General features: G+C 34.4%; 15 protein-coding genes and 1 pseudogene across 22 annotated transcripts in view; 9 read left to right on the top strand and 7 right to left on the bottom strand.

The window, feature by feature from the left end:
- The window catches only part of LOC110420111 (Thioredoxin superfamily protein), a 1,366-nt gene extending 384 nt beyond the window's left edge, over positions 1-982 (top strand). Inside the window, exons 1-3 of the mRNA XM_021433288.2 lie at positions 1-195; positions 308-333; positions 600-982. The exon at positions 1-195 is cut by the window's left edge and continues 384 nt beyond it. Of these exons, the coding sequence (XP_021288963.1) occupies positions 49-195; positions 308-333; positions 600-819 (393 nt within the window). The 5' untranslated portion in view covers positions 1-48 and the 3' untranslated portion in view covers positions 820-982. The remainder of the gene's footprint in view (positions 196-307; positions 334-599) is intronic.
- Positions 983-1,202: 220 nt separating this feature from the next.
- Positions 1,203-3,746, bottom strand: MAT3 (methionine adenosyltransferase 3). Of its 2 annotated transcripts, XM_021433287.2 has the most exons (3): positions 3,552-3,746; positions 3,418-3,448; positions 1,203-2,739 (listed from the first exon to the last, which is right to left on the bottom strand). In XM_021433287.2, the coding sequence occupies exon 3, from the start codon at positions 2,735-2,737 to the stop codon at positions 1,565-1,567; it is 1,173 nt and encodes a 390-aa protein (XP_021288962.1). In that variant the 5' UTR covers positions 2,738-2,739; positions 3,418-3,448; positions 3,552-3,746; the 3' UTR covers positions 1,203-1,564. The 2 variants fall into 2 exon arrangements, with proteins under 2 accessions (XP_021288962.1, XP_021288960.1); XM_021433285.2 differs by lacking the exon at positions 3,418-3,448.
- Positions 3,747-10,842: 7,096 nt separating this feature from the next.
- Positions 10,843-13,319, bottom strand: LOC110420577 (translation initiation factor). Its single transcript, XM_021433939.2, has 6 exons — positions 12,761-13,319; positions 11,772-11,869; positions 11,576-11,647; positions 11,351-11,475; positions 11,180-11,252; positions 10,843-11,029 (listed from the first exon to the last, which is right to left on the bottom strand). The coding sequence occupies exons 1-6, from the start codon at positions 13,056-13,058 to the stop codon at positions 10,925-10,927; spliced, it is 771 nt and encodes a 256-aa protein (XP_021289614.1). The 5' UTR covers positions 13,059-13,319; the 3' UTR covers positions 10,843-10,924.
- Positions 13,320-13,809: 490 nt separating this feature from the next.
- LOC110420294 (5'-AMP-activated protein kinase-like protein) lies at positions 13,810-20,432 on the bottom strand. Of its 4 annotated transcripts, XM_021433555.2 has the most exons (13): positions 20,071-20,432; positions 19,844-19,963; positions 19,315-19,469; positions 18,871-19,224; positions 18,344-18,551; positions 18,003-18,066; positions 17,860-17,910; positions 17,688-17,741; positions 17,360-17,479; positions 16,710-16,834; positions 15,811-15,862; positions 14,858-15,001; positions 13,810-14,346 (listed from the first exon to the last, which is right to left on the bottom strand). In XM_021433555.2, the coding sequence occupies exons 1-12, from the start codon at positions 20,223-20,225 to the stop codon at positions 14,903-14,905; spliced, it is 1,557 nt and encodes a 518-aa protein (XP_021289230.1). In that variant the 5' UTR covers positions 20,226-20,432; the 3' UTR covers positions 13,810-14,346; positions 14,858-14,902. The 4 variants fall into 4 exon arrangements, with proteins under 4 accessions (XP_021289230.1, XP_021289232.1, XP_089640369.1 ...); XM_021433557.2 differs by lacking the exon at positions 18,871-19,224; XM_089784243.1 differs by lacking the exons at positions 13,810-14,346; positions 16,710-16,834 and having other exon boundaries at positions 14,864-15,001.
- Positions 20,433-29,569: 9,137 nt separating this feature from the next.
- RAX2 (Duplicated homeodomain-like superfamily protein) lies at positions 29,570-31,844 on the top strand. Its single transcript, XM_021433736.2, is given in 4 exon segments — positions 29,570-30,027; positions 30,158-30,287; positions 30,630-31,347; positions 31,349-31,844. Coding segments are annotated over 4 exon segments (1,026 nt in total). The 5' UTR covers positions 29,570-29,891; the 3' UTR covers positions 31,391-31,844.
- A 3,421-nt stretch (positions 31,845-35,265) lies between these two features.
- LOC110420409 (D-tagatose-1,6-bisphosphate aldolase subunit) lies at positions 35,266-37,978 on the bottom strand. Of its 2 annotated transcripts, none has more exons than XM_021433711.2 (5): positions 37,476-37,978; positions 36,992-37,092; positions 36,668-36,781; positions 36,480-36,581; positions 35,266-35,585 (listed from the first exon to the last, which is right to left on the bottom strand). In XM_021433711.2, exons 1-5 carry the CDS (start codon positions 37,675-37,677, stop codon positions 35,415-35,417), a joined length of 690 nt encoding a protein of 229 aa, XP_021289386.1. In that variant the 5' UTR covers positions 37,678-37,978; the 3' UTR covers positions 35,266-35,414. The 2 variants fall into 2 exon arrangements, with proteins under 2 accessions (XP_021289386.1, XP_021289384.1); XM_021433709.2 differs by having other exon boundaries at positions 36,668-36,784; positions 37,476-37,975.
- A 4,078-nt stretch (positions 37,979-42,056) lies between these two features.
- On the top strand, positions 42,057-45,873 carry LOC110420584 (putative CoA ligase CCL10). Its single transcript, XM_021433952.2, has 6 exons — positions 42,057-43,117; positions 44,278-44,467; positions 44,995-45,140; positions 45,235-45,302; positions 45,382-45,484; positions 45,573-45,873. Exons 1-6 carry the CDS (start codon positions 42,092-42,094, stop codon positions 45,684-45,686), a joined length of 1,647 nt encoding a protein of 548 aa, XP_021289627.2. The 5' UTR covers positions 42,057-42,091; the 3' UTR covers positions 45,687-45,873.
- A 25,352-nt stretch (positions 45,874-71,225) lies between these two features.
- On the top strand, positions 71,226-72,309 carry LOC149526920 (ABC transporter B family member 1-like). The gene is made up of 3 exons (XM_089784224.1): positions 71,226-71,923; positions 72,018-72,072; positions 72,183-72,309. The coding sequence occupies exons 1-3, from the start codon at positions 71,645-71,647 to the stop codon at positions 72,278-72,280; spliced, it is 432 nt and encodes a 143-aa protein (XP_089640350.1). The 5' UTR covers positions 71,226-71,644; the 3' UTR covers positions 72,281-72,309.
- ABCB1 (ATP binding cassette subfamily B1) lies at positions 72,283-78,081 on the top strand. The gene is made up of 8 exons (XM_021433455.2): positions 72,283-72,363; positions 72,479-72,679; positions 72,800-73,059; positions 73,146-73,462; positions 73,652-73,875; positions 75,041-75,414; positions 75,540-76,254; positions 76,584-78,081. Exons 1-8 carry the CDS (start codon positions 72,337-72,339, stop codon positions 77,868-77,870), a joined length of 3,405 nt encoding a protein of 1,134 aa, XP_021289130.2. The 5' UTR covers positions 72,283-72,336; the 3' UTR covers positions 77,871-78,081.
- Positions 78,082-80,850: 2,769 nt separating this feature from the next.
- On the bottom strand, positions 80,851-83,350 carry LOC110420419 (zinc finger (C2H2 type) family protein). 2 transcript variants are annotated; one of them, XM_021433729.2, is made up of 4 exons: positions 82,213-83,350; positions 81,985-82,093; positions 81,787-81,849; positions 80,851-81,237 (listed from the first exon to the last, which is right to left on the bottom strand). In XM_021433729.2, the coding sequence occupies exons 1-4, from the start codon at positions 82,295-82,297 to the stop codon at positions 81,135-81,137; spliced, it is 360 nt and encodes a 119-aa protein (XP_021289404.1). In that variant the 5' UTR covers positions 82,298-83,350; the 3' UTR covers positions 80,851-81,134. The 2 variants fall into 2 exon arrangements, with proteins under 2 accessions (XP_021289404.1, XP_089640376.1); XM_089784250.1 differs by having other exon boundaries at positions 81,985-83,343.
- Positions 83,351-84,961: 1,611 nt separating this feature from the next.
- Positions 84,962-90,323, bottom strand: DPB (Transcription factor DP). Of its 2 annotated transcripts, none has more exons than XM_089784312.1 (10): positions 90,060-90,320; positions 89,733-89,985; positions 89,234-89,313; positions 88,956-88,999; positions 88,178-88,240; positions 87,919-88,065; positions 87,738-87,806; positions 87,452-87,550; positions 85,856-85,926; positions 84,962-85,561 (listed from the first exon to the last, which is right to left on the bottom strand). In XM_089784312.1, exons 2-10 carry the CDS (start codon positions 89,819-89,821, stop codon positions 85,327-85,329), a joined length of 897 nt encoding a protein of 298 aa, XP_089640438.1. In that variant the 5' UTR covers positions 89,822-89,985; positions 90,060-90,320; the 3' UTR covers positions 84,962-85,326. The 2 variants fall into 2 exon arrangements, with proteins under 2 accessions (XP_089640438.1, XP_089640439.1); XM_089784313.1 differs by lacking the exon at positions 84,962-85,561 and adding an exon at positions 85,568-85,728 and having other exon boundaries at positions 90,060-90,323.
- An 11,817-nt stretch (positions 90,324-102,140) lies between these two features.
- LOC110420285 (glucomannan 4-beta-mannosyltransferase 1-like) lies at positions 102,141-106,063 on the top strand (annotated as a pseudogene).
- A 74-nt stretch (positions 106,064-106,137) lies between these two features.
- Positions 106,138-111,426, bottom strand: LOC110420284 (Class II aaRS and biotin synthetases superfamily protein). Its single transcript, XM_021433541.2, has 11 exons — positions 111,018-111,426; positions 110,841-110,936; positions 110,341-110,429; positions 110,011-110,140; positions 109,489-109,581; positions 109,203-109,277; positions 108,860-108,977; positions 107,953-108,095; positions 107,229-107,357; positions 106,765-106,928; positions 106,138-106,652 (listed from the first exon to the last, which is right to left on the bottom strand). Exons 1-11 carry the CDS (start codon positions 111,357-111,359, stop codon positions 106,514-106,516), a joined length of 1,518 nt encoding a protein of 505 aa, XP_021289216.1. The 5' UTR covers positions 111,360-111,426; the 3' UTR covers positions 106,138-106,513.
- Positions 111,427-115,207: 3,781 nt separating this feature from the next.
- LOC110420246 (Heavy metal transport/detoxification superfamily protein) lies at positions 115,208-117,489 on the top strand. The gene is made up of 5 exons (XM_089784277.1): positions 115,208-115,364; positions 115,486-115,641; positions 115,923-116,153; positions 116,352-116,430; positions 116,599-117,489. Exons 1-5 carry the CDS (start codon positions 115,356-115,358, stop codon positions 117,162-117,164), a joined length of 1,041 nt encoding a protein of 346 aa, XP_089640403.1. The 5' UTR covers positions 115,208-115,355; the 3' UTR covers positions 117,165-117,489.
- Positions 117,490-127,998: 10,509 nt separating this feature from the next.
- On the top strand, positions 127,999-129,925 carry LOC110420749 (high affinity nitrate transporter 2.4-like). The gene is given in 3 exon segments (XM_021434121.2): positions 127,999-128,930; positions 129,060-129,175; positions 129,259-129,925. Coding segments are annotated over 3 exon segments (1,593 nt in total). The 5' UTR covers positions 127,999-128,120.
- A 7,022-nt stretch (positions 129,926-136,947) lies between these two features.
- Positions 136,948-138,868, top strand: LOC110420585 (acylphosphatase family). Its single transcript, XM_021433953.2, has 2 exons — positions 136,948-137,386; positions 138,456-138,868. The coding sequence occupies exons 1-2, from the start codon at positions 137,045-137,047 to the stop codon at positions 138,720-138,722; spliced, it is 609 nt and encodes a 202-aa protein (XP_021289628.1). The 5' UTR covers positions 136,948-137,044; the 3' UTR covers positions 138,723-138,868.
- The last annotated feature ends 1,589 nt before the right edge of the window (positions 138,869-140,457 follow it).

The raw sequence follows: 140,457 nt of genomic DNA, 5'->3' as shown, positions 1-140,457 counted from the left end.
TACCACCTTTACCATCCTGTTCACCATAATATCATCAAGAGTAAGAAAATGGAAGGCGACGGAGACGGCAGCAAGAAAGGGTTGGAAGGCACTGGCTTGGATCTGCCGCAGAATAAGCACGGAAACTTGAAGAGTGCTTCAAGCGATCAAGATCTTAGGGACGTTCTTCTTCATATCAAGTCCTCTAAAACCCCTGTAAACGCCTTTTTTTTTTCTTCAGCTTTTCCATCTTAATGGGTTTCTTATATTATATTTCCACAAAATTGCAAACTTTTAAATTTGTTACCCTTTTTGGATGTGTTTGCAGACAGTTATCAATTACGGAGCCTCATGGTAAGTCAATTTCGGTGAACGGGTTTCCTCGAAATCATGCACAGAAACTGTTTCATGTAAAGTTTCTGTGACAGTGAAAAACTGATGTTTTTCCCATTCAGAAAATCGTACTACTGGGGAAAGGATGCAAATTTTGGCCAGGAATTGAGAAAATGACGGAGTGATTACGGCTGACTTCATTTAACTTATGTTTCCAGTTGTTTATGAATCCTGGACTGTTATTATGTTTAGTGATTTCCAAGTTGTTGTGTTTTTTTCCTGTTCAGGTGCCGCGTTTGTAGTCAGATTCTCCCTGCATTTTGCCGGCTGAGCAACCAGTTTCCGAAGCTCTCTTTCATATATGCAGACATTGATGAATGCCCAGAAACCACACAGCACATACGTTACACTCCTACTTTTCAATTTTATCGAGATGGTGAAAGGGTGGATGAGATGTTTGGTGCTGGAGAAGAGCGCCTCCAGGATCGCTTGTGGTTACACTCCTGAAGAATTATGCTAGTGCGTTTTCTGGATATCTCCTTTCTCAAATTATGTGGATCTGCTGTCTTTGAATTATTGAACTTCACTTTGACTTTAGTTGCTGTCTACTGACAATTGACTCTTCATTTTGCTTAGTGATATTCTATATATGAGCATATGGCTTCCCAAATGCATATGTATTCCTATGCTATCTGTGTATGTACATGTGTATCAAATGCATATGTATTCCTATGCTATCTGTGTATGTACATGTGTATCTTCCACCTTAAAGGCTACAACACTGGAAACTGAGTTTAAGCAGTAAGGATATAGCTGACAATGCACCTATCTAAAGTTTGGGAATACAGGAAGAAACAAATAATCTAGCAGGTGAAGCATACTAGTGCAAATGGTACAACTTCATAAGAGCAGCAATATTTGAATAAGAGAAAAAATTGAATGGAATAATAGACAAGATAGAATCCCCGACAACCAGCAAGGATGGTTGCAGAAACAAATCATGCGATGAAAAGTAGATAGAAAGTAAAGAATGTAAAATGAAACAAATGACAGATTCCACAAGTACCATGCGGATCTAAAATTTTCCTAATACCTCAACGTGTAAGCATACATCTTGAATACCGCCATTGACCTGAGCCTTTTCAGTATCCAATGTGTGTATGCATCGAAGGTTTCTTTATTCTTCCCCTGTATACCAGAATCATGGCTACGATGGTAACCATTTGCTCAAAGTTTATATAGCCAAACCAACTTAGGCCTTCGGCTTAAGAGGCTTAACAACCTCCCAAGTGAAATCTGGGTCTTCCCGTCCGAAATGACCATAAGCAGCAGTCTTTTGGTACCTAAAGCTGCCTCCTCTCATCAAGTCAAGATTGATAGAGATCATTCCTGGCCTGAAGTCAAAGTTCTCCTTAATTAATTCCAAAATATCCTTGTCTGGGATCTTCCCTGTCTTGTATGTGTCTACAAAAACCGACAATGGTTCTGGCACACCAATTGCATAGGATACTTGCACGATACAGCGACGTGCAAGCCCTGAGGCCACCACACTCTTTGCTGCTTGCCTAACAATGTATGCACCACTTCGGTCCACCTTAGTAGGATCCTTCCCTGAGAAGGCACCTCCACCATGAGCACCCCAGCCACCATAGGTATCAATGATAATCTTTCGGCCAGTGAGTCCTGCATCTCCATGAGGTCCACCAATAACAAACCTACCAGATGGGTTGAGGTGGAAAATGGTATTGTCATCGAGATACTTCGCTGGAATAACAGGCTTAATGACATGCTCTTTCAAGTCCGCTGCAATCTGTTCATTGGTGACAGTCTCATCATGTTGGGTTGAAATAAGAACAGTGTGAACACGAATAGGGACCATGGCTCCACCCTCATTGCGATACTCAACAGTCACTTGGGTCTTACCATCAGGCCTCAGCCATGAACATGTCTTGTTCTTTCTCACTTCAGTGAGCTTGGCGCCAAGCTTAGTTGCAAGCACATGGGTCAGAGGCATGAGCTCAGGAGTTTCATCTGAGGCATAACCAAACATGTGACCCTGGTCACCAGCCCCAATTTCCTCAGGTTTCTTGCTGAGGTGGCCATGAACTCCTTGAGCAATATCAGGGCTCTGTTGCTCAATGTTAACTAGAACTTTGCAGTTGTCAGCATCAAGGCCAACATCGGCTGATGTGAACCCTATACCTCTGCAAGTATCCCTAACAATTTTCTCATAGTTAACTTTGGCCTTAGTTGTGATCTCACCAAAGACCATAACCATGTTAGTCTTGGTGCAAGTCTCACAGGCCACTTTGCTTTCTGGGTCTTGTTCTAGGCAGGCATCAAGGATAGCATCTGAAACCTGGTCACACAGCTTGTCGGGGTGGCCTTCATTGACAGATTCAGAAGTGAAAAGGAAGGTATCCATATCTACACTTCCCCAAATCATAATGCATTAGATTAATCTCACTTGAATAAAAAATTAAGTTGAACAACAACAAAATTAATTCAGCACAAATCATAGTAATAAAATCGTAAGGAAACCAAAAAAAAAAAAAAGGAATTGCAAATATCCGCATCAGATTTGAATCCAACTTCAAGATTTCACATTGATTAACTAATACTCTTAATTTGTCGTTGTGGCTTTACTTGGTTATTGCTTCCTCAAAATTTTCTAAAAAGCAAACTCTTTTTCATATATTTGATAAAATATGAGCATATAATTAATATATAAAAGCCATTTAAAAGTAGAACTTGCTATTGAAAAGACTATAATCAAGCAATTTAAAGTTCAAAAAAAAATTAAAAAAATTAAAAATTTTGATTATTTCAACATATTCTTTTCTTTTACATAGAAAGCCAAAAAGAAAGTAGCCAAAATAACAAATCAACATTAACTAAGAAATAAAACCAAGCATTTTATGGCCCTAAAAACATAGAGACCATTTGCATTCTCATCTTTAAAATGATCTAGATTTCTCATATCCGCTTAGAAGAAATGAAAATCATTAAAATTTAAATATGAAATGAGTTCATTCACAAAGGAAATGAATTCCATTTCCATTTACCATAAGAACAATCCAGAAATGAAAGTAAACTAAATCTTACTGATATTCCAACCGATCTGATCTAAGCAAAGCTGTATCAATAACAAATATAAAGGCAAAATGAAGAACAATTCGAATTACAGTCGGAGAGAAACAAATTCCGGAGAAAGAGAGAGACAGCGAATTGGAGCGTACCTTATTTGAGATCTGAAAGAAGAGAGAATGAGAGTGAATACGATAAGAGGAGGAGACACAGAGGAACTGAATTATAGAGGGAAAATGGGATTGTATTTATAAAAGCGGAGGAGGAGTCTTTTGACTCGCTCTTACTCTTCTTCTCCCTCTCTCGTTTCCCCGCTCTTTTCGCTGCTCGGCTCTTCTCCTTTGCCTTTCCCGGGTTTTTATCGCCTGATAAGGTTTTATCTCCTGCTTCTCGTCACAGATTTCTGAAACAATCTCAACCGTTGACATTATGACCAGATCTGGTTGAGGAAAAATGGAAGGGCAAGATGGGATGCTGTGACCATCGGAGTGAATAGATGATAAGGGTTGGCTCAACTACCTTACCTTTGCGGTTGGTGAGAAATGGGGTCCCACCCGCACCCACTTTCCAACATGGATCCGGGGATCCATCACTTTTCCAGTTTTCTGTTTCAGATTCGGATGAGATCTTGCTATTTTTGCTACCAGGCCTTTCACATGGGTTGGGTCCCTTTTTGGTCTTTTTACTATTTTTATCAATTTTTTTTTTAAAAAAATTAATATTAAAGTATAAAATCCATTTTGAAAATTGGCATGGCCCGTTTCAATTGGCGTGATGGTTCGGACAATTTTTTAATGATTAGCTTATTAGAGCACGGAGGATTTGCTAACGGTGAATATTTTTAATTTAAAAAATATAGTTATTAATTAGAAAAAAAATCTTCATTTACAAATTTAAAACTTATTTTATTTTGTAATGTAAAATTCATAGCATTTTATTTTAATTATGTAAATACTCTCGTTACATTGATTATTTCATCGTATTGAAAAGGATTTAACCTTAATTCAAATTTATCTTAATATTAATATTTTCATAAAAGCTCCATATCAGTGAAAAATTGAGTAAATTGTAATACCATTTGTCATGAACTCACACTTTTAACTTAAAAGATAAGTAGGTAAAAGAAAACTCTTGCTTATAAATCTGTCTCATATTTTACCGAACCTAACAGAAAAAGATTCATTCCAATTTTACATTAATCATCATTATATTTTTTAAATTTAAACAATGTTTGGGGATTTGTGTTCAATGAATTACCCATTATGTAAAGAAAAAATTCCACAATTACATTTTCCCTTCATTCTATTTTTTTTTCTTAGAAAAAATTAGAACATAGATATAATAGTCCAAGCTTCTCACCTTAATTCCTTATTTACCTCGCTAAGGTGCAAGGGATTTACATGCTCAAACTCAAAATCTCTTACTGTTGAGATGATAATTAGAGCCATTACCCAATGGCTTGAAACGTAGAGCATGTTATTAATAAAAGGCTTGGGCCTAACCAAATGTGTTATAAATTTTAGAGCAAAATATTCATACATCTTAAAGTTTTAATCAAAATTATACAAAAATTAATTAATTTATGAAATAGACACTCCACTCCAAAAAAATGCTTGTCGATGGACACATAAATCTAATTGTTAGTCAACAATTAAGGTTTCTATTTGTTTGTTGATGTAGTAATATTTTTTGAACAATTTTACCCTTAAACATGTAAAAAATTACAACATTATATAAACGTTTATTTTCATTTTAATTTTTTTTAAAAAATAAACCTACCTTTCTTCTTTAGCTAAATTCTATCGGATTTGGTGTTCTCCCACTATATCTAATTATATTTGGTGCATTGTGCTCCATTAGGAGAGCACCAGAGCTCTGTATGAGGGGAGGCAATCTAGAGCTCTAGATCACGCTAGATTTGGCACTACAAATCATGTTAGATCAAGTGCTCCAAATCGCTCCAGATCTAGCACTCCTCGACATCGAAGAATGCCAAATCTAGCCATGGGGTGGCCGATCAACGTAATGGAGGATCGTCAACTGATCAAATTGTTTGAAAAAGATAAAAATTGAGAGAAAGAGGAAAAGGTATTTTAGTCTTTTCACTTTTTCTGTTTATGGTGTTAAGACTTTTGGGACAGAATATCTATTTTTCAAACTACTGGACCTTTGAACAATTTTGGTCAAAAATTGGGGATGTCTAGATATTTTACCCTAGATTTTATGTTTTAGGTGACAATAAGTTGGAGAAGTGGAGATTTTGGAAAAGTATGTTAAAGTAAACATGAAAAATACAAGTGTTAATATAACTTTGCTTCATTAGCAGCTTGGATGGCCAAAAACGAAAAAAAAAAAGGAAACAAAAAGGCAAAGAAGAATTGCTAGCAAGAATAAAAATGTGGGAAAAAATATATTAGAAAATCGATGGAAATATGAAGGCTATATAGGAAGGGTCAAAAAGTAACACGAAAGCAAATGAATCGGATAGAGTCCAATGGCAGTTCAAAAGATACTACTAGTATGATGAAAGGTGAGGTAAAAGGGTCAGTTTGTAATCACATGGAAGATGGTGGCACAAATAATGACTACCATTTCAACAATGAGATAAAAGGTGGAAAAATTATTTAAGGAAAGGAATTAAAGTAAGGAGAGTGTCATTTGAGTAGTGGTAGTAGGCAAGAACAAGACAAAAGAAGTTAGGTCAGTATGCAAGCTTTAGGGAATAATTGGATTTAGTTAGGTAAAAATTAGGAAGTGGTAGTGGAAGAGGATTTGGTTAGTGTGTCCATGGGGGTAACAACTAAGTGTGGGTTGATGCTTCAGCAGTTTGAAGACATAAAAAGGATAGAGAAGGCAAAGAAGGTAAGGAAGGAAAAGGCAAAGCTGAAAGAAACAATTAGAGAGGTATTGAAAGGAAAAGGTAGTAGGGATGGAAAAATGGGTTCGATTATAGACATCGATATTGGTAACAAAAATCACATTATAAGGCAAGAGGCAGGGGTAGCGTTGGTGATAATAGATAAACTGGGGTTGATGTTTGTGGATGATAGAGAGGCTTTAACTAAGGAATTTGGTAAGTTTGAAAAGGAAATGCAAGAAAAAAGGGCAATTTGAGGTAAGTGCATTGGTATGGTCTCTTCGAGTTTCTTGTATACTTTCCCATGAAGTTACTCACATGAAATGTAGAAGCCTTGGTAATATCAAACCGAATATGATAATGCTATAAGAGTCTAAGTTGAAAAAATCAATAATAAGATCTTCAATATGTTAAAAGGGAGAAGCAATTATAAAAGACTTGTTGCAGAGTCAAATAGGGCATCTAAGGGCCTTATTACACTGTGGCAGGATGACTTTGTAAAGGTCAAAAATAGTTGTGTGTGCAAGACCTATATTTTAATTATTGAAAAAAATTAAGGATGGGGAATTCAAATGTGGTTTCGACAACATTTGTGTGCTAATTGAGGAAAAACAAAAAGTAGAGTTATGGGCTGAACTTGCAGAGAGGTTGAAACAAACGGAGGTGCCGTGGTGTTTAGGAGGAGACTTCAATGCAAACTTGATAGTTGATGAAAGATAGATGGCAATAGTAAATGTGAAGAAGATGGAGAACTATCAAAAGTTTGTTAATGAGGTTGGGGTGATTGACTTACCTATGGGATGAGGTAAATACATTTGGTGCAATAACAGGATTGAGGTGATTTTTAGTATACTGGATCGATTTATGCTCGAGGATGAGATGTTCAAGAGGTTCCTAAATTTGAGATAGATATGCTTGTCATCTTCCCTTTTTGACCATAACTCGATGTTGTTGAGGAAAAATGGCATAGAATGGGGACCAAAACCATTTCGATTCTTTAGTCATTGGATTGATGAAGATGGTTTCAAAGATGTTTTCTCTTTAGTCATTGGATTGATGAAGATGGTTTCAAAGATGTTTTCTTGGAGGCTTGGCAAGAAAGGTGCAGGAAGAATAGAGGCAAGGGAGATCTCTAGCAAAGGCTTAGCTCATCAAACCCACAATTAAAAGTTGGCAATCTAACAAGTGGAGGAATAGTCAAAACAAAATTAAAATGTTAGAGGAAGACATCCAAAGAAAACTACAAGAATGGTAAAATGGTAGTAGAGATGGATTGATTAAAAAGGAAATCTTAAATACGAGAGTTGAACTTTGGTCTTTATATAGAGTAGAGGAAAGGTTGTGACACCAAAACTCGAGGGTGAAGTGGTTCCTTGAGGGGGATGGGAATACTAAGTTCTTTCATGTCATTTCTTCTGTGAGAAGGAAGAGAAACTTAATTGATCAAATAATCATAAATAACACAATGGCAGCTGATCCTCTGAGCATTAAAGAGGAAGTTGTATGACATTTTGAAAATTTTTATGGGTATAGATCGGTGGCCAAATTAAGAGATTGGAATGTAGATATCGGTACACTCTTAAAGCAGTCCATTTCGTTTTTAGAGTGTCAATTTTCAAAGGAAGAGGTAAAGGATGCTATCTTTAATTATGATAGGAATAAAGCTCCGAGGCTAGATGGTTTCAACTTTAACTTTTTCAAAGTTTAGTGGCCAACAATCAAAGAAGAGATTATGGTTTTCATGAAAAAGTTCTATGATACTAGAACGTTTGATGAGAGGATTAACTCTTCGTTTGTCAACTTAATTCCAAAATGTAATAATCCTATGGCTCTTAATGAATATAGACTTATAAGTCTAGTCGGGAGAATGTATAATGTAATTGCAAATGTCTTTGTTAATAGATTTAAGGTGGTGATTGGTGAGGTTGTGGCCCCTAACCAATTTGCTTTCATAAAAGGTAGACAAATTGTTGATTGTGCACTTATTGCTAACAAACTCATTGATAGCCTCTAAAAGAGTAGGGATGGTGGTGTTTTCTTTAAGGTGGACTTTGAAAAGGCATATGATAGAGTGGATTGGAATTTTCTCAAATTTGCGATGCGAAAAATGGGGTTTCATGAAAGGTGGAGGAGGTGGATCATGCATGTATTACTTCGGTTTCCGTTTCGGTTCTAGTAAATGGGTCTTCCACTAGGCAAGTTAAATTGAGATGCGGATTAAGACAAAGATACCCGTTATCTTTGATTTTTTTAATATTGTTGTAGAAGCTTTTAGTGCACTTATGCGTAAGGCAGTTGTGATCGATATGTGCAAAAGAGTGAAAGTAGGAAACAATGGACTTATTATCTCTCACATTCATTATGCAAACGACACAATGATCTTGAGTAAACCAAAACTTGAAAATGTTCTAAATCTTAAAAAGGTATTGCAATGTTTTCAAGTGATATATGGTTTTAAAATCAATTTTCGAAAAAGTAGTTTATATGGAATTAAAGTTCGAGATGTTTTGTAGAATTGGGTTGCTAAGATTCTAGGTTTGGTTAGTTATTTACCTTTGATATATTTAGGACTTCCATTGGAGGCAAGACATCATTCTTTAAGTATTTGGCAGCCAGTGATTGAAAGGTTTGAAACCAAACTTGCAGGATGAAGTTTCAACCTTCTTTCAATTGAGAGGAGGATTACCCTTATTAGATTCGTCCTCATCAACCTTTCGATCTACTTCATGTCTCTTTTTGAGATACCTAAAGGCGTTAAAGAGGAATTGGATAAGATCCAAAGGAGATTCCTATAAGGTGGTTTAATGGAGAGGAAATAGTTACATTGGGTGGATTAGGATTTAGTTTGCAACCTTAGAGATTGTGGGGGACTTGGTTTTGTTGATCTTAGGTTGAGAAATAGGGCTATGTTGAACAAATGGATTTGGAGGTATAGTGAGGCTAGAGACAGTTTGTGCCAGTCGGTAATAATTGCAAAAAATGGAAGGGATAGGATGAGTCTTTTACTATATGAGCTGGGTGGTAGACGTCCATCTACCATATGACGAAATATTATTTATTCTCTAACTTTTCAGAGAGTTTTTCCTCTTTTTTGCCTGCAAGTATTGGTTATTTGGTCAAGAATGGTGCTAATTTGTTCTTTTGGAAGGATGAATGGATTGATGACATTATTCTCGAAATGACCTTCTCTTATATTCTTGCTCTAGCCATTAACAAAATTGGTAAAGTTAGCGAGTTTGGATCTTGGTTGAATCGGGAATGGCTATGGAAACTAGAGCTGAAAAGAAAAGTCCTAGACTGGGAGATTGAGACATGGGAGCAATTTAAAGCATGCCTGAGAGAGATATATCTCTTGTTCAAGACATTAAAGACAAGCTAATTTGGAAACACACCCTAATTGGTCACTACTCCCTAAGTTCCTTTTGTAGAGCAATGTTAGGCAATAATGGGACAGAGGTGGAACTATGGAAGAATGTGTGGGCTGCTTTGCCTCCTCCAAAGGTTGAGATTTTTATTTGGTAAGTTATCAAAGGAAGGGTTGCGGTTAAGGAAGAACTTGCTAACAGAAATCTTATGAGTATGCTACCTATGTGCTTTGCATTTGAGAAATGGAGTCGGTCAATGACCTGTTCTTGACTTGTATTGAATCTTGGAGGGTGTGGAGCAGGTGGTATGAGGAGTGGGGAATTATTGGTTGTATGCCAAGGGATGCCACCTCTCTTTTTGTGGCATGGAACTCGTGTTGTGTGGAAGCGGCAGGAAGAAAAGTGTGGAGAATGTCCTTTTTCGCTATAACTTGGTCCATTTGGCTCTATAGAAATGAAACGGTCTTCAAGGAAAAACTTTAGAATATTACGAAAGTTATAGATATAATTAAATTGAGAGTTGCGTGGTGGGTCAAATCCAAGTGGCCAAGTGAAAATAAGTCTATCACAGATGCCTTCTTTTTGCCATGCGAGTCAACTATGAGGAAACCGAACATAGGTACTACTTCGTGGGAAAGACCACTTCGGGGGTCCTGGTCGCTTCATGGCCTTGCCAGATTGATGCTAAGATGTGATACTAGATGAGTATGACAGGCTCAGTCCCTGGTATACATCGTTACATCCTGCTTTTGCACACGAGGAATGTGTTTTCACCTGGGATGCTTTGCTTGCTGTTTTGATGGAGTGATAATGGATGGTGCCTCTTTGAAAGTGTGTAAGGATTTGAAAGAAGTGGAAACATGCTTAATGGTCTGGTTTCCTTTTCTTACTTGTTCTGCTCTTGTTTTGTATGGTTGGGTGGTTCTGAGGGCATTGCTTGAATGATTGAGTTCATGATGGGGTTTTCGTATAGATGATAGGATCATCTATTGGCAATTTTTGTAAGCTTGATTTGAGCAGAGTACCAAGACTGGCTTTGATTGGATACTCTGCCTGTTTGTAAAGGGTTATTCTTGCCCTGTTAATGAAACAACCTTAATTTTTTTTTTAAAAAAAAAAAAAAACTTTGCTTATGATTTTGTGCCATGCAAATTTTGCTACAAAATTGTACCTAGCTGTCCCTTTGCAATGCAACTTCCTAAGAATTAAGAAATGCTGATATCGATGGGAGTATAATACCTAAATACCAGAAATTGAGGAAAAAATGTGTATATATAAGCAGAAGACAAAGTCACAGCTGTAATCAGAACCTAAGGCCAAGTTGAAGTCCAAGGGCAGCATGGATAAGAAACAGTGTCATGATCCCACTGCCTAAAATTCCATGCACATTCCTCAATCCGGGATTAGCCTACAAATGATTTAAGAGGGAGAAAAAGACCATCAGGGAAAGCAAGATTTTGTCCCACAGCAGAAGAAAGAAATAACTGTAGCAGAGAAAAGAACATACGAATGAGTGAGAAGGTACTCAAACGTTAGGAGCAAATGCTTCATCAATTACCTCGAATAGTGTTGGCAAAAGGGTTTGTATTGTCAGGAGAGTAAGACCAATGAAACCTGTAACAGCATGCGGACTGCCAAGAAATATGCCAAATGTTTATTCATTCAAGGTATTCATATATGTGATTGGAGTTTGGAGATCACGTATATCAGGATATAGAAGATGGAATACCTTTCAAAAATAGGTTTGTCTGAAGTTAGCAGAGATGTTATTCCACCGGTTGCTCCAAGAGCAAAGAAGAAAAACATCCCACCTAGAAGCTTTGGGTGCAAGTCTTTGGCCTTGCCCTTTTCCTCCTGAAATGATAAAAACGCTATCAAGGTAAGAAAGGAGATTGAAGAAGGCATCCTTGTTCAATCACAATTGACTTTTTTGTTTTTCTGATGAATTTCTTACCACGTCATCAGAATAGCGAATGCGGAAACCTAGATATGTTCCATACCCTCCCATGGCAAAGAGCACTACTGCCTAAGAGTACCAGTAACAAAAAACCCATTTGTATCAGTTCAGAGATGTGAAGGAATACTGCTAAGAATATTGTAAGGCAAGTAGTTGCAACAGATAACAAAGAGTGAAGGAGAGAATCTTATACCATGTTACCGGGGTGTCCCCAGTGCACAAGCCAATCAGGAAGATTCCATGATTTCACTAGCTCAACAAAAGGACCAAAGAGAGACCTTACAGTCCCAGCTGTTGCATAGATTTTCGAGCTTGGAATAAGCACTTGGGAGAAAAAAGATAATTAGAATAAAAACCTACCATGTTTTAGATCTCTCACAGCGAACCACTAACTTGTCTTGAAAAACAAATCGGTGAAGTGCTAGTATTTCTAGTTTTCCAAACAATCCAAATTCTACCTCTAGCTCCATCAGTTTAACCAACGTATCAATCAAATCTCAGGGCATTTTCAACAACAATGCCTTTAATTTCTATCAACTTTGCTAAAAACCATAATGCAACAGTTTGATTTAAGCGTTTATAGGTGTCAAACTTTTGAGTAAAGAAAGAGTCATAACAAAAATATAAGCAAATTCTTAAGAAATATCGCCTGCAGAATTTTCAATAAAAGCAGGAGTTTTACTTTGAGTTCTAAGAATTCACAAGAATTGTGGACTAAGATATGTTCTTCACATGCTGATGTTTTTGATGCCTAAAAGGTTAACATCCAATGGAAATTCCTCATTAGTTAATTTCTTTGATTTGGAATTGACAGGTTCTTAGCGGAGTATTCAAACAATATTTATTACCTCAAAACTTGTAATACATTTGCATATTAGGATGTTTACATGCTGAATATGCTCCTTTAGAGAAGCATTTTCAGAGATCATTGGTTTGGTTAATTGTGCAAGAAAAGGAAACAGGAGGTCACGTTCTAGGAAGAGGATATGATCAGTTGGCATGAACTAATCAGTAAGTTAAAGTGAAGCACTTTTACATATAGCAGTTCTGAAAAGATGTTATAAGAAAATGTCGAGTGTTTTCCATCACTGAAAAGCCTATATAAATTATCAAACATCAACAGAATAAACCAACAGAGTGATTTGATACTGAAATGCAAATGAAACATTTATTAGCTATTACCCCCGGGAAGAGCAGCCACAACTAGCAAAGGCAAAGGACTGAAGGAGTACAGTAATGTTTCTGTAGGCTCCCCCAATTCTTCCACTTTCGCATCTGCGCCATCGTCAGGTTCACTAAGCTCATTCTTTACAGCAAAAGATTGACTAAGCAGACCTTTTCTCTTTCCTCTTGCTTGCATCGCATGCAAACGCCTAGTTGGGGTACCAAAAGAAGTAGGTGGGCAATAAGGAAATGAGGCGGCAAGGAGGATAGGAGAAGCCCTCAAACTAAAGGCAGTAGAAGCACTTACTACAGCCATTTGTGAAACGGAATAAAGCAGCAAAGAAATGAGAGAATGTCTGTGTTTAGTCAAGTTTCAAATGCTGGGTTGGAAGCCAGACCAGAGTTGGAAAAAAAAAGAGCAGATTGGGAGGATGACAGGAGGTGAAGTAGGAAAGGTGAAGAAACAGACACGCCAATAGATGTGGAACCTTTCCACGTGGTCTCAACACACCTCCCTTCCCCAATTCCCAGCAAGTACCAAACCTTTCTAGTCCCTTAGAATCTAGATGTTTCAACCTTCCGGTGTCCTACTGTCCTATTGGAAAAGCCGAAAGAGCATAAAAGTACAAAACCCGCCACTCAGTAGTTGCCGTTTAGTAAATTTAGCCCAATCCTATAGTATGGGGAAGTGTTATGGGCATGTAAGCATCTTTGTTTTCCAGAGTAATGACCAACTCATCGAAAAAATATTCTGGAATACAGGAAACTTATGATTTCCCTTTTATAGTAAACCTTGGGATTTGCTTCTTATTTTCTTGGGTGGGAACTTTGTTAAGCAGATTAGCAAGCAAAGGAGAACTGAGCAATGCAATCTCATCTTATTAATTTTAATTATCACGACTAGCCCAACAAGAAAACAGACTTTGGACTTGAGTAATTCAGTATGGTACGCACATGCAGAAGAATATTTGCGCTGGCAACTGACCAAACCATCCACATCTTTCAAGAAGTTAATTAAGATGATGGCCAATCTCATTGGGATTTAATATTTGCTAGCGCTCCCAAACTGCACCTGTAATAAGTCCGCAAATTTTAAATTCCTAACTCACTGAATCTTTACAGCTCTAAGTCACATGGTAACATGGACAATTTTTATGGCAAGATTCTACCTAAGGTTCCTATGAACCATCCTACAGAATTCAGAGTTCTCAATGTTTACAAGAACTGGAGATATACATCGGTAGCTACAAATCATCTGTACACTGGTAGAACCAGACGTTGAGAAAACCTATTGCTTCAATGTCTTCTATAATAAGTCATGAATTTCTTGATGAAGCTACACATCCTTTGCTAACTATTACCTTACCCTTATGAACATGAAATATCAAATGTTTATGTGATTTTGCATGTAACTCAAGGGGATATCACAAGGAAAATGTATAAAGTCCTTTTTTTGTGTGTTGCAGACAGCCAACCACAAACCCAAATCTCAAGGTCATGCATGACACCAGCCACCTTTCTCAATGCAGGCAATGTGCTTCTCTGTTCCAACTGTCAACTAATATTGCTGGGTGCCGAACCAATCCAGTATGGAATCTGGCAATCTGCAACCATAAGTGTAAATCAACAATCAAGCTTGCTATACGATGATGTCCACTAGAAAGAAACTTTAATATAAGGTTTTTTTTTCTTTTAATTGGGAGAGGGGAGATTCGAACCCTGCTCTTTGGACAGGGGGATTATGCACCAATCAATAAGCCAAATGCTCAGGTGCAACTTTAATATCAGGTTTAACTTTTAAATGTTGCATTTTACCTCTAGTCCAGTTGAGTGCAAGCCAAGACATGCGTTTCACTAAAAGTCTTTATATCAACGAGAGAGTGAAATAATTAAAAGATTTTCTCAAAAACAGCAGGCATAATAATTTCATCCAAATGTTAGGCACAAAAGAATAATGCTTCCATTATCAGAGTCAGGTCCGCATCAGTTTACATAACAAGCAGGCAGTAATGCTGGTTCATTATTTAAGGTCATTATCAATATGATATGTTACCATCACAATTTAGATTTTGCATTGATTGGTACTAAGAAGCTAAAAATAAGAAGGCCATTTACCTTATTGTTATGCAGTATATGAAGAATCTCCCACCCAGCCGAAATTTATCTGTCAACTTGGAGAATGTTGTTACATATTCCACCCTTGTCAGTTGACTCTCTCTGTGGATCAATCTCCCATTTACCATCAACAATAAATTTTATCTGCAATCAAATGTAATGATAGAATAAAGTCACAAAGGGTTAATTCCTTTTATCATGCATAGCCACTATTACGATCTTCAATGACAACACCAGAGCCAAAAATGATGTACATTCAAAATTTAAGGCAGTTACCCTTTAACTTCACTCACATCTTCTGTTTCTCAATTGGAGTAAAAAAGTAAGAATTTAGCTGTAGAAATAATGTAAAAGCTTCTCTCCCCCTTTAAGCCTACCAAATTGCAGTGGCAAATGATAAGTTGTTTCTTTCATTCTCCATGGTTTTCCAGAATAGTGCTCTTAGCGAAAGAGCTGTGAACTTTTCAGCTTTTTAATGGATTTTTTAAGCAAGCATTGGAGAAGCCTCTTATAATAAGTTGCACTTTTAATCCTAAACCAAAAAGCCCTATTGACTAATTGGTCTTAATTTTGGTGGAGGCTCATGCCCTACATCAATAATTGGCAGTGTAGTATGTGGATCTAAGAATTCTATTTAAAACCCAAAAAACCAAATAGTATTCAATTTTGTTTCATACTTAATTTTGAACAACATGTTGTTCAGTTTGGTTTGGTTTCTGAAAGCCAATTAATTTGGTTTGGGCTCAAAAGTGATAAAACCTAATTTCTGTAGCAACAGGCAGCTGTAAAAATATCGCCTCTTCTGGAGTGAAATAAATTGAAAAAGAAAATGGCTTCCATATAGGGGCAGTAAATGTCTAGAAGAAACCACATAAATACAGCCATAACTATACTAATTAATTCTCTTCAGATATCAAGATAAAGTTGGAATGTTATTTAGTAGCAGTTCATACCTCATATATCCCAGGATAAAGCCATAGCACTGTCGACCAGAGTTTGGGCTTCCTGGAAACCATGTAAACATAGTAAGATAGTTTTTCTTGTAACAATTATTAGCAGAGACAAAAATATTTAGAGAAAAAAGATAGCATGAAGAACCCACAAAGAGAATGAGATATGCTGCTACACGTCCAAAAGAAACCTTGTTTGCTAGTTATAATAGAAGAAAATATCATGCAATTCAGATGAAATACAAGTGAGGTGTCAATTTATTTTAACATGCCACAAAAAATCTTGAGGAATGAGTATTATACGAGTGCAACTAGAAGGAGACCAAGCATTATCTTTCAGAAAGACAACTAAACTAATTCAAGGCCATCTAGTGTTTGTTGTTTTGCAACTAAGTGGGTGTCTGAGTTGTTTGTTCAAACTTTTGTCAATGCATCTAGGCAGGTACCACAATGAGCACCAACTCAACTTTGGGAAGCTCATGCACACACTTTGTCTACCAGGTGATTTTCTGATATAATTTTCAAACTTAGCAAAATGATTGAGAAGTAAGATAGTTACTCTAAGCTTGACATAGATGAAGGAATATACAAAACATACCCTTGAACTAAGGTCCATGTCAAGCTATGACAAGCTACCTCTGTATGGTTTCTTCAATATTGTATAAATACCAGGTCCTTTAAAGAAATTCTAGTGGGAAGGAGTTAATTTTATAGTGCTACTATAATGTTTCAATTAAAAAAGGAACAGTAGGATATTACTGAAAACCACTTTACCGGTGAAATATAACAACTTGAGTAACTTAAGCTAATAATAACAAAATGTTATAAACCAGAAGATATAATTAAATCTAAAGACTAATACTCAAGCTGAAAACTATTCAACAAAAGGGAACATTGAACACCTTGATTCAATGGGGTTTTTGATGGTAGAAGATGGCTTAGGATCCATTTTAATCCGATGATGCCAACCATTGAAGCTACCAGCTACCTCCACAATTTCACCATCTCCAGAGTATTCGATTTGGACCTATTATAGCAGTCTAAAATTCAGCTTCATGTGGTCTGATATTTATTTATTTATTTATTTTGTAAAAAACTACAATAACAAACAACGAACAGGAAAATGCTGGGGGACATTGACTGCAAAAAAATAACATATAATCTTTTCTCTTATTGACTGGAATAAGAGAAAACTAGTCTAGAGGTGGCGATTGGGCGGATCAGGTAGTTTCGGGTTATTTTGAGTTTGGGTTATTTTGGGTTTGGAGCAATTGGGGTTCGGGTCATTTCACATTCAGGTCATTCAGGTTTGACACTAAGGTTACTCAGGTTCAAGTTGTTGATTTTCAAAGTAAAGTCAAGTCAAATCAGATTGGGTTGGGCTCAGGTTTGGTAGGTTTTTCAAGTTTGGGTCAGCTTTGCCAGCTCTTCAAACTACCACACTCATTAAAGATATATTTATAAAAAAATTAAAAAAAAGAAGCCAACTAAGGCTGTTTTCAAATATACCAAATGCACTTGATAACAGCCAAGCAAAGTAACAGATGAATACCTCCTCTAGTCCTGAGAGGCTTTCCTCAGCAGCATGCAATTCAGCATCTTTCTCAGAGACAAGTTTCTGAGCTTTGTGGATCTCTGTTTCAGCCTTGGTTTGCAGGGCCGACAAAGCATTCTGGGAAGAACAATGATTAGCAAAATACTAATGGTTTACTCATGGAAACACCTCAAGAAATGCATAACATTTCAATCTGTGCTTGTCCAACTTTTAGATACATACTTTAAGGTCTTTATACGTTACATGGACACAGCACCCTCATGTACGTGCAAGAACTAAGCAAATGCTTTACTAGGAAGCATGCCTTTTGAAATAGTTCAGGTACCTTTTCCTTTTCAATCTGCTCCTTCAAACGGGATAGTTCTAATTCCTTCTGGTGCTATGCACACAAACAGAAACAACAAAGATAGCACACAGTTTATGCAACAAAACTTTATATACAGACAAAATCATAAGAGTAGTGAGTAGTGAGAGACAAAAGACATTCAAATATATACCAGCATAAACTTGAGGTGATTAATCTCAATTTGATTGTCCCTTCCAGTGGTCTGCAACATAGAAGAACATACACTGACAGATTATATGTCAAAGTAAACACTGAATTTAAACCAACTTAGAACAACAGGGCATGTGTAACAACCTCAGAATTCAAATCCTCCCTCAAATCATCACCATTTAACATATGTGCTTCCATATTATCATGACTGCAAATAAATTAAATACCAGAAGACTTGAGCCTTTGTTGATAGAACCAAAACAAAAGGATTAAAGAAAAGTAATGACGTAAATTTACTCAAGTTGAATGAACTGCAATACGAAAATTTATCATCCATGCCTCCCGGTTTATTAACAGTAAGTGCCATTAAACTACTCACTGGTCATCAGATAGCACAGAAAAGTATTCTAAATAATTGTGTACTTTAAGCAAAAGTAATCAGAGGTTTAGCTCCAGTACTTTAAACAGATGCACAATATTCTAACCTCCAAGGAAGGTAATTCACTGCCACGGGAGGAGCAACCTGCTTGGCCACAGTTGTACTTCCATTCAATGTGATAGCAGCACCACAGGCATGTTCTGAGCATTCTTGACTATTGGCCCTAGATTGAGTTCCTACTTCAATATTAGTTTCAACAACAACTTCGTTCCTTTCTTTGTCAGCACTTTCATTTAACATCCCACCAACATTATCTGCATATCAAACAGCAGCAGATACTTAACTTCATGTTTCAGTCCCAAACAAATATATAAAATGGCAATCTTTTGAATATAGAAACAGGCACCAAGGAACATCTTGGTAGTTTTGACTTTAGAAAACAGGCATCAGACATGATCATTCTTTCTGTTGAAAATAGCACACTTAAACTACAGAAGCAGGACACTTCAAATATCATGAGTTGAGTAATTTGTGTTATATGTTCAAACCAAAAGTAAAAATTCATCTTCATTACATTGGGCACAAATTGACCAATGAGTGAACTAACGATACAGTTTATCTACTGAAGCTTACACTCAATTGAATCCAAATCTCCTTTTTGAACAAATTTTGCAACTTTTTCCTCCAAAATTGACATGGCTATAGATTTTTCAGGCATGGAACTACGGTCGTCAGAATTAAGATCTGGATTAGCATTCAAACTCCCAGAATAGTTTTCCTCAATTGAGAGAAAGGTTGATGGGGAAGCATCTTCAACGATAGCATTTTCCATTTCCTTTTGATCTCCTGAAGTGTGCATAGTATTTTTCTTCATGCAACTATGGTCATCAGAATCACTATATACTCCAATTAAACTATTCCCCATGCTGAAAACTTCAGTTGGCAAGGAAACATCTTGGATTGCATTCTCCCCCTTTTGATTCTGACCTTTAAACTAATAAAATTACTTTATCAACAACAGGCAAAGTTTAATTGGAATGAGAGGGTTCATAACGGGTAAAAGAAATTTATGTTGACCTTCCAAAATATCTTCAGAGTCACCAGTAGCATCACACTTTTCAACTACACTTTTCTCCGCATTAAATCCGTCAATGTCTATCTCAGGTGAGCTCGTAAGAAGCCTTTTGATAAGTTTGTATCCTCTCCGTCTAACAATGTTTGCCAGATCATTCCTACAGAACAATTAGGCAAGAAGAACCAAAGCACATCAATAAGGATAAAAGTAAAGGCTGAAGATTTTCTCTCCCCTCTCCCCTCTCCTCCATCCCTTTTCTCTCTTTTGCCATTAATACATAATTTGGCATCACAATAAATCATATTGAGTAAATGAATAACAGTAACCTAGGACTAAATGAATTTCTACCCTTCAATCATTAGTAGTTTGGAAACACATAAAACTCCAAAATCAGAACTTGTTCTCAATCAAGGCCAAACGGATAAACTTTTCATACAACCCAACTATTACCATAACAACTCAAACAACCCATCTTCAAGTGAAACCAAAAAATTAACGAGAGAAGGAACCAAAAGTATGAGTTTTAATCACCTTCCATGCTGAGAAAGCTCTTTCACGGAGGGAACATGACCGTCTGGAAGTCCAACCGCAGCTACAAATTCCCTTATATCATTACAAAGCTCCTCATTGCTCTTTACCTTTCTACCACTCCTGAGTTAAGAACAAATAGCAAGTCAAAACCAATGAGATAAAATGACCCAGAAAAAGGAAGAAAAGAAATCTTGAACCTCTAATAAAAACAAGAACTTTGTCCAAACCTGGGTCTTTTAATAGAAAAGGCACATATTTTCAAGCTTCTTCTTGGTGGGTATTCATGAATTTTCCAGCTTAGCCATTGCTGCGGCTTTGATGAGAAGAGGGGTTTATGAGAAGAGAGGGATAGGAGAGTTGGAAAGTGAAACAAGGTTGCCATCAGGGGTGAAACCTTGTTGCAGCATTGAAGACTATAGTACTATAATCTTTTTATTGTCGAGTAATAGAAATCCTGGCAAAGGCAAATCTAGAGTTGGGAATGTGCAAGGCTTTCTGGTCTGTAATTATGATTTCAGACTCAGTTTAGAGTTTGCTGAAAACAAATTAGTAGTGTCTAGAGGATGTATTTTCAGTTTACTGTTAGATTTTCAACTGTCAATGTTCTAATGATTAAATCGAAAGCCGAGTAGACATTATCTTATAATTTCTTGGATTTCTTTCAAGAACAACAGGAAAAATTAAAATCAAAAGAAAAAAGATAAACGAAAATGGAGAATTAAGGCCCACCCAACTCAACTCACTGTTATTTGGAAGGCCCAAAAGCAACGTATGTTGGGTGTTTATTGCTAACAGCCCATACACGTTTGTGAGAAGATACCCATAAACAAAATCTTTGTGCCTGTCTTTATTGTAGCTGCGGTCTCTTCGTGGTGAAGGGCATTTCCTTTCTCAAAATATTGCATACAACGGTGTGCTAGCTTTGTTTCTTCTGGTTTTGTTTAACTTCAACCGACGTTTAAGCCCAGAAATTCTTGTTCTGCTACTTTTTCATCTTATTTGTTTCTTCTTCTTAACTCTCTTCTAAATTTACTTTAGAGCTACATTCAGTGGCGGAGTTAGAGCATTTTTAAAGGACGGTCAATAAAAAATAAATATTTTATATATAATTTAATTTTTAATTATTTAAAAAATTAAATAAAATTCATAAAATATTAAATATATAAAAAATATATATCAATAGTAATAACAATGTTAAATATATCGAACGAAATTATAAAAGAAATTATTTTTTTTATTATTTGAGAGCAAGAGTAGAATATAAAATAATTTTTAAATTCAAATGAATTATTTTTTTATTTTGTGCATTCTACACAAAATGGGTAACTTTCTAAAAAAGTTCTCTTCTTATTTTTTATTCATTTATTAAATCACCAATTAACATATTAAATTATTAAGTTAAATTATTGAGATACAATATATTATGATAAGCTATTGAGTTGGACTATTAAGTTATAATATATTATGATAAATTTATATTTATATTAAAACTTAATTAGTTTGGGTCAATAAACTTACTCCTTTTTTAAAAAAAAATTTATAGGCTAGAATAATAGTTTAAAATTTATATGATAACTAACAATATGTTGACTGACTCCAATTTTATCAAATGATTGAAGGAATATATATATATATATATAGTAAATAAATATTTTTAAAATTTTTGGAGAGTTGTAACCTCATGATAACACTACCCTCCACCCTGGTTTATAGAGTCACGTTATTATTTATTATTTATTATTTATATTAATTATTAAATAAATTTTTTTTTGAGAGAATCATTAAAAATATATATAATATATAAAAAAATTTAAAAAATTTTGAAAGAGCCATGAACAATGGCATGCTCTGCCCCTGGCTACATTGTTGGTCTTGGAATATATATACTTATCAATGTAGGAAATAATATGATGATAAATTGTATTCATGTCTTTCTTTTACACAAGAAAATTTTCAATGTTCAACAATAGCAATGGCTAAATGATTGCAAATAAAAGTTATGCAAGTCACATGAACAAAGGCTTTTTCATAGTCTATCTCATACTCTTGAGTGTAACCCTTGACTACTAAGCAAGCTTTATAATGCTCAATAGATCCATCTAAGCAGGTGTTGATTTTATAAACTCATTTGCAGTCAATGGGAGTTTTACCAAGAAGGAGGTCGATTAGATCTCAAATATGAGTTTTCTTATCAGATTGAAGTTTGTCACCAATAACTTGTTACTAATGAGGGTCAACATTAGCCTTTAGATAAGATTAAGGCTCATGCAAGGTTACAACAGCATAAAAACAATGATAATCATTGAGAGAAAAAGGTATTTCTATTGCTTGAGTATAATAACAAAAGGTGGGAATAGGCAAAGTATCAACATGTAAATCAAATTCTACAAAGGTAAGAATATGAGTGAGCTCATTAGAAGCAACTCTATCGGAATTGAAAAATAACTCATTAGATGTGTTTGTAAATAAATAAGAGAAAGTGGAAAAGAGGAGTGAAATTTTGATAAAGAAGAAACCATGTGTCTTCACGAAATATGTTATGCCTAGAAATACATGATCTATTTGAAATTGGATCTGATGGATGATAATTTTTTTATTCGATCTTATAATCATAATAGCTAAGATTGACATACAAATCAAATTTGGTATACTCATATGGTTATAGTAAAACAAAACAGACACACCAAAAAAGTTTAAGAATAGAATAATCAAGTAGAGGCAACTCGATAACCTCAAAGGCTTAAAGTAAAGTATTCAAATAAAGCCTTTTTATTTTTATTAAAATTTAAAAAAAATTAAGCTTTGAATAATCGAATTCATATTTTGATTTGATATATTCAAATATTTATTATGAAGTATCAAAAATATTTTGCTATTATAATTATTTTATATTTTTTTAAATGGCTAATATAAAATCAACAATCAAAATTTTTAATTCAAATAAATTAACTATTACATAAAATAAAGACAATATAACAATATAATATAAATTCTAAATTAAAGTAAAAAAGTCTGTAAATATTATAACCATAGTACCTAATTATTGAATGTTTATTGCAAATTATAAATGAGACTCACGGCTATATGAAGGTAATAGCATAATAGACTTCTTGCGTAATTTTTGGAGGAAAATTGAAGTTAAAAGAAAAAAAAAACCATATGATAGAAGAAGAAATCAAAAGTGGATATTATAAATTGAAAAAAAAATAATTGGTTTTATATATAGGAAATAAAATAGTGGTTGAAAATCATTAAATACATTTTACCATTAATTGATTGGAAATAAAGAAATAAGTGAGCAAAAATAACTGTTGGAGAAAATTAAATAGATTGGAAATAGGAGAAATAGTTGAGAATTTATAGTATTGTAAGAATTGAGAAGTGATAAAAAATTAAAATTTATTAGGCACATAATTAGAGAAGTAGGAGAATATGTCATTTTATTGATTATTTTTAATTTTTATATATTTTTAATAAAAGTGAGATAATTAATTTAGAATTAATAGGGATGTGGAAGCGAGAGAAAATAAGTATTTATTAGACATGAGAGAATAAGTAAAAGTATTTATTAGACATGAGAGAATAAGTAAATATTTTATTAATTATTTTAATTTTTATATATATTAATATAATTAATTATATTTTATTATAGAAATATGAGGCCTCTTCAATTTAGGACCTAAAGTGCTTGCTTAGGTGACCTTACCCAAAGGTTGGCCATGTAATTAATAAACTTACAAAACAGACATATGGACAAAGGTTATTAATGTTTAGAATCTGAGTACAATCTATTGCATACATGGAAGTTAAAGTAGTTTCACATCAAAATTTTCAAAACAAGAGGTAAAAAGGAAATGAACTTGAACCAAATCACAAATGGGATAATGTTTACATTCAACTCTACCACTGCATCATATTGCCATGTTGACCAAGGACTTGAAGAAGTGAAGAATCTTGATATTCCATTGCATTATGAATTCAAAGTATTTTAATGGCATGAGAGAACTGAGTTTTGATCATGGTAACATAATTAATATAAATTTGAGATAATTTAGATTTTATATCAAAAAAATAAATCGAAGTATAGCAAGAATAATTATCAATAAATATTACAATATATTGATAACGGTTCACTAATGATATAAAAGAAGATCCCCAAGTGTCATAATGAATAATCTCAAAAGGAAAATAAAAAATAAAAGTATTATTATTAAAAGACAGAGTTGGTTGTTTTGCAAATTCATAGTTCAAACAATGAAAAAACTCAAATTTTGTAGAACCAACAATCCACAAGAAATTAAATGACAAAGTTTACTTGCTGAAGCATGACCTAGACAAAGATCCCACTGATACAAAAAATTAGTTGTTGTGGTAGCTGACACATGTTTCACAAGGAGATGAATGGAGACAAACTCAAACAAGTTTCTCACCTTGCAACCCATCCCAAGGATCTACCTCGTCTATGGATCCTATACCTAACAATTAGAATAAGAGAAGAGAACAATGAGCCTTAGATCACATAATTGACCCACAAAAATAAGATTTAATGTTAAAGTAGGAACACAAATGTATCAAGAACACTAAGATGTGGGTTATAAGTATGTCCAATGTAAGGTTTATTCGTTTTTGTATCATTTGCAGTATGGATAAGAGGAAGAAACAAAGAGAACATTTCAACGGATAAGATAGAAGAATAAGATTAGGAGTCATATGATTACAACAAGTAAAGTTAAGGTGCCAAGATGAATTACATGGAATAACAAAGTGGATTTTGACGTAACTGTTAAGGTTTTGGAGAAAGCTCAAAAAACCAGAAGAGAGAAACTATCAATAAAAAGAAGAAGATGATGATTACATTAAAATTTTGGTAATTTAAACACAAGTAGCGAATAAAGGAAAATAGAAAACAATAAAATCAGGAACCACTTAGGCACTAAACGTGTTGTAGGTAGTTCTTTTACATCATGGTTAATGGGCACATAACATGCAGTAATTAAGAGAAATAAAAGAAAAAAAAAACTAAAAGCAACCATCGACCAGTAAGTTAGTGGCATCATGAGGAGGTTCGTGCCTTCTTTTCTGTAACTTCAAACCTCAATTGATCAAGTGTCAAGGTGACATGGAAGCTTATGTGTTGGGTGATGTGATAAGCTAACGTAGGAAGCTCATGAAGCGAAGTGTTACAGTTTGCTAACATGGCTAGATGATCTAGCAGCTGATTGTACAAAGGAAGCATGCAAGCAAAGCAAACCCAATCAGATCAAAATAGAGGCAACGAGATTGCTCAACACGTAGTTAACTGATGGAGCTCCGACACTTGATGACCAACAAATTGACAAAAGATAAGGCAGTTAACAGTGACAGTAACAAGAATTGGTGGTTGGAAAGTGATGTGGGTCAAGCAGCGAAATTACACTAAGTAGTATTTGGTACGAAAAAAATGAGAACACATTCTCTTCAATGTACATTATAATATTTGTTTCGCAATAAATCATTATAATGTAAATTGTAATGTAATCACATTACAACTAATAGATTTAATATGATTACAGTCTAAAATCAATATAATCATATTGCATTACATTCTATAATATTATTAAAAATATTTTTACTTTTTAACTTTATTACTTTATTAAAAACATTTTTACAATGTTATATTTTTTTGTAATACAGATTTTAAGGGAGGTCTCTTTGTTACTCTTAGTAGCCATTCTTTGTTGGACAGTGAATGATGATTGTCAATGCAAGGTTTGGAAAAGAGTAGAAAATCTTGAAAATAAAACGCTTTATGTTAGTTTTGGAGCATGTTTCCTGGAAACAGCAACAATTAGAGGAATGAGTAATACCACATAATTCAAGATAACAACCACAAAGTCTACTCTCTGGTAAATGATTTTGTTATTTGGCGATTATTCGAGTAAAATTCGTCTTGGCATCAAGGATCTACGACTAAACTGTACTTGGATAAAACCCGTCTCAATCTGCTGCAAATCAAAAGAATATTGCAGGGTGACAAGTATCTGTACTTGTATAGAAAAACCGATTTGCTATCAGCTTTACAGTATACAAGTCTTTTTCTTTTTTGGCTGGAGCTTCGGTTGTGTTTCTCTTTTCATCTATTAAGTCCTAGAAACATTTTGGTCAAAACCTGGCACTCGATAAACTGACCATTTAACTTTCATGTTGTACGGCACTTCCGATTATGGAATAGTCGACCCACTGTGCTAATCTATCTGTTAAGTCATCATGAAAGCTGATGCGCGCGGTGGATCAAGGCAAATGAATCACAGATCTTAAGTAATAAATTGATAATATACAAAATCTTGATTAAAAGGGATTTAATCCTAATCAGACTTCATTATAAAACTAATCCCAACTAAATTGAAAACACCCCCTTGTCCTTTGTTCTCAAAAGAAAAAAGGCAAGAAGAGAAGGGAAGAAAAGAAAAGTAAACCACCCCAACTGCAGTAGAGTCAGGGTGGGGCAAAACCCTAGTATAAGTATGGTGATTTTCTGCACCCATTGGTAGAAGTATAGATATTCTTGCATTACTTTGACCAGAACTCTTGTCAATTTATTGATAGCTTGAAACCTACAATTATAGCTCAAAGAATCATTTCAACGTTTGATCATGCTTTTCACATTTGTTGCTTCATGAAAATGATTTCGCCTTGGAAAAAAACATGTTTGAAAATAATGACATGCAATTTCCTTCTTTTTGCTGTAAACGAGGTTGGAAGGAAGATCAACAAACCACAAATTTTTTTTTTCCTTGGCAAGGAAAATTGTGCAATATGAAGTCATTGAATGAATTTATGAAGGCAAAAAGAAGATTCAAACTCAAGAGACAGAGGTCAAAACTTCCTGTGTGTACGCTTAGAAAGAGGAGGTAATGACAACATAGCACTAATCACATTTTCAATAATTTATGGATAAAAAATGTTGAAAAATGAAACCTTGATAAACAATTTTATATGGACCAAAAAGTTTACCCAATAAATATCAATATATTAAAAAGAAAACCCATGTTATGATTGATCTTTTTGCTCCAAAATTCATGTGGTTGGACCACAAATCAACTTTTATGAGAAGTCTCTACATAAGCTGGAAACTTATGGGAATCAATCAAAGGTCAGTGTTTTTGTTTTTAAGTGAGTAATATTTAAAGCAGATGGGCCATCTTTGAGTTATTAATCGGTTTATAAGTCTTCCTCAGTGTTTACCTTTTCTCCATCACAAAAAGATAAGTCTTTTGAAATGACAATAATGCATTGTATGGAGTCCCAAAATGCAGGTTACTTATTAAACTACATAACCACATGGTTTTATGTGTCACAATCAAAAGATAAAAGAAAAGAAATTTGTTAAACTTTTTTATGCCTTGAATCAACACTGCCACTCTGGGGGCTATTAAAGGCTTACTCCTCCTTTTTTTTATTTTTATCTTTATTTTGTTATACTAAAAGAAAGCATGTGTTGTTACCCTCCCTAGTTGTTGCAGATCCGCTGCTTTGGTCAATTGAGGTAAGCTTACAAAACCGGCTTCATGTTTTGGTAAAAGGGGTAACCCATCCTACTTAAATGAAGTTATAGGTGAACTACTGGATGGGTTAAACCATAAATCCAACTATTCACTACATATATACTTTTTAAAGTTCAAGGATTAAGGATTAATGGCAGATTAGTTACTGGGTTAAATGGGTACATACAAGACTGTGTCCATAGTAGTAATAAAAGTGTTACCATCTTTTTATTGTTGTCATGGAAAAATGTCTGACCAATGTTCAGTTCAGTTCCTTAGCAAAATCATTGGTCCGTTGACTAGACCCAAAAATGAAGAAACAGAAAGAAATAGTATAATAATTTGCAAGATAGCTACAGGGATGCTGCTTCCTCTGCAGCTTCCAGTATTAAAAATTTATCATAGCCGCGGAACTAATTGACCCCGTCTGGAATAAGAAGCAATGCACGTCCCAGAAAGGATGCCAATCAACACACGATTCTGCACCAAAAAAAGATCTGAATGGTGATGGCTAATCAAGATTGTTATGGTCATGGGGAAGAAGTTCACCCTTTATATATATAAATATACATATGCAGATCTTAATAATTTTGGCCCATTCAATCACATAGGTAAGACAACAAGTACATCAAATCAAGATTTAAGCATTAAATTGGTATAACAAGTGGGCGGAATTCTATAAAAGCTTTTATGATGTTTGAAAAATGTAAAGTTTGGCAGAAATGGATTGAAAATGTCTTGGTTGCTTCTGAACTTGTTGTCCATTGCAAGTCACCTATTTGTGGCCATATATTTAAGTCTAGACCGGTCCAAAGACGGGACGTCAATTAATTGAGCTGCGGAAATTTATCCACATTCAATCCTGCAAGCTGTAATTTTCACTAGGGCCTATTCCTCTGTCGAATTTGTGTTTGACCAAATTAATTATTTTTTATTAATAAAATTTATTGTCGATGAAAACTTATCTCTAGGGCAAAGAGAAAGAGAAAAAATTTTAAGATCGATATGTTGCTTTTGTTCTTATTTCATACTTTTTCTATTAGTTTATTTGTAAGTTTATATATATATATATATATATATATCAATCGTAATTGAAAGTTTTAATTTTAAATGTAATTTTTTGGAAAGAAAATTAAGGTATTTTAACTGATAAAACATGTTTTGTTTTTCTTTTTTTACGAGGAAGAGTAAATTAATATTGATTATTGAGATTGGGACCAACACTATGGATATATGGATGGATGAAAACATGAAGACCTAATGGGAAATATCATCAAAATGTGTAGCCATTCAATTCAATTCAATGAACATGCCTAATTGTGCACTCCCAACTTTACCCAATAGCAAAATCTCTAATAAACTTGAGTAAATGATAAAGAGGATCATATATATATATATATATATATATATATATATATATATAGGACCACTGCCACCAATATTTGTTGTAGCAGCATGTTTTTCTTCTTGACTAAGGTAAAGTTCTATCGAAATTCCATTTTATTTTTATCATTTGAGTTAAATTCACGTCACGCCATAAATAAAAACTTTACTTTTAGCCCATGGTATGAATTCCTCCAATCAAACACCAGTGAAATGGACTGCACTCTACCAATAACTCCCTCCCATCTCTTCTTTTCATCCTTTTGGCCTTTGATTTATTATTTATTGTATTGGAATTACATGCCCACCACAAGCATGATCATATAGAACTTTTATTAAGATATTTACATGTCAATACATAATGATTAGAGATGTGTATACATATATATATATATATATATACACCTCTACCAAACATGATTTGGAATTTGTTCTTGTATAATTTTCCTTTTAATTTTACAAAACGTATTTGATGATTTATGCAAAATAAAATACTGTAGTATAGTATATATTAATAGTACCATCATAATATAATTATAGAGAGGTCCAATCTCATTAACTACAAAAAAATAAATCAGCATATAAAATATAATGGATGGAAAAATTGTATTTAACTGAGGCGTCCACATTGACAAGTGACAATGGCAGCCCTAAGACTTTGCCTATAAGATTTTAAAAATAATAATAATAATTACTATAGCCTATCATTTTCAATGCAAAATTGTATGTCATTACATGAGCAGACTTTGGATTCTTTCGAGTGTGGAAAGAAGAGACCAAGTTAAGGCCTAGCTAGTTTGATGGTCCTGTTAGGAAGGCTCTGTCCTTTTGCCTCTGATTAGTTTATGATGGAAAGTTCTCTCAGCTAATCAAGCAACAGAACTTATAGAAAACAGATGGATGATTGAAATTAGAAGGCCCGTGTTTTGACTTCTGTTTTATCTCCTTCTATATTAGCATCCTCCCTCAGTCCCCCAAACAAATTGAAGTGTTCTTTTGGGACAAAAGCTACCTAGGCAGCCTCCCTCACAACCATCACCACCATAACTTTGAAAGAAACCTCTTGGTGTTAGTTGAAGGTGCTCTTGTTTTTCAATATTCAAACAAGTTAATTAAAAGTGAGAGATAGAGAGATAATAGACATGGGAAGGGCTCCTTGCTGTGATAAGGCTAATGTGAAGAAAGGTCCCTGGTCGCCAGAAGAAGATGCAAAGTTAAAGGAGTACATAGAGAAACATGGAACTGGAGGGAACTGGATTGCTCTCCCACCAAAAGCTGGTAATATATAAGAACTCTTTTTTCAGTTTTTCTTGTCCTCCTTTTTCGTCTTGGTGAGTTTGAAGGAGCATGTAAAGGGTCCTTTCAATAGTTCTTGTTGGTGATCTTGAATGCGTTTGGTTTGTATTAGGTCTTAAGAGATGTGGGAAAAGTTGCAGATTAAGATGGCTTAACTATCTCAGGCCTAATATTAAACATGGAGAATTCTCTGATGATGAAGATAGGATAATCTGCACTCTCTATGCAAGCATTGGAAGCAGGTATGTTAATCATCCAGTCTTTTCCAAATAAAATGTCTATTTGTCATATCATACCTTTTAAACTTGATCTGGGTCTCCATAATTTTTTGTTTCAGAATCTTCTCTGAAGATTTTTGTTTCCTGAGAAATTAACCAAGCGTGAAAAGACTTCTTTTTCCCTTTGCCCTGTCAAGAAAAAACTTAATTTAATATTCCAAGAATATGCTAATTTTAGATCATATTTTCTGATTCTGTCCTTTTGCATGCCGTGTTTAGAGTCTCAAGAGTGTGGAGGTAGAGTTTCAAAAACAGCTCACTTAAATTTCTTCTGATGGAACTTACTCCCGTCATGAACTACTACAGGTGGTCAATTATAGCAGCTCAGTTGCCAGGCAGGACTGATAATGATATCAAGAACTACTGGAACACAAAGCTCAAGAAGAAACTTTTCGGCATGGCTACCCAGTCTCATAGAAAACCTCATCACGTTCACCATGCTAGCTTCTCATCTCTTCTTCAATCACCTTCACCTTCCTCCCCATCTCCATCACCGCCTTTGTCATCACCATCGTCAGCGTTACTATACAATTGCAGCAACAACACCTACAACACACCAGTTAGATCTTTTAGATGCTTTGAAGTGTCATATTCTTCAAATTTTTCAAACAGCAGTGCTTCTTGTGTAACTGCTGCATCCGTACTTCAACCGCAGGAGAGTTTACTGGGTCCTACTCAGAATTATCGACTACAGGATGGCCTCCAAATGTTTGTAGGTGAAGCTAGTTGTAGTTCTTCTGATGGGAGCTGCAGCAACCAAATCAGCCAAAACAAAGAATTAGAGTATGAATATGGCGCTGCCAGGGGTAGCAATGGTGCAAATAATGGTGAACAAATGGGCATGCACAGTTATTTCTACAATGAAGCTGATGAAAGCCAAACGCTCATGGCATCAAATGGAGGTTGTGCTAATGGATGGTCTGAGAAGTCCTCGAATGGATTGTGGGGTGAAACAATACCATTAGATTATGGGCTTGAGGAAATTAAGCAGCTAATTTGCACCAGTAGTTGTAACAGCTTTATTTTTTGATGAAAACAAGGCAGAAGAAAAAGTTATGTACTATTGATCTGACTATGACTGTGTGTAAAATCAGATGGATTTGAAGAGTTAGGGGAGGGAATGGGTTCAAGATTTCAGATTTAGACCTGGGTTCTGTGCTTTGGGAGTGGATTTCTGACGGAAACAGTTTTTTGACAGTACATGGTAAAAAAGTTTCCTCTGCGCTCATCCTTTTGGGCAATGATGTATGTGCTGCTGCAGGCTAGAGTTTTTTCACCGCGACAGTTCAGAAATAATTGTTTAATTGTCATCAAACCAGAGAAGCTATCATCTTTTTCAAGGACCAAACTTGAAAACTGAGCGTTCAACTCGTTTAATCCACTTTTATCAATTTCCTATTTGTAAAATGTTTTCTTTTAAATGAATTCTCAGTGATCAACTTTGAATCTAGTCAAACCCAAGGTCGACGGTCTTTGTATATATCTTTGTGGATATTATCCCCCAAGATTAAAAAATGACTTGATGTTAATCCTAATCTAAGTCGTCTTAAACAAGTCTAAAGATTATATATATATATATATATATATATATAGAAAGAGAGAGAGAAAGAGAGAGAGAGAGAGAGTACAATATAAATTTATGTTCTATGAAATATTGTAGGCAGATTAAGCCAAAATTGATGTATAGTGTATATTTTTTGCCTCTAATTAGTTAAAATAGGAGGAGAGGGTACACGTTCCCTTATATTATAGGTTATATGCATAATTTTTGTAAAATTGAAGAGGACAACATATGAATTTATTTCATCACATTTATTATTTTTGCAGTGAGCAAAACATGCTGTCGCAAAATTTTGGAGTTTCAATGGTTGACGATCAACACCATGACAGATGTGAGGCAGGTTTCAATTATTGCGTACCCAATTGATTAGGATTGGTGCGGTATGGAGAGGCAAAAAGCTTGGTTAGAAAATGAGAGAAATGATAAACAAATCCAACTAGGGGGAACTGGGATATAACAAAAGGAGAAAATTCAAGGTCATATGTATAATGCAAAGTGGCAAAGAATCCTCATGGGGAAGCAGTCCAAGGAGCTACAAAATCATATGATCTCAGGATAATGATGCCCTTGGGTTTATCAATTTGATTGGCTAATGGGTTTAGCTGCTTTGTTTATCTCCCATGAGAAACAGAGAAAAGCAAAATATTATTGAAAAACATGAATCCATTGACCTTACCACCATTTTGTTTTCTTGTGCCATCCTTGGTTAGATTTAATGGGTTTTGCCAGCTATAGGCATTATTTATTAACATCAAAAATCAACAAATGGGGTTTTAAAGATATGGGGAAAGAGTTTCCAGGAATGTCTTTTCTAGTGGAGTGTAAAAGGTCAAAAGGTCTTGCACCTACTGCTCATCCATGAGATTTTAATCCATCTTTGTGGAAATTATAAGATTCAACCGCATTAAGGTATTCATTCCTTTTTGGATGTTTGTTTGTGAGTTCGCATCAATTTCCAGGCAACTACTTAAATCATTATACATAAGTTATAGCTTATTTAATTCTCTTCATAAAGCTTAATTAATCATCCATCTTGTACCAGACCTTCAAGAGCTTCATGGTAGCTGATCATGCAAGTAATTATTAAATAAAAAATGTACTCGTTAATTTGTTAAAAGAACCAACGTTAGGAAGAGTCTAACTATGCAAATATAAGCTCTTATCTTTTTGCATGAGCCATGAACCACACCCAACTAAAGACAAGCTTAATCAGAGCTTGATCCTTTCGTAAAAAGTTGATAACTCAAATAGTTTATAAGTACGAATATCCAAGCAAACAACTTGACATAAAACATCCAATCACACTGTTTTTTGGGGGGTAATAATCATATCTTGTTGATGTATCACAAGACAGCTTTTCATGTAATAACCTTACTAATCTCCAAATTGTCCCAACATAATAAGCATGTCTATGCAGGTTATATTATCTTTTTCTAGTGCATTGTCACAAGACATCAAAGTAAGAGACATACAGCGAGGAAGTACCGCCAAAAAAGCTAGAATATCATGGAAATCTTCCATGGACGAAGGCAGCCAATCTTTTTCCAACAACTAACATAAAAACTCTCAATTATTAGATGAAAACAAACAGTGTTCAACCATTAAAAGGTGTCGACTACCGACAATTAACTAGGAGTATCAAATTTCTTTCTTGGACTATCGTCGTGCAGATTTGGCTCTCTAGTGCATCTTAACAGGAAAAATTAATCAAGGGGTGCTCCCACGGTTTACTCACTATTTTCTTGATCGACAGACAAGCGAATCATATGAATGGTTCAATATCTCAATGTGGTTTTATATACGAAAATGTTAAGCAACTCTCGATCAAAAAATAGTTTCATTAGAAAAAAGTGAGCAGACATCGTTATTATATGCATCCATATTGCTAACAGTAGGGAATATTAGATTGTTTTGCTTCAAATTGTTAATTTTTGAGAGTAAATGGCATCACGAACTACTGTGCCACAGAACAATCGGTCAATCGAAGCTTGAAAAGCAGAGAAGACAGAAGAGAGATATTTGCCTTAAGGGGTTCTTGACTTTTATTCATTGCGACAAAGGTCATTCGTTTGTTCTTTTATTCACTCCTGGGGTTAAAAATTTTCCCAATAGATGGTTCGTAGTCGTACACCAATGTCACAGGCCTGAAGCTACAAGGCTATATCTTGTGCGGCAACAGCGGTCTCTGGCCCTACTCTGCTACCCTTTGTTACACGACATGAACAAGGAACATTGGACAAGGAGCAGTTCCCAAGAGCTGATACTACAAATTAATGATTAAAAGGTAAATGTCTACAAAATGAGCACTTAATGAAAGTGACGTAGGGACTCATGCTGACACTTAAAAGAGTATGAAAATGAAGACTGTCGAAAAGCCTAAGAGAGCAACTTCTAAGAAAGAAGTTAAGAGGGTAGCTTATAAAGTGAGGAATACAGCGCTTTAATCATTTGAATGATGGTTCAATGTTTTAGTTCCATGTCTTGAACGTGTAGTCACGGATTCATATTAACTTGACATTCACAGTTGGTCAATGGCTGCTTCGAAACTGATCTGAAAGATCTTTCTTGTTTTTGGGCGGGATGCTAAACAGAGGAAGATCATTGGCTTGGGAGCTGTTCAACCTTTTTCACAATCACTGCAACAAAAGAAGCTCCCTTGTCCACTCTCGGGGGTGAAATTTTCCAACCCATGGTGCATAATTAATTGTACGTACCCATGTCTGTGCTCTTTTCATTCTTCTTCTTCCTTTTGTTGTTTCCCTAATGGTGGGTTGGAGGGAGAGCCAAAAACATCATACTGTGGGCTCATTCTATGCAAATTTCTACATGAATGTCACTACAAGTTCCCTATTTTTACTAAGTAGAATTTCCTCCTCTAAAACCCATGCTTAGGGAAAGACTGAATGGTTCTGCAGTAATGTAAAGAACCTACCAGGCTTAGCTCTTTGGTTCTTTCTTTAAGAAGCATAACCAATATAAGATTTATATCCGAGCAAACAAGAAAAAAAGAAAAAAAAATCGCCATAACTGTATATATATGATTCCCTACATCATCCCACAGCTATGATTTGACATGGGAGACCAACAAAGGAAGGACAAATAGTAGTAACATTTACCAGCTACCTGCCAGCAAGTATTTGTCACCACATTATAGACATGGCCCCTGCTTTACCCAGCCTTTGAATGTTACATCTGTGAGGTTTACTACATAGTCGGAAGAGATTAATGTTTATATCACACTGTGAAATGAATAAAATGGAATTTTGCGAATCTTGGTGCGTACTTCATTCTTGATGTAATCTAATTTAGATGTTGAGCATTGCATATCAGCAGTTCTGACATGGCCTATGGCATTATTATCTGACGATAAAAACAGGAAACTGAGAATAATGAATTGGATATTGACATCAATTCCCAAGTAAAGAATTGGGTCATCGACCTTGAGTACAGCATTCAGCTTTGTACTTATGAATACAACAATTTTATGTACAGAATGTACAAGTGATGGTTTGAAGAGATTGATAAATTATTTACAAAAAATCCCATTGCCAATAAACCTTCTCCACAATCCCTCCACCGCTCCGTACAGCAAGGTGAAGTGTCTCAGAAGCAGGGGGAACACCCCACAGGTATGGCACTGCAACCGTCATGGTAAGCTTTTCATGCAAACCACCTTTACTGGCCTTCTCTGCCGCAACAACCTGATAATTTACAATAGGCAGATTTCAAAATTTGAAATAGCCACAGAAGGGTCAACCGTCAATAAACTTCAGTGCACAATGATATACCAATGCAAAACACAGGAAACAAGTATTACGCTAAGCTTGCAAGAGAACCATTTCCAAAAAAGTGGATATGAAAGAGCATTTTGAGAGTGAACCAAGAGATTGAACAACAACATACTACTTCTGCATCACAGCCTAAGAAAGTTACTAAAAACGGATGATCACTGAAAGCTGCTGCTGCTAATTGGAAAAGTCAGCAGACACTTATCATGGTTTGTTCGAAATAAGATCAGACTGGCATGGCCGATTAAATCGGAAAATAGGGAGTCAAGACCGCCAACTCAGGTTGCTGTGTGGGGGCCAAGGGGAAGGTCCACTTATACAAGTTCCAACACAAACACAAAGACTATTGCTGTAATTGGTTAAAAAATTATATAGGAATTTAACGGATTTGGGCTTTTTTCCTTTTTTTTTTCATAACAATAATATAAGTAAACAGTGTCCCTAATTAAACAAGCCAAACAATCTTACTCCCAGTTTCAGCCATTAATTGGCTAGTTCTGTCAAACTCTCAAGATACTAGCTAAAACTTTCGTCTGCTAGATATCAATGCTACACATCAATATGAACTATGCTACCTGATAAACAAACGAACAAAGAGCTAACACTGCGGATATGGTGATAAGATCTTGAAAGTTTAGGCAGGGAGACGAAAGCTTAAGTTTGAATGTCTTATATAATACATATAATTTTTTAAAGTGTCATATATAATATTTCAAATTACAATTTTCAATTCAATATCTTCATGCATGTAAAAATGCAATATGGTAATGATTGAAGAAAAGATAATCTTGGTCCAATGCTGCATACCTCCCCACCATGTTCCAAAACAGTATCTTCCACAACATCACTGAGCATCTCAATAGAGCGGCAAAAGCCAATGATACAAAGCCTTCTACCCATGTCAAGTCCCTAGATTGACCAAGTCCCTTATCTGTTAAGTCTTTTACGATTGAAACCTCAAGTTTAGCCAAAATAACAGCCTAAAAATTCCTTACATTTGTTGCTGCAATGTCAAAAAGAGCACCTAGACACAAGCTTTGGTTAGGATCCATGTAATCACTCTCTTGAAACCGTTGAAATTTTTGAGACATTTTCGATTTTCCCTGTTTCTTCTGCCACATAACAAAATTCTTCAGCCAACTAACACCAGATTCTAAAATGATAGATAATGTAAACGAAACAAAAAACTAGACTATAATCCCATATACCATAATCAAAGTTCAAATGCCAATGTTTTGTCAATAAAACGTTGATCCATACAATACTCTTGAATACTTCAACAAAGAAAGATAAAAATGGGGTAATAACAAGATGCTTACATCTGAAGAAGTTAGACGCCTCGGAACCATGGAACCTCCAATTTGAATTAGTCCATCTGATGTGAACAAAGTGACTCTCTCCTCCTGAACCCATTCGACATCTGCAAATTTGAACAAAAAACAAACATTTCTAACAGCCCATCAATATTACAAATCACAATGCAATCATTCATCACTTGAAATTTTCATCTTTCACTAAAATTTACCTCAACAGCTATGACCCTTTTATCAATTCAACTAAATCATCTATCTCGTGACATAAAAGAGACAATTTTAATGTATAACTATCTATCTTGCCCCTGCTCCGTTGACTGCAAATTTTCCATTCCAATTTCAAAAAATGGCGTAAAATTACATATAAAGATTCGGATATGAAATGTTTCGAGATGAATCATTTGATTTCACCCATTTAAACCAAGTAAATAAAAAAGATTCAAGAATTAAGCATAATTAAAGTGAAAAAAAAAAGATTTTTTTTATTTACCGTTGTTACCAGGGGACCAAGGAAAGAAACCAAAAGAATCGTCGCCAAGGAAGCTGCCGGAATCGGAAGCTTTGGAAGATAAACGAAGGAAACGAGATGGACGACTTGAGAATCTGAAGGAAGTCTGGAGAAAAGAATTGGTTTCCCTCCAACGAGAAAGGGAAGGAAAAGAAGAGAAGACAATACTGGATGTTTTAGCCATTAAAGAGATTTTCTTTTTGTCAGAAAAGGAAGTCCGAGGGAATTGAAGGAACAGGGATGGGCGGAGAGAAAAGGAGGGAAGGAGGAAGGAAAAGGAAAGGGAAAGGAAAAAGTTTCAACGCCACGGATGTGGGAGTGGACACGTGGCGCGAGGGAAAGAGTTCTTTGGCTTTCTTTATTGCAGCTCTGAATCCGGGTTTGAAACGATTGGTCTACGACTTCTCTGCACTTGGCGTTTCTTGTATCGGTGAACTTTGGTTGTTTGGGAGAAAAATAAGAACGATGTTGATTTTTATTTATGAATGCATTAATTTTATTCGAATATTTAGGATGGTTGTCTAAAATAAAATTCAATTGGGTAAATAGCTTTGAAGGGAATCATATTTTTAATTTAAAAAAAATATCATTGTGTGAAAAAATATTTTTGTTTTATAAGTTCAAACTTATCTCGTATTATTATGAAATTCGATAATAATCTATTTTAACTAATTGTATAATATTTTAGTTATAATAATTTTTTTATTCATAACAAATAAAAACTTATTTTGATTTAAATTTATTTCATTCTTAGTATCTTTTATAAAATATTACATATTAAAAATTAAATAAATTTTAATATCAATTATTTAGATTTTTTTAAACCTTGCAAATGCTTAGATTTCTCCTGTATTTTCCGATTTCTAATTCTTCCCACATATTTAACTAGATCTGACAATTCATATATATATATATTTTAATTATATTATATAAATATACGGTATTAACAATTACACGAGTAAACACATACATGATACGATTAATTATTCGTGTCAAGATCTTAAACACGTTCATAAATATGTTTAATAAACATGTAATACAACAAGATATGGTTAACGCATTTATTAAACGTGTCAGGTTAAATTTTATACAACACAATACGATTTATATTATTATAATTTATACGATTTATGACATGTTTACACAATTGATACAATTAACACAATTAAAACAATTAAATTGAAATATGTACAAGTAAATAATGATTCTATTATTCAAATTTATAATAAAACATTATAAATATCATGATATTTATCAAATATAATAAAATTTAATATCTATAAATTTTAATTTTTTTAAAAAATATTAATATTTATATGAATTAATAAATGAATCTTAATTAGGTATTAAATGTATCATAAATTATAAACGGATCATACGTTATATAGGTATATAAATTAATCATATCTTAGACTTGTCTTAAATGGATTAAATAAGTGTGATATAATTAATACATGAAAAACAATTACCCTAAATCTAAATTTACTTAAACCCATATTTCATTCGTGTGGTATTACTTTATCGTCTACAAAATTGTTAGGTCTATATTTAATCGATTCTCCCTATTTCTCAACACTTTTAACCGTTTACTTTTTCACATCCTACTGAAGCAACTCTGCTGAAACCGCAGCAACATGCAGCCATATTATTTTATAAGCGATATTATTAAGATCGTGGAGGTGGGGATTGGACTTGCTCATCTCTATTCAAGCCATTTGCAATATTACTAGAGTGAGATGAGTAGTCAAAAAGCCCAACCAAATTACAATCAACAGCCCAAGAGGAAAGATGGGCCACAAGATATTGAACAAAGAGGACGATCAGACGTCAGAAATATCTAGAAAAGAAAAGGGATCAGAACCATGATTTCCCCGTTTCCAGGGAACATTGCACGTTAAATAGTTACGCTGCTTGGAAGACTCACAATCAGGTTTACGATGCTACTAGTTTCAAATAGTTGGGGAGGGAGTAGTTTGTTTTACATAAAACTGATTAAGAGAAATGCCAATCAGGCAACTGATTGGGTAGCAGCTTAAACTGGCAAGGAGATGTCTACAGCAGGTTGGGTTAGGCAACCTCCGTCCTCTTTTGGTGCTTATTCTGAGGAGAGATTGGATGCCAGCACCCCCTTAGGTGGTTAGTTTTGCTTTAGGCCGAATATTTGGTCAAATATGTTTTAAGTTATTAATGTTCTTCCTTATATGATGCTTGCTTAAATTCCGTTTTGTGGAAATACAAGCTTATTCTTTGATTGTGTAAAATATGGGTTTCAACTATTCTAAGAGGAGATTCTAAATTTACTATCAATGTGCAAGTGTTACAAATCCACATTTTTATCTAATAGGTATGTTTTTAAGTTAAAAATTATGAATAAATAACAATTGGTATAAGAATCTATTTAAACTTTTCATTGATATGTGATTTTTTTTAAAAAATATTTAAATTGAAGTAGATTTAGATCAATATGAGTATTTTCTCTTGATGAGCGAATAAATGGAATGTAACAAATTTCATATTAACAATAGATGGGTTGGTTTTTAAATTATAAGTAAATATTTTTTTTGTATTTGAAAGATATATTTTTTGAATTGAAAATATAAACTTATGACACAATAAATGTAAAATAAAAAAATTACAAAATTCATTTGATATGAATTTCTAAAAAGGAAATAATAAATTGAATTAATTATCTATACTTTGAAACCTCCAGATCTTAATTTTTTGATTTGAGGAAGAAAACAATCCAATATTACTGGTAGACCCTAAATACTTGAAAACTACTTCCAAAACACGCGTTCTTCAACCTTCCCTCGCATTGCCTTCCCCTCTTTTCCATAACTCCCCGGCCTGCTTCAAGATTTATCAGGAATAGAGTGGTGAACGCTTCATTTCCCTGTTTCCAAAACTTAGGCTCAGCACCCAAAAAAAGGAAGAAAGAACTTATGGACTGGTCAATATAAGTTGCACCTTTTTAGGTCAAGTTGTTGCTTAAAGTAATACCAAGGCTAACTTCCACCATATTTCTATTTTAACAATTAAATTTCAAATTTATCTATGCATATGCGTTTACTCCAAGTGCTTTATTTTCTAACTTCTTTTTGTCTAGTTTATATATATGGGCTTTTTTATAGGTTTAATTTTGATTTTGTTTTTACTTAATGAGTTTGTGAAAAAGCCCTATGTTGCAAAACATAACACTATATATGAGCTTTTAATATATAATGATCTTGACTGGAAATGTTTATAAATCAGATCAGATTAGATTGATATTTTAAATTTAAATCCTACTTAACTCGTTTATTATTATCATTTTTTTAGTTTTACACATTCAATCTGGTATATTATTAAATATAAAAAAGAAAAAAAATTCCAGAAAATTCAAGGGGTGGCCATCAAGGCAAAACGGTCAGAGTCAATCCAAAAACAAAACTGACCACATGAGAACAATGTACCAAATACACAACCTGAATGAGCACAACATTACATAGATAACAAAGAAAGCGCAGCGCCATCGAAACAATTGCTGCCTACCATAACAGCTAGTGGTGCTATTAAAATTTTATTAAAATATTTATTTTAGAATTAAAATTAATAAAAATATTTATTTATTATAAAATAATATTTTGACCGGGTTGAGCATGGACCTGAAAGTAATGTTTAGGCCCGATTTGAGTCTTGTCAAGCTTGCAAGCTTGACAAGTTTGCCTAATTCCAATTCGTGAGCACTCTGATCTTGACAAAGTATACTTTTTTTTTGTTGGGATTTGAATCCTTTCCTTTTAAGAAGAGAATCATGCATTATTGATGTCATTATTCAAATCCTTGACTCAAGTTAATTATTCCCTACTAAGACATACAAAGAAGAGAGAAAAAACGAGTAAAATATTTTTATTTTTTAAATTTTAATCAAAATTTTATGTAAATTTATTAATTTTTAAAATAAATATTTTATTTTTAAAAAAATTTTCGTTGAACATATAAATTTAATCTTTAATCAATTATTAATATTTTTATTAGTTTGATAATATGATAATAATAAAAAATAATTTTATTTTTTATTAATTTTAAAAAAATCAAGTGCGCCCCTCCGTTGAGGGAGCTGTTGCTTCTTGATTTTTTTTTGAATATTTTTTAAAAATATATAATAATAACTTTTTAAATTTATAAAAAAATATATTTTAATTTTTTTATATTTTTAGTTAATAGTGTTTATATTTTTAAAATGAATTATCTATTTTTAATATTATTGAACTTATATAAAATTACACTTAAAAGTTAAGAAATGGGGTATTTTACCAAAAAAATTGCATGTTGGGAAGATGAAAATGGGAAAGCCCAATGACCAGCCGCCGCCGCCAATCCACAAGCGACAAGCTGTGTAGCGCGTGCATGTTTAGATATCTAATTCTGTACCAAAGAACGATACAAACTCAGAAAAATGAAATCAAACTTAATAAATTTGTTAAGTTATTTTTGGCAAGTGGTTAGCACCCCACTTTATAACTATTTATATATACTCTCACAAACTTCATTCAAGTCATCCAAGAAACAAAGCATCTCAAAGGGCAGATCCTATCTCCTGCAAACAAACCCTCGCCATGGAGAAATCATTCAATCCAAAAACCCGAACATACAATTCCCCAAGGCCCCCTATCAAGCTCCCAACAAACCCTGAACTCTCCCTCACCTCCTTCATACTCGAATCCACTTCCTCCATTCCTCACGAAACCGCTCTCATCGATTCTTCTAACTCAAATGAAACCTTAACTTTTCTCCAACTGAAAGCTCAAGTCTCAAGTCTGGCTTATGCATTGCACCACCAGTTCCACATTGCTAAAAGCGATGTCGTTCTCATCCTTGCTCCGAACTCAATCCGCTTCCCCATTTCTTTCCTTGCAATCATCTCCCTTGGTGCTATCGCCACCACAGCCAACCCTTCTTTCACATTCAATGAGATATCGAAGCAAGTCAATGATTGCAGACCTAAACTTATCATCACAATCCCTGAACTTTATAGCAAAGTCCACCACTTTAATGTTCCATTGATTTTCTTACAATCATCATCACACTCCACCAACTTCTTTCTAGACTACTCAGCAAATCCTAAATTCTCTTACTACTCGGATGTAGTAGAAAACTATACTCCGCCTTCGAATTTTCGACCCTACGTTGTGAGGCAAAATGATGTGGCAGCATTGATGTACTCGTCTGGTACAACCGGAACAAGTAAAGGGGTGATGCTGACTCATAAAAATTTTATCGCGTCGTCCTTGAATTTTACCGCCGATCAAGACCGGTACAATGAAGGAAGGGTTGTGTGTTTGTGTTTCTTGCCAATGTTTCATGGATTTGGTTCGGTGTTATCATTTGCACAATTGAGAAGAGGAAATGTACTGGTTTCCATGGCGAAGTTTGAGCTCGAGAAGGTTTTGGCTGCGGTGGAGAAGTTCGGGGTCACGCTTTTGTTTGCCGTGCCTCCGGTCATGGTCTCGTTGGCAAAGCGAGGGGAGGTGAAGGAGCATGATTTGTCATCATTGAGGCAAATCATCTCTAGTGCAGCCCCACTGAGCAGAGACTTGATAGAGACATGTGCCAAGAATTTGCCCCACGTTGAGATTTTTCAGGTACTACTTATGACATGTGACAGATGGATATAAATCATCTGGCCCCTTACCGTGCCCTCATCCGTGCCTCCTCCTTATTTTTTTGTCACTTGTCTTTTTCTCTTTTATTAGATGGTAAATAGTTAACAAGCAGTAAAGTTAAATTCAACTAACACGGTTATATGTTTTTCCAACTATTAATGTAACTTTAAAAAATAAAATATAAAATTGAACAAACCCAAAAGTAAAAGGCCGAAATATTAATGTAGATAGAAAAGCAACAGCCAAGGCAAAAGAAAAATAGGCAGCCAATACAAAAAAACCTAACAAGGGATTTTTATTTTATTTTTTAAAGTTTGCGTTAGCCTCTTGTACAGGTTATATAACCTTTGTTTGGTTAATTTTTTTTTTCAAGTTTGTAAGGAATTTTTTGAAGAATTGAGATCTCTGTGAAACAATATTGAGGAGGTTAAGGATGTAAAGGAATAGAAAAGCAACATAAAAGCAATAGGGGAAAAGTAGGAAAACAACTTTAAGGGGAAAAACTTACAAAGCTGAAAGTACCCTATGGAGTAGCAAAGCAACAAGAAAAGAGAAGTAGACGGTAAATAAAAAAGAAAACCTAATTTGAGATTTTATTTTATTTTTTTAAATTATGTTAACAGTTGGAAAAAAAAATAATCACGTTAGTTGAATTTAACTCTACTGCTTATTAACTATTTACCATTTATCTCACGAAAGAGATAAGACAAATAACAAAAAAGTAAAGAGGACGCACAAATGGGGCATAATAAAGGGGTAGACGATTTGTATCAATGACGGATACATATTGACAAGATCTTTTTGGTCTATTAAACCTTTTCATATGGACTGGCTGCATGCTTTTTAGCTTATTTGAGAAGGCAAACAGTTGGGTATAGCTATTGCCTCTTGGGATGGGATGTAGTGAATTAAAAGGGAAATATTGATGAACCTTAAATTATTTAATACTATACATTCCATGTATAATTAACTTTAAAAAAATAGGGTCCAATTTGTTCTAGCTAATAGGCTTGTGTCTCTTATAAATTTGCATTGACATTTGACATTTAGTAACATTTGCATTATTTTGTGATCAAAGTGGGTTGCTGTAAAACAAATTACCTATGCATCATGATCCGAAATGATACAACATCGCGCAGGGATATGGTATGACAGAAGCTTGCGGAAAAATTTCACTGGAGAATCCAAAGGAAGGGCGTCGTTTTTCGGGTTCAACTGGAACACTCATGCCTGTAATAGAATCCAAAATTGTTAGTGTTAATACGATGAAACCCCTTCCACCACATCAGATAGGAGAAATATGGATTCGAGGACCGACTATTATGCAAGGTACATGAGCTTTATTAGGTGTATAATCCTGTTTTTGGTTTGCCATAATCTTTAAGAAAGGACCCAATTTATTGTCCTTATAACAAATTCTTCTTATCTAGAGGTCTCTAGTCTTGTGTGGGAGAATGATCAAGTAGCCATGGGGCCAAATGCCAATGTCAGTGCGAATGATCTATATGAATTTCTTTGCTTACAATTTACGAGACCTGCATGTTTGTCCCTTTATCTAATAACCTTAAATTTGTTGACTATTTAAATTAAAAAATATTAACATATTATCCCACAAACGCTACAAACCAAACTCATGATAACCCTGATTGCAAATCACTCAGTCTATACTACTACTAACCTGATACAGGTGTTCCCACAAAATGAATGTCGTTTTAGAGTAATAATTCACAACCCAACTCACCATTTGAAAAACAAAAGGGGAGAGAGAATGATAGATATAGTTGTCGAACCTATTGTGTTACAAAATTATAACTGGATTTTCCTTTTATAGTTATGATTTGTGAATTTTTTTGTAGGTTATTTTAACAATCCAGAGGCTACAAAGCTAGCTATGGATGAACAAGGATGGCTGCGTACAGGGGATCTAGGATATTTTGATGAACAAGGACAATTATTTGTTGTAGACAGGATAAAGGAGCTTATAAAATGTAACGGTTTTCAGGTAATATTTCAGACATTGTCAAATGTAGTCATGTTTCTGTTGTCTACATCATCTAAATGAGTTTATTTTATCTATTCATACGACTGTTTGATAGGTCGCACCAGCAGAGCTAGAAGGATTGCTACTTTCTCATCCTGAAATTGTGGATGTTGTCGTCATTCCGTAAGTAGCCTGGAAATTGGATATGTTTCGTTACCAACAACAGGGGAATTAGATTACTAATTGTCTCCCTCTTTTTCAGATTTCCTGATGTTAAAGCTGGAGAGGTTCCGATCGCATACATTGTTCGTGCTCCCGACAGCTCACTAAATGAAGATGATGTTAAAATTTTCATTGCAGAAAAGGTAATGAGATCCTGCTCTTTAAGTCTCACACTGTTTGGGCTCATAAGTTTTTCTACTCTGACATATTATAAGTCTTTGATTCCCACAGGTTGCACCTTACAAAAGATTGAGAAGAGTCACTTTTCTCAGTAGTGTCCCAAGGTCAGTCTCGGGAAAGATATTGAGGAGAGAGCTCATACAGAAAGTTCGATCCAAGATATAGGATACCAATTTCTCTTTTTCCTTCGAGAAAATTTAAGGGTTGAACTTCATTACTAATGTTTTACAAATTCTCGGTTTGTGAGTTGTTATACCACTGTAGGATTCTTAGGTGTGCATGTAATATTTAATCCAAATATTTAGCAAATAACGACCAACTATATATTTATTCAATTACAAGTAATTTATACTTTCTCGGATGTACCTTAAGTTAAACTTTAACCCAAAGCTAGGAAAGTTTTGAAAGCGGAAGAAAAAATAAAAAATTTGCGGGGATTCCTTCTCTAAGGACAGAGGAGATAGTGTCATGTACCTATAGTAACAAGACGAAGAAACAGGAGATAAAGAGGAATAGCGAGTAATTTTAAAAATCCTTGGTACCCATAATTGTTGATGGAAAGATAAATGGGGAAGGAGGAGGAATAACTTGAAATTTAAGGTAACAAATGAAGCAACAAGTTCTAATTTAATCAGTTAGTTAATTCACATTTATGATAAAAAGTTTTGAATTGGAGTATTAATAATCTTTTTGTTAACCTTATCTAGAATGTGCTAAATCCCCTGTTTAGTAAGGTGAAAGGAGGTACCTTACATACGAGCCCTTAGCCTTAGCCTAGGGTTTGGGCCACAACCACTCTGCCTAGGTTTTATGTACCACAGATGAAAACCAATGCACTAAGCTTTTTACAAAAACGAGGAAGCACCAAGTCAAAAAACTATCTTAACCATCGATCATAAGCGATTAGGCCTAATTTTAAATTCCTACCACATACTTGAAGTTAAGTCTATATATTATCATGTGTTCATAGCATGTGAATAAATGTAAGGCTAAAAAGATAAGAATAATCTGACAGATGCAATAATGTAAAGTTATAATTATACGTTCTCCATATTAAAGTGTCAACTTTAAAAGTATTAAAAGTGATTTACTTCAAAATTTTCATAACTTTAGTTTGAAATTCTTGCTTAATATAACTATATTACTTGATTTGTCTCTACATATTCTTCGTTATAATGGCTCGAGAAATTTCTCTAGGTAAAATGATTTGTTTATTTAACAAAAACCTCAAGATTAGGAAGCAAATGCATGTTATTTGGAAACCTTGTTTAAAATGTATAGCTCTATTACTTAATTTGCTTCCACATAGTGCAATGGCCATTTTTCACTACTAACAATTGTTGTACTCTTTTTTCCTCTTTAAATATTTTTTTCATATAGCACTGGCAAAAGGCAAAATGTAGCTACAAGGGACAGGCAAATTTGGCCAATCAACAAAGAAATCCAATTCTTAACAAAATCCTTATGGTCTTTGTCAACAATATCCTTGTGAGAGTTCATAAATATTGGTTGAGTGATATCGGGGCTTAGTTTGGCAATGTGGTGGATATCTTTATTCCTAAGACGTGTTCGGTTCGAGGGAGATGCTTTGGATTTATTCAATTCAGCACTTTTAAAGAAGCACGAAGGGCAGCACAAAGACTCAATGGTGAGTGACTACTTGATTTTAAATAAGGTGCAAATGTTGCAAGGTTTCATCCAAGGATTGCCTTATGGAAGAAACGTATTGTAGGAGTGAATAGAGTGACGCAGGTGCAAACCAGTAACGCAAAGGAGGACATATTAGCAAAGGACGGTTCTTAACGTGAGAAAAGAAGTTACTTGGAAGTGTTGGTGAGTGGTTTTGATGCGGTGAATAACCATGTTAAGGTGGTAAGGGAGATATTGAAGAAATTAGAAGATACTCGAGTGTGCGTGGCCTATGTGGATGGTGAAATTTTCCAATGGTTGCAATTTGCAGTGGTATCTACTGGCTTTGGGAGGAATGACCCAGAATCAATTATGACCAAATTGAAAGCTAAAGGGATCAAGGGTGTGGAGATTAGGAGAATCTCAACTGACAAATTCTTGGTCTTGTTTTGGGATGGTGATTTACTAGAGCACTTCAAAAAGAAGAATTGGGAGGAATTGAATCAATGGCTATGCAACTTTGTGGAATGGAACGAGAATGTGGAAGAAGGGAAACGTAGATATTGGTTGATAGTGTCTGGTGTTCCTATCCATCCATGGAATGCTAAAACGTTTCAATCAATTGTAATTTATTTGGCAACTTTGTTTGCTTGGGGGAAGAGAGCATGAAATTTGTTGCTTTGGAGAGGATTTTCATGGAGATTAATTCACGTGTTAAGGATAAAATTTATGAAATCATTATGTTGAGAGTAGGAGAGAAGGCTTTTAAAGTTTATGTGCATAAATTTTTCCCTAAAATTGCTATGGAGTTTCTTGTCCATACTCAAGCAATAGAGTGGGAGAACGAGTCAAATTATGGTCTTGAATCTATAGCTTATGGTGAAGATGATCGGTTGGATGCAATGGGACCATGTGCCCAATGCGAGATTAATGTAAAAGCAGCATATAAGGCAGAAATGGCGCTTTTAGGGGCTGTTGAAAATGGCGGAACTTGACACCAATCACAGGTTACCAAATTGGATGATAATGAAGAAGCAGCCATACGCTGTGCAATGGCCTTGGATCGTCGAAGACAGGATAGCCCATTAGGACTGGCCTCTGAAAATTGGAAGAGGTTGAGGGGTATGACAATGTGGGCTCACAAAAAGTTATGAGTGGACCGTTACCTCTGGTTGAGGAAGTGGCCTCAGGTTGCAATGGAATGGATAATATGGTTCATGGTTCATCTGGGATTGGGTCGAAAGACATGGTCGTGAGGAATGGGTTGGAAGTGTCTTACGTGGATATTGTAAGGAAGAAAGTTTCAGTAGCCTCTACATTTTGTGGTGGTTCAGATCGGGGAAAACAAGTTGTGATTGTGAGTGTTGAGAGCACTCCAGGTAATGATGCCGCCGAGTTTTGTGAAGTTGGTACTTGCGGTGAATCTAACAAGAATTTGGGTGCATCGAGTGCCAAATTGCAATAAACTGAGAATACTGTTATATCACCGACGTCGAACAAAGCAAGAAGCGGAAGCCTTATAGAAGAAAGAATTAATGGGAAAAAAGGGGAAATTCAAAAGGGTGGAAGGGGACTGAAGAGGGAGAATAAGAAGGGGAAAGGTAGGAAAATTTTTGGAAGCCCCGACGAAAGGCAGTCAAGTTTCGATAGGCAAGTGTTTGTGGTGATTTGTTGTTTGATTTGGGTGCAGATGGTTTTATTTGTACCAATTATGTTACTGTTTAGTTTCTGGTGTTTGCTATAGGAGGTTTTGGACCTGCTGCTTTGGTACTTGCAGGTTATTATGCCCTGTACAGGGTGTCTTTTAAGGCATATGGATGTGATGTGTTATTGCCTTTGTCACTGCAGAGAGTTTGTGCTTTGTGCACTTGTTTCAATGATGACAAATGTCTTTGCATTTTTGCATAGCTCTAATATCAACTATACCTCATGGCTAAGACAGCTTGCTCATGGCTTTTTACTTAGTTCATTTTTTCATATGTGGGTTTGGTTATGTTGTTAGATTTTATGTAATATGACTAGACAGTCTGTATGGTAGCTGACGCTATGGCACTCTGGTGTTTGTAAACTCTTGGACAGCTTCGGCTGATCCTCACTGCTTAATGTAGTGTTTTAATGAAATATCATTTTTGGTTGAGGAAAAAAGATTTTGGTTCCCTGTATTCTTCCATATAATGACTTGAGAAATATCGTAAAGTTAGGGGGCTATTGCATGTTAATTCGGAAATGATGCTTACTATTGATTCAATAGCAAGCTAAGCCCTTTTTTTATCAATTAAATTTCTCATTACTTTTAATTGTTTTTCTGTCATTCTTACCGTTTGGTAAATAGCTTTTTCTTATAAATTCAAGGTAGAGATGGTTTCAGTAAAGAGTGTAAAGCCATATTTACTATAAAGAACAGGCCTACTTATTTTTGATCGAATTTTTTATTTAAAAATAAAAAGACTAATTCGCATGAGTAAAACTTTTATTACATTTCAAATTTTATGATTAACCATTATTGATATTGAAAAAAAAAATTGGTATTGACTAAAATTAGTAGTTGATATTTTAAATAATAATTAATCACTTCAGATATTTAAAAAAATAATGATTTGCTTACACGTATTATTCCACATAATAGCTTAACAAATAAACCAACAACTTCTAATTTAATTGGTTAGTTTGATGATAAAAACTTTTGAATTGGAGTATTAATAAATGTTTGTTAACCTCATCTAGAATGTAATAAATCTCTTATACTGTAAGGTGAAAGGACGTATTCTTCCATAAAATGGCTTTAAAGGGAAGGGAGAGGGGGGCGTCGGTTAGAGAGAGAAAAGGAAGGAGGAAAGTGAAGAAAGAAAGGGCAAAAAAATGCTTAAATAGCTAGGGTTTAGAGGCTCCAAAACGACGCCATTTCTGGCTTACCCAGAAGCCTCTCCCTACTACATCAAACGGCACCGTTTTTGGCGTTTGGGAGCTGCTCTGACAAGCACCAGACGGTGCGTTTAGAGTGAAGCCTCGTGGGTAGTGGAAGCGGGCTTGAACATCTTCACCGGGCAATCTCTTTGGGTCACCTCTAGCCCAAGGAAGGTAAAATTTTTTTCCTTTAATTCTTTGTGGATTTGGGTTTGAATTGAGTACACTGGGGCTTGCCCACTTTATTTTGCTAAAATAAGTAAATTAAAATGTATGATAAATTTAGATGTGCTAAAATAATAATAATATAAGAAAAGTAATATATTGTTTAAGAAGGATAAGAAAGGAAGAGGAAATATTTAGCTGAAAAGAAGAATAGTTTTAAGTGGGTGGAACACATGTATATATAAAACAAAAGATAAATGTCTTAATAAAAATATGTTTATAATGATAAATTTAGGTTAAAAAAAAAGAGAGAGAAAAATGAAAAGAATAAATAGATGTTTAATAAAAAAAATTAAACTAAGCAAGATGGAAATTACTTAGTTATTAAGGGGACAGATTTCAATAAATAAATAAAACATAAGAGAATATATAAAATTATATATTAGGTCATAAAAATAGACTTAGTAAATGAGTAAAAATAAAAAGGAAGTGAATATTACAATATATATATATATATTTAAACATAAAGTAAAATATACATTTATGTAATAATAGGGTGGAATAATTAGTCATAAAAGTTTTGATGTAGGTAAAAAAATAGACATTTGTCGCCAAATATTAAAAAATAGTAGGGTAAGGAAAATGATAATAACAATAATAAAATATATATTTAGGATCAACATTAATAATTAGGAAAGTATATAAATTTGGTATAAAAATACTTCAATATTAATCATGGGAATAGTATATAAGTTGCACCGATGATTGGATATCCATTTGGAATGCAAGAGGTTGCAATTTCGAATGAATTTTCTTAAGTTAGGAATTTCAATTAAGACTCTATCAGTATAATAGGAGGTTCTTAATTTTGAATTTCGATGTTTTTAATTTTAAATAAAAAATTATATATACTCAATTAGTCAAAATATAAACCAAATAAATATAATAATAAATGTAAAAAACAAGTGACATATATTTACTTAAGGTGTCTAAAGATAAATATGGTATTGTGAAAAATAATAATACTCATGACAATAAACAAATAAATAAAAAGTAATAAAATATTATAAATTCATAAAAATGAATATATTTAAAATATAAAAAGTAAATATTTAGTAATAAAAAATAAATTTAAAATGTTTATTGAAAAAGGAATAGGATAGATAGAAAAAAAAAAAGAAAGAGGAAGAAGTTGAATTAAAAAATATGTATACATAAATAATAATAACTATGAAATAAAATATCTTGCTTAAAGGATATAGAATTTAGGTAAAAAGAGAATCTATATAGTAAAGTAGATAGATAACTAAATAACATAAAAAAATATAATTCATAATATACATACCTATAAAGAGAAATAATAAAAGAAAATCTTAAAGAAAAAACAAAGAAGATGTTGGAAGGTTTAAAAACAAATATTAAATTTCATAGGCACATCACATATCACTATTGCATCATTAAATATTATGGCATGTAGATATTTTATATACACGAGTATAAGCACTAATGATGGGATTTTTCAAAAAATCTTGTGAAGACGAGTTTTCTTCTAAAAATTTTTTAAGTGAAAAGATACCTCCAAGTCCCACTAGTATAATGGGAGGGCTCAAAAAATATCTTTAATAAAAGGTTTTTGCTCGTAATAGGTTTGCATTCACGAAAATATTATTTTTAAAAAAAAACTGTAAATGATTACCCTGATGATGGGATTTATTTGTTAAATTTGTAAAGACGAGTTTCTCGGATAATTTTTTAGGTAAGAAAATATCTTTGAATCCCATTAGTATGATAGGCACATCTCGAAAATATTCTCAATAAAAAGTTTTCGTCTAACATTATTTGAATTTTATACTATGCATTTTACAAGCACATCATATGCAAGTCACATTCGTAAAGCTAAATAAAATATTTTAATTTATCAATAAAATAAAAGATAAAGTAAATAAATAATAATTAAGGAAACATAATGGAATAAATTTAAAGATTAAGGCTCCAATAGGATAACCTACAACTAAGTGGTATCGTTCGTAGAATGGATGTCACAGCAATGTTAATATTTTCTCGTGCTTAATCGTACTTCTCAACTCAATTTTAAAAAATCATAAATCAGTTTATCGTTCTTTCGACGGATTTAAAATTAATTTAAGAGAATCAAGTCAATAAGTGACCAATTATATCTACAAAAAAAAGATTGATGACGACTACTTAATTTCCTACATCAAGCAGTCGAGTTCTCGAACTCGCATGTTACGACATAATCTAAGCCATTTGCCAATACTATTTAAATTCCTAATTATTTTTAATTTCTTTTTTATGTCTACAATTTGGCATTAACGTTTTCTCATAAATTATGAAGTTGAGATAAGTTCAATAAAGAGTGTAAAGTTATCTTTACTATGAAGAATATTACAAACCTAATTTATGCATTGACAATTTTTTAAAAGATAAAACTTATTCACAAAAATAAATTTTTTGTAAAAATTCACTTTTATAATTAATTATTATAAAATTGGAAAAATCTTTTGATACGGCATGAAAATCAGAACTAGTATGTACTTTTAGATAATTAGTAATACTTGCTCTATGACTGGATTTGCTTCCACGTATTCTTTCGTAAATTGGCCTATGGAATTTTTCAATTTTTTTTAAAGGACGAATTTTCAAATTAGGATGATTCTTTTTACTTAACTCAAGATTATGAAGCAAATGCACGTTAGTTTGGTATTATTACTTAATATAGATTCAATGACAGTCTAACACTACAATATTAAAGAGCATTATTGACGGATTATTTTGTTGGTACTGCTTAATATTCTGTTGATATTGAATAATACCAATGGATTACCAAATGAAATATTCCCTCTGTATTTATTGAAAACATAGTAGTCTGGAAAGATACATTAATTCATTGTTAACCGAAAATTTTGTTAATGATATGCTGATGGTATATTTTGTTGGTATTATTGTGTCGGAAATTCGTCAATTCTATCAACTAGAGCCAATGTAGAATTCACTTAAGAAATAATCACAAGAACCAACAATTAAAAGTTACTTTGGAACCTTTAATTATCCTCTTACTCTTGAAGTTATATATTTTGCCAAACTTGCTCTTAACGGAAGAAAAAACGAAGAAGAAGATGGTGGAGTTGGAAAGAGATAAAAACGAAAATTGTAATTATTTTTATGGATTTTTTTCAAAAAATTTATTTTATTTAGTTTTAAGCTTTTAAATTTTTAAATTTTTTTTATAATAATGTGTGGTATTATTTGATGATGCGACAGTATATATAAGTAAACATTATAAATGTATCAAATATAAACTCTTTATAGTATTACACCAAATATTATAACTTAAGGTCACTAATGACCAAATCACTTAATTTGGTGATATCATCATTATATATGATAATTAGATCAACACAATAATCTTGAAACTAATACCAAACAAGTACCTACGAGAAATATATGTGTAAAATTTTAGAAATTTTAACAAGAAATATTTTTAAGTAAAAAAATTAAATGATTAAATGAAAGTAATGACCTTTCAATATGGCGCCCTGCTTTTAGGTAGAAAATGCTTGTTCAATATGTAATTAATAGAGCCTTAAGTGTTGAACTCTTTAATTTGTGTAATTATTGGAAAAGATTTACAACACTGTCCCCATGCGATTCCCTTTGAAGCTGAAGTTAGGCAGCCTAATGAACACCGATTAACCAAAGGAAGCCATAGATTTACATGAAGCTTAGTTTTTGTCTAATTTAATTATTGAAGAACAAAATTTAGAAAACCGACCCTAAAAGAAAAAGAACAATAATACTCAGGAGGAAACCCCAATCCATGGCAGAAAAAGCTTTGAACCCAAAAGCCCAACTCTGTCTATGGCAAAGGCCCAAGGACCTCCAGCAAGGCCTGACCTCTCCCTTTGCCTCCAAACTCAATCCTTTTCTCGTTTTGCTTCCTTGAAATAGTCTTTTGATGCCATTGCCATAATAGCTTACCCTTCGTGTGCCCTAAATGAACTATTAGAACAAGTCATTGACTAGACCCCAAACTTAATCATCACGATCCATGGCTGTTAATTGTTAATTTTCCCACATTCTACCCAATTTTGGGATGTGTATGTTCAATTCATGATTTGCCTAGTCAATTATATTTGGCTAGAATTTCCGATTCTTAGACAATATTAGTTGAATTTATGTGAATAGTAACGTGTTGCCTTGTCAGTAAGTAGTTCGTTATGATGAAATAATGTCCTGCTTAAGAGAGAGATGGGGAATGCAACACCAGGCAGGCTGGCATCAAGGAAGCATCATGTTGAATGCTATGAAAATTTGTTCATGTTGTTTGTCAGTATTATTTTGTTGGATAATTAGTTCATATATCTAAAGTCAAAGGGTGTTGATGACCTTATGTATCAGACAAGAGGGGAAAATGTCCTTTGCTTCGAGACAAGCATCTATACAAGAGTCAAGGGAATATAATTATCTCTTTAGATAAAAGCTGGTGGATGTTGGAGAACACAACCTGGAAAATATAGACAGATGAGAAGGTTAGGTGATTCTGAGCACTAACGGGTCGTGCCCTCTTCTTTAGCATGCAAGCCATGATACTCTGACAATATATTTACAACCTCGGCCTCTCTGGAATCCGATCAGCATTCTCAGTGGCTGCAGCTGCTGCAGCAGCAGCTGACATTGCAGTAGAAAATTCAGAACATGCCTGAGGGCCTAGAAAGCCAACCATCGTATTGTCTATCACACTTTGCTTCTTTTATGGGGGTCTCAATCACTTTTACTATGGTTGCCTAGTGCATTACACAACAGCAAGCAACAAAATCGAAAAGTGCATTCCTTCCTGGCTCTTTTTCAAATCCAAACGCTTCTTGGACTGACTCACTTCTCTCAGGCTGCTTTCTTCCCATCTTTTCCTTTTTGACATTTACATCACATCAATACATCTCCTCTATACAAATGATTATTTCTAAGGATATGCAATTGCACAAGCTTTGTGTCTTTTGATCAGAAAGGGGAATGCAAATCTAACTGGTCTACCTTCTCTTGAAGGATGAATTTTTGTAAACCCAAAGTTTTAATCTTGTTTATCCCAGTGTGTCTTTGCTCTAGAGCGCAATCATGTTATAAACTTTGACCGAATGAAGGGAAAAGGAAAAACTGTAAAACAAAAACAGAAAAAGCAAATGCAAACTTAAAGAGATGAATGGAAGATGCCCAACAACTCAACATCCATCAACAATTTCACCATTATGTTGATTTAATTCCAATCTTTTCCATCACTTCAAATTTAATGAAGGACCAGAAAAATTAGGAGGAAAGTCTACTCAAGTCCTTTGTGTATGTCATGGCCTTACAGATGAATTTTTGAGTGCACGCAATCGCTGCATTTGATTGGTTGCAGTTGCATTGTCATACTATATTTCATGCAATATGTAAATTGTTAGAGGATATAAAAATAAGAGTAAAATATTTAGATATTTTAAATTTTTAATTATAATTAAGTGGGTTCATTGATTTTTCCTTTATCTCAAGTTAGCCGGTTGTACTCTCTTACACTGATCTACTACTCTGGATCAGATCTGACCGTAAAATGTTAAATCTGACCGAATCTCTCCAAAGAGGCACCAAATTGGTGCTCCTCTAGCCTAGGGAGCACTAGATTGTGCTTCCCTGGCCTGAGGAGCACCATATCGATGCCCTTCTGGTGCTCCCAAAGCTAAGGGAGCACTCGACGGTGCTCCCTGGGGGAGCACTCGACGGTGCTCCCTTGGGAAGCGCTTGACTCCCCAGGCTAGACGAGCCAAGTGCTCCCCAAGTCAGAGGAACACGATTGATGCTTCTTTTGAGGAGCGCAACCAAAGATCCAGCCAAATTTGGTCATGCATGACCAGATTCGACCAAGAGGTTGTCGGTCGACGAATGGAAGTGCTGTCAGCCCGCTGTTTGACAGAAAAATATAAAAGAGAAAAGATTTTTTAATTAAAAAATTAAAAATAAAATTATAATTTATATATTTTTTGATTTTTTAAATTAAAAAAATTATTTAAAAAAAATTATCGAAAAATATTATCATGCCAACATATTAGTAAAAGCATCAATGGAATTTTAATGGCTGAACTTATTTCAGCAAAAAATAATTTTTAAGAGGGATTGTTTATTTTTCATATTAATAGATTTACTTGAAATTTTAATTAAAATTTTAAAAAATATGAATATTTTATTATAAAAATAAAATAAATCCTTAAAAAAGATCAATAATTAAAAATTTAGGACAAGGCACAGAATATTTCTTTTACGTATATCATTGGACAAAAAAAAGCCTGGCACAATATGTTGTATGTTCAACAAATCCTCCAGTGAAATGATAGCAAACAGCCAAGAGCCAACAAGCATATTTTGATCCCCATAGCCACTTTATGCGAGAACAAAGGTTTGCAATATGGAGAGTTCAGTGCTAATCATCCCCAGTGCACCAACTACATTCTCTGGCCCATTTTCCCTTCACATTATCTTTCTTTGCTCCAAGCACTTTCCATTATTGTCTCACCCCATCTATCACCACTTTGATAGCACTAGATAAGGTTTTTCTCTCCCTCTCTCCTTCTTTGTTTTTTTTTTTGTTCGCACTAGTACAAAGTTGTGTTATTCTGATAGAACATTTTGGTCTATTCATAATGACAAAATATGTAAACCTCAGGAAGTAGCTTGTATTGGATATTTTTAACAATAATAGTGTGGGATTAAATCTCATATTAAAAACAAAAAGAAAAGAACTCTTTGAAACATGTATGTTTATTTAAACAGTTATGTCTATTCAAATAGATGTGTTTATTCAAATAATTTTTTTTCCTCAAAAGGTAATGTCGATACGAAAGATATATTTTTGTGTATAAATAGAGTTCTTTTGATTTTATGAAAATATATAGAAACAATTTACAATCAATTTCTCCTCTTTTCTCAAATGCTTCTTATATTGCTTTTATATTATTTTGTTACAAAAAAGTTTTATAAAAGTTTGATAATCTTATCATATGTCAGTGAGCTCTTAGTAATTGATTTCGTCAATATAAAATATAATCAATCACTAAGATTCATTGTATCTCCAGAGTTTATCACATATAACTTAAAAGTGACAGTAAATAAAGACTTAAGGATAGTAGCATTGATACATACGTAAGAGTCATTCCATAATTTTTTGTGTTTCAACAATTTTAAAGTTTTATTTTCGGTTTAACAATGCCTACTAAAAGTGGAATACTAAGAGAAATTGACTTTTGATTTGGTGAAATTAGACTATATTGATGGTGACAATTTCGAATATGGTAGAAGAAAATGCACTCCCTATACTTTCAACTCTAAAGGTAGTTTATGTCCTAATTACTCCTAAAACAAAAGAGAATGATAATGAATTTGTTGTTACAACTAGAGAGAGACGGAAATGGGATTATTCAAATCATATGTCCTTAGGCCATATTTTGAATGGTTTGTCTGATAGCTTATTTGATATATACTAGAACAAGGTTATTATTAAAGGGTTAATTAAGGTGGACTTAATTAAAATAAAGTAAAATTTTTTAAGATTTAATTAAATGGTTCAATTAATCTTGAGGCAATTTACAATTTGTATAAAAGTTATCCAAATCCTACTAGGATGTAATATGATTAAAAGTTCATGCTGCACATTGATAGGCATGACTAACATTATCAAACTATTGAAAAACTATCCACAAAACCTTGAAAGATTTGTGAGGAAATCATTGGAAGAAGAGAGCTTGTGAACTGACTTCATTTAGCCTTGTGAGTGTCAGTTCACCTTTGTCCACTAATTCGACCATTGTTTCTTCTTCCTCGAAGTGCGACTCTTCATATTTCATCCATTGATTTAAGTTTAATCAATAGTAAATAAAAATCTTATGGATTGACTAAAAAGAAGAAAGCCCATTAAATTGCATCTAGCTCGAAAAACTAGTCTCCTTACGATCGGAGATTGATATTCTCCTTATATCTTAGTTGTGTTTTATTTATTTTGGTAAAATAAATGTGTGATTATCTCTCCCCTAGGCTTTGTAAGTATAAATAACCTCAATCTCCTTTAGAGTTATTCACAATTACCATCATGTGGAACATCATTGGAAGTTGTACAATTAGACAACTTGTGAATTGCTACAACTCGACCATGGTGTTGAGAACTAAAATTGAGTTTGAATACCTTGTCATTTTGGCTCCAAGGGTAGAAGGAATAATATTCTTATTCCACAAGTTAGGGTTTATCTATGTTATATAACCGAAGTTTGATTATACTAAGAAAATATGCTAAATTTCCACTAACACTTGTGATATGATTGCATCCTTTTTCCCTAACTAGGTTAAGTGAAAACTTGATAAGTATTTTGTAAAAAAATTTTGGTAGAGATCTTGTAAATAAGATTTTTAAGGGGATAGGGTTAAAGTTCATAAGTTGAAATCACTTGTGGTGGAACCTTGACACATTGTTTGATATAATATCAAGCCCTGAGTTCAATAAGACAAAGTACGTCATTTGTATGTGGTTGCTAGCACTATAAATAAGATATATAATATTTCATCTCAATTGAAGTGCTAGGTATCCGTACTGGTATGGAAACAATGTGTAATAATATTCTTAATAGACTTATAACATAAATTTTTTAGAGTTCTCCATACCTGAGCATTCTTGATAGGATCTATTATGTGACTGTGAAATCTGACCTTTTCTAAGAGTTCAAGAGACTCCAATAACACTCTTGAAAAAAGGATGTTGGCATGTTACCATAAAAAATGTCACTAGATACTGTGCTTTTATTGAGTTTTGAATCATTGTGTAAAATGTGGTCAATTAACCAAATGGTATAACTAATTTAAAATATAATTTACCATACAATTTTGGTTAACTTTATTATTTTTTCACTAAGTGAAAGGTTCAATCAAAAGACACTTTCATTTATACAATTGATTTTTGATATTATCAAAAAAAAAATCTAGACTATTTTGAAAATGATGGGGAATTGTTGGACATTTTCAACAGTAATAACCTGAGACATAATACCATATTGGAAAAAATGAAAGAAATAAAATCTTTTGAATAGTTACGTTTGTCCAAATAGTTAAGTTGAATAAATATGAATTTGTTCAAATAATTATATTTATTCAAAAAGTTATATTTGTGTAAAGAGACATTTTTTATCTATAAATAATATTCCTTTCATTTTTTGAACATATAGATAAATAATTTGCAATCAACTTCTCCTCATTTGTCAAATACTTCTCAAATTGCTTTTATATTGTTTTGCTATAAAAATTTTTTTTAAGAGTTTGATAATCTTACCATATATTAGTGAGTGTTCAAAATGTTGATTTTGTCAATACAAAATACAATCAACCATTGAATTTTCATTATACTTTTGAAATTTATCGGCCTTAATTTTTTTACACATTAACAGTGAAAGGCAAATAAAACTTTAAAAATGGTAGCATTAACTATACATGTCTTGAAGCTATTCCATAATTTTTTAATATTTTCAGTCCTGTGTGTTCTAACAGGTTATTACTCTTTATCATTTTACAAAACTTAATTATCATGTAATAAACAGTTTATGCTAAATTGTGATGCACAAAGAGAAGGGCCATGAAAACTAGAAGCTGAGCATATATGGAGTTGGTACAAAGTTGATTCCTAAGGGAGGGATAAAACGGTCCAAGGAATTCAAATTTTTAGTGGACAGTTCCCTCTTTTTCTTCTAGGATTTTGACGTAAGCTGCTAAGATATATGTTCAATAATTCAATGGCACATGCACCACAAACTCCTTTTCAAGACTCAGTACTGAGCCTTCGAAAACGTTGTCCACAAATCCTTTCAGCTTTTTATTTTTATTTTGTTTTTGTTTCCTTTGGTCCCATCTCGGTTTAATCTAGACATTGTAACTAACTCCTTGCGGTCCTTATTATTTCCTGCCTTTACTTTAGACTTGCTTGCCCTGTGTCAGTTCTGCAGATGCTTCTGGTAGATTGAGACTTCTCTGATTAGAGTCCACTGATCTTTATAAAAGTTAGATTTTTAACGTCCTAATCACTTGGAAAACTGCTCTTCGAGCTTTGAATTGTCACCCAACTGCCTGTAAAATATCTTTAAACTCGGCACAATATCTTCTAGCTGCAAATGAACTAAAATTTGATCTTATTTCCTATATTATCTCTCTAAAACATGAAATTGATACTGCTTAAGGGAGGTAGAGGCCAACAAGTAGCCCTACCTGTTTGCTTATAACATTGAAAACCCTAGGAATGTATCTTCTACATATATTTTTCTCTTTCGCAATAATGAAAATTCCTAACCTACCCAGTCTCACAAATCCTAAACCCCATTAACTGGGAGACATATAGCCATGAAAACTCTAGACTTCCCTTGCATCCCAAGGGATACCTAGATTGCCACTAAGTCAAACGGCTCAATTCAAAACTTTATTATTAGTACAATATTCTTACACATATAATTAGTGGTATTTGAAGCATTAAATTGAAAACTTAGGTTCAACTAGCTTTCCAACTGGTAGAGTATGGACTATGGAAATTGAAATAACTATATTTGGTGAAGGGCGTTTTCTCTATATACCTTTATTAATTTCTCTCGTTTGACAATGAAAAGTTCTCGTTTAAACTAAAGCATGTTTCTCTGTTGAGAATATGGGGTCATTACTTTCTGAAGATATGAACAACTCAATGCAATTGTATATAAAAAAGAAGTATTCCCTTTGATCCATACTCATCTTACGTTCATCTTAATCACTTGATCAATTGCTATCAGAAAATGACCTGTTACTCCCCAACTGTCGACAATTCTTGTTTAAGATTTCTAATCAAATACATGATTAATTAAAGTGACAAATTAAATTTCGAAAACTCATTCAAAATTCCAAAATAAATAAAAATCAGTCTTGTCTATTTCTTTCCACAATTGTGGTTTGGTCATCTTTAGGTACATAGGTACCTCAACATGCAAAGGCTTTCATTTTATTACATCACGATGGCAAGATATGTCTGCCACGAGACATGTCTTCTTTTGGCATTATCAAACATCGTTTTCTCCAGGGAAAGCTTTAGTTCCATTGATAAATGACCCAATCCTTCTCCTCTCTCTCTCGTTCTATCTTTCTTTACTTCTTTCAATTTTTTCCGTGCATGATCCATGATCGTTCACTAAATCATGGTAGGGTAGTAGCACACATGTCCAGCATATGCAAAGGGCCAGCTCTGGTTTCTTTAAGGCAGCATATTTTTGGGTTTGCTTTTAAGGGCCGGTAATGTCACAAAATGCCCAAACCGCCTTAAATTTGGATGAAGCAGTTTAATTTCTATCTCAACTCTTGACTCTGGAGTCTGTCTATGACTAATCCCCCGAGGAAGCATTTCTGGCCCTCTCCTAAAGATGAATTTATTAGTTTCTTGTGCTAGCGACCTCCTTGATTATTTTTGGCATTAACTCCCTAACAAATTATAGAAACAAAAAACTCTTCTGGGATCAATTATGAAAGTTGATAGACAAAAAACGTGTATAAATAAAAATTACAATTATAATTAAGTAGTCTTCACATATTGGTTAATTATATATAATATAAAAATCAATTAAATTAATTATTAAATTCGTATATAATTAGACAACATTTTCGTATAAGATGGAAATATACTTGAAATCTATTAAAGTATATAAAAAAATTCGATGGTATGCTGTAATTTGCAAATCAAATATTGGTGGAATAACCTGTACAAGAATCCGTACATGACAAAGTTTAATTGTAAAGAGGAAAGTAAAGAGGTGGTAGCATGCTAAAGAGGAAGCTTTTGGGAGGAAGACAGAATGTTTTTCATTCCTTGTGACACACAGCTTAGCTTCGGCCCCTCCAGGACCCACATCACACAAAAGCAAAGGCCATCTCATGGCCGTACAATCAAACGTAGGTTTAGGGCTGATGCTTGACAAAAAGAAGTGATTGGGGGGAGCAGCTAGCTTCACAAATAAAAAGTATAAGTTAAAGAAGAAAATGGAAACAAAAAAAGAAAAGAAAAAAGAGGGAGGGGGAAAGAAGAAAATAATTGAAGAGCAAGAAAAGGAGGTAAGAAAATAGTTAGGACAAAAAGGGGATGGGGCCATAAGAGGGAGGGGCATGGCTCTGATATAGGGAATACACATGCCATCTGATCACTAACATGGACACATGGGAACCAATTTCCACTATGAAACAAATAATCATTCATCATTAAAAACACAAACATATACCCCCCCCCTTTTTGTCATTTGCCCATTCAAGGTCAACTTTCATCAATCCCATCTGGTCCATTCAATTTTCTTTTCTCCAATGTATTAACCCTACTTTAGTCTCCTCCAAATTATTTTGTCCCTCACACCCCCAGCCTGTCTTAATTACATGTTTGTCAAAAGTTAAGTGTGCTGTTAATGATGTGAAAATATCTGATGATCTTCCTTCATGCCTTGCTCTTCACTCTCACAGTTGTTTTCCTTTTGCATTTTTTGGGTTTCTTTTTCTTTTCTTTTCTTTTTCCCTTCGCCAAGGGATAACAGTCAGTTGTCCCATGTCAGAAGTTGATTCCTTAAACAATGCCATATATCATTAATTCTTCCTTACAATTTGCCATACGAGCAACTACTTTTTTCTGTGCTGCTGTGAATTTATTAATTTCTCAATATATATTGATCTGGAAAGAAAGTTTACAGGAATGTCCATCAAGTCTCTGACAGACAGAAGACTTAATACAGCGTTAAGTAACCTATCACTAACAGTAACAGGAAGATGTACACCATTCAATCATACAACCTGCACCAGCATTTACATCTGTTTTCCCACACGGCCTACCTCAATGCAGCAAACCTTCTTCAAGGCAGGCAGCGCCTTTGACATAGATACTAGTATCTACTAGTAACTTTTTATATCATATTTGCACCATCTGCACTCTTTTCCCTCTTTCGCTTACCACAACTGCTGCTTTTATTCATACTTTTATCTCATTTTCTTCTTTCTACCCACCTTTGTGTTTATGGTATTAGGCTACTATTCCTAAAGTGTATAAGAGAATCCTTAGGTATATAATCATTTAACATACAATTCTTTTCTCCTTCTATTTTAAAGTCAGATATAGGCTGTATAAGTTTTTTTTTTTTAAAAAAAAAAGAAGCAAATCTTTGCATGTACAGTTGTGCAATTACGTACGAAATTTCCCAACAAATTAAATTATACATTAATTAAAAATTGCATCCACTTTGTCCCAAAATAATAATTAAAATTTACTTAGTTTGATTAACAACATGTTAAAGCATGTGACACTAGACATTTTTCCTTTAAATGTGGCAATATTGCCAGCGTTGCTTGAAGCATTCTAAGATGTTGTGGAAACCACTTAAGATTAGGAAAGATGTGATTTTTTTTAATTATTATTATTATTTATATCATTTAATTTCATGTTGGTTTGCCACCGTTAAGGTTACCGGGTTTTAAATAAAGAAAAGACTTTTCAATGATACTTCCAAATTGGATTCCCACTTCACCATCTAATTAGGAATTGAAAATTACAATCTCATTTGAATAATAGACCACCTTGAATCAAAAGCCTATTTAGAAGGAAATGAGCATAGAAAGGAAAAAAAATAATAATTATAGTACAATGAGACAATAATTATTGGTTATGGAAGCCAAATTGGTTCATAATTTGACACGAATTATAGAGCTAATCCTTTCAAATCAATTGAAAATTGAGTTGGTAATAATTGTGATTAAATTTTTGTACAATTTTGCATTATTGGATGTACGTTTGGAACTGTTAATTAATGTGTTGAATTTAACAAATATCCAACTAATAACATCTTTTCCTCTATAATGTTTTTTATGAGTTAGGCCATGGAGGAGGAGGTTCCCTTGGTGCAGCTAAAAGCTTCAGGTGCTAACCTGGAAAGAAGGAATATTCCATTGCATGGTTACAATCCAAAGAATCAGAATTTTTGTAAGCAAACTTCAGGAGGGAATCACTTTTTCTTTCAGGTGCCATCTTTTGGATGAAAAAAAAAAAAATCAGTGATGTTCAACCAGATGGCCATCTGGTCAAGTAATTTGTCATTGAACCAACTTGTCACCACATTACTAGATAGATAAAGATTTTTTCCCCCTTTTTCTACCTCCCTTTCTGCCTTTTTTGTTCATTGATTGTCAAGTAACTTTTTATTAGCTTAAACTAATTAGATAGTTCACTGATATGATGTCGTAGAAAGTTTGATAACTTAAAAGAAAGTTCATGACTAATATGACATCTAGACCTTGAAACCCATATATATATCCCAAGAATTTCTCTTAGTTAAAGAAGTTCACTTTGATCTAATTTCCTTTCTAGATTGGTCATGGAGACCTTTTCTCTTAAATATTGATGGAATTCCTAAGTGCAAATTAATGACTTCTGTTGATAAAAAAGCAATGTTTGAAGCAACTTTAGCTCTTTTGCAATGTAGCAGATTCCTAGCTTAAGTGCAGTTTGGACATTGGAGACAAACTTCAGCACAAAGTACTCTCTCCCTCCAAAGGCAAACTTCTTTTTTTTCTATTTTTGGTTGATACATATAGAACCCAAATCTGTTTTGGATGAAATGACAAAACATAAGGATCTCCTATCTCCCAAATTTCATTTCCATGGAGTAATTAACTTTTTCTTGTCATATAAATGTGAAGTAATTTCATCTTTCATTTTCACAGTTTGAACATAAGAACCACAATTAAACGAAAAGTTCAGAGGTTTAATCATTAGCTGTTTATTTGGGACCCACTAAAGGCAAACCTTACATATGGTGATTGATTAAAGGTGTCTTATTCAACATTTTCATGTCTTGGTAGAAAACAAAGTGGTGTTTTCAAACAATTCATACTTCAAAGACCTGGAGCTTAGAGAGTCAAGGTTTCTGTACATGACATGAAAGGAGTAGGATTATCAAATTTGACTTGTAAGGTTCCACCCCTCCCATATTTTTCTCCCTGGTGGTGCCCCTCTTCCACACAACCATATCTGATGCTTGTTTTGTCAAACAGATTGTTAATTCAAATTGGGTAGAAATTTTCTTTTTTGTATTGGTAAATCAAGTCCTCTTCTTTTTGGCTAAACAATCCAAATCCTTCTGCGGTTATGAGCTCTGATGCTCACATAGGCTGTCATTGTTTATGTGCAGCCTAGGTACAATTTCTCCAACAAACCCAAATCTTGTTGCTGAGATTTTCCACTTCCTGTTGTTAGGATTTGATATTATTTCTCACTACTGACCCCCATATATTCTTTGGAAAAGATAGATAGGATCATTAAAGCTAAAAGTTACGACTAAATTTTAGGGAAAACGAATAAACTATATATATTACTCAACCAAAGTGCATATTGATTGGAATTTTTATGCTTTCAAGCTCAAGAATTTGGTTCACTGAATCAGATCAGAATGCGACATGCCCATATTCTGTTGGATTTAGCTCCCCTAATAGTATTCATGAAAAACCAATTTATTTTAGCTAAAGTAAGCATGAAAATGTATGATTTAAGTAACAAATTTCCATAACAAACTGCACGATTAACTTAACTATATATTATGACAAATTGAAGGGAGAGGACAATACGTATATACCAATGGCCCTTCATTTGTAAAACATAACCACTTGTTTCTGCAGATGAATTCTAGCTGTAAACAAAAAAGTGCTAAGCTAATTATTAAAGCAGATGCTTTAACAAGGCTATATACGCTATAGAGGATATTTCAGTGGCTCTGAATAGGATAGCATTAAAGTGGAAGCCGTAAGTTGGCAGCAATTTTGGGTATTGATCAAGGCAATATTTCACCATGTGAACATTCTGTGTAATAGAATTAAGGTCAGGAGTTGGTGAAATAGATGTGAAGCTACAATTGACTAGAGTTCATATAAAATAGGAGGTCAGTCTTGCAAAATGTGTACAACTAAAAATGGGAAGTCATAGCTTGGAATTGAGAGTCCAAGGAGAGTGGTCCCGTGATGCTTAATTTTTTCCCATTTCACACTTTTTCATGCCTCTACTCCAGCACCTTGATTATACTTAGAAGAGAAAGAAGTAGGAAAAAAAAAAGCATTTGTTCACCTTTTTCATCACATGTCTAACAAGTGCCCTACCATTCTCTTTAGTTGGTTTCCACTGCCCGAGAGATTGAAGCTTTAAAGCTTTGTGATTAAAGAAAATTAATCCTTTGGAGCCTAACATATTTAGGTGAATTTAGCTTTTTCTTTTACAAAAACAAGGAATGCAAAGGAAGAACTATGGGTCATTTTATAAGCAATTCATGAGAGTTTCTGAACTTCAAAAAGAATGACTCCAAAATCTGCTAAAAAATGAAAACCATGATGAGAACTTGCCTTGCTGTTCAATCTATACTCACCCAAGATATTGCAATTTTAATGAGACAAAGGAAAGATATGCTTATCAAAAATTTGTTCTCCTTAATGTATGATGGGGCCACAAGATTACATAACAATATTTAAAGAAGATGGCTAATTAGGTAAACTACAAAAAATGCAGCGGCTCGAGCCCTTTGAACACCTGGATAGCAGTAAAAGATAACAACACAGCCATAGCTTGTGGCTTCAGCTCTCATTCCACAGCCCATTGAATCATCATTAATTTGAAACTGAGATCATACTCCAAGATTAATATAATAATTTTATGATGTTAACATAATAGTTTATTAAGATTATAAAATAATGCACACTTAACCACAAGAAAGACAATGGAATGGCATAATGAGCGTCACATGCACCATTTTTGAGAAGCATGAGTGGAGAGTTTATTTTTTAAGAAAACCTTTTTACACCGAATTTCCCATTTAAATTTTAGTCCCTCCTTAATCTTTCCCTTTCCTATTGGAAGCAAGATTGGAGGATTGAAAACGGACCAGCCCTTTTTACAACAGAAAATAAGAATAATAATAAGCTCTCAATGAGAGAGAGAGAGAGCGGGGCTTCCCTCTTTTGACTTCTTCAAAGTTAGTCTGTGTCTCTGCCCCCCAAATTTGGCAGATTACCTGCCAATAAAATTATTAGCAGTATAAGTATTTTATCTTGAAAACTTAATTCAACTTTTGTTTTTTTTTTATGGGAGTTCGACCACCGACTCCCTTGCTTTACACCTAATCTTTAACGACCTTATTGGATGTTTACATGTTTTCTTCCATTATATTTCTATCAATTCCATGGCTGTTCTGCAATTTTCCATATGACGACAATGCTTATGCCTGTTCAATGGAGCTTAATTTTTGCTTTCATAACCTACAATAATTGGAAATACATGGAGTAAGACTTTGATGGTGTAACATTGTTCATGCAAGTCTACCAAACAGTACTATCTCACTGTAAATATAAACTCAGCAGTAGAAAGTGAGAGGAATTACCAAGAGTGTGAAACTGTGAAGTAGACTCTCCATTTCCAATGGAAATAATAATAATAATAATAATAATAATAATATGATTAATTAATATATCTGGTAGGTTTTTTCTTTGGTCTGTGTCCTTTTCTTTCCTAGTTCTAAGGAATCAACAATCCATTCCATAAGTGGGGTCAAATCTATTAAGTCCTCAAGGTGGGCTCCTAGGGTTCCATGGATAAGCATATTTTTTTTTTCTTGGGGAATAGAACTTTCCTATTTGGTGTTTAAGCCTTAAATAGGATATGGTCTAATGATTCATCATTTTGGGTGATGGCATTACTTCATCTAGCTACTGCAATCCTGGCTCTCAATTCAGGTTATTGTCTTGGGTCCAAAGAGTAAAAGCCTGGTTTTTTTCAAGCAATTTTTCATTCTAACAATGGCGTACTTTTCTTCTCTCCCTCCCTCCCTCCCCCACGCTCTTATTTTCTTATTAAAAAGGATGCAACAACTGACATTCATTATCAGTAATTAACTTTACATCCACAAATGTAAGCTAAAAATTAAAACTAAAAGAAATTAAAACCTATTGTCTATGAATCCTAGGCATTCAACACCAACCACCGAAAATAAAAAGGATCAAATGGCCCCCCCAAATTGAATGAGCAAGCAGTGCAGGCTGGGGCACCGACTGTAGGCACCAACCTTGCCTGAGTCCCATATGACTTTCGCCTTAAAATTTGACCTATTTCTGCATTTTGTAGGTACCCCAGAGTCAGTGTCCTATCATCTGAGTGGTTGGGAGTGCTTTTTCTCTTCATCTAACTGATGACGGATTCCTAACTTCTTCAATTGGGATGTGAATATTTTGACTGAATCTGTCTAGTTTTTATTTTCCCCTGGTGTCTTGCCAGAGAGAGTGAAAATCGTAGCAATTGAATTGATCACGGTATACTCTACAACCTTAAAACACTGTTCTCTCCCCCCCCCCCCCCCCCTTCTTTCTTTTTTTTTCCCATCATATTAGCCGTATCATTCGGGGAAAACACTAGAATTAATTAATCAATATGACATTTTTATAAGAAAATGACAGATTGCAGATATCAAGTTACATTCAATGCTGCATAAATTTGTAAACTGCTATAAATGCATTGTTAAACATTCACATAAGAACCCGCAAAACCAAACAAAATCTAATTTTGCCAGCTTTCTATTGTCTTTCTTCCTCCATTTCTCTTCTCCAACAAAGAGCCCACATAATTCAAAAAAGAACTTGCTTCTAATTCTTCACAAAATCTTGCTTTTTCAGTGTTGGAAGCATTTAAGGATCTTATTACCAAATTAAGCAAAGTGGTTTCTTGAGTAAAATAAGTAAATAGAAGTAACAAATGCTCTTCTTGAAGAGGGCTAGATAGGTAGCCTAGTACAGTAGAAGTCGACAAATGCCCGTGGGTAGAGGGCAAAGCAGAACCTTGCCAAAGAGGGCTTGCTGAGACAAAAAACAGTACGGTAAGCGTGAAAAGAGAGAAAGATATCAGTGCCACTTTCTTTTTCTTGCATTTTTTGAGTACTTGTATAATACGCTGAGAAGTAAAGCTATAAAAAAATATAAAGAAAATGCAATTTCAGGGAATTTTCTGAGCGTCAGGTTGCTGCAAACTTTATTGCATTTTAAGCCAACAGAAAAAGAGTGAGCTTTTGCCATTAAAAAAACCAAAGAAAAGAAAGAAAACCCAAAGGCGTGATTAAAGTTCTGTAACATATAATGTGGAGTTGTAATACAGTTGAAGTTGGCAGGTGAAGTACTCTGAGTGTTGATTATGAAAATGGCTAAAAGTTTAGAGAAGAAGATGGTTGTATGCTTAAAATATTGCTTCATTTGCTGTCATTTTCTATAAAGAATCAATCTTTAGAGGGAATCCCCAGATTTGTGAAATGATTTCCTGACAAGGGTTTTTCCTTTTTGAATTTTCTGTGGAATCGTATGCTTTGTATTTTTGGAAGAATTTCAGTTCCATATAAAAATATTACTATTAGTATAAGATGTGTATTTGTGCACATTAACTTTTCTTTTCTTTTTTTCTTGGGACAAGAATGGTGGTGAATTGATAAGATCTTAGCTGTTGGATCTGACAATTGTTTTTGGAGTTCAAGTTGGGATTTTGCTTGCTTATTTTACTTGAATGTTTGATTGAGGGAGTTTCCTGGTTAAGGACAAAATAACCTACTTGCTTAGCTTGAAAAAAACTTAAATAGAGTTTTGATTGCCACTTTTTACCATTAATTTTTTAGGCTGAGGATTTGTACTAGGTTTCATCTTTATACATAAGGTTAATAAAATCTGGGGTTAAAAACAAAACTCAAGATTTGAGATCCAATTATTTAATCAAGAAAGATCAAGTTAAAAGGGGTAAAAGTGATCCTTTCAGATATTCTTTTTGTTTTCTTGTTAAATCAAGATTTATATTCATAAAATAAATTTGATATTGATTAATGCTTCTTGGTAAGCTCATTGTAATTGTCAAACATTTCACTGTCCACCTTTCAAGCTGATTTGAATAATCCTTGTCAGGATACCTCAAAATTTTAAAGGCCCTTTTATAAAAAAAGCCAAGATTAAGCCTCAAGATTACTCCTTAATTAATAATCAGTCTTGTAATATTGAAGCTAAGTTATCACAAGCTTTGCCTTAGTGGACAAATAGTATTATTGCACTTAATCAATAGTAACATTAGTGCTTAATTCTTAATCTTCCACACACGGCCTTTTCTTTCCCTATATGCCCATGTTACAATTACTAACGAAAGATTGATTCAATGGGTAAGTTCATGCATTTTAAGGATAAATAGTTTTACCACAAACCCTTTTACAGGATAACTAAGCAAAATTTTCATTTTAGGCCTTAATTAGAGGGTTCAGGCTGTAATCAAGTCATCTTCCATTGAAAAATACATGTTTGGTATGTTAACCATTGACAGAAAGAGGGGTTTCGGAGCTTGGTTTGTACGTTAGAATATGAATGCTTTTTAACGTATGATGCTGAAGCTACCAGGGATGGAAAAGGACGGCGGAATTAAAGGAGATAGACAGACAGTCACACAAGAAGAAGGTTAAAAGATTTTTCAAGGCTCGAACAGTGGAAAATTTCTTGTGCAAGCCTTTGAGCAACCTATTAACTTGCAGGACAAGCCGGGAGAATTGGAAATGAAACTGTTGATGCATTTATTCTTATTATTATTCATTAAAAAAGCAATAAGAAAACAGTAATAAGATAGAAGACCAGTACTCCAAGTAGTAGTACTAAAAAAATTGCAAAATTGGTGTTGCTTTTTTCCACGGCTCGAAGCTGTTTTAGTCAAAATCCCATCTCTAAGTATTCACACAGCAAGGTTTTGTCGGGTGGAAAATGCCTCTCTTTTGCATCATCTGTCACTTTCAATGTTTTTTCCACAGCAAGCAAACTGAAGCAAGAAAGCCCACTTAACCGCTAACAGTTGATTTTTAAAACAACCGCATAGTGAGCAAAGAAACAACAGCAAGAAACAGCAGATAATAGGAGTTAAAACTGAAAGGAACAACGATTATCAAGAAAGGTTGGGGTTAAAAGAGTGAGGAGAGAGAGAGAGAATAGCAAAAACAATGAGTTGAAAAGCCAGATAAAGAGTGGGAAGATAATAAAGAAGAGAGAGTTTTGGGGTGTGTGTGGTGTTTTGTTCATAAAGCTAAGGAATTTGCAAATGTCACAAGATTCTGAGGAGATAAAGACGATTGAGCAGTGGAAATGGTCCGAAATGCAAGGCCTTGAACTTGTGTCTGCTTCTCCTCCTGACCCTTTTATAAACCAACCCATCAACCCCAATTCCAACAACTACAACAAATAACACACACCTAAGAGAACAACAAGAGAAACCTCAACAGCAAAGTCAAGCTGAAGCTCAAGCTTATCAGGAGAGTGTAGGGGAGAGAAGGGAAATGGAAACTTCTTCTTCTTCTTCTGAGACAAAGAAAGACGGGAGTAATAATGGTAGTAGTGGAAGTGGAGAGAAGCCAGGGGATCTTCCATTGGCTGGGTTTGGTGAACTATTTAGATTTGCTGATGGTTTGGATTATGTGTTGATGGGAATTGGCTCTCTCGGGGCTCTTGTACATGGCTGTTCTTTGCCTCTCTTCCTTCGTTTCTTTGCGGATCTTGTCAATTCGTTTGGTTCTAATGCTAATAACATGGACAAGATGATGCAAGAAGTTCTAAAGGTTATACAATTAAAACCACAATTTTCGTTTTTTATTAATCTACTGAATTTTCACCAAAAAAGTTGTAAAAGTTTCTTTTGTTTTTGAATTGTAGTATGCATTTTACTTCCTTGTGGTGGGTGCCGCAATTTGGGCTTCTTCATGGGCAGGTAAGTTCACCAAGGAGATGATCAAGTCTTTTTCTTCTATATTAGTTCAAGTTTCCGGGTGGTTTTGTTGATGTAATAATTGAAAGAAGAGCTTGAAAATTGGGTGCAGAAAATATCCTGTTGGATGTGGACTGGAGAGAGGCAAACAACAAAGATGAGGATCAAGTACTTAGAAGCAGCTTTTGAACCAGAGCATTCAATACTTTGACACTGAGGTTAGAACTTCTTGATGTTGTGTCTTCGCCAATCAACACTGACGCAGTGATGGTCCAGGATGCCATTAGCGAGAAGGTAAAGGAAACCAGTGTTGGGTGTGTATAAAATAACAACCAGAAAGATATTCTGCAAAAAGTTTTTTTTTTTTGGGTGTGAATTTAAACTCTTTTTTTTGGCCTGTTTTGTGCAGTTGGGCAATTTCATTCACTACATGGCAACATTTGTATCTGGTTTTGTGGTGGGTTTCACAGCAGTTTGGCAATTGGCTTTGGTCACACTTGCAGTGGTTCCTCTCATTGCTGTGATTGGAGCAATCCATACCACCACATTAGCCAAGCTCTCTGCAAAGAGCCAAGCAGCTTTATCACACGGAGGAAATATTGTGGAAGAGGTAAAAAGGATGCAATTTTTGCGTTTCAGTTTGTGAGCGACAGAGATCAAAACCATTATTTGCATAGTTTTTCCTCTGTTTCTTTATCTGGGTGTTTACTAATTGCGAGCTAAATTGCAGACAGTAGTTCAAATTCGGGTTGTTATGGCATTTGTTGGTGAATCAAGAGCATTACAAGCCTACTCCTCAGCATTGAAGGTTGCGCAAAAGATTGGTTACAAGTCTGGATTTGCGAAGGGAATGGGATTGGGGGCAACTTACTTTGTCGTTTTTTGTTGTTATGCTCTTCTTCTTTGGTATGGGGGTTATCTGGTTAGGCATCACTACACTAACGGAGGACTTGCCATAGCCACTATGTTTGCGGTTATGATTGGTGGATTGTGAGTACTCTGTTTTTACTCTGTTTTCTATATTGCATTTCTGTGGGGAACCACTGTTTGCTTAAAAATATCTCTTTGATTGATAGGGGTTTGGGACAGTCTGCACCAAGCATGTCTGCATTTGCAAAGGCCAAAGCGGCAGCAGCTAAAATTTTCCGTATAATTGATCACAAACCCAGTATTGATAGAAACAGTGAGTCAGGTTTGGAGTTGGAGTCAGTTACTGGTCTAGTTGAACTGAAAAATGTGGACTTTGCATACCCATCAAGGCCAGATGTAAAGATCCTTAACAATTTCTCCCTAAGTGTTCCTGCCGGAAAGACCATAGCGTTGGTAGGAAGCAGTGGTTCTGGTAAAAGCACTGTGGTCTCTCTCATTGAGAGATTCTACGATCCCTCCTCAGGTAAACCATACTGTGAATTCTTTCAAACTTTCTAACCAACAAAATTAAACCTCATCTCACTTGAAGTAAATGATATTTTTAATGTTTTATGCCAATTCAATTCATTTCTGCTGTTTATGGGTATGTAATTTCTCGGAGACTGTACGCCGGTAGGGTGGGGAATCTCAGTTCAATAATGTGCTTGTGCAGGAGAAGTGATGCTAGATGGGCATGACATAAAGACGTTAAAACTGAGATGGTTGAGGCAACAAATAGGACTTGTGAGCCAAGAACCTGCTCTTTTCGCTACCACCATTAAAGAAAACATACTTTTGGGTAGGCCTGATGCAAACCAAATTGAGATTGAAGAAGCTGCCAGAGTTGCCAATGCCCATTCATTCATTGTAAAGCTTCCTGAAGGCTTTGACACTCAGGTTAGCCAATCTCAGAGGGTTCATTTGACATCAGTTTAATAATTGCTACCAGGCTGTTTTCTTCATCAGGATTATCTACCTTCTGCAGCACTTGTCATTATATTAAGTCGTTGACAATGTCTGATCTTAGATACTGCTTAAACACCTAAAATCTGGTAGCTTTAGATAATAGGATAAAATTAATGTTAGTGGTTTTCCTTAAATACTGAACTAGACTTTTTAGTAGATTAGGAATGTATCATTATATACCAGTTGGGCTGTTGACTTTATGGCAGTTGGGGAAGGTGAGGGAAGGAGTGAAGTTGGCACTAAGGGAGGTGAAATTTAATCATGGATCTTGACCAGAGGGGATCTTATTTAGTTAGATTTTTAATGACCTATAAGATGCTTCATTTGGTCAACAAGCAGAACCTAACCTACATTTATTATTTTATACAATTTTTTGAAGTCAAAGTAGGAAAGTATTTGGCCATGCATGCATTTGTAAGAAGGTAACATGCTTCAGTCAGCGTTGCATGTGCAGGAATAAGACCAAATAACTTAGAAGCGAGAAGACCAGGCAGAGAGAAAGAAAATGGAGATAAAGGACAATAAAATATAGAGCCCTTCAAAAATAAATAATTGCTGAATGTTCTATTTTAGTAGGAATAAAAAAATCAACCTGATAGCTTGAAAATGACAGGTCAGAAACAAATTGTGAAAAGAATAATTGGTTTAAAATTACCAAAAAAAAAATTTTGATTCCAGAATTAATTAGACATTGCCTTTTGAAGAAAAGAATTGAAGACATGGGGTTAAATTAAGGGGTTTTTTCCCCTCATTCAATTTGATAGAAACTGCATTCTCTACATTAAAACACATATGCAGTATCAGCCATTTTTTCTTTTAGTTTGACAAGAACAATCAGCCAACTTTTTTTTTATATGATGCACAACCAATATTCCACACAAAAGAAATATATAATTATGATTTGTTAAGTTAATGTGTATTCTTCGTTAGCAAGGTGCAAAGAAATCTAACTCAAATTGCAGCCTGACTAAAATTTCCATGCTTTTGTTTTTTTTTTCGAATTCTATCTTTTGACGGAAAACAAAATAAAGTCCACAGAGAGACAAATCAGCATGAAATCAAAAACTAATTGAAGTTAAAAATTTGGTAATGGCAGGTTGGAGAGAGAGGACTTCAACTCTCTGGTGGGCAGAAGCAGAGAATTGCTATAGCCAGGGCAATGTTGAAGAACCCAGCAATCCTACTCTTGGATGAAGCAACTAGTGCACTTGACTCTGAGTCAGAAAAGCTGGTGCAAGAGGCCCTTGATCGTTTTATGATTGGAAGGACAACTCTTGTCATTGCCCATCGCCTTTCCACCATTCGCAAGGCTGATGTTGTAGCTGTACTCCAGCAGGGGAGTGTTTCTGAAATTGGAACACATGATGAGCTCATTGCCAAAGGAGAAAATGGGGTCTATGCCAAGCTCATCCGAATGCAAGAGATGGCACATGAAACTGCCCTTAACAATGCTAGGAAAAGTAGTGCAAGGTAACTTCCACAAGTCTGCACTTGTTTGTTAATATCTCAAGAAGCCTTACATTTTTGAGAATGTTCCTGTTAAACCAAAAACACTACATGTTAATCTGAGGTCTGTTGCCATGGTTCTTCTGCAGGCCTTCTAGTGCCAGGAACTCAGTAAGCTCACCGATTATTGCCCGCAATTCGTCTTATGGCCGATCACCATATTCTCGCAGGCTTTCTGACTTCTCTACATCTGATTTCAGTCTTTCCCTTGAGGCCTCACATCCTAATTATCGATTGGAAAAGCTTGCCTTCAAGGAGCAAGCTAGTTCCTTCTGGCGCCTTGCAAAAATGAATTCTCCTGAATGGGTTTATGCTTTAGTTGGTTCTATAGGGTCTGTTGTCTGTGGGTCCCTTAGTGCTTTCTTTGCATATGTGCTAAGTGCTGTTCTCAGTGTCTACTACAACCCAGATCATGCTTATATGAGCAGAGAAATTGGGAAATATTGCTATTTATTAATTGGACTTTCATCAGCTGCCCTTCTCTTCAACACACTACAGCATTTCTTTTGGGATATTGTGGGAGAAAATCTCACAAAACGAGTGAGAGAGAAGATGCTGGCAGCAGTGCTGAAAAATGAAATGGCATGGTTTGATCAGGAGGAAAATGAGAGTGCCAGGATTGCAGCAAGGCTGGCTCTTGATGCCAACAATGTCAGATCAGCCATCGGAGATCGGATTTCAGTGATTGTGCAGAACACAGCACTCATGCTTGTTGCCTGCACTGCTGGCTTTGTGTTGCAGTGGCGCTTAGCCCTTGTCCTCGTTGCAGTCTTCCCTGTGGTCGTGGCAGCAACTGTTTTGCAGGTTTGTTTCTGGAACTAATTTCTTGCACATGCATGTTATCAAGTATGGATTCCTACAATTGATCAGTGATCAATTAAATTAATCTGATAATACCTCGCAATTAAAATGGTTATGAATTATGCTGAAAGTGATATTGGTACGTGATAGTTTTTGAGTTATTTGAACTATATGCCCTACACTTTTGTTTTATCTACTTGTTGAGCTAATGTGATTCGCTACTCCAAAAATTTAGAAAATTTAATTATCAATTTTGTTTTCTACAAGTAATGCCTTTATTTAATATTGATCAGATATCCAGTTATTAACTGAATTTGTTGGATTTTCAACAGAAAATGTTTATGAAAGGTTTCTCAGGAGATTTAGAAGCTGCTCATGCCAAGGCCACGCAACTAGCTGGAGAGGCCATAGCCAACGTAAGAACTGTTGCTGCCTTCAATTCGGAAAACAAAATTGTTGGCCTTTTCACCTCAAACCTTAATACTCCATTAAGGCGCTGTTTCTGGAAGGGACAAATTGCAGGAAGCGGGTTTGGGGTAGCTCAGTTTTCACTATATGCTTCTTATGCCCTTGGCCTTTGGTATGCTTCCTGGCTTGTGAAGCATGGGATCTCTGATTTTTCAAAGACAATCCGAGTCTTTATGGTTCTCATGGTCTCCGCCAATGGTGCAGCTGAAACATTAACCTTGGCTCCTGACTTCATCAAGGGAGGTCGAGCCATGCGATCAGTCTTTGATCTTCTTGACCGTAAAACTGAAATTGAGCCTGATGACCCAGATGCCACACAAGTTCCTGACCGCCTTCGTGGAGAAGTTGAATTAAAGCATGTAGACTTTTCTTACCCCTCACGCCCTGATGTACCAATTTTCCGGGACCTTAATCTTCGTGCCCGAGCTGGAAAAACTCTTGCCCTTGTTGGTCCGAGTGGATGTGGTAAGAGCTCAGTCATTGCACTTGTACAGAGATTCTATGAGCCCTCATCTGGACGTGTTATGGTTGATGGAAAAGACATTCGGAAGTACAACCTCAAATCCCTGAGAAAACACATTGCAATAGTTCCACAGGAGCCATGCCTCTTTGCTTCTACCATCTGTGAAAACATTGCCTATGGGCATGAGTCAGCGACTGAGGCTGAGATCATTGAGGCAGCTACTCTAGCCAATGCCCACAAGTTCGTATCTTCGTTGCCCGATGGTTACAAAACTTTTGTTGGGGAGAGAGGAGTCCAACTTTCTGGGGGCCAGAAACAGAGAATTGCGATTGCCAGGGCTCTTGTGAGGAAGGCAGAGCTTATGCTGCTTGATGAGGCAACAAGTGCCCTTGATGCTGAGTCCGAGAGATCAGTCCAGGAGGCCCTGGACCGAGCCTGCTCAGGGAAAACCACAATTGTGGTTGCTCATCGGTTATCAACAATTAGGAATGCTCATGTCATTGCAGTGATTGATGATGGGAAAGTTGCAGAGCAAGGAAGCCATTCACATTTGCTAAAAAATTATCCCGATGGGTGTTATGCCCGCATGATACAATTACAAAGGTTTACGCATAGCCAAGTCGTTGGAATGACATCAGGCTCAAGTTCCTCAGCAAGACCAAAAGATGACAATGAAAGAGAAGCCTAGAGAACTTAAAGAAGAAATAGTGGAAAAGGAGGAGTATATCCCATATACCCCTTAAGATTTTTTGGGTGTTTACTCTGAATTTGATGTTTTGTTACAGTATAATATATGTCCATTATCGTTTTTTTTTCTTTTAACCGTATATGTTATCTTCATGGGTCTTCCTAAGGAAATGATAATGACAAATAGTTCCTTGAGATTGAAATAGATTAAATATATTTCCATCAAAAAGGGTATCGGAAAAGCATTTCATCCCATATGTAATTTGTTTGTCCACTCTCCTTTCAAGAGAAAAAGGAGGATATTGCATGGAAAGTCAAGCCAATATCTGAGAAATAATTCAGGGAGGGACACAGTGAGCAAATGCAGGCCAAACATTTATTTAGGTGTCAAATCTTGCATGGAGTCCAGTTGATATCCACGACAAATGATTAACTTTGATGCATGTTAGAATTCAATCACTTTCATAAGTTTGATCACATTATACATAGTAATGGATAATCTAATGGGCTTGTCGTTGAGGACCTTAAAAAGAATGACACGTTTGGCATTTCATCCATCAGAATCCAAGCTTGAAGATGATGGGTTCATGGCAATCAGGATATTTATCCCAATCTGATCTCTACTTGGGTATGTGAATATTAATGGGAGACCCAGCGGGGAACAAAATAATTGAGGTGAAGCTCACATGGTGGTTGCACATGTGCAATGAATCCTCTTAAGAAGAGATAGCAACCGGAGGGAAAACAAAGAGTCAAAGAAAAAAGATGAAAATAGACAAAAGACCCAAAAGGAAAATTACGAGAAAAGTCATGCCAACAGCTTCAAGGTTCAGCCAATAGTAGCTAGTAGTGGACAAGCGTGAGGGAAAAAGAAAGGGAAACTTGGATGGGAAAATGACAGAGGGATGATGGTGTTGGTTCATGGCCTCATGAGGATACAATGTGAGCGTGTGGGACCCTCTCCCTAATCTCTTTGTTTGTTAAAAGAAACACTATACGGATGTTAGTGGCCACAGATCCACTGATGGGCCGTTGCTGGGAATGGCACTTTGCAGAAGGATTGGTCTGTGTCTTCAAGTGCTGAGAGCTTTTTTGCACTTTTGGGTGGTAATTGGAGGATGACACATCTGCAAAGTACTGACCGCTACTCTTGTTCCTTTGTCGACATTGGAAATGGTAATGACTAAAAACAAGAGGAGAGACAGGGCAATCTCAAACATTTGATATTGGATACTCCTCTTGGCTCCGCAACATTTAAAACACTCAAATGCGCCACGCAGGTTAATACGATTGCAAACAGAAGACGCCAAAATATTCAGGCCTCAACCATGGACGAAACAGGGCACATCAATCACAACTTTACCGGAGTAGGTTTCAAAAGTCTTACAATTTGTAATTTGTTGGTAAAGCTAATTACTTGAAAACGATAAGAATGTACCTAAGCAGAAAACAAAACCAGAATCATAAGTGCATAAGAGAAGAAGATTTGGCTAGATTAGACCTAATAACAATGACAGGCCTTTGATATCTGGTCGATTTGGAAGCAATCCCATGACTTAAAAAAGAAGTGCTATTTCCTCCACTCGAGGGCAAAGAAAAAAACAGAATCCACATCAGATAATGCTCCACTAGGAAACCCGCTTGAAGCTTCCACCTTTCCTTCCGTCCAAAGTTATAATTTATTCAAGACAAGAAATGCAAACCAGAAACTCCAAGATTGAACATCTGAAGATAATAACTATGCTCCACCTACAAGCAGCATGATAGTATGGAGGCAACTTCTGTTTCTAGAGGCAAATCAACAAGCTTTATGCACCAATCAATAGCTTACAAGAAAGTAACCCACCAACAGACAAGCATACATGCCATGATTCTGAACCCCCCCAAAACAAGCATTCTCGTTATCTTCTAAAAGAAATAAATGGAGCATGTTGTTGGGTTTGTAACTTGGATATGAATCACATCTTTCCTTTTAACTATTTTCCTGTCCAATACTGCTAGATGACACAAAATGAGGAAATATCTAGTGCAGCATATGAACTTCTTAACTTGCTTAATCCTAATAAGCTCCACTTTCCACCATTCTTGTATCTAGCACCGCAATTCAAGGCACATAAGCATTCTTCAAGCAAGGCATCAATGGAGAAGAGCAGGAAATAGTGGCCATGACAAGCATTTTCCATTATAGATTTTGTTAACTAGCATATCTAAAACCCCATCATGATGAAACAAGGACATGCTCACGTGACATCTAGAGACCAATAAGCCATTTTTTTTGTCGTCATCACCACACTGACACTTTTTACATCCCTCTGCTACAAACCAATTGCAGTATAAATAAAGATCCTCAAATGGTATAGGATGGAAAAGTTGAACCCCTACAGAGCCCCAACTTGACAAGTATCAAGCGTGTAGTTAGAAGTGGGGTTGGGCCGACCCAAAATGGCTGAAATATTGGCCGTGAGGGCATGGCCCAGATTTCCTGCGTAGATGGCTTGACCCGGTCTGCTGCCCATAGGCCTTATGGATAGGGCCAGGTCAGGTCTGACCCAATATATATAAATTAACATTTTGTTGTAAAATCAAATAAAATTAACTACTATATGGTAAATTAAATTCTTGTCTCTTTTGACTTACAAAGATCATACTACCAAATTAGTAAGATTCCTTTTTGAGATTCAATTAATTCTTAAAATCATATAAAGCAGACATAAAAATTTCAAATGAAAGTCCAATAAGACCCGCGCCATGCCATCATGCACCAAGACAGGGGCAGGCTGCGCCGTCACCAAACCACCCACTTAATATTCTACCTCTATGGATAGCCATGACTTTTGGCAGGATCACAATGAAAATAAATGGTTCTTTTTTTTTTTTGGTGTAACAGGTGAAGATGTCAGCAGAGTACAATCAATCTATTGTTAAAACAGATACGGTTGATTTAGAAATGAACTGAAAAATTAAAAGGATGACACATGATCTCTGGTACTCACTATATTCATCCACATTATATTGCTTACAAAATTTTAAGATATAATGACACAGGAAAAAGAAGAAAAAAAAACCGAAAGAACCCACTTATCCAAACAAACATTAGTATAAGGAATGCAACATTGGTTTATCGTTTCTAAAACAGGTAATACAATCAGTTTTTCTCTGAAGAAATTCTACAGCACCCAAAAATCCTCTGCAATCAGGAGCGATAACTTCGCCCACGGATCAGCAGAACAATGCACATCACGGATGGAGCCAAATTCAGAAAGGCTCACATTGACATTAATGTTGGTCCATTATCCGGCATACCCATCCCAGCAGCTAACTCGGCATCAAGTTGTGTATGTGGTGCAGGCCCCGACATTTGCTTCAATCTGAACCAAACAAAGCATAAATCAAACAGAACATCCTTTCCTCTATTAAGATATGCCCACTGCAAGCATTAGTCTTAACATTTTAATCCATCAGCAGATGGCATCATCAGATTCTGTTTGCTGATACACGACTAGTCAGCCATCGGCCAATCTAAGTTGCAAAACTCTATTTCAGAGTCAGATTACGCAATATTCAAATATGAAAAAAGGAAAAGCTACAATCATGATTAAAAGTTCAAGAAACAAATATGGAAGTACTAGCTTACTTTTACATAGAAATCCGAGTAATTTGGAAGTGCTGTCACCTAACACATGCTTTCTAGTTTAGTACGACCAAGAAACGCATTGTTCAGTTGGCATTAGAGCTATGAAGATTCTGAGAAATTATACTAAACATCAAAACAACCAAATCTCAATAACATGGGGAGTTCTTAACCCAAACGGGATACTAATCTAATCCCACATTACCCGTAAGACTTCCTACCGAGTTAGAAACAAACGAGATACAGAGCCAAAGGAAAGTGGAAATTAGAAAATGGCTTTACTCACCGTTTCTTGTGACGTTTCGTCTTGTAATGTTCGTCCCTCACAGTCACATTCGCAAAATATCGGCTGAAAATATAAATCAACAAAATTATATTTTAATTATACTGTAATTCAATTTTTTTTTTCTATTTTTCATTTTCTCTAGTAACAAAAAAGAGTAACTTAATCAAATTATAAAATTTCTTCAATAATTAGACTTACTCGCAATGTAAGCAGTAATATTGGCCCATTCCAGGCAAGTCTTCATCGCGAGGCAACGGTTTGTTTTCCGAATCACCCTTTTGCAACTCCTCATAAACGGCGTCGTCACGTGAATCGAAAAATCTCTCAGTCAAGGAACAACAAATATGATTGAGTAAAAAGAAAAAACTTTGCTCACAAAGAAAGGAAAATTCCATTAAATCAAAATTAAAACAAAAAAAAGGATATCTTTGACGAGGAATTTGTTGCGGCGAGCTGTTTTGTGAGAATATCTTCTCTTCTTTACTTTCCTGCTTGGACATTTTCCTCCCATCTTTCCCCCTTCCTAATTAAACTATTCTGAATGGCTGGAAATTAGGGTTTTGTAGTAGACTCCTTGGGAAAACCCTAGACGCAAAAAATGAAAACGAAGAGGTGCGGCGGTGCTTTCTTTTATATTTGTTTGTGAGATACGATGCCGTTTTAATTTTAGTACTGACGTCGTATGTATCGACAAATGCTTCCTGGATCTCGCGTTTTGAGCCAGAGGGCTCGAGCCCGAGGTCTGTGTAAGGTTTGGTTTATTTATTTATTATATTTATTTAAAAAAAAGATAATCAAACTTAAATTAAATATTGTATTCGAATATTTGACTAATCGGTTGATACATAAATTTTTTATTTAAAGAGCATGATTTGAATTTTTTCTCCTCTAATTATAAAAAAAAATTTAAATCAAATACTCGAATAATTTGTCTATTATTATACTCCAGTACATTTAATTATTTAATATTTAACACTTGGCAAAGACAAACCAAATACAAGACCAAGCCAAAAGCTTGGTTTAAGTTTGGCAAGAGACTCTTCAAGGTTGAAACACTAATAAATCTAAACCAATTCAAATAACATTATTAACTTTAGCAGAATATATAGGGAAATTTTACACCTCTAAGAAGATAAGCTGCAATTTTTTCCATATACATATACGTACATGCCTACTAATATACAATAGGTATATGTATTTGAATGGATATGTCTATGTTAACTAAAATGTATCTATGTCTATGGAAAGTATGTTTTATATAAGCATAAGCTCAAAAACAAAAAAAATTACAGCTTGAAATCATTTGTTTTTTACCTTAGATAGGAGACAATATTGTAAAGATAACGTCCATGTGATGTGCACCAAATTGAAAGCGAGAGATAAAGCCAAGAGGCCATTTGTCTGCACCTGCATCTGCACCTCTCTCCATCTAACCAGCAAGATTTTCAGCAACGGTCCATGGAGAATGTTGTTCATCTCCCTGGCTGCTGGAAGTGTAGAGAAAGAGGTGCAGGTGCAAATGCAGATAAATGGAGACTTGTTGGATATGTCAAATGTTGGGAGATGAATGAAGATGGTAGCTAACTGATTGCAGAACCAACAAGCATTTAATAGTATTTGAGCCCCTGGAAGAGCAAGAGTTAAAAGGCTGAAGGAGTCGACTCGTAGCTACGGGAAAATGATGAATATAGCTTTACGGTTTGCTTGCTAGTTGCTTCACTTCACTTGAGAATCTGTACTCTGCGACCATGTGATGCGTAGGCTGTAGCACGTGGGACTTATGCAAAAGAACCAATCAGGGGACGCCAAGTAAGGATTATGCCTCTGCTTCTTCACCTGATATCACCACGGGATGCCCGTGGTCGTATGCTTATATGTACTTTCTGTTTCTTTGGTTTTAATGCTGCTTCCCATACTTGCCGAGTGGCCATTAGTCTTGTGCTCCGTATCCAGTATTCCTGTTTCTCCGCCGATATGGCAAAGCTCTCTCCGCTACCAATTGCCAAAAAACCAAAGGTGAATAATATTAAAACTTGATAACACCTTGCTTGTTTCCCTTTGAGGATTTTTAACGGATCCCTTATCAATTTGAATATGCAACAACATGATTCTTCAATTTGAACCCAAATGTAAGATATATTACATAATAAAATACGAGTGTGATGTATACTATGGTGCACGTACCATCTCCATGTGTGTCTTTGAAATTTTCCTTGCAAGATTTTGGAAGTTTGCAGACCATTTATGTCTAAGTAATTGAACGATATGTAGGACCACTTTCACGTTAATTCATTTATTTTGGTGCCCTTTTCCTCCTTGAGACATTTGAACATACAGCCCAAGGATATGCCACGGCCACCCCTCAATCAATCTTCGTTTATTGAGGCCCCCACGGCACTTAAGTGACCGAGCCGGTTAAGATATAGATAAGTCGCATTCTGAACAAATAAGCATAGCATTTGGGTATTTACCCCTTTTTTTTTAAAAAAAAAATCCTGCTTGTTGAGGGTAAAGCTTATGAATTATCCATTAAAGTAAATCAAATGTTTAGATAAATATAACATGTTTACCTTACCTTCCACGAAATGGATGTCTTGCTTCTCGCAGTTTCAAAGAATGGCGTGGTTAAATGCATGATGCCAACTTGCAGAGTGGGTAAGGGAGAGAGAGAAGTACATAGAGATGATGGTGAGTGGGTAAGGGGACAGGTATGTGGCTAAGAGAATCGCCGCCCAGCGAATGAGAGCAAGGAAATTGATAGGTCGATGGGTTTTTCCTGCTCAACCCACAACCGAATGGTATGGTGGAATCTTTGCTAAACGACTTTTGTTAAGCTTCCTACCATTCTTGCAGTGACTGACATAAATGTAGACGTACAATACAATAAATGTCTGATTATTTAACCCACATTTCTCCCTATAACTTTCTAAGTACACTGGTGAACTTGAAGATATTATTTTTACCCCCCAGGTAATAAGATAAATACTCTAATTCCTATTCAGGTTTTGTTTTTTTCTCCATGAATAGTCTTTCATTTATCATGGTTGATGGACCGAATATGCGATAAATAAGCAAAATTGGATTTATTATTTAAAAATTAAATCTATTAATATATAAACCTTATATCGCGGTTATACAGAAATGAATTTCCTTTAAAGTGGATCTGATTATACAATTTCACAAAAACTAACAGGAACCACGATTTTAACAACCAGTTCACTCTATGATTCTGTATGCAGCGAACAATCTCTAGTCTAATATAAATAAAAGCTAATTTCTACTACAGTGGGGGCAAAATAACATGAGAAAATAGGATGAAAACAATTACAGGAGGCAAATTTATGAAGATGTAAAAGCTAAGGACGTGCCAGAACCGAGACCCCTTGAAAAGCCTTCAAGCAAATCAACTAATCAGGCTTTAATGTTGGGTAAAATATTATGGGGTGGGGATGATCCTACAGGCCACACTTCTGGCAAATTACTTTACACAATGTACAAGTAGAGACTATTACCCATGGCGCTGAGCATGAAACTCAACTATCAATGTTCATGCTTGACACGTGCTTTCAATATTCCCGGAAGAGGCGGTGACGTTGGAGGCCTACCCGACGTATTTGTCCTTGGGGGAGGTGGGATCTGTTGTTGGTACATTGCAGACATGCTAGAACCTTCACCATCTGCAGAAAAATTGTGTGCCATTTCATCACTCTGTGGTCTGTCACAGAATTTCATCGCCTTCAAAACATAATTGTCATCATGGAGCTCAAATGGAGTGCTGTAAATAGAACACCAATAAGATGAAAAAGCAAAATACAAAGGTAAGCAATAAATCAAAAGATGATTTAAGCATTTGGTCAATTATCACTTGCTTGTCAAGTGAAGGCTGCTATCCATTTATCAAACTCTCGAATTGATCCCTCTACCACGAATAGGCCCTTCTCTCTGTTTTTGCATTCCATGGTTTCCCGTCATAACATGAGACAACATGCTTGTCCTACACTAGATAATTATGCCTCAAAATACCCACCAATTGCCGTCGAATGGATGTTGCAAGGTATGAGGATCTTACCTATTAAAATCAAAATGCACAAGCTGCATATCTTCTGATATTTCTACCTCAACAGTTGCATGAGGACGTGTCTACAATTTCCAGATGACAAGAGAAAAAAGAGAAGTTAAAGAGGCCTCAGGATTAATGAAAGAGTCCAAATATCTATAAGAACATGTTTTGTATCCGTTAAGTACGTGTATTATAGCCTTAATCAAGAAACTTCATGTCTTGTTTTTTTTTTTAAAATAAAACAAAACAATGGCAGGTATGAGTTTGGTAAAGGGGGAGAGACACATAACAACAGATTCATCAGTGCAACTGGAATATCAACATGGACAGAGTAAAACACATGTTGAATAATGAAGGCCCACAATATGCCTAAATATCTTGGGCATCACTCTTCCAGCAAATTGAAAACATGAAACAACAAGAAGATAAACATGATATTACCTTTAGCTCTTTTCCACCATATCTAATGCATTTAGTTTGTGGCAACCAAACTTTTGTATACAATATAATACTGGTGAAGAAAAACTATCTCTACGAAACCCTCTTCAATCCTAAATTGCATTTATTTAACCATCAGAGAGTATCTATATCAACTACACAGCATGTGTCTATGTTTGATAGGTAGAATATGCACATCAACAAAAGTAAATACATGATGCCCTCAATCAAACCTCATCCCTACTATTGCCAGCTGTCAAAGATATTTGGATCATTAGAAATGATTCCCTCTTCTTTGGCAAAGTGGGCATACTTAACAATCATGATAGATTTGCATCATCTACCTTGTGGTGCATGCAGACATTTATAAATCAATGCTCAAACTACAGATAGCACTTTCTTCTCCATACTCATATAGAGTTGGCATTGATATTATTAACATTTTTAGGAGTTTTATCACAAAGAGGTTCAATTTTCATGTAGAAGTCGCCAGTACCAACTTATGGACATTTCAAAACTCTAGTTGAAGAAGAGAAATAGCCATACCAAATCCCTTAATACTCCCCACTTATCAAGTAGAAAAGGCATAGTACACTATTTCCTGCTTTAAGACATCAAGTTGGTGATGTCAAGCCGTGTTACAGATAAGAATTTTTAGAGCAGAAACAAAGTAAAGAATAGATCCAAAATACTGGTTTAAACAAAACAAAAAAAATTAGAAAGCAAGCATTTAGATTCGTATCTTAACAAACCCCAGAGTTTAGTCAAAAACCTTAGAGAAGTGATAATTGGAACAGACTAGAAAAAGTTGGCTGATCATACATTTCTTTTTCCTTTTGAGTTATACATTTCTAATTAAACAGAAAAATAGAGAATTGTGAAATTTTAATGTTGCTTCTTATATAAGCACAGGAACAATGATTTGAAGGAGCTAGGAAACTAAAAATTTGACTAACAAATTGAAGATTATAGGTCAAGATTAACAGAAAAAGATTTTACAAGACAAAGAGAATAAGTTCAAAATAAACTTTATTATAACAGATTGAAGCCATTAAAACTTAAGACAAAACTAAGAGTTTATTTTGCATCATAATTTCAATAGGTGACATTTTCTAATCCCTTATAAAGAAAACTTACTAAAAGAGATAACTTGAGAAGATAACAAACCTGCACCAGAATAAAAGGTAAAGCCACACCCCCACTGGGAGCATTTCCTGCGCTGTATAATTGCTCATTTCGTTGTATCAAATTTTGAAGACCTACAAACTAAGAAACAAAACAATTACATGAACAAACACTGACAAGCAAAGGGAACCAAGTGAAACTTGATGACCTCAAACACTTCTCTCTCTAAATGCAGAAACTTGATCATTAGCAAAATTGAAAATTCTCAACCTAATTGCATGCAGAAAGCAATTTAAGTGCACACATAAGAAAAGTGTGCTATTCTTACCTGTTCCTCCAATTCTTGCAGATAGGCAGCTTTTTTTTCAATCCTATTTCTCCGCCCAAGCCGTTCGGTCTGTATTATTTACATTTCAGGAGCTTGTTAAGCTAATATTAGATACTTAATAGTCATGACAGATCAAGCCTACTTAACATAAAAGACACAAAAATTGAAGCTGTATCGTCACCTTTAATTCTTCAATATCGTTCAGGCTAGTACGAGGAAGTCCCTTCCACTGTATTTCTTTTTTGTCCTTAGATATAATATCCATTGCCATGAGTACATTCAGGGCATCATAAACCCTTCGCCGGATGTTTTTCTCGTCATATTGTTGCTGTTAAATTAAAAGAAACAAAGAAAGGTGCAATACAGTTAAATTCCTGTATTTGTTGGGGTAAGAGATGCAAGTGTACCGATCAAGGAATATAGACCAAAGAATTGCAAACCTGATCTGGTGATGCTACACTATTGCTAGGATCAGCAAATTCAGCTACAAGTTCATCTGCTACCTGAAAATAGCTTTAACTCTCACATAAAGATGTGGGCTTCTAAAATAAACTACTAACACTTAATAGGTAGAAAAAGAGTAAAACCGATGACCATTCCAAAGCCAGGAGAGATGTAGTGAAACTTTCAACTCCAGTAAGCAGACAAAAGAGGAATTTTCCAAAACTTTGACACGTTAGAAAAGGAAGGCACAACTCCACATGCACGCAAGTGTGTGTTTGTAGCATGAGAAGGAAAAGCTATACATTTATGAATCACATTACTATATGATGTTAATTTGAAAAGCAAAACAGTATCATTCCGCTTGAAAATTTGAAAGGGTACAGAAATTATTTGTATCCATAGCGGAACTTGGATGATACTTGATAAAATAAAAACCACTTACAATCAATGATGATCAGTAAGCAATCAGAGTAGAACAATGGATTGATGAGAAAGGAGCCCTATGATATCAATTTGTCAGGTCTACTCTTCACAATATCTCATATACCCGAAACCCCATATATCTAAAACCATTAATGCAGTATCAAAGAAAAAGACATAGATTTTGCATGTATCATATGACACTGACGAATAAGTTCAGGAAAAATACAGATAATTCTGCCAAAATGGATAGACCTTATATACACAACTATAAGCACTATTGCAATGAACACTAATAAGTTTATCAAAAACAATTAACATGAATGAAAGAATGACTTTCAGAAACCAACTGACCTCATTGTATGTGGTTCTTCCCTTGCTTTCTACTTTTTCACAAACTGGATGAAATCAAAGACAATTCAAACAACAAATCAGTTAGCCAAGCCACAACTGCTAACCCATCTTAAATATCCATGTTAGGAAAACAAGCACATAAACTACAGATGAAACAATACGTGATTGAGTTTTAATCCAATCTGTCCCTAACCACAAATCACAATTTGTCCAAAGATAAGAAAAATTTAAGAGGGGGGGGGGGGGGGGGGGGGTGGGGAAGGTGGGGCAAAGAAAACCTTTCATGCTAAATTGGCGAAGTCCTCTGCCACTCTTATCACCTCCAACCGCACGTTGACCTCTCTTCTTCTTTTTACTACTGCAAAAAAAAAAAAAATTGCAATCAGTTAATTCATTGAAAACTCTAGCATTACAACATGTATGACCAGTGCCAACACCTGCTTCTTTTTTTATTAGTCAATAATAAAGCGCCACAGACAACACAAATGCAGGCACCAAAAATTCAACAGATTTACCAATTTAAACAATCTTTGCCATTGTAGCCAACAAAAAATGTTCAATTCTAGCATAATGCGTGAATATTTACCAAATTCAAGTATAACAAATACAAAATTTACTTTAATAAAGCACAATTCAAGAATTTCCTTCAATCTACCCTAAACCCTTAACCCTTTTCTTCAAAAAACGCATAATCAAATCAAGCATTAAACACAATTATCATAAACTAAAGCTAAAAGGGTATCCCAGAAAATTAAAAAAAAAAAAAAAACCACTCACCCAACTGCACCTTGAGATCCAGCATCATCTCCGTGAATATCGAGATGGTTCAATCTTAAAAAAGTGTTCTCACTAGCAGGTGTAGCCATTGCTTGCTCACTCCGGCTCGAGGGAGAGCCAACACTACCACTAGTCGAAACGGATTGACCTGAAACGGTCGTGCCCACGACCTAGAAGCTCCTCCCTTAGTTGGGTTTTTCTCCCCATCTTCTGGTGGTTATGGTTTTGAATATGGTTACTCCAGTTACCATACCTTCAAAAAACCCAAAAAATTAAAAACTTAGTGAAAATTTGGGGGCTTTGAGAGAAACCCAGCAGAGAACTGACCTTAATGAAAAGTGGGTACTGGACATGAAGAGAATTTAATGAGCATAATCAGTAATAGCTTGGGGAAACAATAGAATATTATTTCTATCTGTTTGATTGTATTTCTTTAAGGAAAAAAAATTGAACTTTGAAAGTGAGGAAAGAGAGGAAGGAGGGATGTTGTTATGGAATGGGGAATGGAGCCAAATGGGGTTTCAAGCTTGAAGAACTGTGAAGGTTGTGGGAAAGAGGGAAATTTATTTTTGTGAGGGTTTTGGTTAGCTTTTTTATTTTTTATTTTTCCTTTCTTTTTCGATTGGGTAAGAGGAATAAAGGTGGGGTTAAATGGACTGGTCCAAAGGGCCCAAATTTTTGGTTTAAGAATAGATATAGGTTTAGTTTTGCCAGCTGAAATTGTTGTCCTACCACAGCCAAAATCAAAGTTGTTATTAATAATTTTACCTAATTCAATAACCATAGGAGTCCTCCAATTATTGTGTCTTCAAAGAATTTGAATCCAAAGCTTACAAATGTTAGTACTACTTTTGTTCAACCAAAACAGATGTATAAAAAGTATATATTCATTTGATTAAACCTGTAATTGTATAGATTTGTATATATTATATAAAATTTTAATCAATCTAATGCATACTAAATGAATAGATTTGAGTCTTTATTATATAATTATATGATTAAGCTTAACCCTAAATGTCAAGTTAAGGAGCTGCAATCCCTAGAAATTGGTTTGAATTGAATGTAAGTGGTTGTTTCATGAATTCAACAAAAATTGGAACCGTTCTTTAAAGTGGTTGCAATTAATTAAAAGGTTTTCTTGTCTAAATCCGATCTAGTATTCTCATCAAAAGTTGACCTAACCCACAGCTTTTTACACATGTGCCCAAAGGTGGCAAAGTGGATCCTAGGCTTAACCCTTGTCATTATCTTGATTATTATATAAAGGGTTGAAAGACATCAATTTTCATGTTTAAGTATAATGATTATTAGTCCCTAACAAAATCATATTTGAGGTTCATTATTTGTTGGTGCCCATGTTTAATTTGTGTTGTCTTTGATTCAAAACAATTCCTCTGTTTTGGGCATTGCTTTGTTCTTTGCTGTTTAAGAGCTCAAGGATCACGTGAAGCCAGCTATGAGAAAATAGATTGAATTAGGTAAAACTATAAGACTATAAGTGAAGGTTTCACTTTGTGTAGGAAGCTTCGACTTCACGAAAAGTATATATAATGCTGAAAAAGACTTGGAATACTGAAACAGAGAAGAACACTTTTACCCTGTGGACTACCCATGATTTCACTTTGTGTGGGGCACTCCTTCATTCCACGCTAGAATTTCACAAGAAATCAAGACAGGCGTGAAAATCTGAAGCTTCTCATCGCTTTTCGTTTCCCACATGAATGTTGGGAGTGGGCCAGTGTTTTTGTTTGGTACCCTAACCATCTATCAACTACTCAAGCCGACACCCTGCATTGGGAAATCATGATTCCTACTCAATTCTGACCTTGTGAAAATTGAATCTGGACAATCAAGTGTTTGCTCATGTATTAGACCGTTAATCATGACTTAGTATTAAAACTTGAGACTCTCGCCTCTCTTTCATTTGAAATTTCCTTGTCTAATGGATGTTGCTAGCTTTCCAAACTTTTCACTGATCGGAAGATCTTCTCAGTGGGATCCCATTTCAACACATGAACAGTTTTTCTTTTGTTTATTTTCTGTGATGAGAAAAGCTAAGAATTCTCCTTCGGTTTCCACCGAGGCAGTACAAGCCGGCTTTGTTCAACGTCTTCAGGATCTAAAACTTGCAAATTCCCCTTCGGGCTCAGACAGCAATATATAGAATCCATTGTATAAAATGGGGTTGCAATACGTTGAGCAAGACAACATGATCTTCTGCCAAAAAGCATGTTGCTTCCAATTTTCTTCCCCAAGTTTATAAACGCCAATATAACCTGATGGACCAGAGAACGTAAATAGGACCACTGAACAATTTGATGGATGTGAAGGAGAGGTTAATGACATCACATGCAGACACGGCGCAAGAGGACGACAAATCCTCTTTATTTGTTAAGAGGGTCGAAGAGAAATTCATGTTGAAATTATCCATGTTTCAATCTTGAGACATTAGCAACCAACCATATTTTACGAAGCGGATTATAACGTCTGACGTTTCAGTCAGATTGTCAATATGGTAAGTGCCATTATGGATAGGATTAAAGAAGTTGCATCAGACAATACTGCAGCTTGGGGTTAAATACATCAATCATGGAAAGAGGGAATGTGTATGATCAAAAAGGGAAGGAAGAGGTGGAGGGGTGATGGAGATTGATTGCCATGCTTTACAAACAGCTTGAATAATGCTCCTCCTCGGGCCTAAAAGCTCTGGTGGAAGACACTGCCACAATTCATCATGTTTTTCTCCTTCTCTTTATCAACCTGCTCTTCTTGGCTTCTCCAACACTAGGTTCACCATAATTCCTGCAGCTTTTCCTACGTTAGTAGGGTAATTTTCATATTAAACAGGCATGCAAATGGACTTACAAAATAAAGAGCCTAAGTTAAATATTATAAACTAATTAGTTAACTAGTCGGAGTATGTTAAAGAATGTCGAACTAATTAATCAACTATAGAAGAATTTTATAAAGAATAAAATTAGCAAGTTAAAGTATATTAAAGAGCCAGCATACCAAATTATCAATCACTCAAGTCTCTAGATTATGCTTAATTTCCTTGGCAACTATCTGGCTAAACCCTATGCAATAATTAAGTTTTACCTGGCAAGATAGAACCTCGCGAGATGGCATTAAATTAGCAGACTCCTTTGGCTATTCATGATAAGCATGTGACTTGGTTTCTTTAGTGGATGTGTCTCTCAATGATGCATTTGAAGTGTTGTTCCCTGAAAACCACCCATTAATGGAAACAAGATCAGTAGCATTAAGACAATCCATAGAACTAATTAAGATCACCACGGTCCTTGAATGGAAATATGTTTTCATCAAAAATTACATGTTGAGAAAGAAAAGCTTTCCCAGTTATGGAATAGTAGCAACGATAACCTTTATGTAATTCACTACAGCCCAAGAGTATGCAAGGCAATGATTTAGGATCAAACTTATTCTTTGCATAGTGTTGGAGATACGGGAAGCAACGTGAACAAAAAACTCATAGACAATTGCAATCTGGTTTTTGCCCAGTTAATTTTTCTATTGGACTCACCATGTTTAATACACTAGATGGTTGTCTATTAATAAGCCAAGTTGCAGTTTCGAATGCCTCCATTCAAAATTTCATGGGAACAAGAACAGTATAGGAAGACCAAGTTCATTTATGTGGCGATGTTTCCTCTCAACCAATCCATTTTTTCTAAGTGTGTCAGGACAGGATATTTGATGTTTGATTCCATGATCAAGTAAGAATGTCTCAGAACTTTTTATATTTGAGAATTCACCTCATTTATCATATTGAAATAATTTCATGCTTTTATTTGGCTTCAACAAATCAACCACCTTCCCATTTGGATGTCCAAGCCACTAGGGCCACACAAACATTTAAAAATTGTCTTTTTTTGACAAAAAAATTTTGTTGGAAATATTTACTGTCACTAAATTTTCTGATGGAATTTTTTAACAAAAAAATTTTTGTTGGAAATTTTTTAGATGCCAAAATAATTTAAACTTACCAAATTATTCGACAAATTTTTCATTGAAAAAACTATTACCAATAGACATTTTTCATGGAAAATTTCATTGATATTACTATTGCCTTTTAAAAGAAAATAATATCAACGAACTCTGAAACCAACGCATATGTATTTTCATGTAAATTACCTTTTGCAATTATTTTTCTTATTGCCTTATGCTTTATCACAAATCCATCACAAGAAAATTCACCATTATATGAAAATTGTGAAGTTAAATACTGACCAACAAATAATAGATTGGCTTTGATTTCAGAACAACCAAAACCTTATCTAATTTCAAGGCATTTGATTCAAGTTGCAGGAAGTAATTACCAACATGAATAACATCAAGATTCTCTTCATTTCCGACCATTATTTTATCAGAACCAGAATAAGGAATGCAAGTATTAAGCTTACCACAATCTAAAGTCATATGTTGAGTTCCAACTGTGTCAAGAGACCATGCATGATCTCGGCTATCAGACAGTGAAAGCGCAAAAATAGCTATCTTAGGTTGATAAGTTTGATTGAATCCTTGTCGACATTAAATAGTTGTATGCTTCGGCTTTTCACAGGTTTGGCACCCTACTCCAGTTTCTTTCCTTTTGTTGGATATCTAATTGCATATGGTTATTACCTCCACAGTTGACGTAGTGGCTAGCCTGTGTGAAGCCACGATCTCTAGAGTTAAACTTCCTCTATTAGTTTTAAAATTATTATAATTTTGATTATGACAAAATAATTAAATTTGTTCGAACATTATTTAAGTGATATTTGATAAGTTCTTGAAATGGTTTAACTTGCATATATATATTCTTACATAGTTACAAGCTTGACTTTTGAAGTTATTGAACTTTATCTATAAGCTTGTATGACTTAGTTGTATGACAGCTTATGATTTCTCATTCATTAAAATCTAATTTAAAGATTAAAGGAAAATCTTGAAATTATTTTTTGTGCACATGTTATAGGGAGCATATATTAAGGGAGAGTAATCTCTCACTTGCACAAAGATAAATAATATAAATATAGACATTGTACTCTTAATCTAGAAGCGTTTTGTCATTATAAAAAATAAAAGAGATAATGTTGACTCCATGTATTTTTTATGATAACAAAACATTCACATTCATTAGTGTCCAATTATATTATTTAAGTGTGCAGAAAGCGTAAATTATTAAACTTATATGTTGTTTGAAACGAAGTCAAGAACCTTGCTCAATTATAAAAACAATTAATTAGTTAAACAAGCAAAAAAGATAGAGCTTAATGGAGACAGGTTAATTTTAATTGATTAACAAGAGGCCTTAACATTTAAGGCAGCACTGGTGCTACTTCAAAGCAAGACAGAAAAATTTGAATTAGTTGGCACAAGGCTTAACTGATTAAAAAAGTGCCAGATTAAAAAATAAAGCATGTTAACTGGTTAACCAATAGAGTTAATTGGTCAAAGTTTAGACTTGAAGTACTAAGAAGCATCAAATTTCAAATTCAAAGTTATGTTGACCGTTAAAAGGCGCCAAATAAGGGGTTTCAAGTTCAAAGAATTTTTAATTGATTGAAACCCATTTTAATCAATTAAGGATTGAAGAGAGAGAAGCTTCAATCAATTAAAGGGAGGATTAATCAATTGGAAGAAGGCTCGTGGAAATAGCTACTTGAAGAAGTCTGAAAATAGAAAGTTCATAATTAGTTAAAGTCATCTCTAATTGATTAACGTATGGAAACAGACTACAAGTCAAAAAAGGCTTAATCGGTTGAAGTCATCTTTAATAGATTAAAGAGTCACTGCTAGCACATTTGAATTTAATAACTAGAAGACAAAATAATAGCTAGTAACAGTTAGAAACTATCTTCCAAATATTTAAAGGGTTTGAAACGGTCATAAATGAGAAGAGAACGATCCTGGAGCAAGATTAGAGCCTAGAAGTGTTAAAAAGTTCTCTTTTCAAGTGTGCTCACTTCTATCTTTGTAAATATGTTTTGAGCTTAACTTTGTACATCTTAAATCAACTAGGTGATCAATTGTACTTCATTTTTTCTCTATTTTTTATTCACTTATAGCACCCAAAAAGTTTCTTCCGATGTTTGGTTTGTCTATGGAGAAAGGAATAGCCATTCCAAAGGATGAAAAAGAAAGAAAGATGAAAGGTGGAAGAAGAGACTTAAAAAACAAAAAAACAAAAGAAGAAACAAAATTGAAACATGGTGAAGGAAGAGTGAAGTCTTGTGTGGTTATGGCAAGGAAAATGGAAGAAAGCAAAAAACATAGGCTCAGTGGTTGGCCAACTAAAAGAGAAAAAGTATGAAAATGTTAAGCTTCTTTTGGAAGCTTTGACAAAGTAAAAAGAAGAGCTTGTACCAAACTTACAATTTTGTCTTTAATTAAATATTTTCACACATTTTTGTTAACTTCCCTGAGATCTAAATGAAATATGAAATAACTTCCAAAGAATATATTTTGAATATTTCTTTGACATTTTTTTAAATTCTTAATTATATTTAATAAAATATAAAGTAATTTTCCAACAATCATAAGTTTGAAAACTATGGATATCAAATAATTTGATTAAGATCAAACTCATCAAGAAAAGACAAAATTACCCTTGTTTACATCATTATTCCTACATCAGATTACGCGTTTATAAAAGTTGTGATTTCACACCTCTTTCTAAAACACTCCAACAAACAAAAGACCTCTAACGCCACTTTTATGGCTATTAACTTAGCATAGATCGACTCATACACCTTTATTGGTCCTAAAACAAAGCTAGTATATACCTTACCTCATCTCTCAATAGTTTTACCACCACTGTAAAACCTAGCTTTCACCTAGCTGATCCATTAGTATTGAATTTCAAGAAACCTTCACCAGGTAGTTGCCACTGTACCTCTTTTCTCTCTCTAATCCTTTTCTCACAAGGTGTTCTTAACTCTACTCTTGAATTCGCCCACCACTTAGCCTCATTTACAATTGTTCCCCATTCTAATACCTTTGTCCAAAATAAAGTTCTAACCTTTACTAGAGCTACCAAATCATACATTTTACATTTTTTTCTCAAAGATTTTTTCATTCCTTGCACCCCACAATGTCAACAAAACAATCCCAAAATTGAGTTTTCATCTCCCTCTTTGACCCCACTCTCCTATTGATTCACTTTGTCGAAAAAAGTTTGATATAGAATTTGGAAAACACCCTTTCACACACCACCAACTCATGATCTCTGCCCCAAATTCCCAATTCCACCTAAACCTTAGGAGTAAATGACTATATTCCTCAATTTTCGATGAGCATCAAAAGCATTTTTGCTCATCTTCTCCTAATTTCACTCCTCATAAGACTAATAACTCTTTTGTGGGAAATCCCACCCAAATATTCAAGTCATAAGAAACATTGTACCTTAGGAGACACTTTATGTTTCCAATGTCTCCTCAATTTTTTCCCCCGATAGTTTCCCAAAAGTTTAATTAGTTTTTCTCCTAAAAAATTTTCATGCTCATCAAACTAATCTTACCTTAATACACAAATCATAAGAAACATTGTACTTTGAGAGGTACTTTAAGTTTTCAACATATCCTCAATTCTTTCCCTCGGTAATTCCTTAAATGTTTGGTTAATATTTTTTCTAAAAAATTTTCATGCTCGTCAAACTTCCAAACTAACCTATCATCTTTTCTCCCCTTACTCTTATATCATCAAGTTTCATCAACAGTTGATTCTTTAGCTCTTCTCTCACTTAAAAAGTCTACTCTTAAACTTAGTCTTCTATTTTTGACCTTCCCCATTATCTCCCTATATGACTTATTAACCGTAAATTCCTTCCTATAAAATAATGTGAATAATTTAAGGAAGATGGTTTTTAGCTATCTAAACAAAAAGATTGCAAGCTTGGAGAGAAAAGGGTTAAAAAATATGGAAAAAGGCTAAGAGAAGAGTGATGAAATGAATTAGAGTATCAGATAAGCCCAACAATGATTAGAAAGACCTAAAAAATAAAATAAAAAGCTAACAACAAAATAAGGACTTGAAAGGAATAGGCCAAATGAAGGGAATTGACCTGATAAAGATCAAAATGAAGAGAATGAGCTTGAATACCTGAATAAGGTCATGCAAACAAATCAAAGGGAAGAAAATAAGAATAGAATAAAGAAAGAAATGGAGAGTGGGAAACAAAGGGGAGAGAAAACAAAGAAGATAAGAGAGAAAGAGAGGTAATAATAATAACAAAAGAAGAAGATCCTTTACATACCTTCACAGGATCGACGAAGACAAGAAACAAAAATGTAGGATTGATAAATGATATTAAGCTGCGTCTAGGAGGGATAAAAATGGGGAATGGAAAGAGAAAGAAAAAAAAAAGAAGAAAAAAGAACCTGAGGTGGGAAAAAATGAAAATAAAATGATAAATGCATCTCTTACTAACAATGACATACTGATTAGAAATTGTATAATTTTAGAAGAAACAAAATATTATTGGGAGATATGAAAAACACTGGGATTGGTAGTAATCAATAGTGAGGGGGAGATCATGAAAAAGATCAGTATAATGGAAGGGATTAAAGCCATTGCAACAAACAAGGAATTGACTGAGCCAAAATTGTTTAAAGGATAGGAGCCTGAAGGGATTTATACAATAATAAAGTGGAAAGAAGAGTGGTATCTCTATTTGGTGTTATATGTTGACAAGGGATTGAACTTGAATTAATCAGTGGAAAAAGGCTCGAGCATGATATTAGTTAGAGGGATTTTCTAGTAATGACAAAAGTTATGGGACCTTAATAAAAAAACCATTATTTGAATAAAAATAGAGAAACATACATTAAAACAAGTTCTTCAATAGAAGATGTGTGACAAAAGAGGGCTTTTTTAGATGTTTGGTGCCCAACAAGGAACGGGTTGGACTTTTGTGAATGGTTTTAACTTCTTTTATGGTTATATGGCATAAACAACATGTTGTAGACTCAGGAGACACCATGGAAATGGTGAAAAAACTTATAGGTTAACAATGAACTACAAGAGTTGATCAAAACAGTAAAGGTGACTTATATTTTACATGAGACAAATGAAAATATGAATCATTTGTCAAAGACAAGAATTATGAGAGAGAAAATATTGGTTGCTTGGATTTGAGACACTATTTTGGTCTTCTCTGGATGACTTTTCACATCTCTAGAAAATGGTTTCATTTTTATTTTTTTTATTTTAAAATAAGGCCAAAAAAGATAATAATTTCAATGAGTCTTAACTATGAAAATGATGATGGATAATGATTTGTGTGTTGATTGTACATGAGTGGAACTTGTTTATTGGGCTATTTTGGGTGACATTATAGCAATGAAGCATAAATAGTATATAGGTGGATAGATTAAAATTAGGGAGATTTGACAAAGAGTGTGAGTTTTGCTTTGGAGGCTATATTTCTTGCTTAACATCAATTTTTTGGGCATGGCATGTATGGCTAACAAGTTCTATAAGACTTATACCCAGAAAATTTTTGTTCTTTATTTAGAGAGTTACAATTAAAGTAATCCCAAACTTTTATTCAATTAAACATTGAAAAGCTTATAAAAAAAATTAAACCAATCATCATGCCAAAAATCAATTTTTTTTATCTCTATTCCCCAATAACCATCTACAACCTTCTACTTTTGTGAAACTTGACACACCCTTCACTTAGGTAATCTCCATAATGTCCTACCACACTATGATCATCATTATTTTTCTTCTCAAAGATGAAATCCATTTTTGGGTACTTCTCTCATTTTTTCCAATATGACTTTCCTCCATAATGAATCTTTTTCCACTTCATACCTCCACCACCACTTACTAATAAGTGCTACATTCTTCTCCATCAAATTTGTGATCCCCAAACCACTTTTATCCTTTGGTGGGCAAATTGTTTCTAATTTTACTCTTGAGATCTTTCTCTTATCATCATTACTTTCTCACAAAAAATTCTTCATCAAATCTAGTTTCTTAATCATGCACTTGGAAGCTTTGAATACTGACATGTAGTACAATGGTAATGATGATAATGTTGAGTTAATCAATGTTACTCTCCCACCCATCGAGAGCGTTTTCCATTTTCACCCGACAAGCTTATCCCGAAACCTTTTTACTATTAGTTCCCACATACTTACTCTCCTTAGGTTTGCACCCAAAGACATTCATAAGTAAGAGAACGGTGGTCTCCCCACTATAAAATGCAAGCTCTTAGCTAATTCCTTACATCTCTCCTCTAAATATTTCACCAAAACCAGACTTGACTTGTCAAAGTTAATTTTTAATCTCGACGACATCTTAAAGATCAATAGAACTCTCTTCACATTTACAATTCCATAAGATTCTACTTCACAAAAGACGATTATATTGTCCGCAACTTGTAAATATGATATCAAGGTTCCTCTTTACCTTTTGTGACACTTTTAAAATATTACAAGTTTTCGACTTTCAAGAACAGTATGTGTAGTGCCTTCGTGACCATTATGAATTAAAAAAATGGTAAAGGGTCCCTTTGCCTCAACCCTTTTTTGCATCGCAAATTCTTTTGTCCACAATCGATTAACCAACATTGAAACCCTTGTCGACATCACACACTCCTCGATCCATCCAATCCATTTTCCTCCAAAACTTTTTTTTTCCATTAGTTGAAACAAGAACGACCACTCCATTTAGTCATATGCTTTCTCAAAATCCAATTTCGATATAACCCCTCGTTCTTGCTCCTTACTCTTCTTACTCATACAATCAATTATTTCATTTGCAAGTAAAATCCCATCAATTATTTGCCTACCTCCAACAAATGCACTTTGCGTATCACTTATTATTGAGACAGTTATTCTCCTTAATCTATCTGTCAATATCTTTGCCATTATCTTATATAAGGAGTTGATTACACTAATTGGTTAATATTCTTTCAAACTTGTTGGGTTCTCTGCTTTTGGAACTAAAATAATGGAGGGAGAGTTTAACCTTTTTTCCATTTTAACTGATGTTAAGAAATTAAGCACAAAGTTCAACAAATCATGTTTTACTGTCTCCCACTCTTTGGAAGAAATTAAAGTTAAATTCATCCAAACTCAAGATTTTTGAGCCATCACACTCTCAAACTATTTTTTTCAATTCCTCTACAAACACCATCAGTTTCAAAAATTTTAACACCATCAGTTTCAAAAATTTTCTATCTCCTTCTGAGATTTTTTCAAAGGAAATACCAAACAACATAGGCCTCTCCCACCTTTAAATTCAAAACAATTTTCCAAAAATTCGTAAATTTCGCTCTCAACTTCCTTGATTCATCCTCCCATTTTTTATTCACATGAAGTCCAAGAACATTATTTCTTTGATTCCTCACTTTTTCCTTATTTTGAGAAAACTTAGTGTTTTTGATCTCCATTTTTTACCCACCTCTCCCTCAATTTTCTATCTCCACATCAATTCCTTTTTTCTTTAAGCCCCCCACAATTCACTCATTAATCCTTTAATTCTTTCTCCCTCTCTTCCAATTCCCTTGTATTTTCCAATCCATCAAACTCTTCAATTCTCCACTCAATTCTCTTAATGTTCTTTTCAATTTTGCCAAATACTTCTACATTTTACTTTTTCAAAAAAAATTTTAAAAATGTTTTTTCGTCTATTTATTTACCCATTTGTCTTGTATTATAGGATGTAAACACAACAAGTCTGATTGTGTAATCATACTTTGTTTTATTTTTCAAGCATCAATTTAGTGCATGAAAATGGTCTAAACTTATTGCATAATTTAATGATAGAGATTGATCTGTTTTCCTTTTCATGCATCAATTTAGTGCATGAAAATGGTCTAAGCTTATTGCACAATTTAAGAAGAAATCTTTCTCTTTTCTTAAAAAGGAAGAAAAAGAGAAGCGAAAAACCAAGAAGAGCAATAAATGCCATCTTGATTTTGTTTATGTGTATCTACTTATGATTGACTAGATAGAACATATAAATCCACAATCTCATAAACAAAAATAAAGTGTAACGGATTTATGACATCAAAATGGAACCTTCAATTCAATGTCAAACTCTCTAAAAACTTTTGATTGCCCTTGTCGGCAGAAAGACCTCACATGCAGCTATCAAACTATAAATACGTTGCAGCCCTACAGGCTTGCATACAGACCATTTGTCTCTCAAGATAGAAGGATTTTCATTTGCAAGGAATCAATGCATTCTACTACATTCTTCTTCCTAAATCAATCCAAAGTTTTCATCTTCTTCCCCAATTTCCCATTTCTATGTGAGGTGTGATACCTGAATATGTGACAAATGCTGCATCCTCTTGGTGCACCTCCAACATCAAGTCACTGCCCTAGCTCCTAGGCTCTATTCTCAAAACTCTTTTTCCTTCCAAAACTAAGCTCACAAAAAAGAGAGAGAATGAGAAATTTAGTGTTTCAAGAGTGGGAGGTGAGACTTATAAGCGTGACAAGAACCTAACCATGAATGGAAGTCTATTCTAAGGGTTTCATTTTTTGTTCCTCTTCTTGGCCTTGCAATTCTCTTGTGCTCACTCATGTCTATAATGCTTTTCATTGAACGAGTCTACATGGTAATTGTCATTTTGTGTGTGAAAGTGTTGAGGAAGAAAAGATACACTAAGTATAACCTGGAAGCCATGAAAGATGTAGAGCTTAATAAAAGCCACCCCATGGTGTTGGTTCAAATTCCTATGTTTAATGAGAAATCGTTATATATTATTAGTTCTTTGCTGCATATTCTCATTCTTAACTGCCTTTCAAAAAAAAAAACAAATTTTATTCTTACCTAAATTCTCATTCTTTAAGTATAGATAAATTAAATCAAATTATGCTTTTGACTCCCTTGAGCGGACACTTTTTTTCGTACACCTATGATTAATATAATCTTTTCATTTGGCTGAGTGAAACAAAAAAAAAGATAAATTAAGTCAAAAGCATAGAAATAAATTTTACTCCTAGCTAGAAATTGCACTATTAATAGATGTTACATAATGTAATGTTGGAGCAATAGAAATTTGTTAAAAAAAAAACAATATGTCATTTTGATTAATAACAGTTTAATTAGTTTTAAGAATTTTTTAATTTAAAATAAATATATATAAAGATTTAATTGAACTTACTAAATAATATTATTTATTTAAATTTTTTTAAATAATTCAAGATTTTTTGAGGTATTATACCTTGTTAATTTCTGTATTTTGGCATATACCAAAAGTCTAGAAGAAAAAATAATTTGTAAATTAGGCAAGTAGCCATCCAGGGGCGGAGCGTCCCTTTGTAATGTCCCCCTCCAAAAATTTTGAAATTTTTTATATATCATATTTTTTTATGATTTTTAAAATAATTTTTATTAAACAATTAATATAATTAAAAAATAATAAAATAATGTTACAAATAATTAATATATTAAATAATTAATGTAATCAATTTTACTCAAATTCTTAATTTTTTTTATTTTTTAAGTTTTTTCACCTATCTTTCCTTCTTTTCTTTTCTATCCTTATATTATGAAATTATAAAGAGGTAAAGTTTTTATTTAATTTTTTCTATTTATATTATTATTATTATTTATTTTTCTCAATTATATTCTATTTTCTCATATATTTTAAATTTTTATAGATTTTTTTTAAATTTCTACAAATCATCAATTATTTTTTTTGTTATATAGGTTATATCTCCTACTTGTCATGATTTTTTTTTGTTATGTAGATTTTAATTTTTAAAAATTAAAAAATAATTGTATATGTAATTTTCAAATATAAGTTCTAGTGTTGCATTATTAGTTGTTGTTTAAAATTTTACTAATATATTAATTTTTCTTAATCCTAATTATATAAGAAAAAATTATTTTGAGTATATGTTTTTAATGTGCTTTATATTTTATATTTAGTTGAAAGAAAAATATCTTGAGTATAAGAAGAAATTATTAATTTTGTATATCATATTTAGCTATTTATATTTTATGCATTATAGTTTAATATTTAGTATTATAAACTTAAATATAATAAAATAAAAAATTAGATATTGACTATATTCATTTTTTAGTTGTTTATATTGAGAAATACAAGATTTTGAAATAAAATAGATGATAAGTTTCTTATAAATAATTTAATTATTTATATTAAAAAGATATTATCATTATCGAACAAAAGTTTCTTAGAGCACTATTATAAGTTTTTTTTTATTTCTTTTAATTTATATGTTATATAAAATTATTATTTATTATAAATTTTTTTATTATTATTGTTAAGTTCCATATATTAATTTTAAAAAATTTTAACTTTTATTTTTTTTAACTCTTGACCCTCCAATAAAAATTAACTAACTCTGCCCCTGTAGCCATCAAAAGATTTGGTGAAGCAACTTATAATTAAGAGCCCCGGCTTGTTGTGAATTAGGTGGCTATGGTTTCATCCGTTGTGAGAATCTTGAGAGACTTGTGAATGTGATGATATCACTTGAAATAAATAAGTATCCAGAAATAATTAGCGCCATTAATTTATTTGTTTGCTTTGAAGGTGTACAAGCTCTCCATTGGAGCTGCATGCGGACTGTCGTGGCCATCCCCTCGTCTGATAGTTCAAGTTCTTGATGACTCCACCAATGAAGTTTTAAGGGTATCTCTTCAATCACAAATAAACTTATTAAATCAGCCCTTCTAATTAGTCTGTGAACGTTAAATGACTTGCAGCATGATACCAACAGGAACTGAGAATTTCAAGTGTCGGAAATGGATAGAAAAGGTGTAAATGCGAAGTATGAAACCAGGAACAATAGGAATGGCTTCAAGGCCGGTGCGCTTAAGGAAGGTTTAAAGAAGCAACATGTCAAAGATTGTGAGTTCGTGGTGATCTTTGATGCAGACTTCCAGCCTGATAAGGATTTTCTTGGGAGGCCTGTTCCTTATCTGCTAGAGAACCCTGAGTTGGGTTTGGTTCAGGCCAGATGGAAATCTGGCAAGAAAGCCATAGAACGAGATTAAATTCTTTCATCAACTCTGAACTACTTGAAGCATTTGGAAGTAGTTTGAAAGGAATTTAGCACTTATTTGCGGTGAATTTTAAGGAAATTGTTATTCAATTTGTTCTCTGTAGTAAATGCTGATGAATGCCTTATGACTCGCCTCCAAGAAATGTCGCTAGACCATCACTTTAATGCCAAGCAGGAAGTGGGCTCCTCGACTTGTTCATTCTTTGGCTTCAATGGTACAAACCAAACAGCAATATCTCTAGAGAAAAATTTCATTTGGCTTTTGGCATGTGACTATCTTTAATTGACTACTTATAAATATAGGGACCGAGGGTGTTTGGAGTATTCAAGCCATTAATGATGCTGGTGGATGGAAAGATCGAACCACAGTGGAAGACAGGATCTCGCGGTGGGAGCTAGTCTTAAGGGCTGGAAATTTCTCTCATTGTGGGGGACCTTGCAGTAAGTTTCCCAACTGGATCTTGTTCCTGCCGTAGTCACCCTGGATTCTAAAACTGCAAGCTCCCATTTCCATGTTTTAATCCCACTTTATGGTATAATCCTTATATCATCTTAGTTTTTCCATATTGGTAGGTCAGAAATGAACTTCCAAGCACTTCCAAAGCATGTTTATACCAACAGCATCGCTGGTCATGCGGCCCAGCCAATCTCTTCAGGAAGATGACTAAAGAAATCATCTTTTGTGAAGTGAGTTACTCCCACCATTTCCCTCCAGGCCACCAGCTTAAATTCCAGCGAACAATCTCCAAAACTAACTCAATAATTATGCAGAGTATGGATCTTTAAGAGATTCCATGTCATCTATGCATTCTTCTTTTACTGCATACTAATTCCAACAACTGTTCTGGTTCCTGAAGTACACCTGACAAAGCCAATAGCCATTTATGTTAAACGGACAGCTCCAACCATCTTCTAATTTTCTGGATTCTGTTTGAGAATGTCATGTCACGGCGTCAAACTAAGGCTGCGATCATCGGACTCCTAGAAGCAAACCGTGTCAATGAATGGGTGGCGACTGAAGAGCTGGGGAACACTGGAAAGAAGAAGAACAGCATCAACATGTTGAAGAAATCCAGATTTCGTGTTAGAGAAGAAAGGTATTAATAAGTTGAGGTTTCAACAGCTGGATATATTTACGAGACAAGTTCAATCGCAACTTGTTAATTCCTTATTGTTTTAACTGGCAAGCTTTCGACATTTACGTTTACAAACAGGATCCATGTCTTGGAACTGGTAATGTGAATTTTTATGCTATATTGTGCAATCTACGGAAAAGACCATTTTTGCTTTTATCTGTCACTGCAAGCTGTGGCCTTCGAAATGGGATTATAGAATTGAAGACATCCGAAAGTCAAGCCACGTTTGCCTCGTTCCCCAGAAAGCTAGTTACATACAAAATATAAAAGTAAATATTAGATCAACTAGATTATAGAATGAATCTATTACATATGGTAATCTGTTATATATGCCGACGGATAGGCATAAGTATGCATAAAGTAGCAGAAAACCATTTCGGAGATGTATTTTGTCTAACACTAAAACCAAACCTATGATTTCTAAGGTTCATTTTCAGTGATCTGACCAAACCCCCACCTCATTTCACTGTTTCTAAATAAATAGATTTTATTAATATCTCTAAATACATACAGGTTGCACATAAAGGGTTTTCCTTTTTCCGGCCACAAGGATCACCTCAAGTTGGGGAAAAATAATTGAATTGACAAAACTGAGAAACATGCCCATTTAGCATGAACATATAAATTGCCAAATGAGTCATCCTTTTCACTCTAGTTCATCCAGCTTAATCTCATATTGTTCACCAGAAGAAAGGATTTTTACACCAACCATACCCTTTTGCCACTCCGTATTTCCTACCAATATTAGTCTTTCTGCATTTGCCCGTGCAGCTCGTTTGAACACCCTAAAAGAAAACAGGTATGAAATCAAAATAATGATAACTCAAGACAAGAAAGAAATTGGACAAAAACTCTGTTCAAATTTAGAATCTAAAATGACATTGTTGGCATTTGTACCATTTAAGCGGTTTGCTCTCCAAGACTAAGTCAACACTTTGGCCCTTTCCCCTGAGTTTAGTAGCAACTGTAGCAGCTACTCCTTGAAGATCATAATCCAGAGCACACACAATGTTGTCTACTTCAAGGCCGAGTTCTGGTAGAAGTCCCTTTTCCTTGAGCAACTTTGAACCGCAATCCCCATATTGCCAATATAGCCACAAGCACATCCACAGAAGCACACCCAAAAGGCAAAAACAGTATAAATAAAAGAAATTTAAAAGCAAATCAACCATAGACAGTAAAGAGAATATAGTTGTAAAATGAGGAAATGAAAGCAAAATGAGACATGAATAACCTGACCTGTCATACCATAATGATCCATAATTTACTGATATTTATAATATCAATCAGTATACAGCATAATCATGAATTCACTAGAAAATATTAAGGATAGGATTACTTAGTCCTAGGCTTTAACTTACTTCTACAATGACAGCATCACCAAACCCAAAGCCACAAGCTGGAATATCATCCCCACCAAAAGTAGAAAGTAACCGATCATAACGCCCACCACCACAAATAGCTCTCAGTTTTCCTTCTCTATCAAAACCCTGAGAAAAAAATTTGTCATACTTAAAAGTTCAAAAAGAGGAAAGAAAACAGATAAATCTTTATTGAATACTGTAATAAGCTTAGACAAGTTTCACGAAATAAACCAATGATTGAAAGAAAAATCAGAGTAAACAAGAAGAAACTTCTCACACTTACATCCTACAATACAGGCCACTGGCAAGTAAACATCTCATATACTCATAGGCAGACCTAATATTATTGGATCAACCAGTAAAGTTTGGATATCATTAATTTCAAGGGCAGGGTGCAGCTCTATAATGTTATAGTTCGATATAACTGCCAATTGTACGATCAATTACATGTGTATTCTTTATTCCATCCAGATTTGAAGCAAACTATAGTCTTCTAAGTGTCAGAAGACCTCTGGGCCATAGAGAAATACACTACCCCCAATAAGAGTCAAACCAAACTAGTTATCAGCAGAGTAAGAACATATGGGCTTAGACAAGTGTCATCAGACCCACAAGAAGTAGGATTGGAGAAGTAAATGTGAATGGTCCTTCTAAATTGAGTTTCTTATGTTCATGCCAAGACTGCATGTCAATAAGGGAAAAACTATATCATAAATCTAACCTCAAACACAATACCAGTGTAGTAGGCAAGGCCACGAACAACAGATGCATCAAACTGAATCCACTCAGAATAACCAAACTTCTCAGCAAGCGAGAACAGTTGTTTCAAGTCAGCTATAGCTTCCCCAGCACCTCCAAGTATCTCTACATTTAAGAAAGAATATAGCACAAAATTAGAATTAAGCTATGTCTTCTTAAGGAAAACAGATTTATGTACACCAGTTATCCACATAAGATTATCACATATCTCGAGAGAAACCGAATACTTATTTACCATCAGATTCCAATTTGAAGCTATTAAAATGGATATAGATATGTTTCTGTAGGAATCTGAGGGCAATATTTAATTCAAATATTTGCTACAATTCAAGAAAACTGAACATTGGGCAAACCATATGCCAACATGTTGCAGTCATTATTTATTTTCTCTCTTTGTTTCAGATGGTGATTTTTTTTTACGTTTTTTCCAAATGGTTATACAAATCTTTATCAAAAACAGCAGCTAGCCAAACCACCACCCCCCACCCCAACCCTGTGTCAAAAGGAAAAAAAAGAGAGTGTGTGTGTGTGCGTGTGTGTGTGTGTGTTTGAGAGAGAGAGAGAGAGATTCCATTGCAGTCAATACTATCAATTTGTGACACAACACCCTATTAGAAATATGACATAATAAGAGACATGTAGAAGGTCAACTAGACCAATTAGCTAACAATTCAACCAGATATATGGTGGAGAAAAACCTGAAAGCTGGAAATGACATTTGTTTAAACTGCCTTCATATAGGGTAACCTGTAATAGAGTTCACTTTTTACCATTTTTTTTTCTAGAGAGGAAAGGAGAGTACCTGCCTTTTTTCTTGGCTAAAGAAAATAATATCCAATAACATATCATAAACATGTGGAAAAACCAACCTTCCAACTTTGTCAATGACTTTATGGAAAGGACTTGCAATAGTTCCTCAATAGCCTCTTCTGATAACCCAGTAGCCTTCAACTCTCTCTTAATCTCATCTATAGGAATCTTTTCAATCTGTTTCAAGAACAACAAAACCAACAAAAATTAAAAAAAAAATCATTAATTCACAAATGCATAAATAAATAAAGAAAAGATAAGATGCCACATTAAGACATTCCCATCAAACTTAAACAAAAAAAAAATAGAACCCAAAGACCAGAAAGTGTTAAGAAAAAGCTAGTACAGGACTAAGAGAATAAAACTCAGCACTATATACATCATAAATACTAAACAACTAACCTTGTCAATGACAATGCAGACCTTGCCAAACAAATTTTCAGGTACTGAGTAGCACCTTAATACTTCTTGCAATACCTATGAAGTAGATATGAATTACAAACTCACAGAATATTATCAAGAGTGAATGCAAGTAGCAATTCTATAAGTAAAACATAATGCATGAAAGAAAGCACCAATAAAATATAGCTTTTTAACCTTAACACTTGAAGAAGGTCAATGAATGTATTCACGGAAGTAAAGAAAGACCTCAACTGGTCCATTCCATGCAAGGATGAAATAATCATACCTTTCGGCTTGAAACCTTAAAGCCAACATCTGACTCTGAGATTCCAATTCTCTTGAAGAAAGTGACAATGGAAGAAATAAGTTCTGCCTCAGCCTACAAAGGGAAAAATGGTAATCTTGATAACTAGAAAATGAATGGAGGAATCTCCCAACAAAATCATACAAAGTGCATCATGTAAACCATCTCTAGAATTCCATTAACATTAGAATCAATGTTAAAAAACTTTAGATGCACATGCCCAGCTAAACAATTTAAAACTTTTACTAAGGGAGTGTTTCTACAAAAAGTAAGGAGGAATTTCTGTATTTTTGGTGCAGGTGAGCATACGTGACAAGGAAATTGAGAAATTATGTCCAAGTTTATAAAAAATTTGGATGCTGCTACTGCTGTCCTACAGAGGTTATAAACTGTTATAAATAGATAATTAGAGCAATGAAAGGCCATACCCAACCAAGTTGAAGGGAAAATAGCATCTAGAGGAGCTTAATAGTTCACAAAGCATACCAAGTTGGCAACACATACCGTAACTTCGGGTACACCAAGAATATCCATATTCCATTGATAGTGCTCACGGCGTCGTCCCCTTGTCATTCGCTCATACCTCCAACACTGACCGACAGCAAACCACTTCAATGGAAGGGATAAAGATTTTCTGAACCAAAAAAAACAGTGGGATCAAAATCTGGCATCTGTACCTGAATACAAAAATAATACGAAAATAAATAAATGAACATCAAAATATTTTTGCACTATAAAAGATTATATCTTTGAACTTTGAAACAAAAGCAAGAAGCTTCTTTTTCTTTGAAAAACATAAGCAGCAAAATGCTGTGGAATCAACATTCTCAATACCCTTTCTGTATCACCAGCCTTGCTAGAGAAGGTGTGAGCTCAGGCCTCAATGCAACACGACGATTTCCCCGATCTTCAAAACAATACAACTGCGCATAGAAAAATTACAAAAAGCAAGAGTCAGTGAAACCTTACCTGAAAAGAAAGTTACGTGTAAATGAGACACAGGTAAATATCAACCAATTCATATCGGTGCATGCTCTTAATACTTTTGCACTCATGCCATCAAATGATAGAGCATCACATTATGACTTTCTTAGTGCAACTGCAAGTGGCTCTTGTGAACAGAATACTCATCTCATTTCCACAAGTAACTATAAGCATCCTCTGGTCAAATAAACTTAGCTATTTTATGAAAAAAAAAAATTACAAAATTATGTTGTCAGATACACTACATTAGAACCTTATCTTTCGTCTTATCTAATTACTTCAATTTAAATACCACTCAAATCAAAGATGTTTGCATATTTAAACACATTTAAGAAACAAAAAGGCTAAACCTGATCTCTAATCTCCTCCCCTGCCTTCCTAATGAACAGAGCCTCTGATTCTAGCACTGGATAATCAACCTCTTCGAATCCAAACAACCGCGAAACCTTCAACAACAGAAACAAACTCTAAGTAAAAAAACCAAAGTAAAATCACGTAGTAAACACTTCAAAAAAATGAAAACTAACCTCTCTGAAATGGTTGAAGAGCCAATTACGGAGACGCATATCTTCAGGAGGGAAGTCGCGAGTCCCTTTAGGTGGATTCACATCGATTCTCTGAAATTCCTCCGCCACTGGAGGCGGAGATAGTGCGCCGGACCTGCCGCCTCCGCCGCTGCTGCTGCCGCCATTGTCTGTTGCGGACGTCTGAACCGAAGCTACGGAAGAGAAGTTTCTAGGTTTTGCGGAGATCAATTGCCTAGGGACTGGGAATTGTTGAGGCGCGATAGAGGACTGAGTGAAAAGGAACAAAGGTTTAAGGGAGAAACTAAGGCGCGGATTCAGCAGCGAAGAAGGAAAGGGAGGCATTTGCGGCAAAGTTTTTACCCGTTCCTAAGCTGCTCTACCGCAGCAGAGTGCAGATAGCGTGGTCGCTTTGTTTGGTCTGGGCGTTGCATGGGTTTTTAATACAGGGCTTTAGTTGGGTACGTATGGGCTTTGAATGTAGAATCTCCAATCTTCAAGGCCCAAACCATGGTATTTGAGTTGTGGGCTTGCAATTATCGATTTTGGAAGTCGAATTAAGTAGGGACAAGATCATAGGAATGAGTAAAATTGGACTGGATTAAGGATTAAACTGAACCAAATATAGTTTAGATAAAACAATTCAATCTGATTAATTCAGGATTTATTAGTTTAAAAAATTTAGTTCAATTGATATATTTGATTAATTTTCAGTCTTAAAATTTTTAAACCAAATCAATCAAAAAATTAAACTAATATTATATATACATTAATATATAAAATATTTTATATATTTTTAAATTTATATAAAATATATTTTTTTTATTACTAAGTTGATGATGTGCAATGGTTGATTGTCTTATTTTATTTTGTGGATGTAATTTTATTATCTTTGTTTCGCTAAATCTTGAATTTAGGACTTGGCTAAAACTCTTGAATGTTAATTTGATAACTTATGTGAAAAGACATAATTATGTGAGTGAAAGGATAAATATTATGTTTTTTTATATTTATATTTGTTGTATATTTATAATTATAGATAAAGTTTATAAATTTTAATACTATAATTTATAAAATAAAAATAAAAATAACAAAATTTTAATATTTTTTGTCCAAAATCAAACTAACCGAATCAACTTGATCTTTGATCAATTCGATCCTCTTTTAAATTTGGTCGATTTTCATCCCTAAACGTGAAAGCATTTAATGTGTGTTACTTTCTGATGGGTATTAGAGTTAGTTTTGCAATAAATATGATAAAATTCAAACTTGTACAAAGCCTATAGTCAAAACAAATCTCAAGTGGGTTTTAATAATTGAGAGTAATTACTACATGCACTTGTCTCAATTATAGGACGGAACCATTGAATTGAATGCGGATCGCATTTTATTTGTGCTATTAGGTTTTCTTTCTCACTTAACAAGTGGATGGATATCAATTGTGGGCATTTATAGGGGAGGTTGTGCCTCAACTTCTTTTAAATACTCGTTTTGATAATTTTTTAAAGTATAATATTTAAAAAAATTATTAAATTATTCATAAAAATTAATTTTGTGATAATCTTTTGCCAATTGTACAGGTATTTTTCCGTTCTTAGGCATACAATAATAATTGATTATTATTATTATTATTATTATTATTATTATTATTATTATATATAAAATCTTAGGCAAGAATAATCTGTCCTTATTGACAAGTCTAATTATGAAAGTGAGATCTAGGCTCATAAATAATGATTCATGAGTGAGCTTTAACACTAAACAGTGGTCTGATTCATCGAAACAAAAGCAAGCATGTTGCACATTGGGATTTTTGTTGATATTTTCCAAATTGATTTTTCCACTCCATTTTACTGGTCCGAGAATGTTCACAGTCCACGCGATACATTACTTCACATCACGAGGATACCTCAAAGGAAGTTTCTTGCTGTTCTTGGCTATTGTAACAAATTCCACCACGGAAACCGTGGGTGGGGGACCTTTGGTCTTGGCTTTTCTCCTAAATTAAAGATTATTAGAAATGTACCCGTGCATTGCATACGAATACAAAAATACATATCGCAATAGTTCAGAATGGTTATAATTTAATATGAATTTTGTACACATTCAAATATATGATAAAATAGTTGATGTATGATTTTTATGCTCAAAAAGTAAAAATTTTTAATTTTTTAAATAAAAAATTAATTTTAATAAAAATATAACTTTAGAAATGAAATTATGTATTTGAGTCATCCAAATTTCAAACATTGAAAAAAGTATGGACTGATCAACAACAATAACAACATCTTCAAGAATAGGTAAAAAATAATGCAAGTTGAAAGAAAGGAAAGAAAGATCTTGAAGGCAAAAAGAGGTTACAGGAAGAGTGTAACATCAAAACACAAAAGCAATGATGGACAATAGTACAGGAGACACCACCCCTCAAGCCAAATAAATAAAAATCAAAAGCTATTTCAAAGCGCAGATTAGATAAGCGGTGCAGGGAGATGTGAGCTTATGACAAGTTATTCTTTGAGAGTAGTAAAATTTATCTATGACTTCAAGCTTACACCATTGAATTTTTTTTTATTTTTTAATTATTTTTTATTTCAATTATTATCTTTATTTCAATATTTGACTACATAAATTTAATTAGTCATTTTGAAAAAGCTAAAGATCCACAATAATTTTCTTTTCATTATTTTCACAACTCATCACATAATAACCTAATAAAATCATAACGTTGCTAATTGTGGATCCAGCTTTGGATCTTCTTTTTATTTATGTTATAGATTGTGGCTGCCTCCAGGTCCCCACGAGGACAACATCGAGAGAGAGGAGGGACGAAGACGAAGGGCTGTCAGTGTCACATTCAAAAATTAAGTGCGAACGTCTCTCTTGTTTTCCCCCACTTCCCCCCTAGGACCTTGGCCAATTGGGCCTTCGCCAGTTCCTCCCCGTTGGTGGGCGTTGTGGTTGCTTACATCATTGAATTTGTCAGCATTTCTCGCAAAGTCAGAACATTCATCTTTCCTGCCATTTGTCAGAGTTTCACATCTCCTATTCTTTCCCTCCTTTAAGCCTTCCGAAACGCCTCCTCAGCAGATTAATAGATTTTTGTCGCATCTAAATGTTCAAAGGTTGGAAAAGTGAATTGCGTTTTCTCGATGAAAAGTTGTAATAATTGAAAATTGCGTCCATGCTTGCGCAAGGCTGTGTTTTTTTGTTAAAACTAGCTATGCCATTCTGCACGGGCACCATGATGTTGACGTTAAAGCCTGTTTCGTTGCGTAATGTAAAGCCCCCTTGTTTGACAGACAAATTTTTACCATTGGAATTTGTTTGCTTTCATCACCTTACAATAGATGATTTGACCTCAGGTGCATTCTAGGCCTAAAGTAACTAACCTCGCACACTTAATGTTCCAAAATATATATGCAATAGTCTGCCTAAATAATAATACTATTGCATAATAATTTCAATTAAATAATTTGAATAATTATTTTAATAGATTGAGCCTAAGTTGTTCCACCCTATACCATATAAAAACAAACGAAAATCATGATTTCTCTGGAAGAACACGAAGCTGGACCCTGAAAAGGATTTCTCACCTTATTTCTAAACCTATTAAACGCATATATACACATAGGTTATTAGTATAAACAATTGTATATATACATATACATTACATAAATACACATTTACATTCTATAACAGAATAACATACACTATTATGGTCAAACACAGACTAATTTGTTGGGGTTAGTTAATACACTTAAAAAATTAATTAAAAAACACAGTTGCCCATAACCTGCTCTTGATTACTGTCGGTTCACTTCAATTACGGACCTGGTAACACGTCCTAAGACTTTCAAACCACCCAGTCCAGTCCCGTTCCTAAAAGTTATGTGCATGATCCAAAATTACAAAATTGCCCAATCACAAATGAATTTCAATATGGCACCGATCGGGGTAGTCTTGTCATTTCATGTCACGGTCTTAACCCAGTCAAAAGAGGGATTATGATTGGTCACGGAGCCGTCGTTTCTCCACAGCCATCAGTCCAAGACGACGTTAAAACGGGAAAAAGATATTTTCTTTTTTCCAAAAATACAAACAATAGCACACCCTTCCTGACCTCAGCATTTATATGTACCAAACCCAACACCAAATCGCCATCATCATCATCATCATTATCACCACATTCATAACATACATCATCATACATACCACCAACCGTCTCTCATCTCTATATATTCGTTCCCTTGCCTCCAATTCTTCTCTTCAAACAGCTCTTCACTAATCCTCTCAAACCCCCAAACAAAAACATCCAAAAATACTTAAAACTTCGGTCAAACAATGGGTGAGGTTAGTTAGCAGCTCCTTTCTAGACATGCTCCCTAGTCTGTTCCCTCAATTCTTCAAAAGTTTTAGTTTTCTTTTTTTTTTTTGGTTTTTTGCTTAAATTGTTCTATTCTTTTTTTTCCAGCAAAAAGAGGGAGCTATACCTGAAGCCGAGAAGAAGCCCGCCGCCGATGCCGGGGCTAAGAAAGATGACGGCAAAGTTACCGCCGTTTACAAGATTGATATGCATTGTGAAGGATGTGCCAAGAAGATCAAACGCGCGATTAAGCATTATGAAGGTAATTAATTTTAGTTAATTGATTAAATAATCTCAATTAAGTTTTGAATTCGTCAAAATTGGATAGAAAAATCGGTTTTAGTAGGTCCTTTTTGAATTGTTCGTCAATTTCCCCCGTAATAATCGGGGAATTGGATAAGGATTGGACTTCGGTGCTACTTTTTCAACCTGTTTTTTTTTTTTTAAGAAAAAGAACAAAGCTCTTTTAACGTTAAACATTGGCGCAAGTGGAAACCTAACTGGAAGTTTACCTAACACGGATTGTTGTTGTTGGTGGTTGAAGTGTGGAAGATGTGAAGGCGGATAGTGGAGCCAACAAACTAACGGTGATTGGCAAAGTGGACCCTGCCAAAGTCAGAGACAAATTGGCTGAGAAAACCAAGAAGAAAGTCGACCTTATCTCTCCTCAGCCTAAGAAAGATGCCCCCCCAGCGGCCGGTGGTGGTGGTGATAAAAAACCCGACGCTGAGAAGAAACCTGAAGAGAAGAAAGAAGAGAAAAAACCGCCTAAAGAGGTAATTCCTTTTTTAAAATCTGTTCTAACGTGCGCATGTTAGACATGCGAGGAATCTGGGGCGTCGAGTTGTTCATATCGGAAGTTTAAAAGTCCGGTGACGTGTTCAAATTAATTAACGAACGAGGAGTTTGGTTTAATTGAGTTTTGATTAGTTTCAGTTTTGTATAATTAATTGTGATTAAATTTTTTGGTACAGAGTACGGTGGTTTTAAAGATTAGAACACATTGTGACGGTTGCATTCACAAAATTCGGAAAATCATCAAGAAGTTCGATGGTAAGTTAATTGATTATGATGTATTTGAATTAAGATTAAATTAATAGCGTGGGATGATGTAATCTTGTTTAATTAATCACAGGTGGAGTTGGAGATAAGTAAAGGCACACTTTTAATTAATTAATTAAGTGCTAATCTTGATATGGTTTTATTTTGAATTTATAACAGGAGTTCAATCAGTGATCGTGGATGGAGCAAAGGATTTAGTAACCGTAAAAGGCACAATGGACGTGAAAGACCTGGTTCCTTATCTCAAGGAGAAGTTGAAACGAAGCGTCGACGTGGTTCCCCCTAAGAAAGACGACGGCGGTGAGAAAAAAGACGCCGGAGGTGAGAACAAAGACAAAGGAAAAGAAGCTGCCGCCGGCGGCGAGAAGAAGGAAGGCGGCGGAGAGAAGAAGGAAGGCGGCGGAGAGAAGAAGGAAGGCGGTGAGAAGAAAGAAGGTGGTGGCGGTGGTGAAGCGAAGATGGAGGTGAGCAAGATGGAGTATCATGGATATCCATATCCTCCACAGCCAATGTACTGGTCTGATGGACACATGTACGGTCCGACTTACGCGGTTGAGGGATATCAGAATCACCCTCACGAGTACGGATACGTGAATCAGGGTTATGTGAATCAAGGCTATATGCATCCTGGGTACGCGAACCAAGCGTACATGATGGACCCGCGGCATCACTACGCGCCCCAGATGTTCAGTGACGAGAATCCTAACGCGTGCTCGATCATGTGAGAGGGGAACCTGGGAAATCTCAAGTGGATGAGAAAGAACTAATGTTGATGATGACGGCAGAGCTAAAAGAAGGGCATAAATGTAAATAACAGAAATTTCTAGGAGAGAAACGTAAATAGAGAACTCAAAATGATGATATAAACGGAAATCGTAGAATTTTGGAATTATCGACTAGGCTAGATGCTGTAGGGATGAACCGGCCAGAGCCGGCTTCTCTAGAGCCGGTTAGTTGTTCGATGGTCGTTTGTTGTTTCTTTTCTTTAAAAATTTTGTGTTAAATTTCACCTATGTAATAATATCTTTAATATAAAAAATGTATCTTTAATTTTTTATCTTCGATAAATATTGAAAAAAAAAGGTGATGATGGAGTAGTCAGTGGCATTGGCGGATGCCACGTGGTGCGGTTGTTGATTTATTTTAATCTTGTTTGAAATTTGGTCTCATTTGTTAGTGGCATGGCCAATGCCTGGTTTTATTTTATAAATTGTTAATGGGGACTGGTGAAATGCACTCTTTTTTGTATCATTTTTTTGTTGGTTCTGGTGATTGTGATTGGAAAAGGGCTGCTGATGAATGGAGTTACTGACTGCTACGAAGTTGGTTTTTGTGCAGTAGCTCTTGGCATTCGATATAATCGATCGAATTGGCTTTATTTGATTTGATTTTCTTCTTGTTTTTATCCAACTTTGACATCATTATCATCAATAAAAATCAATAAATGAAATTATTAAAATTACTATTTCAATGAAGTTGATTTGTCTTTTTGTTCATCGGTATTGGAGTAATAAAAGAAATCAAGGGCAAGATTGAATGGTGTATAGTCCTGAGGCAGGCTTCGATGGACGGTAGGACCTAAAGAACGAAGCAGAAGAAAGGTAGAAAACAATCCAATTCAGGAAATCATTTCGTCAAGAGAGAAAGCCATAAATTGATTTGTAGAATTTAAAAGAGAATGTTCCGGAAGCGTCGTTTTGCTTAATTAATTAGCTGAGGAGATGCATTTGGTCAAATTGATTGTATTGATTTGGTTAAAATAATTGCAGTCGTAATGACCTTTATACACTGCAAACAGCTACGCTATCAGAATAATATCAGATGCAAATTGCACGTTTAATCTCTGCGAAAAGGCCACGAAAAGCTGCTGCTGCTGCAGTACCTTTTCATGGCAATAGAGGCTACTTAAGCAATTCCCGTTTTAAAAGGCTTTTGTGGCCACTCACTTACTGTCAGGGTCACGTTTATAATATTATTGCAACGTTCTTCCAAGCTTTCAACTAAATAAGTAGATAGACCGACCAATGCCCACATCATTGATTTTTGTTTAATTTAAGTGAAAATTGATCCTGATTATGTGAAAACGAAATCAATAATTTAGATTAATGAAGCATCATCATGGATCAAAGGAATAAATATCAAGAAAATAAACTTTAAGTTCATGAAAATAAAATCATAATATATATTTTTAGAGTTAAAAATATATATAGACTCATGATAATTGATATAAAATTTTAATTAATTTTCACTATATGGGATTTTTTATAAAAAAATATCATAATTGAGGTAAACTGGAACTAAAGTGATTTTTTTTTATAAATTTTAAATTAACAAAAAATAAAATATATAAATTTAAAATTTACAAATAAAGATATTTTTAACTATGTCAAGTAGGAACTGATCATTATTTTTGTTTTTACTCTTTCTATCCCCATTTTCCTCCTTTTTTATGTCACGTTTGGTTTCAAATTTCGATCATCATCTCACACACTAAAAGCCAATAATTCTCGATTAAAATTAGACAAGTACCCAATCTCTTTTTGTCTTTCCCTTCATGATGATAACTTTAGGAATGATTTCAAATAGGAAAAAGATTTGATCGTGAACATCAGACTCTTTTTGAAAAGGGGTAGAGCTTTGATCAATTAGTCTCTCTCTTTTTTAACCTTTTGGGTTGATTAGAAAATTAATTCGAGTCTTTAACAAATGGAAGGAACCGCTTCAGAGTCATCCTCTTCATCATCATATTCATAGGCATCATTATTATCATTAACCAGAAACTTAAACCATATTAACATTTCAAAAACCTTGCCGACATCATTTCTTTTCTGGAAGAAATTTTAGAGATTTATACTTACGTTTGCATTATGTAATAAAGGTCTATATTAATTTATAAGTTTGTAACTTAATTATTATGCATATACACAATTAAACAAATGCATCAATTATAACTATATTATTTGTACTTTATTGGTTTTATTACAAATAATCAAAAACTCGATCACCAACTATTCAAGTATTCTAATAATATTATTCTTTCAAAAAAAATAATTAAAAAAAGTTCATGCACAACAAATGTATGTACATAAAAATTACGTATCAAAATATCATATCAAACATTAATATATCATTACGTAACTGTGACTAGAATTGTGAATGGAATTAAGTAGTAAGTAGTTAAGTAGGTAATATACAAGACATCCAATTTATACATACAAATTAACATACAAGCAATTTTTCCTGTGTTGTTGGCCAACTCATTAGGTTTTTTGTGTTTGTTCTAGAGGGCAATTCAAGCATATGCCATGACCCCAATTTTCTTCGATATTAATCCTTATATTAAGTGACATAATTAATGAATGGCTGAAAAGGCCGAGGAAAAGAAAGGCTAATCCTATATCTACCTCTAGCTGAGGTAGACTCTACCCAACTCCTTGTGCCACAAGCACGCATATATAGCTGAAACAGTACCTATCCTCCTTAATCTTCTAATAAAATCGTTGCATGAAAGGTAATCTGGATTCAATCCCATTGGAGCAATCATTTGACAAATGCAAATGGGTTTAATTGACAGTTTTGAAAGCTAGCGAAAAGAGGGTGGCAGTGGGAGCATGCAATTAGCTAGCTTTGCAAAAGGCCAAAAGCTAAACCATGAAAGAGGCCTTTAACTAAAAGACGATGAGATCTCACGAAATGAATATATAGTATTATAATTGCAGAAGAAAATAAACCCTCCTCCTACCTTTCCTTTGCCTAGCAGCAACGGGAACACAAAGAGAAGCAGACAATTAATGCTGATTTTTGGATTGATTATAATATGAACCCATCAGTGAACAACAATGACCGCCAGAGTTCTTTGTACATGTTCTCAGCGGATGACTTATTTTTTTGCGTAAATGTTTTGAACTGTTTTTTGTTGAAAAATGGGACAAAAAAGTAGCCAATCATTTAGAGGATAAGAAACTCACGCCTTGCTTGCATCATCCAATATGCATTTTAAGAATAAAATGATTGATTTTGATGGGGTGATAAGGCTTTCATTAAATTAAAACTACCATATACTAAAGTAAATTTCATATTAAAATATGCTAAATTATTGATAGATTTAAAACCTAATTAATAAAAATGTGAATAATGAAGCTTAAACTTTTATATTTTTTATTTTGGGTTAGACCATTTTTCGTCTAATAAAATTTAAGTCATATATATATATATATATATTCTTTTATAGTGGAAAGATTAAAAAAAGGGTAGTACCTTATCCTTAATTAATTAGCTCAAATAAGCTGATTTACTTTTCAAGAAAGCAAATCAAATTAAAGGCAAAACAAATTTTTTAATGTTATATTAGAGGTTGATGGCGGCTTCAATTTACGTTGCCAGACCTTTTTCTTCTCATCCAGAGATGAGTGCTGAATATTTTAAGGACAAGTTTGGTGGTAGCACTAATCTTTCACAGATTAAACTTTGCATGCTTCTGGCAGCGCCCGAACAGATTAAAAAAGACTAGTTAATTAATTAACTCTTAGACATAATTAGCCCATACAACAGAAAAGAAAAAGAATGGATTATTTAGATACCTTTCCTAATTAAGCAAAAGAATATTGTATTTTCTTTACAGATTTGGCTTTTTAAGTTTTGTAATGTTGAAAGATCCATATTATGCATGTGATACAGCAGTACTAGCAGTAGAAATCAATCAAAGCAGGCAAATTGTAGCTAAGGACCTTTCCAGGAAACTTCCCTTACTCACTTCCAAATGCCATCCTGCATATTCATGGCCTGTGGCTTCTTAAAGAGTGATGAGAGCGACCCTCTGCCAAGAATGTCACAAACTTAACAGTTAACTAGCAATTTGCATTTAATTTCGTAGGACATGACAGATATATATCAAAATTCACAAGAATCTACCTTTTCCAATGCACAAAAGTCAAAATTTATCTCATTTCAAGATAGTATGTCCAAGAAAGAAAAAGTTATGTGGATATATTCTCTTCTTGACTTTAGCATAATTGATACATGACTAGGAAAAGGACTTGATTTACATGGGGGAAAAAGAGGAACAAAAACAATCGGAGCCATCAGTCACTGTAATATATATGTTGTAAAGGAATATACGCGCTTCTGTATTTTGAGAAACATGTTTTCTTGCTGGCGATGATCACAAATAGCATCGAGAATGGACCCCTAGGTCCCATGGGAATTACGACGACGACGAAACCAAACTCCAGCAACTTCCAAGTGGGAGCTACGTAAGCCTTTATGTCATGGTTCATGACTCTGAGATAAGGAGAGGAGCACCTATGGATTCAAGAAGCCAGACAAATCAAGACACTATATATTGCTTCTGGTAGGATTATATTAGCAGAGATGGTTTCACTCACAAAGCTACCTAACTACACTCACAGATTTTATTTCTTTAATATTCTCCACGACAATCAACCTTTTTTTATTTTTTTACAAATTTTGAATCCTTACACCACCACCCCCATCAGCCAAGCTCGAGCTTGATATCTTTATATATACTGTTTGTTTGCTTATGGAGATCAAACCGAAAGCATTTCTAAAATATTTTTATATGTTTTCATTGCCAGTTCTTACTACCAAACTAGACTTTGTACTGATATTACTTATGTTTATATTTATAATATTTTTTTATATAAGAGTAGGAAACATTATGTATTAGTGAAGAAAGAAACAACAAAATACATAGGAGAAATGCTGTTGAATGACGGATTAAGCAGGCCAGATAGCTGATTACTCAATTGGCCTAGCTCGTACTGTGTGACCTAACATATTACATTTTAAAAAGCAAGGAATCATAAGCTTCCACGAGAAGAAGACTGATTCTATTACTTCTGGAAAAAGTGAAATACAGAGGTAATTGCTATCTAAGTAATTAACCAACTTTACAACTAATAATAGCTGAGAAAACATTGTGAGAGTAAACATGAACGACAACTGATGCTTGTTAGCCAGTCAGAACTCGAGGAGGGCAAGGAATCCACCATCCATCCTTGTTTAAGGTGAAAACCAGAGGGGATCATGGGGGTCTGTCGACCCAACAAGGGAGCTTAATAAGTAGTAATAATATTTATATTCTAAATAAAAGAAAAAAGAAAGTGATGATAATATTAAAGCTTGTTGTTTTCCTTGCCACAATGGGAGCATGCAGCAGCTATCTGATGAGGTTTCCAACTCTATTTTTAGAGCCTTTTTATTAATTCAATTATATATGTTATCTATAGCTAGACTCCATTAGAGTCCTTAATGGATAATGATATACGATTCCAATATACATCTACGAGGACTGGACGTTGAGTTGTACGTGTCATGGCTTGGTTTACAGATTGCATGTCAACCTCTCTATTTATAGAATATTCTAATAATATTCTCCCTAATATATTTAATTTTTTTACAATGAAACTATGCTCCCTAATAAAGGAAGGAAAGAATGTGAGAAAACATGATGATGAATCTAATAAAGGAATGGTTAATTATGCTTAGGAAAAAAATGATGGATATAACTTAAGTAAGGTTATTACTTACATCAATTTCTTAGAGTAATTAAATGTTTGTTGTATACCCTTCAATCCAGAATCTTGAAGAAAACTTCTATGGCACGAACGTTTGTAAATACAGTCAAATATATTTCCTCCTAACTTGTATTTGTACAAAGGTGTGAATACTTTACTGCTTTCAGAAGGCAAAAAGCAATAACTTCTTCAACTTCCAACTTCCAATATAAAAATCCAATATTAAAAATGATTGAACAGCATCGAGATTCCGCCTACTGGTCATTTTCAAATGTAAATTCATTACTGTGGGTATTTTAATCAAGTGCTATTAGGCTAATACAACCACACAAAACCCACCATAATCTTCCTTGGTGTGCTTGCTGATCTATTGACTATCTTGCAACATTAATTAATTAATTGATCTTAATTACATTAACTTGTATTCTAATCAAGCCGCAGCTTTTTGAAAAAATAAGTTAATTAAAGGAAGCTTCTAAAAAGCAGGAAGCTGATAGATGCATTAACCATGCTGGCCCTAAACAAACGATTTTGATTATTTAAATAATTACATATAGGTGACAGATTAACAATCAGTTAATCTAGTTTTTATCAGCACACCATCTGAGGTAAACCTACAGTAAAGCAGTATCTTGATTAATTTGATTGCACCGACAGAGAAGGACTTTGCCACCCATGTGTGACAGATAACCATCTTAAATGTTTTTCATAATAATTAAAAAGAAGTGAACAAAACTTATGATGAAATGAACAATGATTAATTTAATCTTTTGAGAAATATATATTAAATCATGTCAACTTCGGTGGGAAAAAAAAAGAGTAAAACATGTGATCTAAGTCTTGGTGAAATCCCATGTCACCAGTCATTTTAATTAAAGAGAATTGGAACTATTACAGTTTCCTCAAGGGATTTTTTGGTGTAAAAGGAGAGTAGTAGATGAAATTGAGCTCTACATTAATTAACAATGGAAGTCAAAGGGTGTCATGCATCCGATTAAGGGGAGCGCATACAAATCGTGCAATTTCAAGATTCCCAAAGGATCAACTCAAAGATTCCCCACATTCCTTCTCAATAAAAATACAAAAAAGGATATATAATAGTGATATAAATAGCAAATTGAGCAATGATTATATCTAATTGTGGAGTTAGGGCTTAGATTATGTGAATTGGGTTATTCAATTACTTGTCTAGCCACATTAGGTCATGGTGTTGTCAACGTAGGAAGTTAGAATGGGAATTTACTTTTGATTCGGGACTTGAATCAAAATTTTATACCGAAAATGCACTAAAAGGATAATTTGCATGTGCCTAGTAAAAGAGATTAATTTGTTGGTAAAATTGTAGAATTATCGGATTTTGATTGGTGGCTTCCTCAAGCGTGACATTATGGACTGACTACTATTCCTAAAAGATTATAATATTTTTTATAATGATTTTTGGAGAACCTAATTTTGCAATAACAAGAAGAAGATAATGATTTTTAATAGAAAAACAAAACTAATAAAATGGATTAGTCTGTCAGCATGGCAAACAAAAAACATTAAAGACAAATTAGGACAGGAGGAAGAGGAGGAAGGTGAGTCATGAATAAGATCCTAATTTTCTGACTCAGCTCCGACTATGACCCTCAAAGAAAAATGGTTGCACCCCTTCACTTTATAGAAATAGATGTTGATGATGATGATGATGATGGTGGTGGTGGTGATGGTTATGCTCTCCATCCATGCATGTTTCGCATGGCATGCGATGATGCATGATGTGGGGTTTGAAAGGGGTTTGGACTTGGGGGGAAGAGAAGGTCATGGATTTGACTCTGTTTGGATGAATACTGAAATGAGCAAGTGCGGAGTCAGGCACCAGACATGAATGGGACTTTGGGTCCCATTCCACGTCAGTTACACATGGCGCCTTGTTGGAGTTTGAAATTGCACGCCAAAAAGTGAGTGCCCCTTCCTTTCCTCCTACCCATTTTCTCTTTATTTTTCCTAAATTTTCTTCAATTTCAAATTCCACAATTGACAGCCAAAGGGCAAGAAGTTTTGTTTCTTTAATTGATGCATTTCTGCGGCAGGTGCAATGTCTTTTCTATTTTATACCTTGTCTAGATTTTGACAACTCAAAAGTAACATTTCTGTTTCATGTTCCAGTGTTCTAACCCCGACCACAATGAAATCTACATGACATTAAATACTTCTACGTACATGACCATGGTGAAAGATTGCATGAAATCTCATAAACGTGTGAAAAGAAGAATATTTCTCTATGTTTTGTTTCAACCACTTATTCTTTTTCCCTACCAAATCAATGAAGAGAAATGTATAGTTTCAGTCTTCCTCATTCTCTTCTGTCTATCTTCTTTATTTAATCCGTCAAAGTACAGTGCCATGTCTGTGCATTTCCTATTCAAAAAGCATATCTATCAAATGATCATAGTTAATTGTGCATCATCCTTGTTGCACAGGCTTTTTCACTTATAATAGATAAAGATTCATTTTGATCTAAATTTATTTCAATTTTAATATCTTTTATAAATAGTTTCGTATCAATAAAGAATTTGATAAATTTTGTTATTATTTATCAAAAACTCATATTTTCAACTTAAAAGATATATCTATCAAGTTGAGAAAGATTTTTATTTATAAATTCAATGTCTATTTAATTTTTTTTCTTAATGTGTGATATGTAAAGTAATGTTAAGTTAAATAAATTTGTTAATCATTTTAAAAATATAGTCTAAAATAAGAAAAAAGAGCGGCAGTCAGATGTTAGAGTCTATAATATTTGCTTTACTTATGAAGGAAAAAGTAAGCTTACTTCATTGATGATGCTTGTTGATTAATAGATCAATTATGGTAGATTAATTTAGTACAAATCAAGGTTAGATAATTATTATTTAACTACAAAGGTTGTTAGTAGGTCTAAATACCAGAAGAACAGGAAAATTTTCTCCAACAAATGTTGATTTAGTCCATGTATTTAAAGCTTATAGTCCATGGTTTCTTCCCTTGAATTCTTGTTCAAACCAGACCCGGAAACATAAAAATTCTTTGTTCAATTCCATTTCTTTTCTAATATATATTTTTCACTTTTTTCAACGTGGGTTCTTGAAGAAAACGTTTAATAGTGTTTGATTGTATTGACAGCCCACGTGCAGTCCCAATTCGTTTCTAGTTAGTCTAACCTATTGGCAAATATTCAACTCCTGATAAAAGTGAGCATTTGAATCTTCAATCAAAGCTTTGAATATGTGATTCTAGATGGAGGAAACACGAGCGTTTGTATGATTCTAGTTTTGACTTTCTCGAAGATTGTGGATAAGCTTTACTCCATTATTAACTTTTGGCCCCAAAATAAGGAAAAAGGAGATAGAAAACAACCAAAAGCTTTGACATTTGGCAGCCCACGGCATAGCAGCCGCCAGGCGGCGGCCGCAATCCAAATTGGGTTGATAAATATCTCTTTTTGAGCCCATAAGAACCAGATTTAAAGAGTCAATCTAAGCCTTCAGATGCCCTGGGCTCCAAACTAACTCAGCCCAAGTTCTTTGGTGGTTTGATGTTGGGCCTTGTCGATCTGCCATGTTAAGCAGGACTGCGGGAGGACAAGAGTGGAGATGATCTGGGTCCATGAAATATCGCTTTCAGTCCCTAAAAATCAGATCCAATGAGTGTTTGAAGGCCTCCAGATGACCACAGTGCCAGACTAACAGAGACCAGGTTGTATGGTGGTTTAACACTAACCTGGTGTATTTGCCATGTCCTTGGCAGAAGACAAGAAAAATGTTGAGATTGTCTTTGGAATGGGATGCAATTTATTGCTTTTGGCGTGTGTTTTTCAAACAAATGCAAATCATTCAAGACCAGGGATGATCTGATATAGCAGCGCGTTTTAAATCTACGAGCCAAAGAACTTCCAATTGCAAGCAAGAATCATGGCTTTCTTTTCCCAGGTCACTCATAAACCCAAAGCTAATATTAAAATTTCCTGGTTAATGCTGTTTGTAGGATTAGATTTATTGAACTGTTAACAGATAAACAACTGAAGGAGTTATGACAGTTGAAATTAGAACGAAGAAGCAGTGCATGTCACTTATTAGATTGGTTTCTTTGCAAAAACATTATCTGGACTAGAATATTCATGGTGAAGATTGGAGAAGAGTCCACTGTTTAAGACATCCTCTCTGCATATTAATGATGACAAATTTTCCTTTTTGTATCAATGGTTGCAGTTTGAGTCCTCTGAAACTGATTTGCAACCAAAAGGAAAAACAATTTATTTTTGCTTTGAAAGATTCGCCAAATGCTGCTATCATATCCATTAGACATATAAACAAAACAAACAGATGAAGGAAAGTTCGAGTCAGTGTCAACTTTCTCTGGCTGTCTTATTTGGAGTTGGTTCAGTGACCATGGCCGATCAAAGGAGAGGTTTGGTGATGAAAATGGGGGACGTGGCGGGGCGTTGCTTAACCAAGGGAAAAACGATAAAAGAGTACAAACAAATTAGGCTTAGCCAACAATGGTAATACACGCATCTCAGTCTCGAGATTTCCCTCCCCTTCTTCCACATTGCTAGGAATTATAAACAAATCCCCTTGAAAAAAAAACCTCTTAGAAGATGCAAAAGGGTGAGTTTATGTTTTAAAAAATCAGTTCTTGTCTCTGTCTGCCAGCAGGCATGCAAAGACACTATGAGAGAATCATGTTCATGTTTTGATTAGGTAGGCAGACCAATTAGAGGAAATATACCTGGTGAAAAGGCATTCACAAGTTGTAATCAGTTTAAAACAGATTTTGTTTTTTTCCTTTTTGTTTGTCCCGTAATGGTTGATACCTTCCCCAAATATCAATTTCCTAAGAAAACGTTACAACTTTAAGTAAAGAAGACATAAACCAATAGTCTTTGTCTCAATGGAACAAATTTAGCTTTTGGTTTATGCAATGCGACTCACAACTGGAGTTAGCTTCAACATCAGCCGTCGGAACATCCAATAATTTGTTTTAAAAATGAAATGTAGCTTTATGTAGACACCAATGACAGCAATCAATACTACAAATTTAATCCTGCAACCTTCAATACTATAAGAATTTAAGTTAATTATCTTCCCTTTTATTGTTTTGGAGAGAACTTAGAAGGCCGAAGCTATGACTGAAACAGAGAACGAGCCAGGTAGCTCCATGCATGGAGTTTCAGCAAAAGAACAAGCATTTGCTTTCTCAGTCACCTCCCCCACAATCCCAACAGACCCTACTGCAAAATTTGCTCTCCCTGTCGATTCTGAGCACAAAGCCAAAGTCTTCAACCTTCTGTCATTTGCCAAACCCCACATGGTCACATTTCATCTCTCTTGGCTCTCTTTCTTCACTTGCTTCATCTCAACTTTTGCAGCAGCTCCTCTTGTTCCTGTCATCCGAGACAACCTAAACCTCACAAAAAACGACATCGGCAATGCTGGAATAGCTTCTGTTTCTGGCAGCATCTTTTCTAGGCTTGTAATGGGTGCAGTATGTGACCTATTAGGCCCGCGTTATGGTTGTGCTTTCCTTATCATGTTGTCAGCCCCAACCGTGTTTTGCATGTCATTTGTTTCGTCTGCTGGAGGGTACGTAGCTGTAAGATTCATGATCGGTTTCTCCCTTGCAACATTTGTGTCTTGCCAATATTGGATGAGCACTATGTTTAATGGAAAAATCATTGGACTCGTCAATGGGACTGCAGCTGGATGGGGAAATATGGGGGGTGGTGCTACTCAGCTTCTTATGCCACTCATTTTTGTGTTAATCAAGCAAGCTGGTGCAACTCCATTTACTGCTTGGAGGATTGCATTTTTTATACCAGGATGGTTGCATGTGATTATGGGAATATTGGTCTTGACCTTAGGCCAAGATTTGCCTGATGGGAACCTTGGTACTTTGCAGAAGAAAGGAGATGTTCCAAAGGACAAGTTCTCCAAGGCAAGTATATATGCTATCACATTTTAATTTGCAATTTTTCTAGGCTTTTGGGCTTGGTATTAGGAATTGAAAATGGGTTTAAAACCTAGGCAATACGGTTGTTGATATAGATTGCTTTTCTTTGGTCAGGTGATATGGTATGCCATCACTAATTACAGAACATGGACCTTTGCTCTTCTCTATGGAATGTCTTTAGGTGTAGAATTAACAACAGATAATTTCATTGCTGAATATTTCTTTGACAGGTTGAATCTTCTCCTTGCCATAAAATTCTCTTTAAGTTGGAGGACGAGAGTGAAAATTAATATCGGCTTCTGGTTTCCTTTAGGTTCAATCTCAAGCTCCATACAGCCGGCACCATAGCTGCCACCTTTGGTATGGCAAACATTTTCGCTCGTCCCATGGGAGGTTTCTTGTCTGATATAGCTGCACGTCGATTCGGCATGCGTGGCCGTCTTTGGAACTTGTACATCTTGCAAACACTAGGAGGCATATTTTGCATCTGCCTTGGCCGAGCAAACTCCCTTTCCCTCTCCATCTTCTCCATGATCCTCTTCTCCATTGGTGCACAAGCAGCTTGTGGCGCTACTTTTGGGGTTATTCCATTCATTTCTCGTCGATCGCTTGGTGTCATCTCAGGCCTAACTGGTGCTGGTGGCAACTTCGGGTCTGGTTTAACTCAATTGTTGTTCTTTACGAGCTCAAAGTACTCAACCGCAACTGGGATTTTTCATATGGGGATCATGATTGTGGCATGTACTTTACCTGTAACACTCGTGCATTTCCCTCAATGGGGGAGCATGTTCTTCCCTGCTTCAAAGCATGGTGAGAAATGCAGTGAAGAGCACTATTATGGATCAGAGTGGAATGAAGAGGAAAAAGAGAAAGGGTTGCACCATGGAAGCCTCAAGTTTGCTGAGAATAGTAGGTCTGAGAGGGGCCGACGGATTAGTTCTGCACCAAAACCTCCAACTTAAACTCCAAGAGATGTGTAGAAATCACCAGGCAATGAAAATTATTGTGTTTCTAGTGAGGGTTTGATTCTTGAACTATAACATAGATCCAGCTTGTGTGAGTTTCAGGAGCAAGGTGTTTGAAAATGAATAACTAAAGGGGGAAATATTAAATTATGGTTCCCAAAAGGAAATTGGTTCAAGCAATTTGAGTTGGGCTTTAAAACCGTCAGTTTGACTAAGCGGTTTGGTGAATAGTCCATGCATCCCCAGCCGAAACGGCATAGTTTGCCCAACAAATGAACACTAGGCTTTTCCTTTTGTCATTGGCCAAATTCCAATAAATTTCGTTGTCTTAGAAGATGAACGGATGACGAAGCAGGATCTTCAGTCCTGGGTTGGGCCTGAATTCAGTTGATTATAGAGAATAAGATCCTATTTAATCAATTTACCAAGTGCCAAATTGAATGGGATGCAATATATTGCTTTTGATGTGTATTTTTCAAACAAATGCAAATCATTCAAGACCAAAGATGATCTGATATATATATCAGGGCATTTTAAATCTATAAGCCAAAGAACTTCCAATTGCAAGCAAAAATCATGCTTTTGTTTTTCACTACAAGTTGAGCTGCTATTGTGAATAGAGTTCCCCAGATCACTCATAAACCAAAAGCTAATATTAATACCTCCTGATTAATGCTGTGTGTAGGATTCGATTAATTGAACTGTTAACAGATAAATAACTGAAGGAGTTATGACAGCTAAAGTTAGAACAAAGGAACAGTGCATGTCACTTATAGATTGGTTTCTTTGCAAAAACATTGTCTGGACTAGAATATTCATGGTGAAGATTGGAGAAGAGTCCACTATTTAGGACTTCCTAGCTGCATATTAATCATTACAATTTTCCTTTTGCGTATTAATGGTTGCAGTTTGAGTCCTCTGAAACTGATTTGCCAACAAAAAAGAAATAGCAATTCATTTTTGATTTGAAAGATTCGCCAAATACGGAGTATGGATTGGTTACTTTGTTTTTTTTTTTTCAAAGAAGCCTTGAGAACCTTCGGAATGATTTCTTCAAGAATTGATGCTTTGGTCCATGAACAAGGGAATCCTCGAAACCCCAAGAACTTGGTAATCTTTCTGCCTTTTAAGCAAGCTTCCATTTGCTAAAAGAGTGGTAAAGGAACAACAATGCTAATATTAGATTCAGCAATCTTGTTCTTCTTCCAAATCATCGTTGCTTTCATCCTTTCACCCTTCTCTTTCGTGTGACCCTTATATTTTCTGGTCCTTCTCTTTGCTATTTGCGCAGACCTTTTTACATCTTTTTCGACCTTCTCCGCCCTTTGTGAGTCATGGACAATCCTAAAGAGGCTTCAGCCTTTTTTATTAATGTAGATATTTGATTTTGATTAATATTTATTATCTAATGAATTATTTAGAGCATAATATTGTATTGAGAATAATGAAAATAAGTAAAACACTACTTCATGTAGAGCAATTGAAACAAGTATTATTTCACTTGAAACAATTGAAATAAGTGGAGCGCTCTTTCATATGAAACAACTAATACAAGTAGAACAATCACTTCGTATAAAATAACCATTTCACACGAATGATAGTGAAAGTAAACTAGAATAAGTGGTAGAATTTATGAGTTACTTTCATCTTGGAATGTTCTAGAGAGTTTGATTTGGTGATTTAGATGTAGATGTAGTTAAGAAGTCTTTCTCTTAATTTTTTCTTGAAGTACAGATGTTTCTTTCTTTTATCTTATTTTTTTGTACCTATTTACGTATAACTTTTTTCCTTGTATCTGTTCACGTATAGCTCTTCTTTGTCAATTTATACTAGAAAATAAGTCTTATTATACGTAATTACTTTAATAATCTTATAAAGGGTTTCTAACTGTTACTCGACATTAACTCCCAGTAACGGTTACCTAACATTAAAACTCTCCTTAAAAATATCATTCATTACATGCATTAAGGCCTTTTCTTGTAACCATCACTTTTGACACTATATATAGAGCTTTCACAATTCATTAAAGGGACTTTTCAGTTTTCAGAACTAGCTTACTCTAACTTAGAGCTTTTCTTTCTAGCACTCTTATACATTGCCTACTTATTCTTTTTTTGTTCTCTTCCACATGCCATGACACTTGATATTTCAAAAATTACTCCGATCTTCCTCTCTACTGCCTTTGATACATCATTTACTTGTTTACAATGCTTCCTCTTCTTATCACAAGAACCTTTTTTACAACTGATAAATTCTTTAACCCCAAAATGGTCATGTTTCCATCTCTTTGTCTTAATAAACTAGCTTAATACTTGTAATATCCCTCGCGAAGTATATATTATAAAAACATTTAGGTTTATTAAGTTATAGTTTTATAAAAATAAATAAGTAGATGTTTTTTTATTATTAATATTTATTTACAGTTATAACCTTGGGTGCCTTACTAATTAGAAAATAGAAAAAATTTTAAGTAAATAAAGAAGTTTTCATTAGTGTCAGTTTTTGTTTATCACATTTAAGATAAAAAGGTTAAGGTCAATTCATTTATTTGACCATATCACATTAAATCACATTAAAAGAGAGGTTAAGGACAATTATCATGTTAAAAAGAAAAAACTAATAGTAGGGGTTAGGCTAGTTTTACATTACCATGCTTTAAAAAAAAGGCAAAAAAGTTAACGTTAGTTTATTTCATCAGATTTAAACGATAATTAATTAAAAGAGCTTAACACTAGGGAAGAAGAAAGATAGAGAAAAGGAAAAAGTATTCAAGGGATTGCTGATTAAGGCTACTAAGAGGATTTTCTAAATTGTTGCTTGATAGTGAACTTGACAATTAGGTAAGTGACTGATATTTTTTCGGCGTTTTCACACTCTAAAAATTAGCCTCAATATGAATTTGTACATGATATATGACATTTTGTCCTATGATTTGTTAAAATTGGGTTGAGCATGCAAAATGTATATGTATATGAGTTTTATATGTTGGATTTAAAATATGGGTTATGCAAAGCGTGATTTCTAATTTTGGAATTTGCATGACTTTGTATAATGTATGCAAATATGTTTTCGTGAATATAAATATAAATATTTAGTTTGAAACAAATATGCCTTTGATGTATATGAGATATGTTTGAGAAAGTTGATATAGTATGTTATGAAATTTAGGTAATCTAAAAATATATGTTTCTGTTTTGTCTCCTAGTATGACTATGCTATGACCGTACAAATAGAGGTTAAATGTTGGACATGTCGACATGTAGTATGTGATTAGAAATTGATCTCCTAACCGCAGCACCAGTTGTAGAATAGTGGTATTTGTGATATCTATTTAGTGTAGCCAATGGTTGCTTTTGATATATTTCTGACCCGTGTCACTTGGGTTAATTGTGGATTTATTTCTAACCTATGCCATAGGGGTTAAGTGTGGTCATAGCATGTTACAAGAGACCATCAAAATCTATAATTTTGTGAAATTTATATTTTGTTCTGTTAATTGAAAGTTTTGGAGTAAGATAGTTTTGTTATTCGCAATTAGGTTACTCAAACTTCTATTTTGGTATGTGTATGAGAATAAATAATTTTGGGCCTAAAAGACTTAATTTTAGTACTACTTTTCATCCCTAAATAGATGGTTAGTTTGAGAGAACTAATCAAATTCTCGAGGACATGTTGAGAGCTTATGTCATGAATTTGGAGGTTCTTGGGATCGACACTTGTCATAGGCGGGATTTGCTTGTAATAATAGCTATCAGTTTAGTATCCAAATAGCTCTATTTGAAGATTTGTATGATAGGAAATGCATGTCATCTTTTTGTTAGGATGATGTGGATGAAAGAAGTTATTGGGTCCAGATTTTACTCAATAAGCTATTGAGAAGGTTCAGTTAATCAAAGTACATCTTTGTACAACTCAAAGTAGACAGAAAAGTTATGTAGATAATAGAAGAAGGAATTTAGAATTTGAGGTCGAAGATGATGTTTTCCTATGAGTTTCACCTACAAAAAGTAATGCAATTTGGGATTTAAGGAAAACTTAGTCTCGTTATGTGGGATTATTTGAGATTTTGGACAGGGTTGGTGATGTGGCTTATAGACTGGCACTTCCACTTGCTTTATCGAGAGTACATAATGTGTTTCATGTTTCTTTATTGAGAAAATATGTTCCAAATCCTAACCATGTGATGGAGTTAGCTTCTTTGAGACTTAGAGAAGATTTGTCTTATGATAAGCATCTCAGACATATTATGGATAGGAAATAGCAAGTTTTAAGAAGGCAGACTATTCCTTATGTTAAGGTTCAGTGGAGTAATCACACAAAACGAAAAACGACTTGGAATTTGAAAAAAAAATCAAAGATAAGTATCCCGATCTTTTTTAGGATCAAGATAAAAGTTTAAGGGACTACACTACTTTTAAGGAAGGGAGGACGTAATACTGATAACTCTATTATATAGAGTTATTTTGAGTCATTTTGGAAGCTTAAGTAGCTAGATCTTTGAGATTTTAGGTTTGAATTTTAGCATTATAGGTGTTTTTTTTTTAGTTTAAGTTTGATTACTTGTTAAGTGATTAATTTAAGTTATTTTAGTTAAATTTTAAGTTATTTTATTTTAAATTACTTTAAGAGTAGTTATTGCTAATTTCTCTTATGACTTTTGTAGGAAATTGATGAAAAAGACTCATTTGATGAAAATCAGTGCAAGTAAGGTGATAGCTTCATTCGTATATGTTTCAGTATTTTGACCATATCTCTTTCTAAAAAACTCCAAATGAGGTGATTCTTAAACCAATCGAATTATAAGAAGAAGGGATATTGTAATCCTAGGCTTGTTTGATTTGATATTTATTTGAGTATTGATTATTTTGATTTTTCTTAATTTAATTCTGCTATAACTTAGTTTGATTTGATATTATTTTGATATTGTTTGGATAAGATTAATTTGCGATAATTTTAGTACTTAGTAAACTTTTAGATCAATTCCCTGTGGGATCGATACTCTACTTGCTAATATACTGTCTATTCGATACGTATACTTACGTAGTAGAATTTTAACTAACAAATACCCCTCACAAAGTATATATTATAAAAATATTTAGATTTATTAAGTTATAATTTTATAAAAATAAATAAGTAGATGTTGTTTTATTATTTTATACATTTACAGTTATAACCTTGGGTGTTTTAATAATTAAAAAAATAGAAAAAAGGGGTGTTTAAGTAAAAAAGTTTTAATTAGTGTTAATTTTTATATATCACGTTTAAGATAAATGGGTTAAGATCAATTTATTTATCTGACCATATCACATTAAATCACATAAAAAGAGAAATTAAGGACAGTTATCGTGTTAGACAGTTAGAAGAGCTTAATGCTAGGAAAGAAGAAAGATAGAAAAGAGGAAAAAGTATTCAAGGAATTACTGATTAAGGCTGCTAGGAGGATTTTTTGAGTTGTTGCTTGATAGTGAACTGGACAATCAAGTAAGTGACTGATATCCCTTTAGTGTTTTTACAATTTAAAAATTAGCCTCAATGTGAATTTATACATAATATATAATATTTTGTCTAATAATTTATTAAATTGGGTTGAACATGCAAAATGTATATGTAAATGAGTTTATATGTTGGATTTAGAATGTGGATTATGCAAAGCGTGATTTTTTATTTTGAAATTTGTATATGACTTTGTATAATGTATGAACATATGTTTTCGTGAATATAAACATAAATATTTAGTTTGAAACGAACATGCTTTTGATGTATATGAGATATGCTTGAGAAAGTTGATATACTGTTTTATACAATTTGAGTAATCTAAAAATATATGTTTCTATTTTGCTTCCTAGTATGGTTATGCTCTTGCCCTGCTAATAGGGGTTAAATGTTGGTTATGTCAACATGTAGTCTATGATTAGAGATTAATCTCCCAACAGCACCACCAATTATAGAATAGTGGTATTTATAATATCTGTTCAATGTAGCCAATGGTTGCTTTTGATATATTTTTGACCCATGCCATCAATGTTAATTGTGAATTTATTTTTGACTTATCCTACAAGGGCTAAGTGTGGTTATAGCATGTTACAGTAGATTATCAAATCTGTAATTTTGTGAAATTTATGTTTTATTCTGTTAATTGAAAATTTTGGAGTAAGATAGTTTTGTTATTCAAAATTAGATTACCCAAAATTCTATTTTGATATTTATATGAGAATAAATAATTTTGAGCTCAAATGTTTTGAGCATGCTTAATCCAGCTGAAGAGATGTTAGTCACTTGCTAAGCTGTTGGATTCACTCATTCTTTCATTTTTTTCAAGTTGTGGTTTAGTTAAACACATGAAAAATTTCAAGGAGTGATGTTTCGTAGACTAGCATATGGTTTTGATTTGCTTCAAGATTTTTCTTGGCATCTTAGTTTATAGTATTAGAAACTTCCTTTTGAACAGTGTTGAAATTATGTTCCTCTTGAATGTTGATAGACTTAATTTTGAGAATCATTATATTTCAAAAATGTATTTGACCCCTTTAGTTAATTGGTTAAGATATATGTGTTTGAACCTTTCATGTATGTAGGATTATATCTTACAAGTGTGTGGTATCTGTTGTGCTTCAAGTTTGGGGCCTGACAATACTTCAACTTTGTGTCTTTACTCACCGATTCTCATCACTATGTTCCTCTTTAGCAGCTTAGAAATGGTTCAGTTTGCCAGAGTTAATTGCAATTCGCATAATTCACCAATGAGGCAATGAGCCAACTTGAACTACCCCATCATTGTTTTCTTAACTCACAAGATGAAGGAAGCTATCAGGGAAGGTACACAAGGCGATTTCACCACTGCTTAATCCTTAAAAAGATACCATTGCCTTTACTACTTAACGGTTGACATGAAATTACCAGTTTACCACAGCCAATCTTGAATATTTGCCCTATGAAAAAAAACAATAAACTTAAATTAAAACGAAAAATAAGTTAAATGTAAACAGTAGTAGGAAATGGGCAAGGATATTTTAGTTAGAATCCTACGCAACACTTAGTTTTTCAAAGTCCTCCCTTCCAAGAAACAGGCTCCAATTTCTCTTCACATTTCTCTCCACCTATAAAAACCAATCATATCAAAAAGTCAAAATCGAAATGGCAGCAGCTCAACAACTGAAACCATGCTTAATCTTAATCAATCATCAAACGAGCACTAGATTCTTCATATTCCGGAACCACAAGAATCTTCACAGTCTTCCACCCAGAAGATGGTTTCAAAATGCGAATATTTGTTTTCCTCATAGATTCCCCTCTCGGTCTTATTTTAACTCTCCTTCTTGTCATCCTTCTTTCACGCTTTGCTCTCGTTTTCCTCTTTCTCGGCCTCCTTTTCCTTCTCTGTTCCCACTTAGTTTTTATCGTTTTCGATCTCTTTTAACTTCAATGGCCACTCCTCAAGCTGCCAATGACTCCTCTCAGCCTTCCCAAACCAAAACCGTGAGTTCCTACCTACGTTGCAATTGATAATATTTTGCTTATTTGGAATATATTGGGTTTTTGAAAAAAATGATTCTTTTGACCAACCTTAGGTTTCAAGATTGAATTTTAATTTGAAAATTGTTTCATTATGTGCTAATGATAGATATAAATTCTGGGTTTTGGTTGTTTTACTTGGAAAATTTAGTTTAGTGAGAGGAATGCTGTAATGGCTGAAAAGAAAAGGACTTATTTTTAACCAATCCTAATTGTCAATATTGAGGCCACGTTCATGGGCTTAATGGGACTGTTTTGACTTTCTTAATGGAGAATGGAAATGGGTTTTGAATGTTTCCTTGGAAATTTCAGTTAATTTTGAGGAATGTTACGACAGTTCTATCTTGAAGTAGCAATTCCATAGCACTAGGGTTTAGTTTGTACTAATTAGGATTTTATGTCTCTTTCTTAGGTATTGATAACAGTGGTTCGGTTGTTTCCTTAGTGGCTTCAATTTTGTATAAAACATGGGCATCTCTAAGTTTGTGTGTGCAATTTAGGATGAAAATGGCTTTCAAAAAAAATTTCGGATAAGTTGGATGTTTATATATACTAATTAGGGTTTGTCTTTCTTACATTTTGACAATGGGTTTTGGCTGTTTCCTCGAAAAAATCAATTTTGTGTTATTAATGGGCCTATCTGGCTTGATTTGTTCATTTTAGGTATTTGAATGTCTATATATGGTACCAATTAATTTGTTTGTGCTAATTAGTATTTTAAGTCTGTTCATTAGTTTTAACAATGGGTTTAGGTTGTTCCCTTAGACGATTTAATTTTGTCATTTTGTGCAAATAATGGGGCATCTCTTGATTTGCTTGTGCAGTTTAGATTTTGGAACTTTCTGCATATTAATCAATTTAGTTTATGCCGATTAGGGTTTTATATCACTTTATTATTTTTGATGATGGTTTTTGGATTTCCCCTCTGAAAGCTTAATTTTGTGATGGACACCTCTTGATTTGATTGTGCAATTTAGGTTTTTGGATTTCTCTATTTCTTAATTGTGATAAATTGTGGATTTTGATGACGCAGGTGCGGGTTGTCATAAAGGGTAGGGTTCAGGGTGTCTTCTATAGGAACTGGACAATAGAAAATGCCACTCAACTGGGCTTGAAGGGTTGGGTCAGGAACAGGAGGGATGGTTCAGTTGAAGTTCTTTTTTCTGGGTGCCCGGACTCTGTCCAGGAGATGGAGCAGAGGTGCCGTCGTGGTCCACCTGCTGCCATGGTTACTGGGCTTCAGCTTTTCCCTTCCAATGACGATCCTGGCACTGGATTTGAGAGGAGGCCAACAGTCTGATCACTCTTTATGTGAAGAGATTACTGCCCATTCTATATAGTATGTATAATCTTGTTCTCTGAGGAATAAAACAGCTGAGTGGTTGTGAAATACTGATGATGTTGTTAAAAAGTATGGATATTAATGAATTCGAGTATAATTTGTGATGATCCTTTTCCATTTAAATGAATTTTGTTTGATGAGTATTTTGTTTCTTAATTAGAAGAATGACAGTGTAAGAGTGTGAATGGAGAAACGGGTTATAACTCAATGTATTCTTGCTAAACTTGGTTACCTTAGACCTGCCTGACAAATGTGTCAATATAAATTTATAATGCATTGACCCTGGATGTGTACTTATATAAATATTTCTCATTCATAAGCAAATTTGCACAAGATGCTATTTCACATTTTCACAGTTTCTTCATATATATATATATATATCAGAATATCTTCGTCCAGCCTTAAAGCTAGTTTGCTTTGACTTGCTTTGGAAAGAATGTATATCTGTGAAGGTTTATCTTTTCCATTTTTGCCATAGATACTTGTCAGAGAAATGGAGTTAATCATTTCATTATTGGTGCTGTTTGAAGCATGTTCTCTGTTTGACTTTGTCTGAGCAGTCCAAATAATTTTGTTGGGGTAAAAAGAACTGTGTTCATTCATAGATATACAGTTTGAGACTCGTAACACTTGAATTATTTCTTGGAACTATACAAGAGAAATTGCTTAGCAAGATCTCCATTGAGCTGACATGCTCCATGACCCTTGACGTCTTATTATTGCTATTTTTTTTCTGGATTATTGCATCATTGCAAAATATGCATGTTTATGTTGTATTTTTGTCATAGTACTAACCTTTTTGTCATTCACCTATCTAGTATGCTAAAACTGGGAGGATGTTTAAACTGTTATCATCTAGCTCATCAATCATTTTAAAGTTGTAAGAACAGGCTATAGAGAAATTTTTGTTTGCACAAGTTGGAAAGCTCATTGTCCCTTGTGGGCCTAAAAGCTCCAGAAGATTATTAAAATTGTAGTAGATATGTGTTCTATCCAAATTGAATGAGTTCCTTGCTTATCCATTCTTCCAATTTTCCAAAGGTGTTGCATTTGAATTCTCCTAGCATGTTGTTTGTCGTGTACTATGCCAGCCGTGAAAATGAGATAACTGTAGCACATGTTTCTTTCCCTTATCTAATTATCCTGTTCATTCATGTGATAATCTGTGAACTGTATCTGCCATGAAATAGATGTAACCATTGTACTAGATATCTTTGGTCTATTGTCTATTCTGATGAATTTCTCTGTTCCAGACATGTTAAATGTGGTTTCCTCACAATATTTGAGAATGTTTTCTTTTCTTGTCTTCTTCTTTTGTTTCAATTGCATTAGGTGCTTAGGGACCGCCAATGTCACATGATTGTTACAGAAGCTTCATAAATAGGATTGCATCCACATGCATCAAGCCATAGTGCAGTAGATGTTTCGTTTTATACATTAAGAATGTTGTAAGCAAAGTTGCTAAACTTGTATGTTTTATCCAGCATAGCTGATAACTTTAAAATGAGTCTATATTAGAGTCTAATGCAAGTTTCAGTAATATGAGACAAAGTTACGGATGTTTGCCTACTTAGGCTTTATGGTGGCCTGGCAAAATTAGGGATTTAAGTTTAATGCTTACGATTGGAATTAATGTCAGGGTTTGAGAATTAAATAGGGTTTTGATTCAATTGAAATTGGTCTAAAAAGAAGG

The sequence above is a fragment of the Theobroma umbraticum genome, unplaced genomic scaffold (assembly GCF_002168275.2).
Source record: "Theobroma umbraticum cultivar Fairchild unplaced genomic scaffold, ASM216827v3 scaffold_86.0, whole genome shotgun sequence".
NCBI lineage: Eukaryota > Viridiplantae > Streptophyta > Magnoliopsida > Malvales > Malvaceae > Theobroma > Theobroma umbraticum.
Note: the sequence above shows the minus strand (reverse complement) of the source record. Positions and strands in the feature narration are given on the sequence as shown.

What these genes read in the sequence shown, in the direction of transcription:
- LOC110420284 (XM_021433541.2), bottom strand. Translation starts at nt 111,359, where the DNA reads ATGCCTCCCTTTCCTTCTTCGCTGCTGAATCCGCGCCTTAGTTTCTCC. An exon ending in TTGGTGTACCCGAAGTTACG is followed by an intron (nt 109,582 to 110,010) that starts GTATGTGTTGCC and finishes TTCCCTTTGTAG; the next exon opens with GCTGAGGCAGAACTTATTTC. An exon ending in GTCATTGACAAAGTTGGAAG is followed by an intron (nt 108,096 to 108,859) that starts GTTGGTTTTTCC and finishes TCTTAAATGTAG; the next exon opens with AGATACTTGGAGGTGCTGGG.
- LOC110420246 (XM_089784277.1), top strand. An exon ending in CGATTAAGCATTATGAAGGT is followed by an intron (nt 115,642 to 115,922) that starts AATTAATTTTAG and finishes GGTGGTTGAAGT; the next exon opens with GTGGAAGATGTGAAGGCGGA. An exon ending in AATCATCAAGAAGTTCGATG is followed by an intron (nt 116,431 to 116,598) that starts GTAAGTTAATTG and finishes AATTTATAACAG; the next exon opens with GAGTTCAATCAGTGATCGTG.
- LOC110420584 (XM_021433952.2), top strand. Translation starts at nt 42,092, where the DNA reads ATGGAGAAATCATTCAATCCAAAAACCCGAACATACAATTCCCCAAGG. An exon ending in CCCACGTTGAGATTTTTCAG is followed by an intron (nt 43,118 to 44,277) that starts GTACTACTTATG and finishes AACATCGCGCAG; the next exon opens with GGATATGGTATGACAGAAGC. An exon ending in TAAAATGTAACGGTTTTCAG is followed by an intron (nt 45,141 to 45,234) that starts GTAATATTTCAG and finishes ACTGTTTGATAG; the next exon opens with GTCGCACCAGCAGAGCTAGA.
- MAT3 (XM_021433287.2), bottom strand. Translation starts at nt 2,737, where the DNA reads ATGGATACCTTCCTTTTCACTTCTGAATCTGTCAATGAAGGCCACCCC.
- DPB (XM_089784312.1), bottom strand. Translation starts at nt 89,821, where the DNA reads ATGGCTACACCTGCTAGTGAGAACACTTTTTTAAGATTGAACCATCTC. An exon ending in TCGCCAATTTAGCATGAAAG is followed by an intron (nt 89,000 to 89,233) that starts GTTTTCTTTGCC and finishes GATTTCATCCAG; the next exon opens with TTTGTGAAAAAGTAGAAAGC. An exon ending in TGCAAGAATTGGAGGAACAG is followed by an intron (nt 87,551 to 87,737) that starts GTAAGAATAGCA and finishes TTTGTTTCTTAG; the next exon opens with TTTGTAGGTCTTCAAAATTT.
- LOC110420409 (XM_021433709.2), bottom strand. Translation starts at nt 37,677, where the DNA reads ATGGCTAAAACATCCAGTATTGTCTTCTCTTCTTTTCCTTCCCTTTCT. An exon ending in TTGGTCCCCTGGTAACAACG is followed by an intron (nt 37,093 to 37,475) that starts GTAAATAAAAAA and finishes TCAAATTTGCAG; the next exon opens with ATGTCGAATGGGTTCAGGAG. An exon ending in TTTTGGAACATGGTGGGGAG is followed by an intron (nt 35,586 to 36,479) that starts GTATGCAGCATT and finishes GTAAATTATCAG; the next exon opens with GTTGTTGCGGCAGAGAAGGC.
- LOC110420294 (XM_021433555.2), bottom strand. Translation starts at nt 20,225, where the DNA reads ATGGCAACCTTGTTTCACTTTCCAACTCTCCTATCCCTCTCTTCTCAT. An exon ending in GAGCTTTCTCAGCATGGAAG is followed by an intron (nt 19,470 to 19,843) that starts GTGATTAAAACT and finishes ATTGTTCTGTAG; the next exon opens with GAATGATCTGGCAAACATTG. An exon ending in CTCTGAAGATATTTTGGAAG is followed by an intron (nt 19,225 to 19,314) that starts GTCAACATAAAT and finishes ATTAGTTTAAAG; the next exon opens with GTCAGAATCAAAAGGGGGAG.
- ABCB1 (XM_021433455.2), top strand. Translation starts at nt 72,337, where the DNA reads ATGGTCCAGGATGCCATTAGCGAGAAG. An exon ending in ATTCTACGATCCCTCCTCAG is followed by an intron (nt 73,463 to 73,651) that starts GTAAACCATACT and finishes GTGCTTGTGCAG; the next exon opens with GAGAAGTGATGCTAGATGGG. An exon ending in CTGAAGGCTTTGACACTCAG is followed by an intron (nt 73,876 to 75,040) that starts GTTAGCCAATCT and finishes TGGTAATGGCAG; the next exon opens with GTTGGAGAGAGAGGACTTCA.
- LOC110420585 (XM_021433953.2), top strand. Translation starts at nt 137,045, where the DNA reads ATGGCAGCAGCTCAACAACTGAAACCATGCTTAATCTTAATCAATCAT. An exon ending in AGCCTTCCCAAACCAAAACC is followed by an intron (nt 137,387 to 138,455) that starts GTGAGTTCCTAC and finishes TTGATGACGCAG; the next exon opens with GTGCGGGTTGTCATAAAGGG.
- LOC110420419 (XM_089784250.1), bottom strand. Translation starts at nt 82,286, where the DNA reads ATGTCCAAGCAGGAAAGTAAAGAAGAGAAGATATTCTCACAAAACAGC. An exon ending in TATTACTGCTTACATTGCGA is followed by an intron (nt 81,850 to 81,984) that starts GTAAGTCTAATT and finishes TTATATTTTCAG; the next exon opens with CCGATATTTTGCGAATGTGA. An exon ending in ACGAAACGTCACAAGAAACG is followed by an intron (nt 81,238 to 81,786) that starts GTGAGTAAAGCC and finishes TGTTTGGTTCAG; the next exon opens with ATTGAAGCAAATGTCGGGGC.
- LOC110420577 (XM_021433939.2), bottom strand. Translation starts at nt 13,058, where the DNA reads ATGGCTGTAGTAAGTGCTTCTACTGCCTTTAGTTTGAGGGCTTCTCCT. An exon ending in TTCGCTATTCTGATGACGTG is followed by an intron (nt 11,476 to 11,575) that starts GTAAGAAATTCA and finishes TTATCATTTCAG; the next exon opens with GAGGAAAAGGGCAAGGCCAA. An exon ending in TTTTGCCAACACTATTCGAG is followed by an intron (nt 11,030 to 11,179) that starts GTAATTGATGAA and finishes AATCATTTGTAG; the next exon opens with GCTAATCCCGGATTGAGGAA.
- LOC149526920 (XM_089784224.1), top strand. Translation starts at nt 71,645, where the DNA reads ATGGAAACTTCTTCTTCTTCTTCTGAGACAAAGAAAGACGGGAGTAAT. An exon ending in TGATGCAAGAAGTTCTAAAG is followed by an intron (nt 71,924 to 72,017) that starts GTTATACAATTA and finishes TTTGAATTGTAG; the next exon opens with TATGCATTTTACTTCCTTGT. An exon ending in TTGGGCTTCTTCATGGGCAG is followed by an intron (nt 72,073 to 72,182) that starts GTAAGTTCACCA and finishes ATTGGGTGCAGA; the next exon opens with AAATATCCTGTTGGATGTGG.